This window comes from Lissotriton helveticus, chromosome 1_1 (assembly GCF_964261635.1).
Source record: "Lissotriton helveticus chromosome 1_1, aLisHel1.1, whole genome shotgun sequence".
Lineage (NCBI taxonomy): Eukaryota > Metazoa > Chordata > Amphibia > Caudata > Salamandridae > Lissotriton > Lissotriton helveticus.
In genome coordinates, this window is record NC_136057.1 from 23,632,382 (window position 1) to 23,776,560 (window position 144,179).

The 144,179-nt window shown below is 49.5% G+C and overlaps 1 protein-coding gene across 1 annotated transcript; it reads left to right on the top strand.

Annotated features, from left to right (window-relative positions):
* Window positions 1-14,388: 14,388 nt before the first annotated feature.
* On the top strand, window positions 14,389-75,944 carry TIMM10 (translocase of inner mitochondrial membrane 10). The gene is made up of 3 exons (XM_078674192.1): window positions 14,389-14,518; window positions 43,622-43,920; window positions 75,311-75,944. Exons 2-3 carry the CDS (start codon window positions 43,850-43,852, stop codon window positions 75,513-75,515), a joined length of 276 nt encoding a protein of 91 aa, XP_078530318.1. The 5' UTR covers window positions 14,389-14,518; window positions 43,622-43,849; the 3' UTR covers window positions 75,516-75,944.
* The last annotated feature ends 68,235 nt before the right edge of the window (window positions 75,945-144,179 follow it).

The window sequence follows — 144,179 nt, forward strand, 5'->3', positions numbered from 1 at the left end:
CTCTGGTGCAGAGTACCGGCACTTCTTAGAATCAAGCAGGTACTCTGGTGCAGAGTACCGGCACTTCTTAGAATCAAGCAGGTACTCTGGTGCAGAGTACCGGCACTTCTTAGAAACAAGCAGGTACTCTGGTGCAGAGTACCGGCACTTCTTAGAATCAAGCAGGCTCTCTGGTGCAGAGTACCGGCACTTCTTAGAATCAAGCAGGTACTCTACAGAGTACCAGCACTTCTTAGAAACAAGCAGGTACTCTGGTGCAGAGTACCGGCACTTCTTAGAATCAAGCAGGCTCTCTGGTGCAGAGTACCGGCACTTCTTAGAATCAAGCAGGTACTCTACAGAGTACCAGCACTTCTTAGAAACAAGCAGGTACTCTGGTGCAGAGTACCGGCACTTCTTAGAATCAAGCAGGCTCTCTGGTGCAGAGTACCGGCACTTCTTAGAATCAAGCAGGCTCTCTGGTGCAGAGTACCAGCACTTCTTAGAATCAAGCAGGTACTCTGGTGCAGAGTACCGGCACTTCTTAGAATCAAGCAGGTACTCTGGTGCAGAGTACCGGCACTTCTTAGAATCAAGCAGGCTCTCTGGTGCAGAGTACCGGCACTTCTTAGAATCAAGCAGGCTCTCTGGTGCAGAGTACCGGCACTTCTTAGAATTAAGCAGGCTCTCTGGTGCAGAGTACCAGCACTTCTTACAAACAAGCAGGTACTCTGGTGCAGAGTACCGGCACTTCTTAGAATCAAGCAGGTACTCTGGTGCAGAGTACCGGCACTTCTTAGAATCAAGCAGGTACTCTGGTGCAGAGTACCGGCACTTCGTAGAAACAAGCAGGTACTCTGGTGCAGAGTACCGGCACTTCTTAGAATCAAGCAGGTACTCTGGTGCAGAGTACCGGCACTTCTTAGAATCAAGCAGGTACTCTGGTGCAGAGTACCGGCACTTCTTAGAATCAAGCAGGTACTCTGGTGCAGAGTACCGGCACTTCGTAGAAACAAGCAGGTACTCTGGTGCAGAGTACCGGCACTTCTTAGAATCAAGCAGGCTCTCTGGTGCAGAGTACCGGCACTTCTTAGAATTAAGCAGGCTCTCTGGTGCAGAGTACCAGCACTTCTTACAAACAAGCAGGTACTCTGGTGCAGAGTACCGGCACTTCTTAGAATCAAGCAGGTACTCTGGTGCAGAGTACCGGCACTTCTTAGAATCAAGCAGGTACTCTGGTGCAGAGTACCGGCACTTCGTAGAAACAAGCAGGTACTCTGGTGCAGAGTACCAGCACTTCGTAGAAACAAGCAGGTACTCTGGTGCAGAGTACCGGCACTTCTTAGAATCAAGCAGGCTCTCTGGTGCAGAGTACCGGCACTTCTTAGAATCAAGCAGGTACTCTGGTGCAGAGTACCGGCACTTCTTAGAATCAAGCAGGTACTCTGGTGCAGAGTACCGGCACTTCGTAGAAACAAGCAGGTACTCTGGTGCAGAGTACCGGCACTTCTTAGAATCAAGCAGGCTCTCTGGTGCAGAGTACCGGCACTTCTTAGAATTAAGCAGGCTCTCTGGTGCAGAGTACCAGCACTTCTTACAAACAAGCAGGTACTCTGGTACAGAGTACCGGCACTTCTTAGAAACAAGCAGGTACTCTGGTGCAGAGTACCGGCACTTCTTAGAAACAAGCAGGTACTCTGGTGCAGAGTACCGGCACTTCTTAGAAACAAGCAGGTACTCTGGTGCAGAGTATCAGCACTTCTTAGAAACAAGCAGGTACTCTGGTGCAGAGTACTGGCACTTCTTAGAATCAAGCAGGCTCTCTGGTGCAGAGTACCAGCACTTCTTAGAAACAAGCAGGTACTCTGGCACTTCTTAGAAACAAGCAGGTACTCTGGTGCAGAGTACCGGCACTTCTTAGAATCAAGCAGGCTCTCTGGTACAGAGTACCAGCACTTCTTAGAAACAAGCAGGTACTCTGGTGCAGAGTACCGGCACTTCTTAGAATCAAGCAGGCTCTCTGGTACAGAGTACCAGCACTTCTTAGAAACAAGCAGGTACTCTGGTGCAGAGTACCGGCACTTCTTAGAATCAAGCAGGCTCTCTGGTACAGAGTACCAGCACTTCTTAGAAACAAGCAGGTACTCTGGTGCAGAGTACCGGCACTTCTTAGAAACAAGCAGGTACTCTGGTGCAGAGTACCGGCACTTCGTAGAAACAAGCAGGTACTCTGGTGCAGAGTACCGGCACTTCTTAGAAACAAGCAGGTACTCTGGGGCAGAGTACCGGCACTTCGTAGAAACAAGCAGGTACTCTGGTGCAGAGTACCGGCACTTCTTAGAAACAAGCAGGTACTCTGGTGCAGAGTACCGGCACTTCTTAGAATCAAGCAGGTACTCTGGTGCAGAGTACCGGCACTTCTTAGAATCAAGCAGGTACTCTGGTGCAGAGTACTGGCACTTCTTAGAAACAAGCAGGCTCTCTGGTGCAGAGTACTAGCACTTCTTAGAAACAAGCAGGCACTCTGGTGCAGAGTACCGGCACTTCTTAGAATCAAGCAGGCTCTCTGGTGCAGAGTACCGGCACTTCTTAGAATCAAGCAGGTACTCTACAGAGTACCAGCACTTCTTAGAAACAAGCAGGTACTCTACAGAGTACCGGCACTTCTTAGAATCAAGCAGGCTCTCTGGTACAGAGTACCAGCACTTCTTAGAAACAAGCAGGTACTCTGGTGCAGAGTACCGGCACTTCTTAGAATCAAGCAGGCTCTCTGGTACAGAGTACCAGCACTTCTTAGAAACAAGCAGGTACTCTGGTGCAGAGTACCGGCACTTCTTAGAATCAAGCAGGCTCTCTGGTACAGAGTACCAGCACTTCTTAGAAACAAGCAGGTACTCTGGTGCAGAGTACCGGCACTTCTTAGAAACAAGCAGGTACTCTGGTGCAGAGTACCGGCACTTCGTAGAAACAAGCAGGTACTCTGGTGCAGAGTACCGGCACTTCTTAGAAACAAGCAGGTACTCTGGTGCAGAGTACCGGCACTTCGTAGAAACAAGCAGGTACTCTGGTGCAGAGTACCGGCACTTCTTAGAAACAAGCAGGTACTCTGGTGCAGAGTACCGGCACTTCTTAGAATCAAGCAGGTACTCTGGTGCAGAGTACCGGCACTTCTTAGAATCAAGCAGGTACTCTGGTGCAGAGTACTGGCACTTCTTAGAAACAAGCAGGCTCTCTGGTGCAGAGTACTAGCACTTCTTAGAAACAAGCAGGCACTCTGGTGCAGAGTACCGGCACTTCTTAGAATCAAGCAGGCTCTCTGGTGCAGAGTACCGGCACTTCTTAGAATCAAGCAGGTACTCTACAGAGTACCAGCACTTCTTAGAAACAAGCAGGTACTCTACAGAGTACCGGCACTTCTTAGAATCAAGCAGGCTCTCTGGTGCAGAGTACCAGCACTTCTTAGAATCAAGCAGGTACTCTGGTGCAGAGTACCGGCACTTCTTAGAATCAAGCAGGTACTCTGGTGCAGAGTACCGGCACTTCTTAGAATCAAGCAGGCTCTCTGGTGCAGAGTACCGGCACTTCTTAGAATCAAGCAGGCTCTCTGGTGCAGAGTACCGGCACTTCTTAGAATTAAGCAGGCTCTCTGGTGCAGAGTACCAGCACTTCTTACAAACAAGCAGGTACTCTGGTGCAGAGTACCGGCACTTCTTAGAATCAAGCAGGTACTCTGGTGCAGAGTACCGGCACTTCTTAGAATCAAGCAGGTACTCTGGTGCAGAGTACCGGCACTTCGTAGAAACAAGCAGGTACTCTGGTGCAGAGTACCGGCACTTCTTAGAATCAAGCAGGTACTCTGGTGCAGAGTACCGGCACTTCTTAGAATCAAGCAGGTACTCTGGTGCAGAGTACCGGCACTTCTTAGAATCAAGCAGGTACTCTGGTGCAGAGTACCGGCACTTCGTAGAAACAAGCAGGTACTCTGGTGCAGAGTACCGGCACTTCTTAGAATCAAGCAGGCTCTCTGGTGCAGAGTACCGGCACTTCTTAGAATTAAGCAGGCTCTCTGGTGCAGAGTACCAGCACTTCTTACAAACAAGCAGGTACTCTGGTGCAGAGTACCGGCACTTCTTAGAATCAAGCAGGTACTCTGGTGCAGAGTACCGGCACTTCTTAGAATCAAGCAGGTACTCTGGTGCAGAGTACCGGCACTTCGTAGAAACAAGCAGGTACTCTGGTGCAGAGTACCAGCACTTCGTAGAAACAAGCAGGTACTCTGGTGCAGAGTACCGGCACTTCTTAGAATCAAGCAGGCTCTCTGGTGCAGAGTACCGGCACTTCTTAGAATCAAGCAGGTACTCTGGTGCAGAGTACCGGCACTTCTTAGAATCAAGCAGGTACTCTGGTGCAGAGTACCGGCACTTCGTAGAAACAAGCAGGTACTCTGGTGCAGAGTACCGGCACTTCTTAGAATCAAGCAGGCTCTCTGGTGCAGAGTACCGGCACTTCTTAGAATTAAGCAGGCTCTCTGGTGCAGAGTACCAGCACTTCTTACAAACAAGCAGGTACTCTGGTACAGAGTACCGGCACTTCTTAGAAACAAGCAGGTACTCTGGTGCAGAGTACCGGCACTTCTTAGAAACAAGCAGGTACTCTGGTGCAGAGTACCGGCACTTCTTAGAAACAAGCAGGTACTCTGGTGCAGAGTATCAGCACTTCTTAGAAACAAGCAGGTACTCTGGTGCAGAGTACTGGCACTTCTTAGAATCAAGCAGGCTCTCTGGTGCAGAGTACCAGCACTTCTTAGAAACAAGCAGGTACTCTGGCACTTCTTAGAAACAAGCAGGTACTCTGGTGCAGAGTACCGGCACTTCTTAGAATCAAGCAGGCTCTCTGGTACAGAGTACCAGCACTTCTTAGAAACAAGCAGGTACTCTGGTGCAGAGTACCGGCACTTCTTAGAATCAAGCAGGCTCTCTGGTACAGAGTACCAGCACTTCTTAGAAACAAGCAGGTACTCTGGTGCAGAGTACCGGCACTTCTTAGAATCAAGCAGGCTCTCTGGTACAGAGTACCAGCACTTCTTAGAAACAAGCAGGTACTCTGGTGCAGAGTACCGGCACTTCTTAGAAACAAGCAGGTACTCTGGTGCAGAGTACCGGCACTTCGTAGAAACAAGCAGGTACTCTGGTGCAGAGTACCGGCACTTCTTAGAAACAAGCAGGTACTCTGGTGCAGAGTACCGGCACTTCGTAGAAACAAGCAGGTACTCTGGTGCAGAGTACCGGCACTTCTTAGAAACAAGCAGGTACTCTGGTGCAGAGTACCGGCACTTCTTAGAATCAAGCAGGTACTCTGGTGCAGAGTACCGGCACTTCTTAGAATCAAGCAGGTACTCTGGTGCAGAGTACTGGCACTTCTTAGAAACAAGCAGGCTCTCTGGTGCAGAGTACTAGCACTTCTTAGAAACAAGCAGGCACTCTGGTGCAGAGTACCGGCACTTCTTAGAATCAAGCAGGCTCTCTGGTGCAGAGTACCGGCACTTCTTAGAATCAAGCAGGTACTCTACAGAGTACCAGCACTTCTTAGAAACAAGCAGGTACTCTACAGAGTACCGGCACTTCTTAGAAACAAGCAGGTACTCTGGTGCAGAGTACCGGCACTTCTTAGAAACAAGCAGGTACTCTGGTGCAGAGTACCGGCACTTCTTAGAAACAAGCAGGTACTCTGGTGCAGAGTACCGGCACTTCTTAGAAACAAGCAGGTACTCTGGTGCAGAGTACCAGCACTTCTTAGAAACAAGCAGGTACTCTACAGAGTACCGGCACTTCTTAGAAACAAGCAGGCTCTCTGGTACAGAGTACCGGCACTTCTTAGAAACAAGCAGGTACTCTGGTGCAGAGTACCGGCACTTCGTAGAAACAAGCAGGTACTCTGGTGCAGAGTACCGGCACTTCTTAGAATCAAGCAGGCTCTCTGGTGCAGAGTACCGGCACTTCTTAGAATCAAGCAGGCTCTCTGGTGCAGAGTACCGGCACTTCTTAGAATCAAGCAGGTACTCTGGTGCAGAGTACCGGCACTTCTTAGAATCAAGCAGGTACTCTGGTGCAGAGTACCGGCACTTCTTAGAAACAAGCAGGTACTCTGGTGCAGAGTACCGGCACTTCTTAGAATCAAGCAGGCTCTCTGGTGCAGAGTACCGGCACTTCTTAGAATCAAGCAGGTACTCTACAGAGTACCAGCACTTCTTAGAAACAAGCAGGTACTCTGGTGCAGAGTACCGGCACTTCTTAGAATCAAGCAGGCTCTCTGGTGCAGAGTACCGGCACTTCTTAGAATCAAGCAGGTACTCTACAGAGTACCAGCACTTCTTAGAAACAAGCAGGTACTCTGGTGCAGAGTACCGGCACTTCTTAGAATCAAGCAGGCTCTCTGGTGCAGAGTACCGGCACTTCTTAGAATCAAGCAGGCTCTCTGGTGCAGAGTACCAGCACTTCTTAGAATCAAGCAGGTACTCTGGTGCAGAGTACCGGCACTTCTTAGAATCAAGCAGGTACTCTGGTGCAGAGTACCGGCACTTCTTAGAATCAAGCAGGTACTCTGGTGCAGAGTACCGGCACTTCTTAGAATCAAGCAGGCTCTCTGGTGCAGAGTACCGGCACTTCTTAGAATCAAGCAGGCTCTCTGGTGCAGAGTACCGGCACTTCTTAGAATTAAGCAGGCTCTCTGGTGCAGAGTACCAGCACTTCTTACAAACAAGCAGGTACTCTGGTGCAGAGTACCGGCACTTCTTAGAATCAAGCAGGTACTCTGGTGCAGAGTACCGGCACTTCTTAGAATCAAGCAGGTACTCTGGTGCAGAGTACCGGCACTTCGTAGAAACAAGCAGGTACTCTGGTGCAGAGTACCGGCACTTCTTAGAATCAAGCAGGTACTCTGGTGCAGAGTACCGGCACTTCTTAGAATCAAGCAGGTACTCTGGTGCAGAGTACCGGCACTTCTTAGAATCAAGCAGGTACTCTGGTGCAGAGTACCGGCACTTCGTAGAAACAAGCAGGTACTCTGGTGCAGAGTACCGGCACTTCTTAGAATCAAGCAGGCTCTCTGGTGCAGAGTACCGGCACTTCTTAGAATTAAGCAGGCTCTCTGGTGCAGAGTACCAGCACTTCTTACAAACAAGCAGGTACTCTGGTGCAGAGTACCGGCACTTCTTAGAATCAAGCAGGTACTCTGGTGCAGAGTACCGGCACTTCTTAGAATCAAGCAGGTACTCTGGTGCAGAGTACCGGCACTTCGTAGAAACAAGCAGGTACTCTGGTGCAGAGTACCAGCACTTCGTAGAAACAAGCAGGTACTCTGGTGCAGAGTACCGGCACTTCTTAGAATCAAGCAGGCTCTCTGGTGCAGAGTACCGGCACTTCTTAGAATCAAGCAGGTACTCTGGTGCAGAGTACCGGCACTTCTTAGAATCAAGCAGGTACTCTGGTGCAGAGTACCGGCACTTCGTAGAAACAAGCAGGTACTCTGGTGCAGAGTACCGGCACTTCTTAGAATCAAGCAGGCTCTCTGGTGCAGAGTACCGGCACTTCTTAGAATTAAGCAGGCTCTCTGGTGCAGAGTACCAGCACTTCTTACAAACAAGCAGGTACTCTGGTACAGAGTACCGGCACTTCTTAGAAACAAGCAGGTACTCTGGTGCAGAGTACCGGCACTTCTTAGAAACAAGCAGGTACTCTGGTGCAGAGTACCGGCACTTCTTAGAAACAAGCAGGTACTCTGGTGCAGAGTATCAGCACTTCTTAGAAACAAGCAGGTACTCTGGTGCAGAGTACTGGCACTTCTTAGAATCAAGCAGGCTCTCTGGTGCAGAGTACCAGCACTTCTTAGAAACAAGCAGGTACTCTGGCACTTCTTAGAAACAAGCAGGTACTCTGGTGCAGAGTACCGGCACTTCTTAGAATCAAGCAGGCTCTCTGGTACAGAGTACTAGCACTTCTTAGAAACAAGCAGGTACTCTGGTGCAGAGTACCGGCACTTCTTAGAATCAAGCAGGCTCTCTGGTACAGAGTACCAGCACTTCTTAGAAACAAGCAGGTACTCTGGTGCAGAGTACCGGCACTTCTTAGAATCAAGCAGGCTCTCTGGTACAGAGTACCAGCACTTCTTAGAAACAAGCAGGTACTCTGGTGCAGAGTACCGGCACTTCTTAGAAACAAGCAGGTACTCTGGTGCAGAGTACCGGCACTTCGTAGAAACAAGCAGGTACTCTGGTGCAGAGTACCGGCACTTCTTAGAAACAAGCAGGTACTCTGGTGCAGAGTACCGGCACTTCTTAGAAACAAGCAGGTACTCTGGTGCAGAGTACCGGCACTTCGTAGAAACAAGCAGGTACTCTGGTGCAGAGTACCGGCACTTCTTAGAAACAAGCAGGTACTCTGGTGCAGAGTACCGGCACTTCTTAGAATCAAGCAGGTACTCTGGTGCAGAGTACCGGCACTTCTTAGAATCAAGCAGGTACTCTGGTGCAGAGTACTGGCACTTCTTAGAAACAAGCAGGCTCTCTGGTGCAGAGTACTAGCACTTCTTAGAAACAAGCAGGCACTCTGGTGCAGAGTACCGGCACTTCTTAGAATCAAGCAGGCTCTCTGGTGCAGAGTACCGGCACTTCTTAGAATTAAGCAGGCTCTCTGGTGCAGAGTACCAGCACTTCTTACAAACAAGCAGGTACTCTGGTACAGAGTACCGGCACTTCTTAGAAACAAGCAGGTACTCTGGTGCAGAGTACCGGCACTTCTTAGAAACAAGCAGGTACTCTGGTGCAGAGTACCGGCACTTCTTAGAAACAAGCAGGTACTCTGGTGCAGAGTACCAGCACTTCTTAGAAACAAGCAGGTACTCTGGTGCAGAGTACCGGCACTTCTTAGAATCAAGCAGGCTCTCTGGTGCAGAGTACCAGTACTTCTTAGAATCAAGCAGGCTCTCTGGTGCAGAGTACCAGCACTTCTTAGAAACAAGCAGGTACTCTACAGAATATATCCTTTAATTAAAAATCATATTTAAAATGTATATTATTTAAACATAAATTATAAAAAAATACTAATTAAAATTAATTCTATCAAACACTATATATTAAAAGTTCAAAATATACACAATATAAAACATAAAATAACAAAACATTATTTAAAAAAACAAAAAAATTATAAAAATATAAAAAATACATTAAATTAGCTTTTAAAATTAAACCAAAAATGCATTCTAAAACAACCTTTAAAATTCAAAAATGAAAATTCAACTTGGAGTGGTAAAATCCACTACTTGTAGTCCAAGCTGAGCAACAGTAACGAAAGTGATGGTCTTTGTTGGGCCAGATTTAGTAACTGAGCAATAGTAGGGAAAGTGTTGGACTTTTTGGAGGGTCAGATGTACTATTCCTACTTCAACATAACCAAAAGTAAGGAACGTTTTGGACCTTGGAAGTGTCAGATTTACTATTCCCACTACTACAGAAGAAAAGTCCAGAAAGTATTGAACTTTTAAGCCTCTGGAGTCAATACCCCAGCAGTTCTTGAAATACAAGGAACTTTTGAGGTTGGTTGTTGGCCTCTTCTACAATCCAGTTCCATCCTTTTATGTCGAGTAGGGAGCCCATTCCCTAGGGATGCCTGCGTATTCTGATTCCTGACTACAGTACTTTGCTTGTACTTCTTAATTAATTAGTTTTTAGAAAAGTTAAATGAATGTGGCTAGGTAAAACTGCAACTCTCACGTTTTGCCCCTTGCCAGTCCTGAGCCAGTCCTGAATTTCCTCAGCTCCCTTAGGTTCACATACCCCGTAGGGAACGGCGGCTTTCTGGGACAATACAAGCTGACTCCCTCGCACGAGGTTAGAGCTGTGCTACCGTAGACTTGCAAGCACTTTAAACATGCCTATTTCAAAGTGGAATACTCTGCTAAAACTGTTTGTATTGATTTATGACTGAAAAAGAATGCTTGTGAGTAAAATAAAGTGCTGCAATAATGCTACTCAATTTAAATTTCTGTGCCGCTAAATTTACATTTTTGTGCTGCTAAATTTAAATTTCTGTGCCGCTAAATTTACATTTTTATGCTGCTAAATTTACATTTTTGTGCTGCTAAATTTACATTTTTGTGCCGCTAAATTTACATTTTTATGCTGCTAAATTTACATTTTTGTGCTGCTAAATTTACATTTTTGTGCCGCTAAATTTAAATTTTTATGCTGCTAAATTTACATTTTTGTGCTGCTAAATTTACATTATTGTGCTGCTAAATTTACATTTTTGTGCCGCTAAATGTTCAAATCTATGCCGCAATAATCTGGGGGTGTCTGGTTATGGGTTATGGGTCCCAGAGAGGAAATAGATTGAAACATGATATATAAGATGTAAGTATAAGTAGAAAGATTTTGCCCAGCTGTCCGCTGCATCACCTGTCTATGTTATTCTTGCTGTGTTCTTTCAGCAGGAGAAAGACAGTCGACCACAGACCGCATGTAGAGTATCACTCGTGTACCACATCCCTCTACTGAAGTGGCCCTCAACAATTTTTCTACTGTGACTCACTGAGTGAAATTGTTTTCCAGATGGCCCTCTCCAAATGTTTAGGATTAGGAAGAGGGAGTGGTAGCAGGACAGCAGCAAGGTTTTATTTTAAAATAGTGGCCTCATATATGGCTCTGAGGCTGCCATAAGCGCTCTCAGGCACTGCAGGTACATGCATGAATAGCCCAGCCAGCCCATCTAGAGTATTTCTTTCCTGACACTCGTGCTGATTAGATAATGTAACAAACAGGACTACACATCCCACAATGCAAATGAAAGGTAGACTTGCACACAGACCTGGCAAACCTGAAAGTGCTGCCCCAGCAGTCTACCACACCGCAACCGAAATGCTTCAGCTAAAATTAAGGCAGGCCGTTTTCGGTGCTGTGAATCTGAGGGCGGGACAGACAGCTAAACAAGCCTTCTTGTCAGGGTGGCTGCTGCCTGAAAGAAATGTAAATGGGAACAACTGGCCAATCTGCAAATGTAAAGGGTACTTGGAAGCCAGTGTTGGCTTTAATTGATGGAGTTTGATAGTGGTTTCTTAATGTATGCATTTTCCACTGATCAACTTAAGTGACATTGATTTTTAAAAGACGGAGTCGCTTAAAGCTTCCTGATGACGCTGATTTATTATGTTTGTGTGGTATTGCAAGGGGGCGACCAGCTGAGCTGCGAAGTCTGTGCTTTTAAGGACAGTTATAATAAAAAATGTACTATATAAAGTCTGGGTATTACTATATTTTGATAAACTTGTTTTATCGTAAACCTTATTGTGCATTTTGTAGCAGCCTTTCTTTTACTGTGTGTAATGCAAGATTAAAATAATGATTTACATATTCTTAGTGCTTTCTGTCATAGACTGGAACCTCGTATCACTAAACATACAAAAGTGCCTATTCTCCACCACATCAACCAGGAATAAACTATGCAGCTCTCTAGTTTCGGATACAAACCTCTGCAGTGCATTAAATAATAGAGGTTTCCTTAATGTGTGATAATGTATTTCCACTTATTTACTTAAGTTGCATTGATTTTTCATGTACGTTGTGTTTTATTTTATATGTAGTTATCTAAAGGTGAAAGACAAAAAACCTTTAGGGTATCCACCCTGTTCTGTACTGAGAACTACTTATGTTCAATGAAAAGTATTGAGAGCTACTAATAATATTAGTGTTTGATAATCTCAATTTTGCTATATGTATATTAATTTAACCAAGCAAAAACGTTCTAATTTAATAAGCTGGGCTGCACACAGGTGAGCTGTTCAGAGGTAGCTAGAGAGCTACAGCTGCCAGGGACGGACTGGCAGTAGCGGGCACCAGATGTTTTTGTTTTGGGGCTGGTTTCGCAGCAGTGCTGTAACAAAAGTGCAGCAGCAGTGATCCAGGCCTGCTGCCAATTATATCAGACTACCCCCCCTCCCCACCCCTCCATCCACCCCTCTCAGGGGGCCGGTTGGACGTGATTGCCAGGGCTGGTTTGTGATCCTAGTCTGGCCCTGGCAGTAGCTCATGAGCCATGGTTGGAGATCCCTGTCAGAACTTGCATTTTTAGCCACCCCTTCGACCCTGCCCCTACACTGTCGCCTCGTCCACTTTGTGCACATCAACACAGTTCCCATACTTTTTAGGTCGAGTCTGGGCAGCTTATGTGCTGCTCTGCAAGGCATGCAGTATTAGAGTATGGGCTTGTAGCTCGCCCATATTTTTAGTAGGGTGTCCTTTGTAAATGCTGGCTTCTGATTCATTAACAGGCTTGTTAGTCCCTCCTTAGTACCGCCTTGTCTTCATTTGTAACCTCCCATGAAGATTATACCTTTTACTTCTGTTGTTACACAGTAGGTCATATTTAGTCTGTAAGCACTAGTTTCTTTAATGAGTTTCTCCTACTTCAGGCACAACATGCTTTCCTAACATTCAGCGCACCATATGTGCTTTCACTTTCCAAGCACCCCGAGACAACGGAAGCCGCTTCTTTAAAGTGAAATAGACTTGCATTTACAAGAGTTTGCGCTTTTAACATTGTAAATGACAAAGCCTATTTATGTGTTAATTATCAAAACAGAAAAGTAAAAGGCATTGTCATTTACAATGCCAATAGCTTACTTTCTCATAAATGCGAGACCTGTTGCATTGCAAACGCTTGTTTTTAATGCACGTCGACCACTGCCCTGCCTTCCTCCATCGCGCAATAACTCACTGTCCACAACTTCTTGGTTAGCAAGAAAGGCCACTTTATTAAGACAGGTGCAAATTAAATTCTGATCAAACATCTTGCAATTCATTATTTAATAAACCAAAAAATTCCTTCAACTTATCTTAGCATCCTTATGAAAGATGAAACCCCCACTAAGTTAACCAAAACAAACCCAGAAGCAACTGACTCTTGTTGATACCCCCCTCCTTTCCTTTAACTGCCCTTTGAGGATGGACCAACCCGCTCCAGGCTGCCCACCCCCCAGAAAAACCCGCCTACTTACTAAAAGTGAACCTAGACCTGTCTTAGCGTGGCAAGCCCAACAAAACAGCTTTGGCAGTACCCAAAGCACATAAAACAAAAACAGGACCTGGAAAAGAGAGAAAGAGAGGGAAGGGTGGGTGGGGAAAAAACAAACTTTGCCGCCCGCCTCCCACTGGCACAATTCCCTTCCCGCCCTTTCTACTCCTATTTATGCCTTTTGCCCTGCCGCTTCCCCTATCTAATCATCCCCTGCATCTGTGGCCAGTCCCTCGAGCGAACCTACCCAGGGAGAGACCGGCTCGCGCACGGCTCTCCCTGGGTCCCCCATTCCCTTCGGAGGTTATTCTGAGGCCCCTGGGAGTCAGTGTCTTGAAGGGTATGCTTCATGCTTATACTCCATTGTGCATTTTAGGTCTTTTGAAAACATTCACTTATGAAATTTAATGAAGCCTTTCGCTTTTTTCATTTTTTTTTTAATTCCAAATCATTTTGACTCGTTCTTAATACAAATCGTGGCAGCACGGCGGCCTATTCCACTGTATCCCGCAGGCCCAGCCTGAGCCCTCCTTGCGGGCTGTTTGTTGGGGATCCCCTGCTGAGGGGACGGGGGCTCTCGGAAATACAAAGAACTTTTAAGGGATCACAGAAGCATCTCTTTGTTAAATTGCTTTGCTTCGAAAGTCGTTGAATAGATGCTATAATTACGGTGACCAGAATTTTAAAGCCAAAAACTTGGACATTTTCCAAAAATAGAAGAAGGACTACAATTTTACTGCAACCAGGGCACAGCGTGACAGCGCTCCTCAGCACAAAATGAGCGAAGAGGCTGTAAGAACGTACATAAAATACAATTTTTAATCCCAGTAGCTGGCCTGTTAATTAAATTGCTTTCTTATAACAGCTACTAACTATCCCTGCTTTGCAAAACAAAAATATATCTCCCACTGTTTTCAGCAGACCCTCTTTAAATGCTTAAGCATTTTAAGCATGAGCTTAATTTCCTGAAATCTGCCCGGACAGCTGGTGAAAATCCGGGACTGTCCGGGCAAATCCGGGAGGTCTCCTATAATGTGATGGTTTTATTTGACTTTTTTTTTTTGTGCATATTTTATATAGCACGAGCTCGACCCGAAGGTGTTGGAGCGCTTTCCATGAGCACCGTATTTACATTACACATTCAGGCGCGGGGAGATGAAGTGATTTGCGCAGAATCACAGGATGTGGACGCGACCCCGGGGCTCGAACCCTGGTTTCTGGCATCGTTGACACCTGTCGTCAGCGCGAGAGCTCACAGCCCCGCCCCCTGGCCCCGCCTTGGCTGCAGCTGTCAAAGGGCTGGCGGCGGGACTGCTTCCGGGGCGGGGCATCGCGCGCATGCGCAGTACGGCAGGTCGCGCGTCCTGACGGGCAGTTCACAGCGATGGCGCTCTCTTTGGCGGAAATGGGGCACCCGGAAGTGCCGTGGAGCCGGAAGTGGGGCACACACACACGTGCTTCCGGTGCCGCTGCTGGAGGTGAGTGAAGGGGAGAGACAGGCTACCGGGCACCGGGCGGGACCCCCGGATAGACGAGCGGAGCCCGCCCTGGTCTGCCCGGAGCCCCCGGGGTGTGCCTCACTGACACCGGCCTGGGCCCCCGCGGCCCCCAGCAGGCTCTGCCCCCTGGAGCTGGGGAGCCCTGGGCTCAGGGAGGGACCCCCAAGTGACCCCCCTCCGAGGTTTTATTATCGGTGCATCTGCACATGCACGCGCCTCTCACGCACATGCACGCACCCCTCACGCACAGCGCATCTCCTCACGCACCAAGCCCCCACATGCACGCGCCTCTCACGCACATGCACGCACCCCTCACGCACAGCGCATCTCCTCACGCACCAAGCCCCCACATGCACGCGCCCCTCACGCACAAGCTGGTCCCAGCCGCTGCAGCCCCCTCCGGCCTCTGTCTGCGCCCCCTGTGCTAGTGATGTGAATACGACCCCCCCCCCTCCATGTGCACCGAGCACAGCCTTGAGGCGGCTCCGAGCTCGCAGGCTCCACCCCTGCACGCACCGCTGATGTGCTGTCAGCTCTGCAGAGGCCTCTCACCAGGCTTCCTCATGCACCCCTGCATGCACCTCTGTCTCACCACTGAGAGCCTGTCCGCTCTGACAGAGGCCCTTCCCTTCACCAAGCTTCCTCATGCACCCCTGCATGCATGGTGCTCTCACTACTGAGAGCTCTTGTGACCTCTGACCTAGGCCCCCTCGTCTGTCCTTCACCAAGCTTGAAAATGCACCTCTTACTACCAATAGTTCATGTGAGCTCTAACAGAGACCCTCTCTTCTGACCTTCACCAGGCTTCCTAATGCGCCTCTGCATGCACCTCTGTCTCACTACTGAGAGGTCATGTGACCTCTGTCCTAGGCCCTCTCCTCTGACCTCCACCAGGCTTCCTAATGCACCCCTGCATGCAGGGCTGTCTCACTACTGAGAGGTCCTGTGAGCTCCAATGCACCCCTGCATGCACCTCTGTCTCACAACTGAGAGCCTGTCAGCTCTGACAGAGGCCCTTCCCTTCACCAAGCTTCCTCATGCACCCCTGCATGCATGGTGCTCTCACTACTGAGAGCTCTTGTGACCTCTGACCTAGGCCCCCTCGTCTGTCCCTCACCAGGCTTCCTAATGCACCCCTGCATGCAGGGCTGTCTTACTAGAGAGGTCCTGTGAGCTCTAATGCATCACTGCACGCAGGGCTGTCTCACCAGAGAGGTCCCGTGAGCTCTGATGCATCTCTGCATGCAGGGCTGTCTCACCAGAGAGGTCCTGTGAGCTCTAATGCATCTCTGCATGCATGGTGCTCTCACTACTGAGAGGTCCTGTGAGCTCTAATGCAGGCTGTCTCACTAGAGAGGTCCTATGAGCTCTAATGCATCACTGCACGCAGGGCTGTCTCACCAGAGAGGTCCCGTGAGCTCTGATGCACCTCTGCATGCAGGGCTGCCTCACTAGAGAGGTCCTGTGAGCTCTGATGCACCTCTGCATGCAGGGCTGCCTCACTAGAGAGGTCCTGTGAGCTCTGATGCATCACTGCACGCAGGGCTGTCTCACCAGAGAGGTCCCGTGAGCTCTGATGCACCTCTGCATGCAGGGCTGCCTCACTAGAGAGGTCCTGTGAGCTCTGATGCACCTCTGCATGCAGGGCTGCCTCACTAGAGAGGTCCTGTGAGCTCTGATGCATCACTGCACGCAGGGCTGTCTCATTAGAGAGGTCCTGTGAGCTCTAATGCACCTCTGCATGCAGGGCTGCCTCACTAGAGAGGTCCTGTGAGCTCTAATGCACCTCTGCACGCAGGGCTGCCTCACTAGAGAGGTCCTGTGAGCTCTAATGCACCTCTGCATGCAGGGCTGCCTCACTAGAGAGGTCCTGTGAGCTCTGATGCATCACTGCACGCAGGGCTGTCTCATTAGAGAGGTCCTGTGAGCTCTAATGCACCTCTGCATGCAGGGCTGCCTCACTAGAGAGGTCCTGTGAGCTCTAATGCACCTCTGCATGCAGGGCTGCCTCACTAGAGAGGTCCTGTGAGCTCTAATGCACCTCTGCATGCAGGGCTGCCTCACTAGAGAGGTCCTGTGAGCTCTGATGCATCACTGCACGCAGGGCTGTCTCATTAGAGAGGTCCTGTGAGCTCTAATGCACCTCTGCATGCAGGGCTGCCTCACTAGAGAGGTCCTGTGAGCTCTAATGCACCTCTGCATGCAGGGCTGCCTCACTAGAGAGGTCCTGTGAGCTCTAATGCACCTCTGCATGCAGGGCTGCCTCACTAGAGAGGTCCTGTGAGCTCTAATGCATCACTGCACGCACGGCTGTCTCACTAGAGAGGTCCTGTGAGCTCTAATGCATCACTGCACGCAGGGCTGCCTCACTAGAGAGGTCCTGTGAGCTCTAATGCACCTCTGCACGCAGGGCTGTCTCACTAGAGAGGTCCTGTGAGCTCTAATGCATCACTGCACGCAGGGCTGTCTCACTACAGAGGTCCTGTGAGCTCTAATGCACCTCTGCACGCACGGCTGTCTCACTAGAGAGGTCCTGTGAGCTCTAATGCATCACTGCACGCACGGCTGTCTCACTAGAGAGGTCCTGTGAGCTCTAATGCATCACTGCACGCAGGGCTGTCTCGCTACAGAGGTCCTATGAGCTCTAATGCATCACTGCACGCAGGGCTGTCTCGCTACAGAGGTCCTATGAGCTCTAATGCATCACTGCACGCAGGGCTGTCTCGCTACAGAGGTCCTATGAGCTCTAATGCATCACTGCACGCAGGGCTGTCTCGCTACAGAGGTCCTATGAGCTCTAATGCATCACTGCACGCAGGGCTGTCTCGCTACAGAGGTCCTATGAGCTCTAATGCATCACTGCACGCAGGGCTGTCTCGCTACAGAGGTCCTATGAGCTCTAATGCATCACTGCACGCAGGGCTGTCTCGCTACAGAGGTCCTATGAGCTCTAATGCATCACTGCACGCAGGGCTGTCTCGCTACAGAGGTCCTATGAGCTCTAATGCATCACTGCACGCAGGGCTGTCTCACTACAGAGGTCCTGTGAGCTCTAATGCATCACTGCACGCAGGGCTGTCTCACCACAGAGGTCCTGTGAGCTCTAATGCATCACTGCACGCAGGGCTGTCTCACTACAGAGGTCCTGTGAGCTCTAATGCATCACTGCACGCAGGGCTGTCTCACTACAGAGGTCCTGTGAGCTCTAATGCATCACTGCACGCAGGGCTGTCTCACTACAGAGGTCCTGTGAGCTCTAATGCACCTCTGCACGCAGGGCTGTCTCACTAGAGAGGTCCTGTGAGCTCTAATGCATCACTGCACGCAGGGCTGTCTCACTAGAGAGGTCCTGTGAGCTCTAATGCACCTCTGCACGCAGGGCTGTCTCACTAGAGAGGTCCTGTGAGCTCTAATGCATCACTGCACGCAGGGCTGTCTCACTACAGAGGTCCTATGAGCTCTAATGCATCACTGCACGCAGGGCTGTCTCACTACAGAGGTCCTGTGAGCTCTAATGCATCACTGCACGCAGGGCTGTCTCACTACAGAGGTCCTGTGAGCTCTAATGCATCACTGCACGCAGGGCTGTCTCACTACAGAGGTCCTGTGAGCTCTAATGCATCACTGCACGCAGGGCTGCCTCGCTAGAGAGGTCCTGTGAGCTCTAATGCACCTCTGCACGCAGGGCTGTCTCGCTAGAGAGGTCCTGTGAGCTCTAATGCATCACTGCACGCACGGCTGTCTCGCTACAGAGGTCCTGTGAGCTCTAATGCATCACTGCACGCAGGGCTGTCTCGCTACAGAGGTCCTATGAGCTCTAATGCATCACTGCACGCAGGGCTGTCTCGCTACAGAGGTCCTATGAGCTCTAATGCATCACTGCACGCAGGGCTGTCTCGCTACAGAGGTCCTATGAGCTCTAATGCATCACTGCACGCAGGGCTGTCTCGCTACAGAGGTCCTGTGAGCTCTAATGCATCACTGCACGCAGGGCTGTCTCGCTACAGAGGTCCTGTGAGCTCTAATGCATCACTGCACGCAGGGCTGTCTCACTAGAGAGGTCCTGTGAGCTCTAATGCATCACTGCACGCAGGGCTGCCTCACTAGAGAGGTCCTGTGAGCTCTAATGCACCTCTGCACGCAGGGCTGCCTCACTAGAGAGGTCCTGTGAGCTCTAATGCATCACTGCACGCAGGGCTGTCTCACTACAGAGGTCCTGTGAGCTCTAATGCACCTCTGCACGCACGGCTGTCTCGCTAGAGAGGTCCTGTGAGCTCTAATGCATCACCGCACGCACGGCTGTCTCGCTAGAGAGGTCCTGTGAGCTCTAATGCATCACTGCACGCAGGGCTGTCTCGCTACAGAGGTCCTGTGAGCTCTAATGCATCACTGCACGCAGGGCTGTCTCGCTACAGAGGTCCTATGAGCTCTAATGCATCACTGCACGCAGGGCTGTCTCGCTACAGAGGTCCTATGAGCTCTAATGCATCACTGCACGCAGGGCTGTCTCGCTACAGAGGTCCTATGAGCTCTAATGCATCACTGCACGCAGGGCTGTCTCGCTACAGAGGTCCTATGAGCTCTAATGCATCACTGCACGCAGGGCTGTCTCACTACAGAGGTCCTATGAGCTCTAATGCATCACTGCACGCAGGGCTGTCTCACTACAGAGGTCCTATGAGCTCTAATGCATCACTGCACGCAGGGCTGTCTCACTACAGAGGTCCTATGAGCTCTAATGCATCACTGCACGCAGGGCTGTCTCACTACAGAGGTCCTATGAGCTCTAATGCATCACTGCACGCAGGGCTGTCTCACTACAGAGGTCCTATGAGCTCTAATGCATCACTGCACGCACGGCTGTCTCACTAGAGAGGTCTTGTGACCTCAGACCTAGGCCCTCTCCTCTGCCCTCCACCAAGCTTCCTAATGCACCTCTGCATGCACGGCTGTCTCACTAGAGAGGTCCTGTGAGCTCTAATGCACCTCTGCATGCACGGCTGTCTCATTAGAGAGGTCATGTGAGCTCTAATGCACATCTGCATGCAGGGCTGTCTCACTAGAGAGGTCCTGTGAGCTCTAATGCACCTCTGCATGCAGGGCTGTCTCACTAGAGAGGTCCTGTGAGCTCTGATGCATCACTGCATGCACGGCTGTCTCACTAGAGAGGTCCTGTGAGCTCCAATGCACCCCTGCATGCACCTCTCTCACAACTGAGAGGTCCTGTCAGCTCTGACCAGAGGCCCTTTCCTTCGCCAAGCTTCCTAATGCACCCCTGCATGCATGGTGCTCTCACTACTGAGAGGTTCTGTGACCTCTGACCTAGGCCCCCTCGTCTGTCCTTCACCAAGCTTCCTAATGCGCCTCTGCATGCACTGATGCCCCATTTCAGGGACATGCCAGAGCCTGCACAGTCCTCTGTGAAACTCTTCACTCGGCGCAGTGACGTTCTTGTAATGGACGCTGCATTCAGAGGGCTCTTGCGCCACCCTTTCAGACCAACATGCACTCATTAATATAGCCTTATAGCCCGCCGTAGAGGGCTATACCGGCTATTAAAGGCCCTCTCCAGCGTTAAAGGCCCCGAGACGAAGGCGAGGGCCTTTAACAAGGGAGAGGGACTTTAATAAGCCGGTATAGCCTATCTACGAAGGGCTATAAGGCTATTAGAACATTCTGTCACTAGAGGACAGAATGTTCTAACAAAAAAGCCTTTTGGGAGCGCGAGGGGATTGGAATCCCCTCAGGCTCCCTGAAGCCTTTGTTCACAGCTCTGGTGAACAAAGAAACATTGGAATGTTGGAGCTCCGCGCTCCTACCAGCCATTATAAGCCCAGAGCACTCCATTGTTTTCAATGGAGCTCCCAACATTCCAATGTTCTAATGATATTTGAGTACGGAGACATTCGCAGGAATATGGTCCTCTGTATTAGAAATACAGCATTCACAGGAAACTCCTGATGTGCCTCTGTACTGACCTGCAGTACTTTCTAAAATTCCATCTCGCACACAATGAGACTGTGATAAGTTACACTTGCACTTACCTGCACCAAAAAAAATCACTCAGAACTGAAATGTTTACTACCTTCTGTGTTTGCAGACTTATAGAGATCACTATCACCCGGGAAATTAATCTGTCACTGAGCAGGTGTGTTTCTAGCCACACCTGGGGCCTAGTGAAACTACTTGAAAAGCTTACTGCGGAATTCAAAAACTGTGGAGAACACTTGTGTAGGGAGAGGTAGATAATTCTGCATTTTAGGATCGATGTTGGAGAAGACTTGACCGTCAGATCTGGGGTTCCATGGGGTGTGTGCAAGTAGGACTCCAGATGAGCAAAGGTGTCTGTCTGAAAGGTTTGTGAGAGCAAATGCGATAGTTAAGGTATTCTGGGACAGTGTTTTGTAGCGCCTTGAAAGTGTGGGTGAGGAATTTCAATTGTGAGATGAATTTCACACAGACCGGTCCCCAGGTGACACATCTTTTGGGGCTTCTTTCAGGTCAGACAACATGGCCACCCACAACCTTAAATCATCTTCCAGTTTTTCATCTTTACAAGCATGTTTAATCCGGATTTCCTCAGCAGTTGCCCACTCGAAGACATCACTCAGCAGCACCACCGCAGCACAACCTAAGCATCACTCAGCAGCACCTGAGCACCATCTCAGCCCCAGTACTGCACCATCTGAGCACCCACACAGCACCACCTCCGCATCAGTGCAGCACCACCAGCACTGTTATGTCCCCTCCCAATAACAAAAAAACCTTTAACAAACAAGCATTAGACTAGGCAAGAATATTTTGCCAGCATTGCAAAGACAAAACAAGCATTTGCAATGCAATAGGTCCCGCATTTGTGAGAGTTGGAGCTATTGGCATTGTAAATGACAATGCCTTTTATTAATTTGTTTTAAAAACCTGCAAGCGGTGCATAAAAATGCACTTCGTACGTATAGTCCTTGCTTACGAGAAGCAAGGCTGGCAGTAAAAGAGACTGTCAGCCTTGCTTCTGATAAGCAAGGACTACAAGTACAAAGTGCTTGTTTACGCATAGCTTCTTTAAAAAGAGTGCCTGGAAGGTAAATATGCGTGTTCACAAAGTGTATTGGGTCTTATGTGATATGCTAGACTCAATTCTACCCATGCCTCCGCCTCCATAAGAACAAGCATTTGCAATGCAATAGGTCTCGCATTATTAAAGTTTGACCTATTGGTGTTGCATTCTTTAGCAATGCCAGTAGCTCAAACTTTAATAATGCGAGACCTATTGCATTGCAAATGCTTGTTACATATGGCGCAGCAAAAAGAGCATTACATTGCCCAACCCTCATTCCCTTCGCCCTTGCATCACTTAGCAGAAAGACTGGTGCCATGTGCTGGGGAATACAGTGCACTGCCAGGATGGGCAAGCCTGTCTCTGTTCTGTTTCTTACTTTTTCCTTCGATGGTCTGGTGGGCTTTCTTACATCTCTGGGACAGGCAATAGGTAGTAAGCATTCCAGTCTGTCCAGCTAGATGGGCGGAAAGCCCATCTGACTATCGGGGGGGGGGGGGAGGTAGTGAGTGGGGCTCTGGGCCATCTTGGCACCATTCTCCACCCAATACCAGACAGTATTTCTGCTCCCAAGGACAGCCAGGATGGGGAGTAAGCTCCCATTCTGCAAACCCATATGTAAAAACGATGCCCAAACAAATCCCAGTTTCCTTTAACTTTCCATGGTGGACGGCTGCACAGTTCAACTCTGCGTCTTCCGGCATCCAGCAAATCTTACCATTCCTCTGCACTTCTGAAACGTGATGACTCAAGGTGCCTGCCTTGCATGGACCCCAAAACACACAAGATGATGGACGGAATGTTGCACAATGGCAAAACATTCACCCCCAGTCACAGATCTGGGTTTAATCCATTGTTATTTTGCTCACCAAGCCATCCCAGTTCAGACATGACCATATGCAAATCTGTGTTGACCCTGTGCCCCATGGGAACAGTCCAGACCGAACTGCCAAGCCATGTCTTCCCTGGACCAGAATCAAGCATCCTAGGACCGGGTTCTGGCTTTCAGCCTTCATCAGCCAGGATAGCTTGACTCCAGTGGCATAGTGAGCACGGGACCCACGTCTGGGCATACCCTTCCCACATAGGGTGAACAGTAAAACACACAAGATTATGGACGGAATGTTGCACAATGGCGAAACATTCACCCCCAGTCACAGATCTGGGTTTGCATGGACCCCAGCACATTTTCATACCCAGAGTGGCCTGCAAATGTCGAAGTATAGGTCAAAAAAGGCTGTTTTCCCCTCATTTATTTGGCAGAAAAGTCTTGGCCTGTTGACTAAAGTCTTATCTCTCTGCATCTACACACTTCTCAGATGAAATGCTGCCTTCCATCTGGGTGGACCCATTGCACATCATTGGAACTGACCAAAATTACAACAATGTGGATACCTCATTGAGACAATATTAACTTCACAAGGTCCAAGTTATGGCCTATTCCTGTCATGGGCGGCAGGCCCAGCTAGCGCGGAGCGAGAGCTTATGTAGGCGCTTCAGAAATGCTCCGAAAAATGGGATCAGACACAGTTCATGTGCGACGGGCGCGCACTCACCATTTGGCAGCCTGCGGCCACTGACAACAGCAAAGCGCTTTGATCTATATCACTCCCCTCTCCCACTTGCTCCTGCTGAGCCTCACAAAGTGGTTGCATCTCAGCCACAGACTTCCTGGCTCGCACACATTACGTTAAAAAAACATTTTACATTCACACGGAGCCTTTCCTATGCAATTTCAAAGGTTCCCTACTCTGTACAACTACCATTGCTGCGTGTGTTGCGTGCTTCTCTCTTGTTTTCCACATGCTTTATGTTTATATGTTTCACTTCTTCTGTGCCGTCTATTTAACCTTCTAAATTCATTCCCCTTGTCAACTCCCACTACATTAACCTGTTAAATTACAACCCTCTCTCACACACACTGCGCTGTCACACACACTGCGCTGCCTCACACACACACACACACTGCGCTGCCTCACACACACACACACACAAACACACTGCGCTGCCTCACACACACACACACACTGCACTGCCTCACACTGCGCTGCCTCACACACACTGCGCTGCCTCACACACTGCGCTGCCTCACACACTGCGCTGCCTCACACACTGCGCTGCCTCACACACTGCGCTGCCTCACACACTGCGCTGCCTCACACACTGCGCTGCCTCACACACTGCGCTGCCTCACACACTGCGCTGCCTCACACACTGCGCTGCCTCACACACTGCGCTGCCTCACACACTGCGCTGCCTCACACACTGCACTGCCTCACACACACTGCGCTGCCTCACACACACTGCGCTGCCTCACACACACACACTGCGCTGCCTCACACACACACACTGCGCTGCCTCACACACACACACTGCGCTGCCTCACACACACACACTGCGCTGCCTCACACACACACACTGCGCTGACACACACACACTGCGCTGCCTCACACACACACTGCGCTGCCTCACACACACACACTGCGCTGCCTCACACACACACACACTGCGCTGCCTCACACACACACACTGCGCTGCCTCACACACACACACTGCGCTGCCTCACACACACACACTGCGCTGCCTCACACACACACACTGCGCTGCCTCACACACACACTGCGCTGCCTCACACACACACTGCGCTGCCTCACACACACACTGCGCTGCCTCACACACACACTGCGCTGCCTCACACACACACTGCGCTGCCTCACACACACACACTGCGCTGCCTCACACACACACACTGCGCTGACTCACACACACACACACTGTGCTGACTCACACACACACACTGCGCTGACTCACACACACACACTGCGCTGACTCACACACACACTGCGCTGAATCACACACACACTGCGCTGACTCACACACACACACTGCGCTGCCTCACACACACACACTGCGCTGCCTCACACACACACACTGCGCTGCCTCACACACACACACTGCGCTGCCTCACACACACACTGCGCTGCCTCACACACACACACTGCGCTGACTCACACACACACTGCGCTGACTCACACACACACTGCGCTGACTCACACACACACTGCGCTGACTCACACACACACTGCGCTGACTCACACACACACTGCGCTGCCTCACACACACACTGCGCTGCCTCACACACACACACTGCGCTGCCTCACACACACACACTGCGCTGCCTCACACACACACACTGCGCTGCCTCACACACACACACTGCGCTGCCTCACACACACACACTGCGCTGCCTCACACACACACACTGCGCTGCCTCACACACACACACTGCGCTGCCTCACACACACACACTGCGCTGCCTCACACACACACACTGCGCTGCCTCACACACACACACTGCGCTGCCTCACACACACACACTGCGCTGCCTCACACACACACACTGCGCTGCCTCACACACACACACTGCGCTGCCTCACACACACACACACTGCGCTGCCTCACACACACACACACTGCGCTGACTCACACACACACACTGCGCTGACTCACACAAACTGCACTGTGAGACACACGCTGCGCTGCCTCAGACACACAACACACTGCGCTGACACACACACACACTGCGCTGACTCACACACACACACTGCGCTGCCTCACACAAACTGCACTGTGAGACACACGCTGCGCTGCCTCACACACACACACTGCGCTGCCTCACACACACACACTGCGCTGCCTCACACACACACACTGCGCTGCCTCACACACACACACTGCGCTGCCTCACACACACACACTGCGCTGACTCACACACACACACTGCGCTGACTCACACACACACACTGCGCTGACTCACACACACACACTGCGCTGACTCACACACACACACTGCGCTGACTCACACACACACACTGCGCTGACTCACACACACACACTGCGCTGACTCACACACACACACTGCGCTGACTCACACACACACACTGCGCTGCCTCACACACACACACTGCGCTGCCTCACACACACACACTGCGCTGCCTCACACACACACACTGCGCTGCCTCACACACACACACTGCGCTGCCTCACACACACACACTGCGCTGCCTCACACACACACACTGCGCTGCCTCACACACACACACTGCGCTGCCTCACACACACACACTGCGCTGACTCACACACACACACTGCGCTGCCTCACACACTGCGCTGCCTCACACACACACACTGCGCTGCCTCACACACACACACTGCGCTGCCTCACACACACACACTGCGCTGCCTCACACACACACACTGCGCTGCCTCACACACACACACTGCGCTGACTCACACACACACACTGCGCTGACTCACACACACACACTGCGCTGACTCACACACACACTGCGCTGCCTCACACACACACACTGCGCTGCCTCACACACACACACTGCGCTGCCTCACACAACACACTGCGCTGACACACACACACTGCGCTGCCTCACACACACACACTGCGCTGACACACACACACTGCGCTGCCTCACACACACACACTGCGCTGCCTCACACACACACACTGCGCTGACTCACACACACACACTGCGCTGACTCACACACACACACTGCGCTGACTCACACACACACACTGCGCTGACTCACACACACACACTGCGCTGACTCACACACACACACTGCGCTGACTCACACACACACACTGCGCTGACTCACACACACACACTGCGCTGACTCACACACACACACTGTGCTGCCTCACACAACACACTGCGCTGACACACACACACACTGCGCTGCCTCACACACACTGCGCTGACTCACACACACACACTGCGCTGACTCACACACACACACTGCGCTGCCTCACACACACACACTGCGCTGCCTCACACACACACACTGCGCTGCCTCACACACACACACTGCGCTGCCTCACACACACACACTGCGCTGCCTCACACACACACACTGCGCTGCCTCACACACACACACTGCGCTGCCTCACACACACACACTGCGCTGCCTCACACACACACACTGCGCTGCCTCACACACACACACTGCGCTGACTCACACACTGCGCTGCCTCACACACACACACTGCGCTGACACACACACACACTGCGCTGACTCACACACACACACTGCGCTGACTCACACACACACACTGCGCTGACTCACACACACACACTGCGCTGCCTCACACACACACACTGCGCTGACTCACACACACACACTGCGCTGACTCACACACACACACTGCGCTGACTCACACACACACTGCGCTGCCTCACACACACACACTGCGCTGCCTCACACACACACACTGCGCTGCCTCACACACACACACTGCGCTGCCTCACACACACACACTGCGCTGCCTCACACACACACACACTGCGCTGCCTCACACACACACACTGCGCTGCCTCACACACACACACTGCGCTGCCTCACACACACACACTGCGCTGACTCACACACTGCGCTGACTCACACACACACACTGCGCTGACTCACACACTGCGCTGCCTCACACACACACACTGCGCTGACTCACACACACACACTGCGCTGCCTCACACACACACACTGCGCTGCCTCACACACACACACTGCGCTGCCTCACACACACACTGCGCTGCCTCACACACACACACTGCGCTGCCTCACACACACACACTGCGCTGCCTCACACACACACACTGCGCTGCCTCACACACACACACTGCGCTGACTCACACACACACACTGCGCTGACTCACACACACACACTGCGCTGACTCACACACACACACTGCGCTGACTCACACACACACACTGCGCTGACTCACACACACACACTGCGCTGACTCACACACACACACTGCGCTGACTCACACACACACACTGCGCTGCCTCACACACACACACTGCGCTGCCTCACACACACACACTGCGCTGCCTCACACACACACACTGCGCTGCCTCACACACACACACTGCGCTGCCTCACACACACACACTGCGCTGCCTCACACACACACACTGCGCTGCCTCACACACACACACTGCGCTGACTCACACACACACTGCGCTGCCTCACACACACACACTGCGCTGCCTCACACACACACACTACGCTGCCTCAGACACACAACACACTGCGCTGACTCACACACACACACTGCGCTGCCTCACACACACACTGCGCTGACACACACACACTGCGCTGCCTCACACACACACACTGCGCTGCCTCACACACACACACTGCGCTGCCTCACACACACACACTGCGCTGCCTCACACACACACACTGCGCTGCCTCACACACACACACTGCGCTGCCTCACACAACACACTGCGCTGACACACACACACACTGCGCTGACACACACACACTGCGCTGACTCACACACACACACTGCGCTGCCTCACACACACACACTGCGCTGCCTCACACACACACACTGCGCTGCCTCACACACACACACTGCGCTGCCTCACACACACACTGCGCTGCCTCACACACACACACTGCGCTGCCTCACACACACACACTGCGCTGCCTCACACACACACACTGCGCTGCCTCACACACACACACTGCGCTGCCTCACACACACACACTGCGCTGCCTCACACACACACACTGCGCTGCCTCACACACACACACTGCGCTGCCTCACACACACACACTGCGCTGCCTCACACACACACACTGCGCTGCCTCACACACACACACTGCGCTGCCTCACACACACACACTGCGCTGCCTCACACACACACACTGCGCTGCCTCACACACACACACTGCGCTGCCTCACACACACACACTGCGCTGCCTCACACACACACACTGCGCTGCCTCACACACACACACTGCGCTGCCTCACACACACACACTGCGCTGCCTCACACACACACACTGCGCTGCCTCACACACACACACTGCGCTGCCTCACACACACTGCGCTGCCTCACACACACACTGCGCTGCCTCACACACACACTGCGCTGCCTCACACAACACACTGCGCTGACACACACACACACTGCGCTGACTCACACACACACTGCGCTGACTCACACACACACACTGCGCTGCCTCACACACACACACTGCGCTGCCTCACACACACACACTGCGCTGCCTCACACACACACACTGCGCTGCCTCACACACACACACTGCGCTGCCTCACACACACACACTGCGCTGCCTCACACACACACACTGCGCTGCCTCACACACACACACTGCGCTGCCTCACACACACACACTGCGCTGCCTCACACACACACACTGCGCTGCCTCACACACACACACTGCGCTGCCTCACACACACACACTGCGCTGCCTCACACACACACACTGCGCTGCCTCACACACACACACTGCGCTGCCTCACACACACACACTGCGCTGCCTCACACACACTGCGCTGCCTCACACACACTGCGCTGCCTCACACACACACTGCGCTGCCTCACACACACACTGCGCTGCCTCACACAGACACTGCGCTGACTCACACAGACACTACGCTGCCTCAGACACACACACTGCGCTGCCTCAGACACACAACACACTGCGCTGACTCACACACACACACTGCGCTGACTCACACACACACACTGCGCTGACTCACACACACACTGCGCTGACTCACACACACACACTGCGCTGCCTCACACACACACACACACACACTGCGCTGCCTCACACACACACACTGCGCTGACTCACACACACACACTGCGCTGCCTCACACACACACACTGCGCTGCCTCACACACACACACTGCGCTGACTCACACAAACTGCACTGTGAGACACGCTGCGCTGCCTCAGACACACAACACACTGCGCTGACACACACACACACTGCGCTGACTCACACACACACTGCGCTGCCTCACACACACACACTGCGCTGCCTCACACACACACACTGCGCTGCCACACACACACACTGCGCTGCCTCACACACACACACTGCGCTGCCTCACACACACACACTGCGCTGCCTCACACACACACACTGCGCTGCCTCACACACACACACTGCGCTGCCTCACACACACACACTGCGCTGCCTCACACACACACACTGCGCTGCCTCACACACACACTGCGCTGCCTCACACACACACTGCGCTGCCTCACACACACACACTGCGCTGCCTCACACACACACACTGCGCTGCCTCACACACACACACTGCGCTGCCTCACACACACACACTGCGCTGCCTCACACACACACACTGCGCTGCCTCACACACACACACTGCGCTGCCTCACACACACACACTGCGCTGACTCACACACACACACTGCGCTGACTCACACACACACTGCGCTGACTCACACACACACTGCGCTGCCTCACACACACACTGCGCTGACTCACACACACACACTGCGCTGACTCACACAAACTGCACTGTGAGACACACGCTGCGCTGCCTCAGACACACAACACACTGCGCTGACACACACACAGCGCTGCCTCACACACACACACTGCGCTGACTCACACACACACACTGCGCTGCCTCACACACACACACTGCGCTGCCTCACACACACACACTGCGCTGCCTCACACACACACACTGCGCTGCCTCACACACACACACTGCGCTGCCTCACACACACACTGCGCTGCCTCACACACACACTGCGCTGCCTCACACACGCACACTGCGCTGCCTCACACACACACACTGCGCTGCCTCACACACACACACTGCGCTGCCTCACACACACACACTGCGCTGCCTCACACACACACACTGCGCTGACTCACACACACACACTGCGCTGACACACACACACACTGCGCTGACTCACACACACACACTGCGCTGACTCACACACACACACTGCGCTGACTCACACACACACACTGCGCTGACTCACACACACACACTGCGCTGACTCACACACACACACTGCGCTGCCTCACACACACACACTGCGCTGCCTCACACACACACACTGCGCTGCCTCACACACACACACTGCGCTGCCTCACACACACACACACTGCGCTGCCTCACACACACACACACTGCGCTGACTCACACACACACACTGCGCTGACTCACACACACACACTGCGCTGACTCACACACACACACTGCGCTGACTCACACACACACACTGCGCTGCCTCACACACACACACTGCGCTGCCTCACACACACACACTGCGCTGACTCACACACACACACTGCGCTGACTCACACACACACACTGCGCTGACTCACACACACACACTGCGCTGACTCACACACACACACTGCGCTGCCTCACACACACACACTGCGCTGACTCACACACACACACTGCGCTGCCTCACACACACACACTGCGCTGCCTCACACACACACACTGCGCTGCCTCACACACACACACTGCGCTGCCTCACACACACACACTGCGCTGCCTCACACAAACTGCACTGTGAGACACACGCTGCGCTGCCTCAGACACACAACACACTGCGCTGACTCACACACACACACTGCGCTGACTCACACACACACACTGCGCTGCCTCACACACGCACACTGCGCTGACTCACACACGCACACTGCGCTGACTCACACACGCACACTGCGCTGACTCACACACGCACACTGCTGACTCACACACACACACTGCGCTGATTCACACACACACACTGCGCTGATTCACACACACACACTGCGCTGACTCACACACACACACTGCGCTGACTCACACACACACACTGCGCTGCCTCACACACACACACTGCGCTGACTCACACACACACACTGCGCTGACTCACACACACACACTGCGCTGACTCACACACACACACACACACTGCGCTGCCTCACACACACTGCGCTGCCTCACACACACACTGCGCTGCCTCACACACACACTGCGCTGCCTCACACACACACTGCGCTGCCTCACACACACACTGCGCTGCCTCACACACACACTGCGCTGCCTCACACACACACTGCGCTGCCTCACACACACACTGCGCTGCCTCACACACACACTGCGCTGCCTCACACACACACTGCGCTGCCTCACACACACACTGCGCTGCCTCACACACACACTGCGCTGCCTCACACACACACTGCGCTGCCTCACACACACACTGCGCTGCCTCACACACACTGCGCTGCCTCACACACACACACTGCGCTGCCTCACACACACACACTGCGCTGACTCACACACACACACTGCGCTGACTCACACACACACACTGCGCTGCCTCACACACACACACTGCGCTGACTCACACAAACTGCACTGTGAGACACACGCTGCGCTGCCTCAGACACACAACACACTGCGCTGACACACACACACACTGCGCTGCCTCACACACACACACTGCGCTGCCTCACACACACACACTGCGCTGACTCACACACACACTGCGCTGACTCACACACACACACTGCGCTGACTCACACACACACACTGCGCTGACTCACACACACACACTGCGCTGACTCACACACACACACTGCGCTGCCTCACACACACACACTGCGCTGCCTCACACACACACACTGCGCTGCCTCACACACACACACTGCGCTGACTCACACACACACACTGCGCTGACTCACACACACACACTGCGCTGCCTCACACACACACACACACTGCGCTGCCTCACACACACACTGCGCTGCCTCACACACACACTGCGCTGCCTCACACACACACTGCGCTGCCTCACACACACACTGCGCTGCCTCACACACACACTGCGCTGCCTCACACACACACTGCGCTGCCTCACACACACACTGCGCTGCCTCACACACACACTGCACTGTGAGACACACGCTGCGCTGCCTCAGACACGCTGCGCTGCCTCAGACACGCTGCGCTGCCTCAGACACGCTGCGCTGCCTCAGACACGCTGCGCTGCCTCAGACACGCTGCGCTGCCTCAGACACGCTGCGCTGCCTCAGACACGCTGCGCTGCCACACACTGCGGTGTGTGTGTGTATATATATATATATATATATATATATATATATATATATATATATATATATATATATATATACACATATATATATATATACATATATATATACACATCTGCATAACAATATAAATACAAATATAAATGCATGCATACATATATGCATACATATGCATCTTATGTACATAACGGTTTGAAAACACGTAACACTCATTGCCATACAATTACACGCCTCATTCTTACTCTACTCAATGCAACATAAATACACTACATATAATCACACACAGTTCCACATATTTATACACTACATAATTACAGTGATCTCAATGCAACACTCTCCACCCAACACCACTCAATACCACTCAGTGCCACATAATTATATGCTACATAATTACACTGCACTCAATGCAACATACACTCCAAACAATACCACTCAGTGCCACATAATTACCCGCCACACAATTACACTCTACTGAATACAACATACACTCCACACAATACCACTCAGTGCCACATAATTACACGCCACATAATTACACTGCACTCAATGCAGCATACACTCCAAATACCACTCACTGCCACATAATTACACGCCACATAATTACACTGCACTCAATGCTACATACACTCCAAATCCGACTCAGTGCCACATAATTACACGCCACATAATTGGACTGCACTCAATGCAACATACACTCCAAATACCACTCACTGCCACATAATTACACGCCACATAATTGCACTGCACTCAATGCAACATACTCTCCAAATCCCACTCAGTGCCACATAATTACACTCTACTGAATACAACATACACTCCCCATATTACCACTCAGTGCCATATAATTACACACCTCATACTTGCAACATAAATATCTGTCTATCTATCGCACTCTATCTATGTATCTATCTATTGCCTTCCCTCTATCGCCCTCACTCTATCTATCGCACCACCACAACATCGCTATGCGGTACCACAGCATCACTTGTCGCCACCACAGCATCACTCGTCGCCACCACAGCATCACTCGTCGCCACCACTCAACAACAACTGGTTCAAATGTGTTTTCTCAATGTTTCAAGCTTTATTACCAATGTCACAAAAAGATGTTAATATTTCACGTCTGTTCTGGGATTTTCGTAACAATCAAATACAATGAACAACATCTTCAGAAAATTTATTTACAAAAGTTTAAGCTATTGCCATTATAAATTACAAGAACTTTTATTTAAGTATTAATTATTAAAAACATTAAAAGCCATTGTTATTTGTAATATCAATACATCTAAGTCATGTAAATACAACACATTGCATTACAAATGCTATAGGTATCACATTTGCGAAAGTTTAAACTATTGGCATTGTAAATGACAAAGCTATTAATTTCGATATTTTCCAAACCAACACATAAATAAAAAAATTGTCATTTACAAGACCCAATAGCTCAAACTTTTCTAATGCGAGACCTATTGCATTGCAAATGCTTGTTATTGGGAGAAGTGTGGGAACGCTGGATGATAGACATTTTGTGGATCTCCCTCGGATTCTGTACATTGCCTCACAGCAGTATAATGAACCTTTGCTTTTAGTCCAAGTTTGGTGTTTGCAGGGCATTCTTACTAAGAAAACTTAGTGGGATCCGTTCAGGTCCACACCACCTTGGACTGATCTGGGTGTCTAGTTATCATAAAAATCTCGGTTTTCTGGGTTTCCCTGGGTTGCAGCCGAGCCTGGACTAAAATACAGTAGCTAACCAAACCTCTAGAATGTGTCAATCTGCAATGGCCAATCTTGATGGTTCCTTGTTACGTTTTTGGGCTTTTCCTGACGCAAGTGATAAACCCAGCCACGCAAGCGTGGTACTGGTTTATCAGGAGAAATGTTGACACGAATAGTAGAACATTAGTTGTTAATTATATTTCTATCCATATTTGGCTTTCAAATGGGAGCCAGTGTGCAAGAAAGAGTATAATTTGCAAAATGTCCCCTGAATCACATGATATTATGGATAACCTCCAAATTATTATTTATAAATATAGCCACGATTCCTAAAGTTGGGCACATTTAAACAATCTTAAAGTTCCCTTCATTTAGATTTTTTTAATTTGTTTTTATCATTTGAATTGATTTCTCATCTGTACCTAATGAAAAACCATAAGCTGCAGGCCGAGTTGGTGGCTCTAGGTATCGTGTGTTTGAAGAAACACTATATAACCCTGAGATCAGAGGGGTCTAGCAAGCAAAACTATGTAGTACTTTTGTAAATTGGCAAATGGGGCAAAAAATCACAGAAGAAAATATAAACTATTTCTATTTTATCTTTCTAATTTTAATTATTTTTTGATTCGACAATTAGATTCTTTCAGAAAACCAAGAGCGATCTGCAAATGACCCATTGCTGTATTCCAGATTTTGTCTACGTAACAGACATTTATAGCTTTTCGGATTCACCTTGAGTTTCGCAAACAGGTTGCAATTGGGTAGAAACCACATGAAGAGCAAAAAATGCTTTGACGATGCTAGTTGAGTCAGTAAGGGAGAGGATGAGCTGCTGTCAAAATACTATTGATGCTGTGGGCTGTCAATTTTTATGAGGCGTGTTGTGTAGGCATTGAAGAGTATTGGACTGAGCAATGATCATTGAGGGACTCAGCAGGTGGGTTTCTTGGGTTTTGAAGTGTAAGGGGGAAGTCTAACTTGTTGAGTTCTGTCCGTGAGGAAGGAGGATATCCGCTTGAGAGCCTGTCCGCAGGTACCCCAGTGCTGAAGCTTTCTGTTCAGTAGTTTGTAGGGGGCCGATTTGAAAGCTGCAGCGAGGTTGAAAGGACGAGTGTTGCAGTTTCTCCTTGGTTGAGGATGCTTCTGATATCAGTGGCCGCAATGAGGACTGTCTCTATGCTATGGTTGTTGACGATGCCTTATTGAGAGTTGTCTGGGACGTTATGGAGTTCTAGGTGGTCTAAGTGCTGGGTCCCCAATAACTTTAGCTGTAAAATGTAGGAGCGAGATGGGTCTGTAGCTCTAAGGGTGTTGAGGTCTATTGGTTTCTTCAGTAGGGCGTTCACTTCAGCATTTTTCCAGCAAGACGGGAATGTGGGTGTGGTTATGGAGGTGGAGGTGTTGAGGATAGCAGTGTGTGCGGGGGAGATGATGGTTCTTCCAAGGTTGTGTATGAAAAGGCGACATGGGTCTAAGGGAACTCCTGAGTGGATGGTATTTATCAGGGTGGTTGTTTATTCATTTGAGAAGGGCTTCCAGTTGCTTGACTGATGTTTGGCGATGAAGGATGTGTCCGAGTGGTCAAGGGGGGCTCGTATTGGTATACTGTGGGTTGAATGTGTTGTAGATTTTGACAAATTTGTGTTCAGAGACATTTGAGAGGTTGTTGCAGAGTGCTTAAGATGTGATTATGTTGTTGGCATCTGCAGGATTGATAAACTCCTTGACAATGGTGAAGAGTGCTTTGCTGCTTTTGGAGCTGGCTGTGAGTCTGAGAGTTAAGGCCTTTTTCTTTGTGTGTTGTAGTGGTTGGTGGTAGAGGTTGAGGGGTTGAATGGGTAACAAAGGCTGAAGGAGGGTGTTTATGCTGGTATTGGTGTTGTGAAGGTAGAAGAGCATTTGATCCAGTAATGAACCTTGCTGAATGCCCTCTGGGAAGGATACCCAAATGGGAGGGCAAACACCCGAAAGAGCGATTGGGGAGGTAGAAGATGCACTTACCAGAGATGCAATAGGGTGTAAGACAGTCAAGATGGTTGACCGTGGTAGTCTGTTGAGAAATTGGAGAACTTGTTATGATCAACTGTATTGTACTGAAGAAGCTACTACTGTAAATTATCTTGATGCAGCTGAATTGGTGGACTAGAGATTGTAGTGGGTTAAAATAAACGACAAACAGGAGATATGGTAACGGGTGTGCGTTTGAGCACGAGTTACATTGTTTTTGAGAAGAAAGGAGGGTTATGGGATTTATTCTGTTTGGAAATGAGCATGTATCTCCATCTCACTAGAACAGATGGTGGATATGACCCAGTTTTAATTAGTTGTGGTGCAGGCAAAACATGTTTTAAACCCCATCCTAAAAGTTAAGAGAGTTTACATAGTTCTGTGGCAGATTTGCAAATAGTTCCACAGTTTGGTGGCGTATCCTTGGGAAGAATACTTCATGGGGTGAAAAGTTTTGTAATTTTTGTGGATCCAGCAGGAGAGAGTTCCTTTCTCCTTAATACTCGTTTGGCACGTCGGGTAAAGAGATGGCCTGACAGGTAGGACTGTCTTTTAAAAAATGGCTCTATTACTCAAGCACTAGTTTTCAATTGTAATTCTCCCTTCCCAAGGTAGCGAGTTCAAGTCTTTTACGATAGTTGTCATGATCAGATATTCACTTAAGAGACCAGTAAGGCTGGCAAGTGTAATGCTGCTTTCCATGGAACAAGGGCTGCATGATGGACACTAACAACCAGAGCGTTGCCAGAATGTACAAATGAGTGCATGGGCAGCAGGTTGAGCATGAGATATGCCTTCATGATCTTTAGGGATTAGAGGAAGATGTTTGTGGACTTGGTGAACTTAGTTATACTTGAGGGGGGAGGTAGAGGGTATTGTCTTTGCTGAAGCCCATTTGTCATCCTGATATCTCGGAGCCCTTTGGTGTATGATTTACGTTCTCTGTTTCTGAGACTTGGGCGTATGGAATTGGAGGTTCTCCTTCAGTTTCTCGATGCCTCCACCCCATAGTCTGGTTGCTCTCTGGGTTCGGAGGAACCCCTTTCTCCATGGTCTACCCATGCCTTGCACTGACTAAGATTGTGGAGGGGTCATCCTAGGAGACATATGAGAGCCTGATGTTTGTGTGTTCTTTCAGCCTGTCCCACATCTCCTGTGGGGTATTGAAGTGTGATTTCTCATTATGAAGGACCCTCAGTCTTGCTGGGAGTGATAACATACAAGTTACTTGCATAGCCTTAGTCTTCTGTTTGACCTCCATAAATGATAGTCTTTGCTGTTGTACTTTGAGGCTATAATCTGGGGTGAGGCCGCTGTTCCTTATTGCTTGAAGAACAGAAGTACAGTCTCTATAATCGAGGTAACAAAAGATGAGGCTCGTCGGAGTGGCGTCCAGGGGAGGCTTTCCCATCCTTTCCACAATAAAGCACAAGCCAAGTCCTAGGCAGGAATCCATGATTGGAGCCAGGATGTGATGAATTGGGACTGATGGTTTCCCACAGTCCCCTCTGGCATTGCCACTACCTGTATGATGTTTTGCCAGGAACGTCCTTCGTCATCCTCAGCTCTGTTTTCTGGTTCTTTCCTGGTTTAAAGCAGCTTGGTAACCTGGTGTTGAAGGATGCATACACAGTCTTTTATTTCAGTGGTACAGCCCATCTGTCCTCAGTCGCCCTGTTGCAGAGGTCTTAACGTAGGAGGGATTTCTCCCCCCCCCCCCCCTTATATCGAGAGTGGCAAAAAAAATAGCAAAATCTGTACTTTAGTCAAATGCCGCAAAATTTACATTTTAAAATTTGTATATCCTGAAGGGGGGGGGGGGGTCTGCTCTTCTCGCAAGCCTGCTCAGTCTGCACTTGTGGTGCTCATTCTGCTGCTGCTTGGCAGCCTTCACAGATGAACATATGTGCCCGTTCTGCCATCTTGTGGCTATCTGCAGAACAGTGATTGTGTCATTCACAGAAATAGTTCCTCGTAGGAATAGCTGTAGTTGCGAGATCAGGAAGTAGGCAATGTTTTTCTGATGCAGAATGGACATTCAGAACTTTTGTTTTTTTGTGTGCTGGTTGCAGGAGTTGATACTTGTTTACTTGCAGTCGTTTCACTAGTTGCAGCCTTGACTGGGGGCTATTCATTTTTCTCAAAACAGAAACATTACTGGCTGGCTCCCATAATTAAAGATGTAATGCAGTCTGTAGAGCGTCTTGCTTGCCCAGTTTCCTAGGGTCTATGCTAACTGTGACAACGTAAATCTGTTATATCTGGTATTTAGCTGGCCACCTCTGCCCTGCTGCATGTATTGGGTTTTAAATTAATGTTTGTAATACTCAGACACACAGTTCGTGTAAATTCTCTCAAGGTGGTGAATAGCATTAAATGATCCTGGGATAGACTAAGAAATTAATCCACTTCCTCCGCTAGAGCAAGTGCGAAGTTTGTATTTTCTAGTTTAGATGTTGTTTTTGATGTTGAGAGCATATGCTTAGACTTCTCATTGCACGTAAATATTAGTTTAGTAAGTAAAAAAACATCAGCCCCCCAAGCCTGTGCCGCATGCGGTGAGCACTGCAGCCATATAAAAACTAAGAATATTTGTTCACAATCCACCACCCATAGCACTCCAGCCCACCATCGCCTTGCCCCCTACATCTGCCCTGTTTCCCAGTCACCTGTCGGTGCCTGCTTTCCTCTCCCCAGAGCAACCTGTAAACCTCCACTTATGCGAGGGTCACGGATGCCGAATGATGTCCCCTATCTGATACGACGGGCCATGGAGGTAGGGGAGCGAGTGGTGACCAGAGTGTTGAAGAGGCCATCATTCATCTGGGACTTCATTTTTTGGAAGCTGCTGCCCTTTAGCCATATTAGTGAGGATATGTCTGCGTTGGAGGGAGTGGGGGCTCAGACTGTGTGACCTCACCCAGAAGAGAGTATAGCAAACAATCTCAGACACTTTAAACATGCATATTTCAAAGGAGAATACTCTGCTTACACATTTTTATTGATTTTAGGTTGAAAAGGAATGATTAAGAGTAAAAAAAAAAAAGTGCAGCAAAATTAGCAAATGTATGCTGCAATATTCTTGGGGTCTCTCCAGTGAGGAATGTGCCTATTATGGCTTGTAAGATCATAGATTTAGCATTGTTTCCTCTCCACCTGGGGGTTTGGCAGATTCCGCAGGCCCACTGAGCTTTGTTGAATTTATCTGTGGTGGCTCGCACACTTTCTGGGTTTGGTTTATCTTTCCCCAAATGTAAGTAGCTGTGACCTCGTTCAACACCTAGCTGTCGGACTCCACCGGGACAGTCATCTTGTGCACCTCGTGTCTGAGACGGTTTCTTAGCACTAATGGAGTTGTGGCAGATGCCGCTGGGGTTTGGGCGGCTCTAGTAGGGTTCAAGTTAAGCCATACAAATGTGGGCCTCATATTAAAGCTTTGGGTACGTCTTTGGTGAAGTAATACACAGAAGGTGGTAAATAAAGGACTGAGCCAACATGAAGGAGCTCGTCCAACAACTGCGGCTGCCACAGGAGGGCACAAGCAGGTCCGGAGTCAAGTTTAGAAATGTGGAGAGTTTTGTCCTGTTTTTCAGGGCTCCCGCACTTAAGCATCCTCCATAGGTAGGGAGGGGGTCCCCAAAATGTGTTCAGACTGATATTGTTCTAAGTAGAGCCTAATCCCATTCATCACTGGAGAGCAAAATTGACCAAGTGAGAATGGATTTATCCCTCCTATGCCATCACCTCCGCAACAGGTAGACCGGTTGACGGAGGTGAAGGGGAGTATCACCAAAACAGAAGACTATGTATGCATCCCAGGCCTGAGGCAGCACAGTGTCTGGGCAGAATTGCTGCAGTGTTGTGCAGGCGACGGATAAGATTTTATTTTTTTACCACATGCATTCTGCTGCCAGGTAGGGGGAGTGGGGTGTGTGTGGGTTTGTGTTGTGTGCGTGTGTGTTGGATGTTCAGGGCTGGTAACTGTGCTTGTTGCGCTATTCCACTTCCTGCATCAATGAGGGCCCACCACATGGAAACTGTAATGGGAGGCTGTCTTTTGCCTGGCCAATTTGGACCGTCAGATCCTAGGGTCGATGTATGTCGTAGTGATTTGAGGCTTCCGTCCACCTCAGGATGCAGCGACAGCCCATTTCCTGTCTCTATCAGTCATGGGAGGACAACTCTCTGGTGTGGCTGGCAGCAGCCCAGTTCAAGGTGTCTCGCCTCGTTGCTCACTCCAGTTGTCTACCACGCTCACTCCAGCTGGCCTCATCCAAATAATCATTAAATGCTCTGGCCACAAGGCATCTCAAACAGTTGACATATCCTGCAGAGCCAAGTTGAGTTGGATGATGGGTTGCTTCAGATTTTGACAGATGTCGGCGCTTTGGAGCAAGAGTGTACAGAGATGCGCCCGCCATCTTCATTGCGCAAGCCCCACCCCCATAGAAGCCCTCTGAACTAAGTTCTGGTGACAGTAGGAGAGAACTCTTCGTGATTCCGTTTGGGCAGAATTGTCTCAAATCTGCTTTGATGTTATGAGATACCAGGAGGAACTTTGTTTTATGCTGAGCCAGCATGAAGAGAATGTATAATATCCATTGCAGTACAGTCAGGTGGTAATAGCTTAAATATTGGGTGCCTTCATGGATGACATTCTGAAGTAACGTTGGTGGTCATTAGGGTATTGCTGTATGGTGACCCTGTAGTCGGTTGCATATAGGCTGTGTGCCGCCATCCCTAGATTAAGCAGTGTTTGGTTAAGTGTAGATCCCTGTGAGATGCCTCAGATCATGCAGATGTTTAAAGTATGCATGCTGATTTCTGCTACTTGTGTATGTTGGGAGTAGAAAGGGGAAGGAGTACCAGTTCAAGACTGTTCCGTGTTCTACTATCTGCAGAAGGCTTTGATGATTGATCATATGGCAAGCAGATGAGAGATCTAGAAGAGGCAACAGACACTTCTCTTGGAAAATGCCCCTTTTTACACAGTCACCCTCGTTTCCCCTGACTTTTATAGACTCTGCATACAGGAGCATTGCTGTCTGGTGCTCACTGTATGTGATGTGACCCTTAAATTCATAGAATTTAACTTATCCCTGACTTGCATATTTAACTCTCCACCAAGACCACCGGTAAATAAATGTAAGGTAAGACCTGGAGACGGGAAACTTTTCTTCTCCCAGCCAGGCTGCCTCCAAACTGAGAGGGAGTGTAGCTACCCCCAGAACCCGTTGTGAGTGACCACAGAGGAGGGGGCTGATCATTTCCCTGGCCACACCCCTAATAGGGCACACCGGCTCTGCACAAGGGAGAATGTGCTGCTCCATTTTGAATTTTGGCAGTAAGCTGCACTGTGAAATTGTTTACAGTAGGGCAAACAGGAACTGCTGTAAATGTGGGTAGGGTTGCCCCTGGGAGCTTTTAGTGAATTTGTTCGAGAGAAGCCAGTGGTCATCCTCACCCACTAGCAAGTGCCAGCCATATAGTTTCCACCCCAAGACACCCTCCTCGGAACACTCACTGGGCCAAGAAAGAACAGAAGAGGACTGAAACAGCAGTTTCAGGCCTGTGAGGAAACCAGAAGGTAGAAGTGCCCCCACTTCTAACTAGAACAAAGAAGTGGACTGTAGTAAGGATCAGTTGAGTGACTGCCTGTGTGGCTACAGGGACATAAGCTGTAGGAGGGCTTTTCCCTGAAGTGCTCAGCCCTTCAGTAGCAGTTTGAAATGGATCTGCCATAGAGTCCCTTGAAGTTCATGCACGACCGCCCCCTGAATCTGCTCACTCTGATCTGTGCTTCTTTGTATGCTCCTGAAGAGAGTAGTGCATAGAAAGCAAAGATTCCATCAGAGCTGTCTGGCAAGTTCAGTTGCCCCAATGCTGCCCTCTAGGTCGGTTATAGTGTGGTCACCGATCAGTAGATCTGTGGCTTGTTGCATTTGTAGGTGCCTGGTCCAACAGGGCTCACAGGGTTAATCTGCAAATGCATCCTGTAAGTTTGAGACTCCATTTGCAGTTTTACATCCTTTCAGGAATCAAGCTTCCACAGTTCCTACAGTTCAATGGCAGAAACACTGATCACCCTTCTCACTTATTTCAGTGTAACTTCCTTTGCATGCTATCAGGTGATTTCTGTCATAGTAACCACTATGCCTGGGGGGGATGTATGACAGTACAACGCGTACCGTTACAACGCGACCCTTTACGATGCAGTTTTAACAACGCAAGTCGTTACAACGACTTGCGTTGGGGGGGGGGGGCGCTGATAGTGAATAGTTTAATTTACTATTCCAACACCAGTCCCCGTGGATAGTGGGGAAGATGTTGGATAGTAAATTAAACTATCACCTATCCTAGAGCGCCCTCCGGCGAAAGTCATTGTAACGACTTTCGTTGTTAAAGCTGCGTCGTAACAGTACCGCGTTGTACCAGTTACGTTGTAAAGGATGCTTCCCTGCCTGGGGCTGCCACCTGAGGCATATATTCATGAGTTTTCTCTCCTCTATGGGCTTCAGATATATAACATTCTTATTTGTTCAGATTTTGTAAATGCATTTTTTCACTGAAAGATGTAAATCGTCCTAATGTCGATTGCTGGGGAAGGATGTCTGCTGGTTGCAGCTCTTCATAGTGTCGGCTCTGCTGAGGGGCAGGTGGTGGGATAGATTTGCTCTTGGTGTCCTTGGGAGTGTGCTGGGAGCTCTTTGTTCTGGCTAGCCCAGCACACAATACCGTGGGTTCTCTGGTAACGCTCCTACAATTTGGAACTCTCTCCCTAAGGATCTTCCCTGCAACCCCTCTTACCTTCTCTTCAAAAAGGAACTCAAAGTACTTCTTCTCAACAAATACTGGGGTATCTAATGTTACGGACTCTGACCATGTTCACTCCTTTCTCTTCCCTTGTCCACTCCTCTTCCCACCCCCTCTCAATCCCTTCATTTTCTCACTCCCCCTCTCTTCACCCCCTCTCTCTCCTAACTTTTTATATTCACTTTCCACTTAATTTTATCTCTGTTTCTTTGCCCCCTTAGCCCTGTTGAATGAATTATCATACTGTAACTCTTTTTCGCTTAATTGTTAATTTTATCTCATTATGTTCACCATCCTTGTAAAGCTCTCTGATACTCTTGTGTCCAGTAGCGCTATATAAAACCTTTGAAATAAATAAATAAATAAAATAAATAAACACACTGAATCTGAGGCCACAGTTTTATCAGCTTTTCTCAATATGTTTCGGCCATGCTAATCTGGTTGCCCAGGGACTGTAGATTCTGGTTTCTTATGGAATGATCCACATGTTTTGCTGCACCTGCCTGACCCCCTGTCTAATTGTCTGCATCTGTATTTCAGCTCTGAAGGACACACCTCTGTGAGATTGTATCGGTGCTGGTGTGAGACCAGCCCAGTCTGATCTTTTCGAGGATTCTCCCACGTCCGCTTTCTGGGATCTCTTGGAGATTAGGAATTACAAGCAGAAGTACAAGATTTCATTAAGGATCCATTTTCGGCTGCAATCCACTCCTCAAAGGGAAGACTTTGGCAGTTTGAGATCTTGTGGCCGAGAACCCCTCGTCCACCATGGACCCCATGAGAGCGCAGCAGCTGGCTGCTGAGCTGGAGGTGGAGATGATGGCCGACATGTACAACAGGTAAGCGTTGCACAGGTGTGCTGCACCGAAAGGGGGTTAAATAAGGACGCAGGGCCCTGTTTGTTTCTTCCTGTGCTTTCCCATTACTTTCAACATTTTACAACCTCAGTGCAAATTACCTTCCTTTGTGATCTGTATTTTTTGTGGGATATTTTTTGCTACTTCACCTTTCATGAGTACCACTCTTCCACCACAGAATTTCCTGCAGATGATAAAAGCCTGTTGCTGTGCACTAGTCACACAGACAATCTTTGTTTTTTTTCCATTCCCTTTCTATTTCCATTGCAGAGGCCTAGGCCACAAGGCAGCACTCGATCACCTTAGCAATGACTCCACTTCAGTGGTCCTCTTCCGTGTATGCGTCTGTTCCCTAAAGAGGACCTAGAGACCTTTGTCAGTGGTATCCTGGTGGTCTGTCCTACAATGGTTCTGCTTTAGCCGAATCCTTGATTACTCATTGACTGTCACTATTCCATCTGTTCAATGACCTGGAAAATAGATGTACCATTCCATATGATATCAAAACATCTATCCTGGAGAAGTGTGGCTCACTGGTTAGAGGAGGCAGACCCTGAAGCAGAGGTCAGACCTGGGACCAGGGTTCGATTCCCGACGCGCCAGGGTCTTGAGCACAAATGTCCACGGGCTTGATAATTCTCGCTTCGGTGCCTACTCGAATCACGGGTTCACACTCTGCAACTCTGGACAATAGCTTGCTTAATCTCCACTACAGCCCCACCGCGGCGGGATGCCTGGCTTTCACCTTGGGGATGCCCAGTACGGGTTATCTCACAAAAAAAAAAAGCCAAAACGGGTTCCCAAAGCAAGCGCCTTGAGACCTTGCGGTGATAAGGTGCTATATAAGAACCTTTGACATGACATTTGACATCTTTGTTTTTTCTCTGCCAGCACTGTTGTTAATTGTATACCCTAAGGAGCTGCTACAGGTAATTCTAGTGCGGGTGTCGGCTTTTTACCTATTTCCCCTCTCCAGAAATCCAAGACTGGTAAGGCTGCGTCGACCATCAATCATTAAGATTAACAAACCCCCACCCAACTTCCGGCTCTTACCTCCAGTCTCATCTCTGTGCAGGATAAGCTTCTTCGTGATATTATTTCCTTCATTGTGTCACCGAAGCAAGGAAGCACCTGTGAGAATATCAGATGAACGTTTCTGCTTTCAGTGTATATTGTTTGGAGAAACCTCCAATTATTGACTTGCATTGTTTAATACACAATTCCTGGTGGCCCTGTCTCCATCAGTAAATACACTGCCTGATTCTGAGTTAGTTCTTACACTCGCATTATACGTACCCTGCTTACAAATATTAGTGCATATAGACCACACCAGACAAATTATCATTTTCACATGTTGTGGAATCTTCACAATTGTTATTAACCCCTTAGCACAGCTAAAACCTGGCCATTGACCCTAAAATGGAGGTGCTCTTTTCTGGAGTGAGTTCTTGTGACCCTCATCTTGTGTTTGTGTCTGTAGTTGAATTGTGCTGCTTGATTTTGATAGGTGTTGCCCATATTAGTCTAGTTTAGCGTGCATGTCTAGCTCCTGTTGTAGGTTCTGTACGTAATTTTGTGTACTTGGTCTTGTTCTCTATGTCCTCTCTGTACCCCTGACTGCTACCTTCTTGTTGTGGCATATCCCAGAAGACTCTGGGGCACCGGTCTTACCACCAGCCAGTTCAGGTTCAAGCACACAACTCCACATGGGAAGGGCTCGATGGTGACTCTGGCCCAAGAGTCAGACTTTCTGACCTTGAAATTAAATTACATTTTTATTTATAAAGTGCTCTACTACCCCGATGTGTCTAGGCACTAATGCTCTAACAAGGAGGGATGCAGAAAAGAGAAAACTGAAAAATGGTAAGGAGAACAGGAAGACCAAGACATTACTTATTGAAAAGCCAAGTTTTTAGGGTTTTGCAGAGAGTAGCTCTGATGGCAAAGAATTCCATACAAACAAAGGAGATCCTTACTACGCGCAATATGGAATCAGAAGGGCACCAGATACTGCAGACAGGCAGTCAAATTATGTTTCAACCCGCAGGAGACACAACTAAACTGCCGATTTACAAAATTCCTTGATGCAGTGACGGAGAGAATCAAGGAAACACAAAACGAGGAAACTGAGCAACAGAAAGACAGTGCCCTTGAGCATAACTTTGAGTCAGTAGCTCAAATGAACAATAACAAAAAGTAAACCGTTAATATGAACTTCACATAATTTTAACTTTTGATAACTCATTTTTATCTTTGACATATATCTCTTTTAAAGCTGTGTATTCTAAATTTTGAGTTTTAATTAACTGTGCAATAAATTTACCTTACCATACAAACACACTGGATTAACTGTGGGTCTAACCGGTTACTTGGCGCCCTAGGGCGTCCTAAACACAAGTCAAATGTACAAAGTCTCACACAAGGAAGCCCTAAATCTAGGACGGAGTCCCATCACTCACCAAGGGGAGAGGAGTTGGCCTCACGGCTAAGGCGCTCGACCTCGGACCTGGGGATCTGGGTTCGAGTCTCGGTAACGACGCCAAAAACCTCCTGTGAATCTGGGCAAATCACTTAATCTCCCCGTGCCTAAAAATGAAAGTGTGTCCTCATGTAACGTAACTGGTGTTATGTAAAGCGCTCTGATACCTGATTCGGTTCGGGTCTAGTTCGCGCTATATAAAACTCTGCAAAAAAAAAAAAAGGGGACATGCTTCACCCTCTGGGATCTCTTCCCAGCTGTAACACCTAGTGCACCCCAGGGCTATAACTCCCTCACTGTAAGGGAGGAGGTCAGGGATGTTTTCAATATTACTAGGATATACAAAAATCCACCATATGAAAAGCTAGAATTAGTTATTGGGTGATGGGTGCAGTGCTCAAAGAAAAAACGTGAGAAGGTGTAATACAACTAACTACCAGGAGAAAAAAGATTTAATATGTATCTCTTGGTGTCAGGGTTAAAAACAGTGCTAGTGCAGTTTGAAAAAAATAACGGCAACTATCAAGTTAGAGGGTCAGTCTACATGTTTCTGCTATCATGACCTACAGAGTGTCTAGCATTCCTCAGGACCTAAAAGTCTAAGCTACTGCATATAATGTGAAAAAACGAAAAACACAGGTATAGCTGCAAAAAAGAATCAGATACAACCATCCACACCAAACCTCTCTGTTCTAGGTGCATGGTGTACTAATACTAGTCGCTGCCGTTGTGCAGTAGTCGCCGCCGTTGTGCAGTAGTCGCCGCCGTTGTGCAGTAGTCGCCGCCGCTGTGCAGTAGTCGCCGCCGCTGTGCAGTAGTCGCCGCCGTTGTGCAGTAGTCGCCCCCGTTGTGCAGTAGTCGCCCCCGTTGTGCAGTAGTCGCCGCCGCTGTGCAGTAGTCGCCGCCGCTGTGCAGTAGTCGCCGCCGCTGTGCAGTAGTCGCCGCCGCTGTGCAGTAGTCGCCGCCGCTGTGCAGTAGTCGCCGCCGCTGTGCAGTAGTCGCCCCCGTTGTACAGTAGTCGCCCCCGTTGTGCAGTAGTCGCCGCCGTTGTGCAGTAGTCGCCGCCGTTGTGCAGTAGTCGCCGCCGCTGTGCAGTAGTCGCCGCCGCTGTGCAGTAGTCGCCGCCGCTGTGCAGTAGTCGCCGCCGCTGTGCAGTAGTCGCCCCCGTTGTGCAGTAGTCGCCGCCGTTGTGCAGTAGTCGCCGCCGTTGTGCAGTAGTCGCCGCCGCTGTGCAGTAGTCGCCGCCGCTGTGCAGTAGTCGCCGCCGCTGTGCAGTAGTCGCCGCCGCTGTGCAGTAGTCGCCGCCGCTGTGCAGTAGTCGCCCCCGTTGTGCAGTAGTCGCCCCCGTTGTGCAGTAGTCGCCCCCGTTGTGCAGTAGTCGCCCCTGTTGTGCAGTAGTCGCCGCCGTTGTGCAATGTAGTCATAAGTGAGAGTGTTCAGTTCCCGCACGCACCAGTAGATGGATCATCCCACCCAACAGAGGCCAAATGTTGTATGTTACTAAGTAATGACAACCTCAGAAGAGCTTCCCTGTGATATCCGATAGTGCTTGCCTCAGTCTGCCTTGTTGTGAGGTGCAGTGTCCCTTTTCCTTCCCTTGCCTGGTACAAATTGTATGTTCCACCAAGGTCCTGAACCCTTGCGGCCGAGCATCTTCAAGGTAGTGCTGGATACACCTGGCGCACCTTCCCTATCCGCGACCTAAGCGCCCCAGTGATCGCCATTCAGTCCGGGCAGTGAACTTCCCTGGCATCAAGTCACCAGCGTCACTGCTCCGTTGGCGAGCTGCAGCGCTGCTCTTCAAGTGTGCCCACTGCTGCTGTCCCACTGCTGCACACCTGCCTCTGCGCATGTGAGATCTCACCTGTGCGCACCCTCTGCCTGTGCATACAAACATTGGACTGATGCTCGCATGTTCTTGCTGTCTTTGGGGGCTCAAAAGCATTGGTTGCAGAAAGTAAAATGTAAAAAAGATTTGCATGTGCTAGGGCCGTCCTGGCAAGCACAATTTAATGTTAAAAGAAGACATTTCTCAAAATTTAGAAGGGCCAACTCTGTTGATAAGCTACAGTGACGTACAACGCATGAACTGTGCAGAAGGTGCAGCTACCCGGGCAAACAAGGATGCGCCGGGTAACTACAAACCACGACAAATCTTGCACGATGTGGCAGGTACTGGTGGTGCCGTCAGGTGCCAGCGAGGGTCTTTAATGAGGCTCTCCAGCACTGGCCCCCAAGGCTCGAGGACTGCATTCGATCCTTATTCTCGGGGCCCCGCGTGTCCTCCCTTTGTGAAGTTACGAAGAGCTCTTTGTTGTAACCTTGGAGGCTGCAGCATGCGCCAAACCAGACGTGATCTGCTTCTGTCCGGGTCACCGCCTCCTGACAAGTGTCCTTGCGCCCTTCACCCTGGGCCTGCAGTCATTGGAACATCATGGCCGCTGCCTTCTTTGTTCCGCATCACTTTCTAGCGCCTCGACCTTCCTGGACTGTCGACCCTATAATCCGTGCATCTCACTTTGGAGCTGGAGTTTGGGTTTGCAGCGTCATCATCGCCTGCAGAAAAAGCACTACCTTCTTCTTGAAAACATGGGATTTTCACCCTCTAGCGCCAAGAATCCTCTTCATTCGGCTGAAATATCTGACACTTCACGTCCAAATACATGTTATGAACATTGGAAGGTTCAAAAGGATTCAGTTGAAAGACTTGTTGACAATTTTTTATTTTTTTTACTGAACTTACTTACAAAAGAACCTGTTTGTACTTAATAGTTGGTCTTGGAAACCTTTGTTCTTTTCTTGACCAGCAAGATTTGCCATGAATTCTGTTTTTTATTGCCTGTAACAGACTGTACATTCAGGGAGGGGGCTACCAGGGAGCTGTCTCTGCACCCCCACTCTTGTAAATACTAGGGTGAGACTTGCATCACATTGTCTTAGCTCCTGTTCAATTGATGTTTGCTTCTTATAAACAGGTTTAGTTCCTATTTATAGGCATATAATCTGAGATGAGCCTATCTTTTCCATATATTTTATTTATGGCCAGTAGGTGGCGGCATGTGCAAAGCTTTCACCATTCACGGCATTTAAGCTCTTTTATTCTGCGAATGTATCTCGTTAACGAGCACGTTTTTCAGCTTTGATCTATTTTTAGCTGTTTTTAGAATTCTCTACTATTAAATCCTTTGACTTCGGGTATTTTAGTTTCAGTGTTATCGCGAGCTTTGTATAGCTTCGGTATTATGGGTACAGGCCTTGGCGGCTCAGGTTTAACCTGTTTTATCCCCGGAGGGAGGCCTTGCTTTCCCAATCTGCAGCCGTGTACACAGGCGCGCGCCCCATGGAGCTGTGATATTACAGCCGCCCATGATGCACACACCGACCTGGCATGCCTGTCCAATATCAGAAATACTAGTTGAGCTGAAAGCCTGTCGTGCACAGGAAGGAAGTAAACAGTTCATTTCTAGATCACTCTTGGGCTGTGGCAGTTTACCCTGCCTCCCTTTGCACCCCAACATCTAGTTTGTCAGCTCAGTTACTCCTGCCTTGTTGGAACCAGCAGTTAGATGGCCTTTCCTTGCCATCACACGTACCTGTAGGGAATAAATGCACTCGCTTCCAAGTGTACAACTTCCTTTATTCTCAACTGCGTTGTGGCAGGACACCACGGAAACAACAACTCTTTATCAGGCCTGGGCGTAGTTTGTGGAGTTTTGTTACGCGGAACTCTGGGAAGTTACAAAATACTCCATGAGTGGCGGAGTGCAGTGCGAACTGCAGTTTGTGCTTGTACTCCTGCCACTCGGGTAGAATTTCTACCCGAGCGGCAGCTCGCGGACTTACCGTTCGCAAGCGGGGAAAAAACTCTGCTGCACATCGCGAAGCAGAGTTTTCTGCACTCCGCGAGCTGTGCGGAGTGCAGAAAACGCCACAAATCCCGCGAATGGTGCAAAGTTCACCACCCAGGCCTACTTTTTATAAGCCCATCCAGCTTCAACCGTGTTCCTCTGAAGCGCTTCCGGTGAGCACTCCACTCGTCTTGCACTATCCACCCACCCCTTATTGTCTTTGGTGAATGACTCCCTACTCCGCATCAGCACAAAAGGACTGTACACAGTGAGAGAAGGTGTCCATCTGTATGTCATCAACATTTTCTTCAACTCCACCTCCCATCGCTTCTTATTTTCAAAAGCTGTTTGGATGGTGCCTTTCATTACCCGATTAAATCGCTCCACTGCTCCTTTCCCTTGTGGGTGATACACAGAAGTATTGACATGTTTCACCCCATTTCTTTTATAAACTGTTTACCTTAGAAGCTGTAAAATGCGCCACATTAGCACTCAAAATGTCCTCTGCAGCCCTTCTCTTAAATGCTGCTTTCAAAAATGTCACCACTGTGTCCGCGTCTGCCTTTTGCACCACGTCCAACTCCACCCAGTTCCTAAGTCAATTAGGACAATAATATATCTACTTTCACCCTACATAGTCTGCACTGGATGCACAAACTCCACTGCTAACATGTCCCACACCATCATTGGACACTCTACAGGCCTCAAAGGTGGTCTCGTGGTAGGTAAACTCTTTAACACTGCTCACAATCCCTCACTCTTCTCTCAACCTCAAAATCCTCATCTGGCCACCAATAAAGGGACTTATCCCTTCTTTGTCCTTACTTTTCCAAAATGTTCTTCGTGACATAAACCCAAAACCTACTCTCAGACTTTGCAGAGGCACCATTCTTCTTCCTCTCTCAACAAAACCCTTCTCCACTCCAATCTCATTCCTTACCTCCCAATAACCTTTCAAAGGTCCCCTCACCCTCCTAGGATGCACTGTTTTCCCTCTCTCAAGTAACTCATCCTTCCCATGCTCAGTCTTCCACTCCTCTCTCTTTGGAGTCCATGCCTTCCTCTTCCACTGAAGCAATCTGGTAATCATTCCACCCACTTTTTGGCAGTTCTCTAATGGGTAACGGCGTACGGCTTAAACAATCAGCAACTTTGTTCTGTACACCTGCCACATATTTGATTTGATAATAATCTTGTAACTGCATAGAAAGCCTGGCAATTCTTGCAGACGCCTTCACAAACCCTTCTGTTGTAAGCAAATTTACCATTGTTTTGTGGTTCCTTCTAACATCAAACTCAGTGCCCCACACAAGTGCCAGAAAATGCTCCATATCCCACACACAAGCTAGTGTCTCTCGCTCTCTCGCTCTCTCTCGCTCTCTCTCTCGCGCTCTCGCGCTCTCTCTCGCTCTCTCGCTCGCTCTCTCGCTCGCTCTCTCGCTCGCTCTCTCTCGCTCTCGCTCGCTCTCTCTCGCTCTCTCTCGCTCTCTCTCGCTCTCGCTCGCTCTCGCTCGCTCTCTCTCGCTCTCTCTCGCTCTCTCTCGCTCTCTCGCTCTCTCTCGCTCTCTCTCTCGCTCTCTCTCTCGCTCTCTCTCTCGCTCTCTCTCTCGCTCTCTCTCTCGCTCTCTCTCTCGCTCTCTCTCTCGCTCTCTCTCTCGCTCTCTCTCTCGCTCTCTCTCTCGCTCTCTCTCTCTCTCTCTCGCTCGCTCTCGCGCTCGCGCTCGCTCTCGCGCTCGCTCTCGCGCTCGCTCTCGCGCTCGCTCTCTCTCGCTCTCGCTCGCTCTCTCTCTCTCGCTCGCACGCCTCTTCTGTGGGTGTAAGGCTTCTTGATGCAAACCCAATTACATACTCTTTCTCCACCCTCCTTCTGCGTGAGCACTGCACCCAAACCCTGTCCCCTGGCATCCACAGTAAGAATGCGGCATGATTCTGGAATGCTCTCACGCAGTTTTCTCCCCACTCAAACTCACATTGCACCGTCAGCAACTGTCTTGGGTCGTATGACTCTTCTGCAAAGTTGTTTACAATTTTGAGTAGAACTCAGCGAGTCCAAGAAAAGAGCGCAGGTCCTCTTTATTCCCTGGCTCAGGAGCTTCCTTAGCAACTCAAGCAACTTTTTTTGGGTGATCTACCTTCTTTCCCAAACACATGACCCAAATATGTCACTTAGTTTTGCACAAACAAACATTATGGAAACTCAGCTGTCAGCTATGTTCCCTGTAAGGTGCACACGTGTGCGCACCCTACTGTTTGCAGGCGCGCAGGGCCTCTGCTGGAGCACGCATGAAGAGAAAGACTTCCCAAGCTTTTTAACCCCTCCCATGCTGGTGACGGAACCGTTCCGTCACCAGCCTCGGTCGTGCTGTGCTGGTGACGAAGCGGTTCCGTCACGGCCCGCTCGGCGCGCCTGTGCTGCGCGTTCTATTAAGCAGGCGGGGCCGTGACGGAACCGCTCCGTCACAAGCACAGCACGCCCGAGGCTCGTGACGGAGCGGTTCTGTCACGAGCATGGGAGCGCCGCGCGGTCTCCCCCTCCCCCCGAGTGCTGCAGCGGAATTGCCGCCGCAGCAAAGGGGCTAAATCATGAACGCTGATGGAAGCTTTCTCTTGGCGTGCGCCGTCATAGGAGCAGTATACCTGCGCTTCCATAGCGTATCTGATGGGGGGGCATTCTGAATAGAGAAAGTACGACTTCATGGGCAGGTGGCTGTTGCCAATGCGTCTGCTGTCCTGCTGCTGTGAAGTGCATTCTTATGTGGATGCACTTAGATCTTTGCGAACCCTTTCAAACAGGATTCATTTTTAATAAGCTTATCTATGGCTTCAGCGGCCCAATGGCCAGAGCTGCTGCTAACTTTGGAGCTGATGAACCAAGTTCAAACCTCGGCAGCGCTCAACAGCCTGTGACTTACTCTTCCCAGGTTACAAAAACAATGGAACTGATGCTCATGTAAAATGTTCCAAGGACTTGCCCTAAATAAAAACAGCAGAAAAATGCACATTGTGATAAAATGAAAGCATTCGCATAAGAGTTAAAACAAATAGATGCATTTTTAGTGGCTGATTTGTACAGAGTTAAACCTGCTAAAAGCACAGCTTTCCTGCTTAACTTGGGAAATCTTAGACACTGATTTGATTTGACCAAAACTCCTTTTTCTTCATTGTTGCATATGAAATCCCTTTCAAATATGTGACTTCAGAATACCAGTTGTACAAAAACCTATTGTGTGTGATTTAATAGGCTAGAATGTTGCTCTGTAACAATCTTGACCACCTACAGGGTTTACATCACAACGGTCTTGCCTATTCGTTCACTAGTGGTTCGTGTTTAAAAACGATGGGCCTCATTTACAATATTTTGATGCACGGCAGTGCAGCAAGCCTTCCCGAGACACTGCCGTCCCTCAAAAGAAAAGGGCAGGTAGGCGTCGTATCTACAAGACACGGATAATACCTGTCCTTTTCCCCTGCGCCGGCGCCCAATGGGCTGCCACGTGCCAACGCAGGCACCCTTGCGCCATGGTGCATGTGTGTCTGCTTTGTAGGGGTGATTGTTTGTGTGCAGGAAGGAACACCTTCCTACACACAAACAATCACAAGGAGTTTTCCTCTTTCTATGTGTACTGCAGTTTGAAGGAGGAGAAATTAAGGTATTTCTCCTTGTTGCGCCTCCCTTACACCTCCCCTGGGGAGTCCTAGGAATCCGACGCATTCCCAGGTTTATGAAGCCAAGCGACTCTGGGAATGCTTCGGGGTCCATGGATGTTTTGTGGGAACACCCATGGAACACCCATGGAACAACCCTTTCATGCAGAGTAATGCGTGAAACAGGGTCTTATATACAAGTAGGGTTAAAGGGTGAGTGATGTCACCTCTGACAAATACCACTAATTCTGGTAGTGCACTCGCTTGGTTAGTGAGTTATGACATGTCTTTGACACACATGGCCTTGAATGAAGTGAACAGAGACCATTCACTGCCGCACACAGATAAAAAAAAATTGGAGGGAACATTAGCTGTCAACCCCTTCATTTCGAACACCTTCATAACTGTATTCCACCTTTCGTCATGCTCTCCTCTGTTCTTGCCCACAATCAAAATATCATCCTGAAAATACAGAACTCCCTCAAAATTCCACTCATCAACCTCTGAAAAACTGAGACTGCCGACCCCAGCCTGAATGGCATCCTTACATATTGAAAACACACATACGGTGTGATGAAAGCTGTTATTTTTTCTGCATGTAGGTGCACCTGGTTGTACGCAGATAATAAATCCACAGCAGTTGAAAACCAGGTCATGTTTTTCGTCTTGGCCAATAATTCACAGATTTTGGGTAATGGGTAATTTGTCCACTTTAATTTGTCGATTCATACCTCTTAAGTCCACACATAATTTGATCTTGCCATCGGACTTCTGACCACAACTACTGGAGACATCCATTCCGATTATTGTAACGTTCTATTATTTCTGCAACCTCCAATCTTGACAATTCTTTCTCCATTTTGTTCCTCACAACAAATGGAACATTCCTCAATTTTTAATTTACCACTACAGCCTTTTCCTTCAGTATAATCTTGTTTTAAACCCTCTCAACAAACCAATCTTTTCAGAAAACACCTCACTGTATTCCTTGCTCATTTTCTCACCCACACGGTCCCCTTCATTCCACACTAGCACTTGGTCTTCCGTGTTGGGATTTAGGATGATCTCCAGATTTCTCTGGTCCTTCCAACCTAGTCTACACGGTCAATACTCTGCAGTCTATCTTTTTGCCCTTTGACCTTGAAAGAAACATCTCTGCAGCCAGCATTGGTATTGCTTTTCCTGTAAAGCTTCATGGATTTATATCAGATTTTCTTAACTCCTCACCTATATGCCTTTCAAAACTTCCCTTCCACATGTCCAAGTTAATGATGGTGAATGGTGACCCTAAGTCTGCTGCCAGAATCATCGGTATGCCTGCCGCTTCCACTTCACATCTGGGATTGTCCATATCATTGTTGTCAGCATCTAAGACCACATCCTTCATTATTAAAACACAATTCTCCTCCCCTGACCGTTCATCATCCGATGCAGACTCTCTCTGGGACTCGGACACACACTGTACTCTTTCTTTCTATCCCTTCTCCTACATCAGCATGCACAGTGCCCTATCAATCCACATTTTGAACATTTCAGATCTCTTGCCCTGCATTTCTTACTGTTCGCCAAAGGTTCTCGACTCCCACACCTTTAACACAACTCCCCTTGCCCCTCGGCCTTACGGTAATGTTTCGCAGGCATGAAAGTTATTTTGATCCTTACCGTCTTTTATACGTTTTACTGGTCTTTTTCCCCATTCACAACACATTTGTGCTTTCTTACTGTCTTCTAAAGCAGTCCTTGCGCATCGGAATTACATTTCTGCTTTTCTCACTATTGCCAACACTTTAAGGTTCCATCCCTTGTAGCTCACAACCGGTCTTGGAATACATACGGTAAATGCATAATATCTTCCTAAAACATCTAGCGCATTTATGTACACACCTGTTTATTCCTCGCACCTCCATTTTTTTCTCCATTTGGTTGTACTGCCTTATGCCTTCAGGCCCCAAGGATATGTCACAAAATATCCTTTTTTTTAGTTTCCGCTGTTAAAGTTTCATTGTTATTAGCATCCATCTAATTACAAATATAATCTTTCCATTCTTGCCACTTGATATGTGGTTCCACCTGGTACTAACAAGAATGGAATAGGCGGGGTTAATGTGAATGTTTGTGCGCCATGCACCACCCCTTCTAACAGTAACCTGTTCCCTTCATCAGTCACACAGTGCCATCCTCAGATGTGTTTTATATATACATCCTTTCTAAAATACTTTTCTCAATTTTTCCACAGCAGCTGCAGGCAAATAACTGTATGGATAGAGTGAAATTTCACATTAAATATGTATTTTTTTAAAACAAAAATCTGCCTTAAATTACAAGTTAAATCAGTATCTTAAACAGTAATTTAATAAAAAGTCTACTCTGTGTAGCTACAGATGTTTTTCCACGTGCAACGTAAATTACAATGGTGCGCGCATCCCTGCTGCGCTGCCCATCCCTTTACAACTAGAGAGAGCCTGGTGCGCGCATCCCTGCTGCGCTGCTCATCACTTTACAACTAGAGAGAGCCTGGTGCGCGCATCCCTGCTGCGCTGCCCATCCCTTTACAACTAGAGAGAGCCTGGTGCGCGCATCCCTGCTGCGCTGCCCATCCCTTTACAACTAGAGAGAGCCTGGTGCGCGCATCCCTGCTGCGCTGCCCATCCCTTTACAACTAGATAGAGCCTGGTGCGCGCATCCCTGCTGCGCTGCCCATCCCTTTACAACTAGAGAGAGCCTGGTGGGCGCATCCCTGCTGCGCTGCCCATCCCTTTACAACTAGAGAGAGCCTGGTGCGCGCATCCCTGCTACGCTGCTCATCACTTTACAACTAGAGAGAGCCTGGTGCGCGCATCCCTGCTACGCTGCTCATCACTTTACAACTAGAGAGAGCCTGGTGCGCGCATCCCTGCTGCGCTGCCCATCCCTTTACAACTAGAGAGAGCCTGGTGCGCGCATCCCTGCTGCGCTGCCCATCCCTTTACAACTAGAGAGAGCCTGGTGCGCGCATCCCTGCTGCGCTGCCCTTCCCTTTACAACTAGAGAGAGCCTGGTGCGCGCATCCCTGCTGCGCTGCCCATCCCTTTACAACTAGAGAGAGCCTGGTGCGCGCATCCCTGCTGCGCTGCCCATCCCTTTACAACTAGAGAGAGCCTGGTGCGCGCATCCCTGCTGCGCTGCCCATCCCTTTACAACTAGATAGAGCCTGGTGCGCGCATCCCTGCTGCGCTGCCCATCCCTTTACAACTAGAGAGAGCCTGGTGGGCGCATCCCTGCTGCGCTGCCCATCCCTTTACAACTAGAGAGAGCCTGGTGCGCGCATCCCTGCTACGCTGCTCATCACTTTACAACTAGAGAGAGCCTGGTGCGCGCATCCCTGCTGCGCTGCCCATCCCTTTACAACTAGGGAGAGCCTGGTGCGCGCATCCCTGCTACGCCGCCCATCACTTTACAACTAGAGAGACCCTGGTGCGCGCATCCCTGCTGCGCTGCCCATCCCTTTACAACTAGAGAGAGCCTGGTGCGCGCATCCCTGCTGCGCTGCCCATCCCTTTACAACTAGGGAGAGCCTGGTGGGCGCATCCCTGCTGCGCTGCCCATCCCTTTACAACTAGAGAGAGCCTGGTGCGCGCATCCCTGCTGCGCTGCCCATCCCTTTACAACTAGAGAGAGCCTGGTGGGCGCATCCCTGCTGCGCTGCCCATCCCTTTACAACTAGAGAGAGCCTGGTGCGCGCATCCCTGCTGCGCCGCCCATCACTTTACAACTAGAGAGAGCCTGGTGCGCGCATCCCTGCTGCGCTGCCCATCCCTTTACAACTAGGGAGAGCCTGGTGCGCGCATCCCTGCTACGCCGCCCATCACTTTACAACTAGAGAGAGCCTGGTGCGCGCATCCCTGCTACGCTGCTCATCACTTTACAACTAGAGAGAGCCTGGTGCGCGCATCCCTGCTGCGCTGCCCATCCCTTTACAACTAGAGAGAGCCTGGTGCGCGCATCCCTGCTGCGCTGCCCATCCCTTTACAACTAGGGAGAGCCTGGTGCGCGCATCCCTGCTACGCCGCCCATCACTTTACAACTAGAGAGAGCCTGGTGCGCGCATCCCTGCTGCGCTGCCCATCCCTTTACAACTAGAGAGAGCCTGGTGCGCGCATCCCTGCTGCGCTGCCCATCCCTTTACAACTAGAGAGTGCCTGGTGCGCGCATCCCTGCTGCGCTGCCCATCCCTTTACAACTAGAGAGAGCCTGGTGCGCGCATCCCTGCTACGCTGCTCATCACTTTACAACTAGAGAGAGCCTGGTGCGCGCATCCCTGCTGCGCTGCCCATCCCTTTACAACTAGAGAGAGCCTGGTGCGCGCATCCCTGCTACGCTGCTCATCACTTTACAACTAGAGAGAGCCTGGTGCGCGCATCCCTGCTGCGCCGCCCATCCCTTTACAACTAGAGAGAGCCTGGTGGGCGCATCCCTGCTGCGCTGCCCATCCCTTTACAACTAGAGAGAGCCTGGTGCGCGCATCCCTGCTGCGCTGCCCATCCCTTTACAACTAGGGAGAGCCTGGTGCGCGCATCCCTGCTGCGCTGCTCATCACTTTACAACTAGAGAGAGCCTGGTGCGCGCATCCCTGCTGCGCTACTCATCACTTTACAACTAGAGAGAGCCTGGTGCGCGCATCCCTGCTGCGCTGCCCATCCCTTTACAACTAGAGAGAGCCTGGTGCGCGCATCCCTGCTGCGCTACTCATCACTTTACAACTAGAGAGAGCCTGGTGCGCGCGTCACTGATAATGAGTGTCTTAACTTGCACCAAAGTAACATTCAGGTGAGGGGTGTGCATCACTGTTGCTTTTTTTAAAATTCTGCTCTAATGCTCAACTGGTGTGCGTATCACAGATAGTGAACGCACACTAGGCAGGAATCTTACTTACGGGCGTGCGCATCACTGTTTCTTCATACTCTGAACTCACTGACAAACTTTGACTTCCATATTACGGTCAATTACCACGAGCCGCTCGGCTTACACAAATCGATCCTTTCTAAAATGCCCCCCCCCCTCCGACGTGTCACGTATGCCACTGCTCTGTCACACATGTCAACCGGACTTCATTCGCAGCTTCTCCGTCCACAGCGAACAGCCTGATTCGAATCCTCCGCTCCTCAACTAACACACTTGTGTTCCTTCCTTTGCTTGAGTCAACGCTCGCAACTTTCACTCTGGCGCCTTTGTGTGCGCCTCAACAGAGTAAGTCTTCTCCCCCCCTCGCCCCTCTGACCCCTCTCTCAACCCCCCCTCTCCAATGGTATGTTGCTTTTCCCCCCGCGTCTGCGGCCAGGAACGGAAGGAATTCCTTCCTGCTCAGTGGAAGGTGAATCCAACCACTCAAGCATGAGAGCACCTCCAGGATTGGTGGTAGCAAGCTAACCCAGCTCTCATTTTGAGGCTGCGGGCTTGTGACAGTAAATCCACCACCCAATCTCCCCAAGCTGTTTCACAGCCCTCAAATTGCTGGGTCTACAGTGCGCATGTAGGGCTGGGCTTAGCAAGACAGCCGGCCAACCTGACATGCGCATTGCGCGAGCTGGTGGCAAAACAAACTGGCATTTTTATGCCATTTCATTTATGTGTTTGCCTGTTTTGCTCGCAGCAGGCGCGGGGAGCGCTTCTCTACTCTTTAGCCACACTGGCGATGACATTGCTCTCTTCTGACCAGCATACCTTCGCAGTCCAGTCTTGCCCCCACCCTGATCCTTTCATGGCCCCGCACAGCTCTAGGTGGTATCAAGGTGCTGCTTGTATGTACGGGGAGGAAGCGGAGCACTGAAATGGTCCACTTGTGCCAAGGCCCCTCCTTAAACCTCCACTATTCTCTCTCTCATTGCCAGCAAGTCCCAGTGTTGCACGATGGAGCTGCCAGCACCTCTTGTGCCTCAGGCCTCTGCTGGTTGTCGGCCAATCCCCGGAGGGATAAGAAAGGTCTGTGTGTTACTCCAGAAGAAGGCTTGAGGGAACCCTCCATCAAGTGTAATCATTAAAGTTCTTTGTCAGGGAACTAGGAGTAGTAGAGGGCCACTCAGTATGGCTTGTGGGTCTGAGCGGGCACTTGCCCAGATCCACTGCGGATGTCGCCGATTTACTTATGTTATGTTATGTTAAAATCACTTTTACCACGCACGGTCACCAAACGGTTTCATCGCGCTCATAAACAATAACGGAGGGGCAAACAGCAGGGTTACTCATAAGCTAATTGATAAAGATGAGTTTTGAGTAGTTTGCGGAAGCAGGAATAATTGGGACAGAGTCGAAGTGAGATCGGAAGGGAGTTCCACAGTGCGGGGCAAGAAACGAGAAGCACGAGCCGCCATGCTTTTTACGTTTATACCTGGGGACAATTAGGAGGTTGTGGGCGGTGGACCGGAGCATTCTTGAGGGAATATGACGCTTGAGGCTGGAGGAAGTGAAAGCCGGGCGAGAGCGAGAAGGGCCTTAAAGACAGTACAGCCCAACTTAAAAATGCAGCGGGAAGCCACTGGGAGCCAGTGCAATCTCCTCAACAGGGGCGAGACATGTTGGTGTTTGGGCTGTTGGAAGACCAGTCTAGCCGCCTGATTTTGTTCCAGCTGAAGCCGATGAAGAAGCAGGAATCCCAACAAAGAGGGAGTTAGCGTAGTCAATACGGGAGGTGACAAGAGCCATGATGACAAGTATGAGGACCTCAGTCGAAAGGAACCTACGGGTTTTACAGATCCTGCGTTGATGGAAGAAGCAGGAAGATGTAACAGCATTGATTTGAGGCCTCATAGATAAGTCACTGGATATAATTACACCAAGGCTCTTCACCGAGTTGACAGGACAGGACGGAGGGCCAAGAGCGGGGGGCCAAAAACTGGAGCTCCAGGGGTTAGCTGTCCCTCCTGTTAGTACTAACTCCGTCTTGTTGGGATTAAGCTTCAGCTGGCTAAAATGCATCCACTCAGAGATGGCAAACATGGTGGATTGGAAATTGGCACGGGAGGAAGGGGATGGATCAACCGGGAAAATCAACTGTAAATCATCCGCATAGTTGAAGATAGTGACCGGGGTGTGGCGGAGAGAAACTATAAGAGGTTGCATGTAAAGATTAAATACATGATGATGGGGAGGCCAAACTCGCCTACAGGTCTGTGGTGAAGGACTATCACCGGGCTATTTTTGGCGCCAAGCGGGATTACCTTGCCAGGAGGATTGAGGCGTCGGTGAACTCCTGCAAGGAGATCTTCACGATAGTGAAGGAGTTCACGTCCCCGACCTCTTACTCACCCCCGCCTGTGTCACCTGAGGCGTGGGCGTGTGATCTGGCCACTTTCTTCACTAACAAGATTAAGGCAATTCAGGCCTCCTTCTCGGAGAGCTCAATGGAGGATGGCTGCGGCCATGGGGCAGGACCCGGAACATTGCCCATGTCCTCGGCAGTACTGGCTGACTTTCCACCTGTCTCCAGTGACATGTCTCGGGCGCTGCTGGCCAGCCTTAAATCTGGCTCACCACTGGACCCCTGCCCCGCCAAGTTCTTGGCGGGGTTGGCGGCAGTGTTGGATCCTTTGGTCAACCCGATCCTCAATGCCTCCTTGCGGGAGGGGATTGTTCCACGCGCCTGGAAAAGGGCGATGGTTATCCCCCTCCTGAAAAAGCCTGGTCTTGATGCCGAGGTGTTGGCCAATTACAGGCCAATTTCACTTCTCCCGGCTCTGGCTAAGATCACGGAAAAACATGTCCATGGCGTCTTGTCGAGCTTTCTTGAATCCAACAATTTGCTCCATCCATCCCAATCCGGTTTCCGTCCGAATTTCAGTACGGAAACAGCGTTGGTGGAGGTCTCGGAGATCATCAGGGAGACCTTGGATGTGGGTGGCAAGGCCATGCAAGTCATGTTGGACCTGTCGGCGGCCTTCGACACCGTCCCCCATGAGGCGCTTCTCGCCAGGCGTTATGACATCGGCCTAAGGGGGACGGTGCTCAGATGGTTTACATCTTTTCTGGAAGGCCGCCGCCAGACGGTCTGGGTGTCCCAGAGCTCCGCCGAGATGCCGCCTTTGGGAGTTGGGGTTCCACAGGGATCTGTGTTGAGCCCGACATTATTTAACATCTTTATGTCCCCTCTGGCGGCGGCGGTGGAGGCTTACGGAGCCCAGATCGTGTCCTACGCCGACGACACGCAACTCCTCTTCACATGTGGCAAAGATCAGCCATTTGAGGGGGAGAGAATTCGGGACTGTCTGGATATGGTCTTCGGCTGGTTCCAGCGTAATAGCCTGAAGGCCAACTCCAGCAAGTCGGAGGTTTTATTCTTCGGCTGTGCCATCGATCCCGAATGGCGGCAGTGGTGTCCGGCCGCTATGTGCCCTCCGGTGCAGTCCTCCCAGGTTGCCAAGAACCTCGGTGTTAGGCTTGACAACAAGCTCTCTTTAAGAGCGCATGTTCTCGGCCTGGCCGGCGCCTGCTTCGGTATTCTGAAAATGCTCCGCAAGTTTCTCCCTTTACTATCTGCGGAGCACAGACGGATTACGGTGCAGGCGCTAATCGGGTCGAGGCTCGATTATGCCAATGCTCTCTTTCTAGGTTTACCGGACTATCTGGTCCAGCGCCTGCAGGTGGCACAGAACTCTGCATCCCGTGCGATCTTTGGTTTGCATAGACGAACACGGGCTTCTGGGCTGCTGCAGTCGTTGCATTGGCTGCCGGTCCGTAAACGGATTATGTTTAAAGCCCTGACGCTGGTGCACAAAGCTCTGTTTGGCTCAGGTGCGGGATATCTACAGAAGAGACTGGTGTTTTATCGTCCCGCCCGCTCTCTTCGCTCTGAATCCCTCTTTACTGTTGTGGTCCCACGGGTGAGGAAGGCTCGTATGGGGGGGCGTTCTTTTAGCCTCAAGGCCTCCCAGTTGTGGAACTCGCTCCCACTGGTACTTCGCAGCACTCCCAATTTGCTTCAATTTAGAAGGAACCTGAAAACTTGGCTTTTTAATCTTTCTGTTTAGGTGGATTTTCTTTTTCCTACTTTTGGGATCTGTTCTCTGTTATGTTTTACACTGTAGCTGTTGTGGAAAGCGCCGGGACACTCTTTTAGAGTAGCCGTGCGCTATATAAACGCATTTTAACATAACATAACATAACAAATAGAAGGGGTGAAAGAGCAGAACCTTGAGGGACACCACAGGAAAGTGCAGAGTAAGGTGCTGAGAAGGTGGACAGATGAACTGATTGGGAGCGCTGGTGCAGAAAAGACCTGATCCAAGTTAGAACCATGCCCTGGATGCCCGCGTTGTTGACACGGTCGATCAAGATAGCATGATCGACCGTGTCAAAGGCAGCCGACAGATCTAGTAGAACAAGAGCCTGGGCCAAGTTCTTATCGGCGCCTTGCCTCAGTACATCCATTACTAATGGACGAACACGATCACATAGCATCAGAAGGGGAGGAATCTGAGCAAAGTTACTGAGTAGTTCAGTCCGGTACGTCACTGAAAGATAATCCTCAATTAAAATCTGTGCCAAATTCCAGATGACTCCAAGATTTTCAAAATGAGTTCGCTTTCTAGGTTCCCCTTGGCTGCCTCTGGCTGACTTCTGTTATATTTGAGAGTTTCCTAGGCTATGTATGGGTTAATACACTTAAACATGGCAGGGCTACAAGAGGGCGGAGTAGGGATATTTGCAGTTAGAGCTCCAAGTTGTTGGCAGAACAGCAAGGTCTTTTCAGCTGCGAGACATTGGCTCAGTGTTCAGTCTCTAGGATTGTGGCCAAGAACGCGTGCCAGGTTTGCGCACCTCTCCACACAGGTCTGTGGGCATTAAGGATCCATAGCAGGCGACCGTTTGCAAACCTGAGGCAGAGCGCTGCACAGGGCTCTGTGCATGCCTTGGGTGCATGACCCGCACCCGCCCATGCTAGACCAGAAGTAGTGCGCAGTATCATTTGAGTAGACTTGATTACTGCAATGCACTGCTTCTGGGGACACCTACTACAGCGATAGGCAAGCTACAACGAGTGCAGAATTTCGCGGCCAAGTTAGCACTTTCCCGTCGACGTTCTGACTCGTCTTCCGCGGCACTCAGAGACTTGCATTGGCTCCCCATCCCTCAGCGGATTGAGTTCAAAGCTTTATGCCTGGTCTTTCGGGCCTTGCATGGATCAGGACCACTGCCTCTACAGGAGATGTTCTCCTGGTATACCCCCACTAGATCCCTCCGATCGGCCTCTGCTTTTTTGGTTGTCGTTCCTAAAATTCGGAGAAAGCGAATGGGTGGCCGCTCTTTTGGTTTCACGGCATCTAAGTTGTGGAATGATTTGCCACTGTCGCTTAGATGCTCAGAAAATCTTCTTTCTTTTAAAAAAGAACTAAAAACACACCTGTTCCCTAGGTCAGGATAGTTTCGTTTGCTGATACTGCATTGACTGTGCTTCAGAATCTGCTTGATCACAGCGCCAGGATGCCCGTCGGGTGACAGTAGCGCTTTATAAGTGTGTTATACATACATACATACATGACAAGTGGGCCCTTCTGTGCACACCCATGATACACTGCCAAGCGGGCCACTGTGTGCACATGTACACCACTGTGCTGAGATAGGGGCACAGCTACGGTGCCCTGCATGCACACATAGGCTACCTTGAAGAGAGGAGCGCTGTGTGAACACATCTACAGTAATCTCTCTAGCAGGCAACTGTGTGTCGATCTAAGGCATCATGCCAAATGGGCCACTGAAGACACCAAGGGCGCTCTGCCACAATGCAAAAAAAAAATGTAAATGCAAGTATTTGTTAAGCGCACAGCTACCCGGAGGCATCCCGGCGCTGGGGGCCGTTGGGAAGATTAAGCAAGCTATTCCCCAGAGTCACATGGTGCTGGGCTGACCTGCCGCTGGTGCCGGGGATCGAACCTTGAGTAGGGGTGGGCGGAATTCGCGTAATCGTGTTACGCAAATCTTCGCGAAATGGTAAAAAATCTCTGCGAACACACGGAATTGCTTGTTTGCGATGCTTTTTTCCTGTTCGCAATCACTGTTTGCGTGCTCGGGGGGAAATATCTGGTGAACACGCATTTTGGGAACGTGAACATGCAAAAAATTTCGCAAAGACGCGGAACTAAGAATTTTGGGCAATTTCGCGTTCTCCGTGGAACGCGAAATTACCCAAATTCCGTGAGCGGAATGGAATTTACCGGCCAGGCCTAACCATGAGCCCCAGTGTCCGGTGTCAGTCGCCCTGGCCGCAGCGCCACACCTCTTCTCTTGACGTTTAGGGCGATCGCCAAGCTGAGTATGATGTGCACCCATGCGATACTCTGAGCGCACCTTTATCTGCACCTCTTGACCAGCTGCTGCACTTACTCGGGTACCCTTTCGAAAAGTGTCGTTTCTGTATTCATCCTCCGTCCACTAGGCCCTGCTTAGGAGCTGTGGTGAGCTTCAGCTACCCTTCCAGCAAGGCAGGGCGCGCTCCCTGAACATGTCCTCTGTAGTTTATATGTTTATCTGGTGCAGTCACTTGCTTTACTCGTGTAAGATTCCTCTAGTGTATTTAAAGCAATCACTGCGGGAGGTCCTCCCACCGAGGCACTATGTGTTTACAGAAGATGCACTCTGCAGTAGAGTCAATGCAGTCCCTTAGGCTACCCTCCCAGCAAGGCATGGTGCGCTCCCCTAGGATGTCCTATGTGGAATGTTTGGTGCGGTTACTGAGATTAACACTCTTGGTGTGGTACAGTGTGTTCATGGAGGAAACTCCCTGTAGTGTGTTTAGTCCAGTGACTCAGGGTATTCCTCCCAGCATTGTATGGTGTGCTCAGTTAAGATACCCTCTGTAGTAGATTTGGTGCAGTCACGCATAGCTCTTCCGCGAGGCGCGGTGTGCTCATGGACGATACCTCAGTAGTGTATTCAGTGCAGTCAGGTAGGGTAGCCCTTCCAACGAGGCACAGTGTACTCCTGTAAAAGGCTACAGTAGTGTATTTGGTGCTTTCACTCCGGGCACCCTCTCAACGAGGTTGCATGCAAGGCCTGCTGTGCTCACCCCCGGTGTAGAGTTTGAAGCGACTTTGCTTCACTCATGTGGTTCCTCTCTCTAAAGTCATTATTGGGAGGAAGGACTTCACCTCTTTCATTGACACCAGCAGGTACCTCGCTGTGTTCATGCTCAAGCAGCCGTTGAGCCTTGGTTGGGAGTTGAAGCCATTTAGAATCGAATGGGTGAGCCAGGTAGACTTCTTGTTTTTGGAAAAGAGTATCATTCCGCCCTTGATTGGGTGGAGCTGCATGTAGGCTCTGAACTTGTATGAGGTGGAGGTTGTGTTCAGGTGTGCAGTGTCTAGACATTTGATGTTTCAGTCAGTGACGAGTTCTGAGAAGTTCCTTGTATGGATTAAAGATTGCAGTGGATGATTGCAGAAAGCTCACTTTTAGTGCTGATTTTATGTCCTTGGGTATCTTCAGATACAGGCAAATGTTGGCCTTCTTGCCCTCTGCTCCAGAAGAAACTTAAACTATCAATCTGTGCAGAACCACATTTTTGTGGTGTGTAGTATCAAATTTAGGTCTGACTTCCTACATGTAAATTAGTGTCATGTTTTTAAGAAGAAAACTATACACGCACAATAAAATCTCATCCAAAGACATCCAGCATCTATACAACATTATCTCCATGGTTCAATCAAATTATCAAATTATCATTCATCAGCAGTTAGCAAATCTGTTTCTCCCAGAGTAAAATAGTCTGAGATCTGAAAGGTTATGTGCTCAGGAGAATGCAAATCTGTCTCTGCATGGAACTTCTAGTTAACAATGCCCATTCTTTTTCCTGGGAATTCTGTCTATTTTTAAAAACTGGTCTGCTGGTGGTGTACGGTGCCTTTATTCTGTGATCCCATTGTGGGGTCTCTGAAACCTCTGCTTAGAACAACGCTGGCCACCATGTTGAATGTTTATATATTTAAAATGCCGGTGTCTCAGAAGGTGTCACCTAGGACTCAAGATGCCACGGATTGAAAAAAGATGTAACATGTTTTGGAATCTTCTAAATGTGAAGTGCTGCTTCAAAGGTTCTGTGGTGTAAACAGGAAGTTGCATCATCAGGGACACATTTCATGACCAAGAATGAACCAAAAGGGCAAAATGAACTGGTTAACTCAACATGATATGTTTACTAAATGGTAAAGTGTGCTTGTCTCAGCGATCCTGGTGCATCCTTTATATGGAATATTTTACTCTTTTATGTTCATTTTATATTTATTGAGTGATCTTATCAGACGAGGTAAGCCGATTGTGATGAAATGTCTTCCAATTTAAAAATTTCTGGGACATGTAAAAGAATCACGTGCTGCTAATTGTACTCTAATTTAACTGTGATGTTGTATTTGTTGTATTTTCTTTTTATTTTATGTATTGTATCTTATAAGGTTTTTAACCGAATAAAGATTGGTTCATTCAATTTTCAATTCAATTTCATTCTATCTGGACGGTATTAATAATTGTATTAGCACACACAAAACAACCACAGGTAAAATGATAGCAATGATTATTTCAAGTATTTTTATTCGTCAGTGTCCAAAACAATTCCACCTCGCCACGTCCAGGTGACACTGAAAATGAAATCCAGTCCATTCTGGAGCTTTGTGTTTTGTTTTTCTCTATTTGCTCTTCCTTGCTGAGGGGAGTGTTTGGAAGATGGGTACAGCATTCAGAACCTACAATAGCACAACTCCACCCCCACTTTTCAAATGTAATCGAATACCATCCTATTCTGAATCGACATCTTGGCGTGTGAGTCTGATCGGTCAAACTCTACTCGTAAAGCAAATACAGTGGAGTTAAGCGATCTCTTCCATGATTGCTGCATTTTGTCTAAAGCAACAGTCATACCATCTGTTGAAAATAAAGCAGAAAAAAATGTGGTTGTAGTTGAAGCAGCCCACCTATCTTATCTCTGTTGCTAAGGGTGGTCATCAAAGTGTTTCTTTGCAGATGAGTCCTATCCAGGACAACCGGTCCCATCCCTGTCTAAGGGCAGAAATGGATAGGTTCAGGATATGTGAATGAAAAATTAATTGTCCCCTTACTAATTTATTTATTTTTCGAGCCTTATATAGCGCAAACTTGACCCGAAGGTATCAGTGCTTTACAGAGTTTGCACAACAATATTTACAAGGAATGCGTACGAAGAGAAAAGTAATAGGCATACAAGGTATTCAAATACAATAGATGGTGTCCGGCTCCACAGTGGTGGAAGAGGGAAGTGTATCCAGGGAAATTGATTATTTTAGGAGAGTGGGTTCAGGTGTTGAGAAGAAGTAATTTGAGGTTTTTTTTGAAGAGTATGAATGAGTGGCTGTCTTGAAGATCCCGTGGAAGAGCATTCGAAATTGTAGGTGCATTTCTAGAGAAAGAATGAGTGAGTGTTATTTGAACTTCGCAGAGGCATCTTTTGGTCAGCTATTGATCGCTTGTTTACGAGGTATGTAGGTTTTTGTCGGGGTGGAGAGCTTTGTGGGTTATGCAGACCATTTTGAAAATACTTCTTGCTTCGATTGGTAGCCAATTGAATTTAGGTGTGGGTTTGAAGGGCCCCTAGCGGATCTCCCCGGAGAAGAGTCTGGCCGCTGTGTTGAGTGTTGGTTTTATCGGGAAAAGGTGGATTTTTTGGTATACCAGTGATTGTCACATTTCTTAAGTCTTTCAGCTCGTAGAAGGCTCTTTGCTGAAGCGTTGATATGGTCATTCATGCTCAGGTTTTTGTCAAGCATGATGCCAAGTGATGTAACAGAGTTGGAGATCGTTTATAGTTTAAGGCAGTAAGGTTGTTAAGCCAGTTATGGACAGGGTATGACTTTGCGTTTGGCTGGATGAGGAGTAGTCTGGTTTTGTTGGGGTTAAGCTTTTAGTGGTTTAGTCAGCCAGGATTGTACCATGGAGAGAATGTTGTATAGATGCTGGATGTCTTTGGATGAGATTTTATTGTAGAGTGAGGTTTTATCAGCATAGAGAGGGTAGACAATTCTGGCTTGTTCCAGTATTGTTGCAAGAGATTCCATATGTAGGTTCAACAAGGTAGGGGCCAACATTGATCCTTGGGGAACTCCTTGTGTGACGGGTACTGCTGGTGATTTGGAACTGTTTAGTTGGATACAGTGAGATCATTGGTTTAGGTATGAGGCGAACCACTGAAGGACAGTACCATTGATGCCTGCAAAGGACAGTACCATTGATGCCTGCATGTTGTGAGAGTGTTTAGGAGCATGTTGTGGTTGACTGTATCAAAGCAGCCGAGAGATACAGGATCACTAGGAGGCTGGCCTGGCCATCGTCCAGAGATCTGAGTAGGTCTTCTAAGATGTTCAACATTGCAGTCTCCGTACTGCAGCCGTTCCTGATCCCAGATTGAAAGAGGTCATGTAGGTTGAATTTTTCAATGTGGCTGTTCAGTTGTAGGAGGACACATTTGTCAATAGTTTTGGTAAAGAGAGGAAGGTTAGTTATAGGTCTGTATTTTTAAGGTGGTTCAGGTCAACGTCTGGCTTTTTGATGAGGGGTGACTTGGCAGAGTTTAAGGGAGGCCGGCATAAAGCTGCTTTATAAGGAAGAGAAGGATTTTAGTCCATGTTAGTGAGATGACAGTGATTTTTGACAAGAGAGGAGGGTAGAGGGTGAAAGAGGTGTGATGTTGGCTTCAAGGGTGCAAGTATTTTGAAGACTACTTCTTCGGAGATAGTTTCAAATTTTGCTCCAGGTTGCATTGTGTTTGTTGTATGTGACTGTGGTTGGTGCTTTGGCTCAGTGAGGAGGTGAGTTTGAGGGGACCATCATCAGGTGGATGTGGGACCAGCTTTGGAAGAAGTAACATTTTTGATGAGGGGGAGAAGAGGTGGGGGGTATAGTGAGTTACATTTTTATTTATTTTTTCAAAAAAGAATTTGGCTAATTCTTCACAGCGCTTCACCGAGCCATCAGTTGAATGTTGGGGGAAAGAGGGTGTTTGATGTTGAAAAGGTCTTTAGGTCACGTCATAGCAGTTTACAACACAGATCGCGGGTCCCCAGCGCAGCGGGCGCCATCTTAGTTTGGGCTTCCCTCTGCATTAAGCTCCCCTGATACTCCTCCCTCGTCCCGCCCCTATTTAGGAGCGCGTTTCACTTCTCTGCTGGTGTTTGGCGGGCAGCCCGGTGGCAGTGGGCTCGTTCTGCCGACATTAGAGAGCTGAGAGTGAGAGAGAGCCTCTTGTGATATTTGTGGTATCTCGCCCCGCTGATTACGAGCGGTGGCGTCTTTTTTTAGCGCATTACTTTTAATATTGTCTGACAACCTTACCTCAAAGTTGTGCAGGTTACTAATTCCTGTTTTCACTTGCAGAGCGGAGCGGCTGGCTGGGGGCTGTTTGAAATCGCGGGTCCCCAGCGCAGCGGGCGCCATCTTAGTTTGGGCTTCCCTCTGCATTAAGCTCCCCTGATACTCCTCCCTCGTCCCGCCCCTATTTATACGGCCATTATGTGTCAGCGCAGCGGACGAGCGCAGCGGGCGCGACGTAGGCGCGCCGGAGTTGCGCCTGAGTTAAGCCCGTCTGCGCCTGTCCGCGGCAGGCCGGGGCACGGGGCACCTCACTCTGTCCCTAGCCCCATTCTTCCCCGTTCACTTATTATTTCCCTTCACAATTCTGCTCCTCCCCCCCCCGAGCCTTCAGTCAAGCACGCTGTTTGCGGCTTGCCTGCTCCCAGGACTACATTTCCTGAGATCATTCTCTCATCTCCTATCCATAGACCCCCGGACTCTTCCGGCAAGTCCTCTCTTCCCATCCCGGGACTAGGACCCAACCCTTCTCTATCTGTGATGTACCTTAATACTCGGTCTCTGGTCAGCCATCAATCTGACATCTTTTACCTTCTAGGGTCGGAACAGCCTGATATCCTATTCCTGACCGAGACCTGGCTCACAGATGATTCCACTCCTGATATCCTGGCGGCTATTCCCCCCGGATACTACATACTACAAGCCAACCGCCCCTCTGGTAAAGTGGGCGGTGGGGTTGCAGCCATCATTAGGCACCCAAACCGGTTTTCCACGGTATCTACTTCTAGTATTTCCATGGTTGACTGTTTAGCACTCAGGTTGGAGCAACCCGGCTCCTCTCTAGTATGTGTCCTAGTCTACCGTCCTCCCCAATCCATGCCAAATTTCTCAGTCCAGTTCGGCGAGCTCATCTCGCAGCTGACCATTAATAACACCAATGTTTTGGTCCTGGGCGATTTTAATTACTGGCCATCCGACCCCCACGAAACCTCTGATTCCCTCGCCTTTTCTGAGCTTATGCTGGGTTTCAATTGTACCCAGCATATACATACACCCACGCACACCAAAGGTCATATCCTGGATCAGGTATGGACCTCTTCCCTGGATATCTCCACCCCCCTTGTTCTCCCCTGTCTTTGGTCGGATCATTTACTCATCACCTTCTCCCTTGCTAAACCCGTTCCGGTTAGTGTTGCCCGAGATTCCAACTTCCTGGCACGCAATTGGAATAAGGCTGACATTAACAAATTCACCTCCCTCCTGAGCTCATCTGCTCCCTCTATTATGGAACCCATTACCTCTATTGACTCTCAGTCCGACAACCTTGTCCACTGGCTGGTCTCCGCCGCCGACTCGGTGGCACCTTTAAAACCTGTTAAAACGCGGCGAAATCATGACGCCCATAGGTGGTTCACCGAGGAACTTAAGGCACTGAAACTTAGTCTTCGTCAGGCCGAAAGACGCTGGCGCCGAGACTACTCTTCGCAGACTAAAGCTGTCTTCTCCTCCCAGCTGAGAGAATACAAGTCTGCCATAGCCAGGGCTAAATCCTGTTATTTCTCCAATAAGATCTTGAATTCCATCAACAAGTCCAAAGACATCTTTTCTATTGTTGAGGAATTATCTAATCCGGCGAGAGTCACTATCGCTCCTCTCCCTTCCCAGTTACTGTGTGATTCTCTGAATCAATTTTTTGTGGACAAAATTGTCAAAATTAAAACCAGCATTTCTGTCCACGTCTCATCTGCTTCCCCTCCTCCCATTCCTTCCCCTCCCCATCACACTTTCACCCTCACCCAGCTCCCGCCCATCTCTAAAGACAAATTCCTTTCCCTCTTGCTTAAAGTTTCCTCCGGATCTCCCAGCGATTGCTGCCCCCCGTCGGCCCTACGAGAAGCCTTCACTTCATGCCCGGACCCCCCTTTAGCTCTTCTAAATAACTCCCTGACTATGGGGGTGGTCCCAGGATCTTTCAAGCGGGCAGAAGTGGTCGCTATCTTGAAAAAACCCACGGCTGACCAGTCCAACATGAGCAATTATCGCCCAATTTCCCTCCTCCCCTTCCTCAGCAAGGTCTTGGAGTCTCACGTTACCCAAACCCTTACCTCTTTTGTGGAGGACTCTTGTGTTCTGGACCCCCAGCAGGCTGGATTTAGACCAGCACATTCCACAGAAGCAGTCATCCTCTCTGTGATGGACGAACTACGCAGGGGCGCCGACACCAACATCTGTCAGGCCCTGGTCCTTTTGGATCTGTCAGCCGCCTTTGACACGGTCGACCATGATATCCTGGTCGACCGTGTCAGAGAGGCTGGCATCCAGGGCATTGCCCTGGACTGGGTGCGCTCTTTCCTGACCCACCGCCATCAGGCCGTCAGGCTGTCTCAGTTCTCCGCCTCTCAAGTCGAGCTGACCTGTGGTGTCCCTCAGGGCTCTTCCCTTTCCCCTCTTCTTTTTAATTTATATTTGGCCCCTTTAATCCGTTCCCTTCACCGCTTTAATGTCTCCGCATTCAACTATGCGGACGACATTCAATTGGTCTTCACCATTGACTCCGGGACCGAATCCATCTCTACTTTTCAAAATGCCCTCTGTTTCATCAGCGATTGGATGGGTGCAAACCATCTGAAACTTAACCCCGACAAGACCGAGCTGGTGCTTGTCGGGGGACCCTCCAATCCATGGCATTCCTCCTTCTGGCCGGCCAGCCTGGGCACCCCGCCTTGTCCTGTCAATTCAGCAAAAAGTCTGGGTGTTGTCATCAGCAACGATCTATCGATGACACCCCAGATTAGTGCCGTAGTCTCCTCCAGTCACTTCCAGCTCAGGAAGATACGCAAGATCTCTCGCCTACTTACCACCGATGCCCTCATTTTGGCCCTACTTGCGCTAGTCATGTCTAGGCTTGACTACGCGAATGTATTATATGTAGGCATCCCTGTTTACCAACTTAGGAGACTCCAGCTGATTCAAAATCAGGCTGCCCGTCTGATATATCATCAGCCCAGAGATCAACATGTCCAACCGCTCTTAAAGGATCTCCACTGGCTTCCGGTCTCTGCTCGTTGCAAATTCAAGCTGGGTTGTATCATCTTCAAATCCCTCTCTGGTCATGGCCCTGCCTTCATTTCTTCTCTGCTTCATCACTATGTCCCCTCCCGTACCCTCCGGTCCTCCCATATGGCCCTCTTATCTGTCCCCAGATTCAAGCGGAAGAAACACGGTGGCCTTAGGTTCTCCTTCCTAGCCCCGTCCTTTTGGAATTCTTTACCTCTCCCGCTTAGGCTATCCTCCCCCTACTCCAGTTTCAGATCCTCCCTCAAAACTCACCTTTTCATTGAAGCATACAATTAGCTCTTATTTACTGTTATGTTAGTTCTGTCTCTCTCTGCTCTCTCCGAACAGCGCCAAGGAACCTAATGGTGTTAGTGCGCTCAACAAATTAATTTAACATAACATAACATAACAGATTACAGAGGGAGCATGTGGTATTTTTAAGCACAATATTTTTAGCAAGATATTGCTATTTGGGGTTTGCACACATCATAACTTATAGACATTATGACGTGATGTCTTTTGAGTTGCACGAGGGAGGCGGTGAAGGACAGTTAATAAAAATGCACGAGCACTACTACTAGTTTGGGGTATATTCAAGATAGTTCATTTGAGCTACTTTCTGGCCTGAATAAGCATTTAATACAGATTTGTCCTCTCTCGACTATAACTTACCAGGTTATTTTTACTGTTTCTTAAAGATTATGTTCCTGAGGGGCACAACATAGCTGCTTGTACATTCTATTTACAGTTCCCCTGACGAAGGGTTGTTGAAACCTGACATGCATTGGGAAGGCAAAAGAAGAAGCTTGTATTTATAAAAATTTGGACTGTATGAAATGCAACGTGATGTAACATTGTAGAAAAAATGCAAATAATTCCATGAATGCAGATATGATGGCACACATGGATTGGATTTGATTACATTTAGATTATACTTTCAGTAAACATGAACTGTTAAATGCAGTAAAAAAAAGGTTAATCTCCTTTTTGATTAAGAAGCTAATCATTGGTAGAACCTTCTAGGTCTGAGTAGTGTGCCTTGTTTGTTTTGTACATTTTGTACTCCAACAAAATGTTAAGAGCACTGAAGTTGTGCGTCACTCCGAACACAAACTTTTAGTCTGTGTACACAGCAATAATCTTTTTCCTGGCTAAGGTATATAGGCTTTGAGGAGAGCAACAAACTTTCAACTGGAGCACATCTGACTTTCCAAGATGGCCGACTGTTAAGAACCTCCCGGGCTAGGGATCACCATTTGGCGTGAATCCACAGAAAAAGCCCCTATCTGACGGTGTTTAAGTTTGACACGGGTTAGGGGATCCACGAATGGCTTTACCCCTTTCATGACCATTAAAAGTGCAGTAGGGCAATCATGCGTTTAGTTGTCAGGTTCACTGCTAGATTTGGACAGTGACTATCCCGCAACCAGTTAGTGCTTACTAAAGGTGAGAGAAGGCCTGTTTTGAGGTCATTGGTTTTAAGCACTCAGGGCCACTTTTGCCTGATTGATTTGTTTCTGTTGAGATCGAGAGATCATCCTCTCATCAGCTTGAATCCACCATTCTGTGGTTTTCTGTTCACCTCTTAAGAGCATCTCTCCACCCCCAACTCCATCAAACAGCTGCTTCCTCTTATGTCTTCTGAAATGCTTCCTTTATCCACCAAACACCTGGAGAGGTCTTCTCTGAATTCCCTTATTTTCCCATATTCACCCTCCTTCAATGTATATTTCTGATCTCGTCTGAGTCTGCCTTCCCCATATTCCCCCTTTTTGAGCATGCCTGCCCCCCGTTGCCTTTATTTTTGATTTACATCTGAATTTCACTCTCTTCTGTCTCCACCTCCATAAAGTTCCCCCTTTCATGGGAGTTCCTCTTTCCCCCAACCCTGTCCTCTATCCAACTGCAGAGTCTGTGTCCTTTCCTCAGTATTTTCTCAGGAAATTTCCTTTCTAGTCTCATGCCAGTCTCTGGCCTTTCTTGACCCTCCACCCCCAGATTTCCCTCTTTTTCTCCTCTTCTGACTGCCTCTGCTCTTTCATTTCAGGATGACCAACGCCTGCCACCGTAAGTGTGTCCCGCCACACTACAAGGAAGCTGAGCTGTCGAAAGGAGAGTCTGTGTGCCTGGATCGCTGCGTATCCAAGTATTTGGACATCCATGAGCGTATGGGCAAGAAGTTAACGGAGCTGTCCCTGCAGGACGAGGAACTGATGAAGAAGATGCAGCAGGGGGTGACACCAGCCCAGTGATCTCAAGGTCTGGGGCCTCCTTCTCTCAGATAACTCTACGGACTTCATGCTAATGCAGGCTACCTCCGGCCAACGGATGGTTCCTGAGCAGGCCCAGTTGCCCACGCTGGCTGCTTGTCCGTCCGCAACACACACAAATGATCGTATTGGCATTGAGGTCTTGATTATTCCGGGTGCACTGGTTATCATTCCTCTTCCCAGTAACGACTGGTTCTCCTTCCACCATAGACACCAGAAGTTGTCTTCTTTGGTTATCACTGTGGCCGGTCACCAGTGATAGATGCTTCTTTCCTCCTGCAGGACGTGGGGCCTATAATTTCAGTTATTGTAGTCTTACCTCGAGAATGTTGATCTCCTTGGAACTGTGTATGGTTGTTTTTCTGTAATGCCAAGTCTGCTCACTGTCCCATAAATATCAGTCAACTCTGATGTGTGTGATCATGATTTTAATGTTTTCCATTTTCCCACAGAGGCTGGCTTATTTTTTCATTTATTTATTTATTTAAAAAGTTTTATATAGCACTGGCTAGACCCGGGAGGTATCAGAGCGCTTTACATAAGGTTCCACAGAAATTATAAAATTACTTCAGTTACACATTACATCTGTTACTAGAAAAACATTTAGAGTGTAGAAGACGAAATAAATGGAGTTTAAAAGGGTAAGGGGGTGGGGTAAAGGGGTAGGAGTTAGATAGAATGGAGAGACGAAGGAGGGTCTGCCCAAAGTCCGGCTGGGTAGGTGACGACCGAGGGGTAAGTCCACAGTCCATCTCCTCTTTAGCTATCAGGTAGCTCCACCGGGCATCAGCCAAACAGCTAGGTATCAACGGGAAAACAATTAAAGAGCAAAAGCAGCGGTGGGGAAGAAACAAGACAAATGTCAGAAGAACGGCAGGGTAGGTGACGGCCATGGCGGTGTGCTGGCTCCAATCTCCCCTATAGCTGTCGGTGCAGCTCCACCGGGAATCGGCCATGTATGCGTTTCAGGTTCCACCAGAATTGAGTGTGGAACAGGAGGTGATCCAAAGTCAAGATTCGAGAGGGGTAGGGGGTAGGGAGAAGGGAAGTAAGGTCAGGAGAGACATCGGTCCTGATGTTACTGGGGAGAGCCTTCCGCAACGTTCTCCAGCTGGCCACTGGGACAAAGATGGTGAGAGGAGAGGTTAGAAAGGGACAGACTCCAGGTTCAGAGCTCCTCGTGGTGAAAAGTCTCCCCTGGAGGCCATCTTAAGGTCAGGCAAGGAGTGCAAACCCCTGTGGGTCCCCACGTCCGGGTCGTTTCCAAGGATTGCTTAGACCCTTCCTGGGGCCCTGCTGTTACTGCTTTCCCCCTCAGGGTGTCGTTGAGGTGCCCCCTCGCCATACCTGAAGATGGGAGGGACGGCTGCCATTTTGGAGTCAGACGGGGCTCCTCAGGGTCGCCTTCCCTCTCGGTCTACCTTCAGTTCTTGGGCCCCTTATTGCACCAGTACCGTTGCTATCAGGCATCGTATTCACGGTGGACGTGGTGGCCGACCCAGACACGGAAAGGAAATAAAAAAAATAAAAAAACACCTTAGGGACCAGGAGGAAGAAGGCAGGGGCAGCACAGCGCACCTGCAGGACTGCACACAGTAGGAGCCGTCAGAAGAGCAGCAGTGCACCAGGTCCAAGCCTGCGCACTGATTTAAATGCAGCCAATGTGCGGGGGCTCTCTTCACCACTGGTGCCCTCTGGAGCAACCACTGCCGACGGCCGCACCCTTCACCAGGCAGTCCGGCCGCTCCTCCCGCTCCACACGGTTCCCAGCTCGCTGCCCTACCAGCACAGTGTCGGGCGGTTGCTCTTACGCGCTTTCTGGCTCCAGCGGCGGCAGCGCTGCCGTCAGTCCGCTTCACTATGCTCGTCTGCAAGTCCTGGGGTCTCCCTAGATTGTCTCAGCCCGCAGTCGCCATCCTAAGCGCCGCCTCGCCTGATAACGGCAATGCCTTAAGGTGCTAGCACTGTGCCATCAAAAGAAGGTTAGTGAGAAGCAAGACTCCCCTCTCTCTACTGCAATGGAACTCCAAGAATGTCCAGGGAGAAGGAGCAAACAACTCGTGGCCAGGTGCCACCCAGCACGAACTAAGGTGAGGAGAATTGGATCAGCGGCAGCCCTGGTCATCACGAAGCTGGAATCCAACACCCAAGGCCAGTGGCTGCACTACTAGGACAGTGCCAAAGAAGGTGCCTGGCACTGTACCCAGAAGGAGAAGAGCTTTGAGCAGGGAGATGCCTCAACGGCATAACTGGAAAGAAGGTGCATGTTGAGGCACCAAAGAGAAAGGAGAGAAGAAAGAGTAAGTGTGACCAGCCGGTTTAGAATGGGAAGCCTGATGTCTGACTAAGCCCAGAAGGAGAGAAGATCAAGAGTGGCCATGACTGAAAGGCACAACCGGGAAGACTTGGGCCGTTGACTGAGAGCATCTATCCACACGAATAGGCCACTGAGGTGAAATGAGGACAACCTGGCGACAGCATGCCGGTAGAACCCAAGAGTAAGCTGCAAGTATGCACGAACTGTGTTTCTGGCCCACGGTTCCAAGACTAAACATCTAGAAACCGGCGGCTCAGCAACTCCGAGCATCCAGGCTGAAGGATGGGAATACTCTATAGATAAAAAAGGATGTAAACTCATGCCCACCATTACACCAATTTCGATGACTCAAGAATGAAGGCCTTCAACAATAAAGGCAAGTTATCACCTGTTGTACAGGTTTACCACCTGGCTGGCAACTTCATCATGCCAGCACCTGTCTAGTGTGTCATTGCAATCACCCATGGAGCATCGAAATAATCAGAGTGGAGTCCAGCACCACTGTTATACCTACAGGCAAGAAGCGCCAATGACCATCTGACGAATTAGTCAGCCAGCGATTAACTAATCACCTTACCTGCATCCTGATCCCGGTGACTAGAGCATGTCTTGACCATGACATGACCCATCATCTCTGATACGTTTAACTTATTCAGCGCCTCACGATATGTTGATTTGCAGGGTCTAATTTCATCATAGGATCGGCATCTCGTTCTCTGTGCTTTTCCACAGTCTGCAGTTTTCTAATCTCGGGTCGCATGCTCCCACAACCTGTGCTGTGGTGCGTAACAGTGCTCTAGCGCATTTGAGGTCATACGCTCGCCTGCTGCTGGTAAACAACCCACCAGCCACTCGTGCTTCTGACGCTTTTAAACGCAGAGAGCGTGCATGTTTAGAAGAACACGGAGAATGGAACTGCATAAATGAAGTACATGTTTACAGCAAAACCACGAGCAAGCAAACCAGCCACCAGAAACAAAACAGGGGCCGAACTACGAACCGTGAGACCAGCAGGAACTCCAGGACCTATGTCTACAGCATACAGGACTTCCTACAGATGAAGATAAAATTCAGCCTATGGGAGCTCGCGTACCCACCCACAGGCTCCTTGTCCCCGCCCCTGACAATAAGCTTTTTGCGCTGTTCAATGTGGGTAGAAAACGTACTATGCTTTATGTGTGCTTTCCCTTTGCAAGGAAGAGGTGTGGCGCCGCGGCTAGAGTGACTGACTCCGGAATCTGGGGATCACGGTTCGATCCCCGGGGCCGGCGGCAGATTAGCCCAGCACCATGTGACTCTGGGCAATAGCTTGCTTAATCTTCCCGACGGCCCCCATCGCCTAGAGACCCTTACGTGTGAATGTGCGCTTTACAAATGTGGATTAACATTTGCTGTTCTCTCGTCAGAATTAAAGGAGGGCCTTTACAGAGTCTAGACTAGGCTATTTGCTGGAGGCTCAATACTCTGATGGGAGCAGAAACGAACTGTCAGTAGCACGTTCTGAATTCGACACGTTTTGTACGAACAGTTACCTGCCTAGTTACAACTTACGACTTCGGATGTGTTTCTTTCCTTCCTTTATAACGTCTGTTCAGTATGACAGCTCGGATACAGTTCTCCAACTCTGTAATGCCGAGGACTAGATTTCTCCTTCTCAGGAAACAAGAACAGCATGCCTGGATCTCTCGGGTCCCTGCACCCAGCTGCCACACGATCCCTTAGCAAATAATGTTACATCTCCCACCCCCCCCCATTGGTTACTGCTTGCCGGAGCTTGTCTTTATGGGGCCATGTGTTTGAAACACATGGCCCCATAAAGATAAGAATCCTTTTGCGACGAGAGTAAGTCAAGTCAGCCCGTCCAAGTGGGACAACTCAAAGAGAGAAAACTTTCGGTCACCAAGTGCTCTTTCCCAATGGCTGGCCACCGTTTAGCATAAACGGGGACGCCGGCCAATGGCAAAGAGGGACGGGGCTTAAAGCCCGCTAGTGTAAGCTCCTCAAGAACATTAAATCTCACGAGCGAGACTGCGCATGTGCGCAGCCACGCAGGCTCCTCCAAAAAAGGAGCTATTGGCGATTCACCTGTTACCTGGCGACTATGTTAGGAAAATGTTTAACTTCTAATGCCTGCGATATTTGACTTTAACATCTTGGATCCTCCAAATCTATCAGATATATTAATCAATAATGGCACTGCTGGGCACTTCTTTTAGAAGAGTTCAGTTTACAATCCATTTCAAGCATTGTCACACGAACAGTAATGTGGGTGATTGATCTGGAATGCTACATAACCAAGATAATGTTGTAGAGAATTATAATGTTCTGACGATACTGCTAAAGGAAAGATTTGTTCACCTTTGTATCAATGCTTAAGATAATCAAAATCGGTTTCAGAATTGGTAAATATTGTAAAAGACTAACCACTGCACAACATGCACCATGGTTATTTATTTCATCAAGATTTATCTTGAATTCCTGATGTATCACAACGTAAGGTCCTATTTTGGTGCTTCCAGGAGCAGCCTACATCAGGACAATTATGTATAGTAAGATTTTTTAGAACTGGAACAAATATTTTGCTGGAAGAAAATCATGAACTAATAAAAATATAGCGTATTATCAGACACAAGCAAGATTAATTTTTCCACTTCTATTAACTCCAATTACCAGACAAATTCGATGATGTTTTTTTTTGCATTTATTTCTTTATTGGTTTTATAAATAACAATTTGCTGATATATTTTGATTTTCCTTATAATCATTTAGGTTAACACTTGTGTTGTCTCTTTCATTTTGTACACAGTGTATCGTGCATTGCCCACTTCGACAGAATATTCTGGTGGAACCTGGTCATGCTTATCCATAGCATAGTGTAAACTAATTAAGGGTGTGCGGAATTTGCGGAATCGCGTTATGCAAATCTCTGCTAAGCGGTAAAAAAATCTCCGCGAACACGCAGAATTGCTTGTTCGCGAAGCTTTTTTACTGTTCGCAACTTGTGAGCAATCCTGTAAAGACTAGTTACGCCAGTGTAAAAGGCTGCTTCCTTAAGGCGGGTTTCCTATCCACAGGGGATTTGCAGATTCCTCTGCTATTTATAGCTCTTGCTGCCTTCTTTCCATTTGTTTTATTTTTTTAATTTACTCTCACTTTGTTGCACCTGCCATTCTCCTATAACAGTGGTCTTCAATCTAAGGTACCTCTTTCTTAAAAAAATACTGGTCATTCGTTGTAACGCACATTTCCTGTATAAATTATCCCTTTTGTCACTGAAAGAAGATAAAGCCTGAAAGGGTTTTAGTGTTAAAAAGATGCTTTGTTGATAGCCAGATAAAAGATGACTTTATTTCTGCAACTGAAGGTTGATCCACTGTGTGCTCACATTAATCTTTCCCTGCTGCCCTTACTCGGCAAAGTATTGGAAACCGCAATAAATAAGCAACTCAGCCACTACCATTCAATAAGATCCTTGACCCCTCACAGTCTGGTTTCCGCCCGGGTTTCAGCACAGAGACGGCCATCTTGGCGGTCACTGACTCGATAAGACAGACTCTCGACGCCGGAGGTTTAACAATACTGATCCTCTTGGATCTCTCCGCAGCATTCAATACCATATCTCATCGACTGCTAGTGGAGAGATTACATGAGTGTGGTATTAGGGGTCTAGCCCTTAAGTGGTTCCTGAACTTTCTGTCAGACAGATGGCAAACTATAATGCTGGGTCCTTATAGGTCCAAAAAATTCCTGCTTGACAAGGGGGTACCGCACGGCTCATGCCTCAGCCCCACGCTTTTTAACGTGTATATGGCTCCTCTGGCCAAGATTGTTCAACCATATGGTTTTGAGATAATATCGTATGCTGACGATACTCAGCTACTATTGCCAATTGGTTCCAATCCTCTAAATGAGAAACTGCGTTTCTCGGCGGGAATGCTTGCCATCTCAAAGTGGATGACAGAATGCGATCTCCAACTTAACCCCGGGAAAACTGAGCTCATGCTTTTGGGCAAAGCTTCTAAAATCTGGACGGCTGATTGGTGGCCATCTGAGTTGGGAGAATCCCCCAGACCTACCTCCTCAGTAAAAAGTCTTGGTCTGCAATTGAATCAAAAGCTTACAATGAAGGAGCACATTAAAAACACTATAGGCTTTTGCTATTACAGCCTTCGCCTCCTACGCAGGATACTCCCCTACCTGCCGCTGGAACATCGCAGAACGGTGGTCCAGGCTATGGTTAGGAGTCGCCTCGACTACTGGAATGCACTACTGGCAGAAGTAGGTGAGACCCTACTAGCTAAGCTGCAAGTGATCCAAAACACTGCAGCGAGGATGGTATTAAACAGCCCTCCTGGGTCCCCCTCTCTGCCTCTGCTCAAAGATTTACTGGCTTCCAGTGAAAAAAAGATCTTTCTTCAAGGTCTGCTGCCTTACTTTTAGAGCAATGAAAGGAGCGGGTCCCGCCTATCTGCAAAAGAAGTTTTGTAAGCAGGTCTCTGGCCGCAATCTAAGGTTGAATTCCTTAGCTCTTCTGAAGACCCCCCGCATTCGTCTTACACGTACGGGAGGCAGAGCTTTCTCTTATGTAGCTCCCAAGTATTGGAACTGGCTACCAGAGGCCTTGCGTAAATCCACCTCTTATCTGGTCTTCAGGAAACAACTTAAGGCCTTTTTGTTCTAATCCGTTCTCCTCTACATGACCTTCCCATCCTTTCCGCCTTATTGTAATCTTCTAGGTAAGCGCCGAGATGCCCCCGGGTGATTTGCACGCTATATAAGAACCCGCTAACATAACACAAAGGGCGCGTTATAGTGCTCAATGAACCCTTACCTTGGGCCAAGGCGGCGAATAGGCCGACCATGTAAGGCTGTCTGATGGTTCCAGTGGCTCAATCAATCCATCAATAAATCGGGCAATTGTAAGCGCCCTATTCGCCCATGAGGGTCTCAGTGCGCTGGAGGGATGCAGATCTGTTTAGCCGAAGAGCCAGGTCTTGAGGGTCTTCCTGAAGGTGTTCAGGGAGGGGGCGCGTCTGATGTCTGCCGGTAGATCGTTCCAGGTCTTGGCTGCAATGTGAGAGAAGGATCTTCTGCCTGTTCTGGCTCTGTGGATGTGCGGGGTTTCGGCCAGTGCGAGGTGAACCATTATATGTGCATGGGATTGAAAAAACAAACATTAAAAGTTTGACGCACATACATTGGCCCTTTGTAAGTGTTTAGAATTGCTTGAATGTCTTTTTACATAATTGTATCCGTATACAATTATTCTTTTCCCGTACTTCTTGATGAATCCAGGGGTGAGGATTCGTCGATGTCTCTCATGCACACTGTCATTCATTGCCATGTGAAGAAACTACAAAAACATTCTTCTTTCTTTTTTTTTAAAAGTTTAAAACTGTTTATTGTATGATAAACAGCAGTATTTAGACTCCAGTGAATAAACCGTAAAATGCCACTTACAATAGGAAAACACACAAGATGATGGACGGAATGTTGCACAATGGCAAAACATTCACCCGCAGTCACAGATCTGGGTTTAATCCATCGTTATTTTGCTCACCAAGCCACCCCAGTTCAGCCATGGCAATATGCAAATCAGTCTTGACCCTGTGCCTCATGGGAACAGTCCAGACTGAACTGCCAAACGATGTCTTTCCTGGACCGGAATCAAGCATCCTAGGACCAGTTTCTGGCTATCAGCCGTCTTCAGCAAAGATAGCTTGACTCCTGTGGCGTAGTGAGCACGGGACCCACGTCTGGGCATACCCTTCCCACATAGGGTGAACAGCAAAACACACATGGTGATGGACGGAATGTTGCACAATGGCAAAATATTCACCCCCAGTCACAGATCTGGGTTTAATCCATCGTTACACATCAATACTGATTCCATTTTAAAGAAGCTGTGTTTCTTTGTCCTTTAAATGCACAAATATAATCTTCTGTGATCTAAACTGTAAAAAATACAAAATGGCAATATACAACATGGCATGGACATCATATGAAGCTAAGGAAATCTCAGTCACAATTTTCCTGGTCTCTTTTTACTTAAACACTGCTTGAGGACAACTCTGGGGGAAAAAGAAGTAAGGGTGAATGTTCTGGTTCCCTGTCACCAGTGAGGACCGGAGGGTTCTTTATACTGGTGCTTCTAAGGGTCAGGGTGGTTATCAAGTCGCATGCCTTGCTTTTGAGGAAGCAGTCTGTGCTGGAGATGGGTTGAAACATTGGGCTGGGGGGACACGGGGGAGAAATGATATGCCCGTGCTGTGGAGGGGCCAGGAAGATGGTGAGAAAAATGCTAAGTTGGCAGGGGTCATGTGGAAGAAGTGCGATGCATGTTCCAAGGAAACAAGGAAGGTTGGTGTAAGTGGTGGGATTTGTGGAGGGTGGGCAATAGGTCGGGTGCCTTTGTTGGCAGCAAGGGTAACTCGTTTATTCGCATCGCATCCCCAGATTGAAACAACTGTCTAATCTTCATTCCTTCGTCTCCTACACCCACATTCCAATAAGGTGCCACCCTTCCAAAGCTGACATTCCAGCAGTCACTACTCTGCATCAGTGTTTTAGGTATGGGCGTGCAGAGCTTGATTCTGGGCTCTGGCAGACATAAGAGAACTTTAAAAAGATGTGGCAGTAAAGGAGGTGAGGCTTAGATATTGGCAGTGGATCCATTGGGGATCTGCCCAGGTCCTGCACCCCAGAGCTGCACTTAAGCTAGACGTTGAATCTGTGAGGTGCATTCAAAACCCCCAGACATGGCATTCTTGCAGGATCCAGAGTCTGCAGCAGAAAAGAGCAGTAATCTGACCTTCCCCCACTCAGTGTTTTCTTGCATGCTCTAAGGGCTGTGGTACAACTAGGAACTTGGAGGTCTTAAGCAGCATGAGCTTCTAGTGACGCGGCTCGGAATAGCCTTTTGTTTTTCTTACAATGTGTACAAGCATTGGCAAAGCCTATAAGTTTGTATTTTGAATTGTAAGCCCGACCAGTTAATTGTCCTTGCCTTTCCGTGTTGGTAGCAGGATGATGAGGAGTAGCTGGGCATGTTGAAGGACAGCAGTGGCTCTTTTTGCATCTTGCTGGCGGGTGTGCTGAATGGCAGGAGCGGAATCTGGCACCAGTAAGAGGAGTCACTGGGCGCTCTGAGAGGCAACAGAATCTCCACTCGAGAGCGGCCGGTCTGATCACGTTAATAAATGCTGCAATATCTTCTTAGTGATCGTGGAAGGCTTCAACCATCTTGTGATCAGGCTGTCTTGATCTGAAAAGGGACATGCCAAATGCTTTGAGGCTGTAGGATCAGGGAGGGTTGTTTGTCCAGTACCTGCAAGAGCAGAAGATGTACATACGTCTAGGCTTTCCATCTCTGACTTGAATGCAATGATCTTACCTTATTTGACTAAGGAGCGCATGATAGAGCTAACCTGACCAGTAGGGTGACCCGACAAACTCTTTGGGTCTTTAAAGTGTGCCGTTGTAGTGACTGTATAGACAAGGCGCTTGTGGATTACCTGTTTCAGCGGTCTCTTGTTAATATTATTATTATTATTATTTATTATTAGGGACATTTATAAAGCGCTGCGTTACGCACACCGGCGTGTCCACGCGCTAAAAAGTGGGAGAGGCATCGTGCAGGGGACACAACAACTGAGCAGACATGAGCTTTATTTGGTATAAAGGAATGTTTTTAGTTTCGCTCGGAACCTCGTTTCCTCCGGTTCCAGGCGCAGGTCCGCTGGTAGTTTATTCCAATTATTTGCCGCTAGGCATCTAAAGGACCTACCTCCCATGCGGGCTCTCTTAACTCTGGGGATCCTCAGAAGACCGCCCCCTGCGGATCTGAGTGCTCGTGCAGGTTGATACACTTCTATCAATTTATTCAGCGGGTCGGGTGCCCTACCATTCAAAATTCGGTGACAGGTGCAGAGGGCTTTGTATTCCACTCTTCTCCTCACAGGGAGCCAGTGTAGCTTCTGGAGGGCCGCCTTAAAAGGCGCCCTTCTGGGCAGCCTGAGGATCAGACGTGCTGCCGCATTCTGCAGCACTTGCAGGCGTGCCATGCTTTTTTCTGGAGCCCCCAGGTACAGCAGGTTCCCGTAGTCCAACCTAGCTGTCACCAGAGCATGAACCAGGGTTTGACGGGCACCGATCGGGAGTAAGTCCAGGACTTTTCTCAGTTTCTTCAAAATCCCGAAACAAACTCCAACCACCCGGTTGATCTGGGGGCCAAAAGTAAGGCCCGCATCAAACCAAACCCCCAAATTTCGTGCTTCTTGGCAAGGGGTTGGAGTTGGTCCTAGACAGGGTGGCCACCATGCCGACGACCAAGCGGACTGGGCTCTCCCCACCACCAGCACCTCTGTCTTGCTGCCATTAAGCTTCAAGCAGTTGATAGCCATCCACTCGGCAAGCTCTTTCATGCACGACCGGAAGCCATCGGCAGCAAGACAGGGCGCGTGCGATAGGGAGATCACCAGCTGCGTATCGTCGGCATACGAAACCAATTGGAGACCATGGCTCTCCACAATCGACGCAACAGGCGCGACATACATATTAAAGAGGGTCGGGCTCAATGACGAGCCCTGAGGCACGCCTTGGCCCAGGGGGACCCCCTTGGAATAGCAGTCTCCTTGCCTTACTCGGAAGCTTCTCCCCTTGAGGAAGTCCTGGATCCATCTCAGCGCGGTGCCAGAAATGCCACCTCTGTTCAGACACTGTAGCAAGATGTTATGTGCTACAGTGTCGAACGCCGCGCTGAGGTCCAGCAGGATCAGAGCCATAGTTTGGCCTGCATCCACACCCTCTCTCAGATGTTCCGTAGCCATAAGGAGGGCGGACTCGGTAGAGTGGCGTGGCCTAAAGCCAAACTGCGTCGCGTGGAGCAATCCCGTCTCTTCCACATGCTTCATAATTTGGGTATTAACCACCTTTTCCGCCACTTTGGACAGAAAAGGCAGGAGTGAGATGGGCCTCAGATTTTCTAACACCTCGAATCCTATGTGGGGTTTCTTCCGGAGCGGGAGCACCACTGCCTGTTTCCACCCCTCAGGCAACTTTCCCGATCCAAAGGAGGTGTCCAGGACATGCCTCATATAAGGCTCCAGTACTTCCAGGCTATCCGCCAAGCGTTTGGGTGACACCGGGTCCCACGGGGACCCTGATTTAACAGAGCGACACACCGCTACTAGATCCTCAAAAGAGGGGGTGCGGAAGTTTGTAAGGTGCCCTGCCATCTCTATGTCCACCAATGCTGCCTCAAAGTCAGCCCCTGTCGGCGGATTCGGGAAAGTCGAGTAGATCTTCTCGACTTTAGTAGAGAAATATTCGGCAATACGGTCACACGACTCCGTTGAGCAACTCTCCGGATCTGTAGATGAATTTACAGTAGTCAGAGACTTGTAGATACCGAATAGTTCTTTGGCCGAGTTTTCCGCCCCCAAGATTTGTCCTGCATAGTAGGCTGCCTTAGACTTTTTAATCAGCCTATGATGAAGGCGCCTTTTTTCCAAGAATAGTTCCCTAGCCTGATTGTCATAAGACACCCTCCAGACTCTTTCAGCTCGCCTACATTCCGCCTTTGTTTGCCTCAGCTCGCCACTAAACCATGGGGCTGAGCGTTCTTTCCGGGCACATGCGGAGGTGCGGCAGAGTGGGGCTGTCTGGTCAAGCGCTTCAGTAATGCGCTGATTAAGGTTAGAGACCGCCGTTTCTATGTCTTCGCCACCCGGCTGGCCCTCCCTACTTAAGGCTAGATTAAAATCCTCCACCGAAAATGTAGCCCACTTCCTCCTAAGATAATTAGGGGGTGCCTTACTGAATTTGGTGGTTTTTAAGCTATGTATGGAGAAAGCTACCAAAGAGTGGTCTGTCCAAGGGATAGGCTCTATTCCCGACACCTCCACCCCTCCCCAGTTCGCATAAACCGGGTCTAAGAGGTGTCCCTGTCGGTGCGTGGGGCCTGAGAGCTTCAATTCCAATTGAAGAGCTAGCATATCCCGACAGAAATCCTTGACCCCTATAGCCTCTGGGCAGTTTAAATGCAAGTTCAGGTCTCCCAATAGGAGGAATTTATCCCTACGTAGGGTAGCCTCCATAAGATTTTCTAGCAGGCTCTCCCTGAACTTTGTACACGCCCCTGGTGGTCGATATACCAGACATCCCTTGATCGACGTGCCCCCGTTGATTTGAATCGTGAAAACTCCCGCCTCACTCTCCGCAATCAACATACGCTCTAAGCAGCAGCCCAGTGTTTTCCTGAAAATACCAGCAATCCCCCCTCCCACCCCCTCTGGCCTATCCTGCCTCACCCACGAGTAGTTCTCCGGCGTGGCCTCGATAATGTCCGAGTCGGAAAATAATATGGATCTAAATAATAACATTTCAGCAACCACATAAGACTAGGAAGAGCTTTCCATGGGATCTGGCCTAGATCCATCTGTGGATGTGAATAGTCGATCACAGATGGATTTTTTTCATAATGTTCCATCTAATTCTCCAAAATAGCAAGATTTCATCTCCGACCTTATTGTGCCCATAGCAGTGTTTGTATTCAGTCGTCGTCTACCTTTCAGTGTGCCTGATGAACGATGTTTGGAGCTCACAATTATCGGCTTGATTGGAGAGAAATCAAAGGTTGATGTAGGCAATTTTGGAAGAGGTTTCAATGCTGCCTATTGGTGATTTGGTGAGAGGTAATGCTTTTTGGTCAGACTTTGTTCTCCTAGAAGCCAGTTTGTTCCATCTTTCCTCCGATTCTCTCTTCTGGACTTGCTGGAAGTTTATTTTTAGGTGCCAGTCCTGCATGTTTTTTTTCTGCTGTTCGTATTGAGATCCGGACAATTTCCATTCGTTTTTACTAAGCCCCTTGGGTGTTCTTGAAAGTGATGACTGTGGTCACTGACCACTTCCGGAAGTCGTGAACCCATGTGTTCCCATACCTCAGCAACTTCTTGCTCAAGGCAGGCAGTTGCAGTCCACCTCTGCATGATAATGAGCACAAGTCCCGCGTGACCCCCACAGAGAGTATTCCCTTCATTGAGGCTCTCTTGGACACAAGTCCATTGTAGACCCTTCCTTCCATGTCAGTGATTCTGTGATATTCAGGATATGATCCTGGTATTTCAGCATCAATTATGGGTTTTGGTGAGGATGGCTCTGATGCTTTTAGTACTCTCTTCATGCATCCTCCTCATCCCAAACACCAGGTGACATATGCAGGCCTTGCAGTGGAACCTCAGACCCAGTGGGTCCAGCATCAGAGCTTCCTCTGGGATCCATTCAGATCTCGCAGGAAACTGTTCATGGTCTTCGGTTGTGGCTGACCACCAGAAATAGCATTATCGAAGTTATGCAACTTTTTCATCATGTCCCGGAGCAAGGAATTCTCAATGTCAGACACCTGTCTGAATGTGGCAAAGCTCCCACCAAAGGCCAACAGGATGAGGCTGAAGTGACAATTGAATCTGACCTCATAATAGAACAAATTAGCAAGTATCCAAAGTGTATCCCTCTGGGATGTATCGGCATCCAGCCCGAGGAGATCCGAAAGCAGGGAAAGGGTTGCTAGAGTCATTAGGGGAGAAGACTGAGCCACTGCAGGCCTGAAGGAAAACATGAACTAATGCAAAGAAAAAATAAGGCTTGACTCCACCTAGTTTTTTGTTGACCCGGCTGGGTTGAGACGGGGAATGATATTCGGTCTTCTGACTGCTATGGTAAGACTGGCCCGGAGTAGAAGATGCCTTATAGTCGGTCATCCCTGGAGTGCACATAGTTGAGTGAACCCCATCCGCTCTTACTGCACATTTGTTTATTGAAATTGAAATTTGAACTTTATTGTTCAGTTAATTAAAATCATAACAATGTGATGTACATCACACAACCAATATTAAAACTTTTAAGATGCTCATTAAAAAGAAGAAAGAAAAGGAACAATCACATACAAAATTTAGTAAGAACAAGAATAAAAACTAGATTATTTTCTTCCTATTGTTCAAATCATGATAAAAGGAAATGGGCAAGAAGATAAACCATTAGCAATTATAGACTTCCTGTGGTTTTAAGGCGTTTCTCGAATGCCTGCAGGAACTTTACCAGCTTGCAGTGTATTCGAGGGGCAGTTGAGCCAAGCCTCCAATAATGGCAGATCTACATGTCTGTAGTCTCTCAATCCGAAAAATATGCTTTAAAAAGTATGTCCGTTCCTTGGTCAACATCTTGCAATGAGAAATTATATGAATTAGATCTTCTTTGGGACTACCACAAAGTCGACATGTGACAGCTTCATGCTGTTTCCAAGCGGGCTCATCAGCTAAAGTCGGAAATTTGCCAAATCTCAGTGCCATCAGGTTTTTCTTGATAAAGATAGAATAAGTTGTTTCCAAGTAAGGTGCTGGGGTTAGTGACTTATAACCGTTGATCACAGCCCAAGAGTGGGAACGATGGGAAAACATTTCTTTGTCCGTAATCAAAGAATGAAGTTTGGCCACTTTATTTGGTGCCTGTTTTAATGCGGCAAATGGCATATTTTTATCCCAAAGATTTGCCGAGCATGTGACCTCCAACGCATTTGCGCTGGTGAAGACATGATGGGTAGGCGAAGTACCTTTTTATAAATTTTAGTTATTAAGCTGTTTAATAGGTCCGCATCCTTTCCGTACTTGCATATGTCAGGGTTGGAAGAACCTTAATCGCCATCACGATTAATAGTGGTTTTAATGATGGACCTTCCAATTTCTTCGACAAAGTGCCTAACCCGAATATTAAAGCTCCGGCTCTTTGCGTCAGATATTTTTTCTGGTCCATTAAGTCGAGCTTATCATCTTTAAAGTAGCCCAGATATTTATAATTTGAGACTTTCTCCAACGGTTTTCCTTCTAGCCAAATATTGTGTTTTGATACACGGCGGTTGGTTATTAACATTGTTTTAGTTAAAGCCGACTTGTTTGCCAACAGGAAAATTGAGAGTTCTGTTACTAATCTAGTTAGTAATGCAGTTACCAGTGCTTTGGCATCAAAAGTGTTTGAATTACCTGTTGAGGGTCATAGTTCGTTTTATATTGGCTAGCGACCCAGTACCGTGTGATACAGCCAGGCACCGTGTTTGCAAAGTGTTTTCTCTCTCCTGGTTGGAGCACAAGAGAGACCATAGAAGGTTCATGTGATCTGGGGTAGGAGCTGGGTGTGATTTCCAGATGGAATACACTGATGTATAGGGATAGAAGGTGTGTGTCAGAGGTATGAAGAGCCCTGTAATATTTCGGGCCAACCTTTCTGGACTCTGGGCTACAGAGCGAAGAGGAGGTTGTGTTGGAGTCTCGAAGGCGACTTGCTCATTTACGTACTTAGTTTAAAGACAATGCTTTTCGAATGAACATGTCATCCAGACATTATTTGTATACGAGGAGCATGGAGCACAGTCTGATTCTTGTGTCGACCAGCTTGTGTACCTGCTTTGGAAAAGCTTCTCACGTCGCCCACAAAAACCAATGGTAAGTCATTGTACCCTAAAGAGACTGTCAGTGAGTTTGACGCTGAAAAAAAATACTCTTTCGTGCAGGCAGGAGTGCATATTTCTCACACCGTAGAAAATGCATGCTTCCATAGTTTGGCCATGAAGACCTAAGAAAAGGCTAAAGTTATTCACCTGAAACCACAGGCTGGATACAATATGCTTTAAAAAAACAGAAGCAGGCTGTCAGCACTGAGATTACGCATTAAAGGTTAGAGTTAGCGACGTGGCGCGAGTGATACGTGAAGAAACTGCAGGCTGTGGTGCATGAAACACGAACATCTCAAACGTTGGTGGTGCTCATGGGACACGTAATAATCCTCTGTGGGGTGGGCCAGTATGCCTCATCCCAGATACTTGACAGTGATGGGTATTATTCGTGGCCTATATTTTCCTCTCAGCCATTTCCTTGTGCTGATGTCTACCCTAGTGTAAGTGTGCCGTCACAGGTCCAGTTCATAATAAAGATAGTACGAATGTTCTGAGTGGCTATAGATTGCCAACCTTGTTTTTCCCCATCCGCAGGTTTGTTCACCAGGCTCCTAATAGGGCATAACATGGAGAAGGTCAAGGAGTGTAATATCCTTCCATGGACATGGCTTGCGAAAGGGATTGCCCCAATGTCCGTTGCTGGCACCAGCGGGCTATCCAACTGGAGGAGGGAGGTGCCACGGCATTCTGCTCATGTGACTTCCCTGCTGCATTGAATGAGACGGATTGTAGAAAAGATTTGATGAAAATGAGCCGGTGGCGAGTTCGCTTCCTTGTATCCACCTTTAGCGAGCTGTATGAAGACTCGTGACTCAAGACCCCATGTGAGCATGGGCTGACTGATCCAATTTATAGCACTTGTGGTGCTTGTCTAGGATGTGTTCCAAACCTTGACTTTTTTTGGGCTCTTGTGAGAACCACAACTTTTCCTCTTGAGATGTGATTGAGAGCACTCACCACTGTATATGTTGCTGACGATATCCTGGGCTGGTTCAGTTAAGAACACGAACATGGTTAGAAGATGTATTCCGGTCCTTCAGGAGCGATGTGGATACCATTTTCCGCCTCTTTTTAATTGTCCTTTTTGCCCTTCTATTTGTGTACATGGTCTTAGTCCTATGAAATAATATTGCTTGAGGCTTCGAATGGAAACAATAAACATCCAAAAAAGATACAAAGATACTGGAATGCAACTTTTAAACCTTGACATTCAATTCCAAGCTTTCATCCCTGTAATTCAATTACTGGTCAATTCATCTTATAAGATTTGTTAAATAATGCATTAAACATTCAGCGCAAATGCTGAAATTTTAAGTTCCCATTAGTTGATCTGTCGTACTTCTGCAAAATATAAGAAGTCGCAAGCTAACCAGGTGATCCTAGATTATGTCCATTCATGCACACAAAAAAAGCTCTTTTGAAAGCTTTCAGTCACTATTATCGTAATTAAGGGCCTTCACGGGTTCCGGTTCATTTGAATTTTGAATTTGAATTTTTAGTTATTTGTAGAGCGCACGTTCACTGAGCAGTTTCTTGGCGCTATAGGATTTCAAACTGAGGGAGACATCGAGGGCTATGGGCTGAAAGCTTGCTGAAATAGGAAGGTCTTAAGAGCCTTGCGAAACTCCTCGTAGGAGGGGGAGGATCTGAGAGGGGGGGGGGAGGGAGTTCCAGAAGGTGGGTGCAAGTACCGAAAATTTCTGGCCACCGGATCATTTTTTCTTGAACCGGGGGATGACTAACAGGGATTTGGCGGAGTAGCGTAGGTCTCTAGCAGGGCAGTAATTGATGATAGCGGAATTAATGAATGCTGGAGCAGTGCCCGCCCGGGCTTGGAAGGTGAGGCCGCCAAGCTTACAAAGGGCTCTCTGTTTGATTGGTAGCCAATGAAGGGCAATGAGAAGGGGGAAGGAGTGATGGTGTTTCGGTAGGCCATGCACCAGGCGAGCTGCCTGGTTCTGCACCGTCTGAAGGCGTTGGAGTGCATAGGCGGGGGCACTATTGTAGATGATGTTCCCGTAATCGATTTTGGATAAGACCATGGCCATAACAATCAATTTAAGTGCTGAGGGGGAGAAGAACCGGGAAACTTTCCTGATAATACGTAAAGTAAAAATTGTAATAGCATCTTTCATCTGTGCATTCGCTGAAGATTACGCTGCAGTTGGGTAAGGCGGAAGGCCCCAATGAGATACCTAGTAAACTATATAAAAGAATGGCCAGTAGGCTGTCTATTCACATGCTACGCATGTTTATGGAAGCTGCTGAAATGGGCAGGCACCCGTATGATCAACGATTGCCCACCATGGTTACGATTCTGAAAGAGGGTAAACCACTGAGTCAGTGTACTTTGTGTAGACCTATAACATTACTCTGTGCGGAGGTGAAGATTCTGATGAAGGTACTCGCGACCAGGTTAAAGTGCTAACGCAACATTGGTCCATCTATAGCAGCAAGGTTTCATGCTCAATAGAGAGACAAAGCTTAATCTTCGTAGGTTGTACGGCTGTATGGGATATCTAAGGGCGCTATTGGTATCACTGGAGGCCAGAATGGTGGTTGATGCACTGAAATGTATCTACATGTTTGGGGTCATGAGAAGATTGGGTTTCATGAAGCCTATTTATAAGCACCCATTGGTTAGAGTAAGGGTAACAGAGAAAAATCCTCCCTGCTAGGGAGAGGACCAAGCTGGGTTTCCCCTTACCACCCGTGATGTTTGCATGGCACTGGAACCGCTAGCTGCATGGATCAGAGACGACCTGCTGATTCAAAGCTTTAGATGGGATACCGCATGGAATGAAAGGATGTTGTTATATGCTGATGATATACGGTTAAACATGGCACAACTATCACTGGACTACTGCAGGTGTTCAAGAGAGTTGGGAGACACTCTGACTTCTAAATTAATACAGGGAAATCGCTCATTGTCCCATTAACAGGTGGGTCTCTGAGCCTGCCGCTACGGTGACACAGGATTTTCTTAACCATACTTTCTACACACTGTTAGATAGATGTGATGTGAAATGGCACTTGTATAGCGCGCTACCACTCCAAGGAGCATCTTGGCGCTTCGACTCCTAGTTATCAGTAAACAGCGGAGTAACAATGGTGAAACTACCTGTCTGCGGGGAGAATCAGAGTAACGCTATGCATCCGGAGTCTGATAGAGAATAGATCCATGTTTTTAATAGTTTTCTAAAGTTTTGCTCTGTTGCAGATTGACGCAGGGACGGAGGTAGCTTGTTCCATGCCTGGCGCCAATAACTGCTATGGATTTTCCTCCTCTAGCCATCATCCTGAACCTGGGAACATGAAGCAAATTTGCTGTGGAGGACCTGAGTGCCCGTGACGGATGGTATTGTCTAAAGTACTTGCGCAAATACAGTGGGCCTTGATGGTGGAAGGCTCTGTATGTGATGGTGAGAACCTTAAACAGGATGCGCTTATGTACTTTGAGCCAATGTAAGGCATCCAAGGCTGCAGAGGCCGATGACTTTCTAGGCAGTCTAAGGACTAACCTAGTGTCTGCGTGCTGGACCATTTGAAGTCTGTGCAGGGCTGATTTATTTAGCCCTGAATACAGACTATTACAATAATCCAGCCTAGATGTTATTAGTGCTACAGCAACCGTTCGTCTGGCACTCAGAGGGAGAAGGTCAAAGAATTTTCTGAGACCTCTAATGATACTAAACATTCAAACATTGAAGGGCGCTGCCTCTGTCGGAGGGCAGAGCAGCTCTGTTTAAGAAGGTGAACGTGCCCAGATTCCTATTTTCCCTAATTAGCACCCCTTAACCGATTCAAAAGAGTTCTTTGCGAAAGTGGAGGCAGTACTCAAATTGCTTCTGTGGAGCAGTGGGGACCCCACGTAAACTTGAACAAATTGATAGAAAGGGGTGTATGGTGGCGCCATAGCATTACTCGACATCACAAAATGCTATTGAGCCTCGTAGCTAGCCATAGTAAATCAGTGCTTAGCATACATGGGCACTATATGGAATAAACTCGTTAAAACATTGGCGACCCATACGCAAATGATGGCGACCGTCTGGTAGAGGGTAATACATATCTAGGATGGGAGGGCCCTTACTAGGGAGATAACACTACAGGACAGCAGTGCTCTTGCAGAGGTAGATGGTCTACGGGAACGCTGAAGGTGGGATCTTATAGGCATTCTCATTAGAGGATAGAGTGCTGAATGACCCTGCCATAAGAAAGCCACTTCTATGATGTATTAAATAAACATAAAGGACAATTCCCCCCAGCATCCTACAGAAATTAAAGCCTGGTTGGGAGGCGGGAGTGGAAATCTTGGAAGAAGAGGAGTAGGAGGAAATTCACTGATAACCCCTGGGGAGGTGGTGATGAGAAGAGGTTTAAGACTGCAAGAGCTGTCATCCTACGTAGATCCTGCCATTCGAGAAGAAGATTGCTACAGACCGGCGTGGAAGAGTTTACGCATCCTACATAGATCATGCTATTAGAGGAGATGATTGCTATAGATAGGTGTGTCAGGGTTTACGCATCCTATGTAGATCATGCTATTTGCGACGATTGCTATAGACTGGTGTGTCAGGGTTTACGCATCCTATGTAGATCATGCTATTTGACGATTGCTATAGACTGGTGTGTCAGGGTTTACGCATCCTATGTAGATCATGCTATTTGCGACGATTGCTATAGACAGATGTGTCAGAGTAGACACATCTTACGTAGATTATGCAATTCGCGAAGATTGCTATATACAGGTGTGTCAGCTGGTGCGCAGACAGGTTCTATTATCCACACCCTGTGGTCACCTCCTGAAGTACAAAGATGTTGGCATGCAGTAGGGCAGAGCATGTTGGCGGTGGCTTGAACTCGGATAACAAGCTAGCAAGTACTTGAGATTATGGGTGATCCTAGGGCTGGCGGTGGCAAAAAGGAACATGTGCAGACACCGGGGAGCAGGAGACCCGCAGACTCTTCGGGTTTGGATGGACATGGATTGGTGCATGATTCCCAGAACAAAGGTGGACGAAGGTAGACGGTGTCCTAGAAAATGGACAAAGATCTGTAGGGCACAGCAAATCAATGGCAGACTGGGACAAGCTGTGCAGGGGGGTGCAGGGTGCACAAGTGGTGCACACCAATGGACAAGATGCAAGTTCCCAGTTTAAAGTGTACAAAGGAAGTGATGCACTGCGGAATCTTCAATACGGAAGTGACGCAGAGTCTCTGCAATGTGACCAGGAGGGGACCAGTTACAACTGTTCTTGCTGTTTAATAAACATATATATTTTTAAAAATTGCTAAAACAGTGTCATAACCTAAACCCTGTTGCGGAAGGCAATTCCAATAAAACTTTACAATAGTGTATGCCAGTGACGAGAAGACTCCTGCAAAAGTTGAAGTAGAACAACAGGACATTGACATTGATTTGTTATTGGCAGAAGTAAAGCTCTTAAAACCTTTGGATATCGATCCCCACCAAAAGTGGAGAATTGTTGCTCAATGGTTATCACCACCCCCTTTTGTACCGCTTTGGCCGCCATAAGTGTGGCAGGGTATGCTCAGACGTGAGTCCCTTGCTCACTTTGCCACTGGATTCAAGCAAGCCGGGCTGAAGACGGCTGGAATGCCTGAAACCGGTCCTCGGAAGCTTGTTTCCGGTCCAGGGAAGGCATGGCTTGGCAGTTCGGGCTGGACTCTTCCCATGAGGCACAGGGTCAGACTGATTTGCATATAGCCATGTCTGAACTGGGGTGGCAGAGTGGGCTAAAGAACGGTAATGGATTAAACCCAGATCTTTTGACTGGGTGAGAGTGTTTGATTGGTTCAGATGCTCCGTCCATCACCACCCCCTTTTGTACCGTCAATGGTTAGAGCGGCAGACCCTGATGCAGAGGTCTGGCCCGGGACCAGGGTTCAATTCCCCCCTCGGCGGGTCTTGGGCTTAATTTCCTCGGACCTGATAATTCTCGCCTCGGTGCCTATTCTAAGCATGGGTCCCACTCTGAAACTCTGGGCAATAGCTTGCTTAATCTCCACAACGGCCCCCACAACGCTAAGGATGCCTGGCCTCCACCTTGGGGGTGCCCAGGAGTGGACACCACACAGGGAAAGGCCAGGATGGGTTCCACAGCGGTATGCGTACAGCGCCAGGACACCCCAGCTGGGGTATAAGTGCGCTTCACAAGTACGAATTCAAAGCGCCTTTGAAACAACTGTAACGTGTTTGAGTTTGTCCGGGTGACCCACCAGCAGAGAAGAGTGGCGCCCTTGAAAGGCCTTGTCCTGGGCTGTCTCTGGGCCTCGGTAGGAGTTGAACCCGTTCACCTGGAGAGATGACCCGGATTGAACTAACCGAAGTCCCCATTACAAGTGTATCTGGGGCTGGAAAATTATCCGGTCTGAAAACTGTGCACCTGAGAATTCTGGGCCGGAGACAAAAGTCTGTCCTGCTTGCTCCAGGACAGGGATTGCTGTCGTGCACGCAATTCGGTAGCTAAATGTACATTTGAAAATTTTAAAACGTACTGTAAATGTGAAGGAATTTGAAATTGGAGCCTAAAAATGTAATTGGTGCCCTCAGATTGATTTGTTCGAACAGTGTCCATGCATCAAATATAATATAGTATGGACGATGAGGGGCCTCAATTGAATTTAGAAAATATCCAACCTTTATATTCATTTTTTTATGATTATTTACTTATATGCTTGCGTTATTGTTTGTGTACTTTTTTTATGAATGCCATTTTTTGTGTATTGTTTTGCGGTTCAAATCATCCACAATCCTTAGGCCGGGGTCCCCGGCTTCCAGTAATGACCCAGTGGGGGTCCCCGGCTTCCAGTAATGACCCAGTGGGGGTCCCCAGCTTCCAGTAATGACCCAGTGGGGGTCTCTGGCTTCCAGTAATGACCCAGTGGGGGTCCCCGGCTTCCAGTAATGACCCAGTGGGGGGTCCCCGGCTTCCAGTAATGACCCAGTGGGGGGTCCCCGGCTTCCAGGAATTACCCTGTGGGGGTCCCCGGCTTCCAGTAATGACCCAGTGGGGGTCCCCGGCTTCCAGGAATGACCCAGTGGGGGTCCCCGGCTTCCAGTAATGACCCAGTGGGGGGTCCCCGGCTTCCAGTAATGACCCAGTGGGGGTCCCCAGCTTCCAGTAATGACCCAGTGGGGGTCTCTGGCTTCCAGTAATGACCCAGTGGGGGTCCCCGGCTTCCAGTAATGACCCAGTGGGGGGTCCCCGGCTTCCAGTAATGACCCAGTGGGGGGTCCCCGGCTTCCAGGAATTACCCTGTGGGGGTCCCCGGCTTCCAGTAATGACCCAGTGGGGGTCCCCGGCTTCCAGTAATGACCCAGTGGGGGGTCCCGTCTTCCAGTAATGACCCAGTGGGGGGTCCCGGCTTCCAGGAATGACCCAGTGGGGGGTCCCCAGCTTCCAGTAATGACCCAGTGGGGGTCCCCGGCTTCCAGTAATGACCCAGTGGGGGTCCTCAGCTTCCAGTAATGACCCGGTGAGGGGTCCCTGGCTTCCAGTAATGACCCAGTGGGGGGTCCCGTCTTCCAGTAATGACCCAGTGGGGGGTCCCGGCTTCCAGGAATGACCCAGTGGGGGGTCCCCAGCTTCCAGTAATGACCCAGTGGGGGTCCCCGGCTTCCAGTAATGACCCGGTGAGGGGTCCCTGGCTTCCAGTAATGACCCAGTGGGGGGTCCCCGGCTTCCAGTAATGACCCAGTGGGGGTCCCCGGCTTCCAGTAATGACCCAGTGGGGGGTCCCCGGCTTCCAGTAATGACCCAGTGGGGGGTCCCCAGCTTCCAGTAATGACCCAGTGGGGGGTCCCCGGCTTCCAGGAATTACCCTGTGGGGGTCCCCAGCTTCCAGTAATGACCCGGTGAGGGGTCCCTGGCTTCCAGTAATGACCCAGTGGGGGGTCCCGGCTTCCAGTAATGACCCAGTGGGGGGTCCCGGCTTCCAGGAATGACCCAGTGGGGGTCCCCAGCTTCCAGTAATGGCCCAGTGGGGGTCCCCAGCTTCCAGTAATGACCCAGTGGGGGGTCCTCGGCTTCCAGTAATGACCCAGTGGGGGGGTCCCCAGCTTCCAGGAATGACCCAGTGGGGGGTCCCCGGCTTCCAGTAATGACCCAGTGGGGGTCCCCGGCTTCCAGTAATGATTCAGTGGGGGTCCTCTGCTTCCAGTAATGACCCAGTGGGGGGTCCCCAGCTTCCAGTAATGACCAAGTGAGGGGTCCCAGCTTCCAGTAATGACCCATTGGGGTCCCTGGCTTCCTGTAATGATTCAGTGGGGGTCCCCGGCTTCCAGTAATGACCCATTGGGGTCCCTGGCTTCCTGTAATGATTCAGTGGGGGTCCCCAGCTTCCAGTAATGACCCATTGGGGTCCCTGGCTTCCTGTAATGACCCAGTGAGGGGTCCCGGCTTCCAGTAATGACCCATTGGGGTCCCTGGCTTCCTGTAATGACCCAGTGAGGGGTCCCCAGCTTCCAGGAATGACCCAGTGGGGGTCCCCAGCTTCCAGTAATGACCCATTGGGGTCCCTGGCTTCCTGTAATGACCCAGTGAGGGGTCCCCAGCTTCCAGGAATGACCCAGTGGGGGTCCCCAGCTTCCAGGAATGACCCAGTGGGGGTCCCAGGCTTCCAGTAATGACCCAGTGGGGGGTCCCCAGCTTCCAGTAATGACCCAGTGGGGGTCCCCGGCTTCCAGTAATGACCCAGTGGGGGTCCCCGGCTTCCAGTAATGACCCAGTGGAGGGTACCCAGCTTCCAGTAATGACCCAGTGGGGGTCCCCGGCTTCCAGTAATGACCCAGTGGGGGGTCCCCAGCTTCCAGTAATGACCCCATGGGGGTCCCAGGCTTCCAGGAATTACCCTGTGGGGGTCCCCAGCTTCCAGGAATGACCCAGTGGGGGTCCCCAGCTTCCAGGAATGACCCAGTGGGGGTCCCCAGCTTCCAGTAATGACCCAGTGGGGGGTCCCCAGCTTCCAGTAATGACCCAGTGGGGGGTCCCCAGCTTCCAGTAATGACCCCATGGGGGTCCCCGGCTTCCAGGAATTACCCTGTGGGGGTCCCCAGCTTCCAGGAATGACCCAGTGGGGGTCCCCAGCTTCCAGTAATGACCCAGTGGGGGGTCCCCAGCTTCCAGGAATGACCCAGTGGGGGTCCCCAGCTTCCAGTAATGACTCAGTGGGGGTCCCCAGCTTCCAGGAATGACCCAGTGGGGGTCCCCAGCTTCCAGTAATGACCCAGTGGGGGTCCCCAGCTTCCAGTAATGACCCAGTGGGGGTCCCCAGCTTCCAGTAATGACCCAGTGGGGGGTCTCCAGCTTCCAGTAATGACCCAGTGGGGGTCCCCGGCTTCCAGTAATGACCCAGTGGGGGTCCCCGGCTTCCAGTAATGACCCAGTGGGGGGTCCCCAGCTTCCAGTAATGACCCAGTGGGGGGTCCCCAGCTTCCAGTAATGACCCAGTGGGGGTCCCCGGCTTCCAGTAATGACCCAGTGGGGGGTCCCTGGCTTCCAGGAATGACCCAGTGGGGGTCCCCAGCTTCCAGGAATGACCCAGTGGGGGTCCCCAGCTTCCAGTAATGACCCAGTGGGGGGTCCCCAGCTTCCAGGAATGACCCAGTGGGGGGTCCCCAGCTTCCAGGAATGACCCAGTGGGGGGTCCCCAGCTTCCAGGAATGACCCAGTGGGGGGTCCTCGGCTTCCAGTAATGACCCAGTGGTGGGTCCCCAGCTTCCAGGAATGACCCAGTGGGGGGTCCCCAGCTTCCAGTAATGACCCAGTGGGGGGTCCCCAGCTTCCAGGAATGACCCAGTGGGGGGTCCCCAGCTTCCAGGAATGACCCAGTGGGGGTCCCTCTCTTCCAGTAATGATTCAGTGGGGGGTCCTCTGCTTCCAGTAATGACCCAGTGGGGGGTCCCCAGCTTCCAGGAATGACCCAGTGGGGGCTCCCCGACTTCCAGTAATGACCCAGTGGGGGTCCCCGGCTTCCAGTAATGATTCAGTGGGGGTACCCGGCTTCCAGGAATGGCCCAGTGGGGGGTCCCCGGCTTCCAGTAATAACCCAGTGGGGGGTCGCCGGCTTCCAGGAATGATCCAGTGGGGGTCCCCAGCTTCCAGTAATGACCTTGTGGGGGTCCCCAGCTTCCAGGAATGACCCAGTGGGGGGTCCCCGTCTTCCAGTAATGACCCAGTGGGGGGTCCTCGGCTTTCAGGAATGACCCAGTGGGGGGTCCTCGGCTTCCAGTAATGACCCAGTGGTGGTCCCCGGCTTCCAGTAATGACCCAGTGGGGGGTCCTCGGCTTCCAGTAATGACCCAGTGGGGGGGTCCCCAGCTTCCAGGAATGACCCAGTGGGGGGTCCCCGGCTTCCAGTAATGACCCAGTGGGGGTCCCCGGCTTCCAGTAATGATTCAGTGGGGGGGTCCTCTGCTTCCAGTAATGACCCAGTGGGGGGTCCCCAGCTTCCAGGAATGACCCAGTGGGGGGTCCCCGGCTTCCAGTAATGACCCAGTGGGGGTCCCCGGCTTCCAGTAATGATTCAGTGGGGGTACCCGGCTTCCAGGAATGACCCAGTGGGGGGTCCCCGGCTTCCAGTAATGACCCAGTGGGGGGTCCCCAGCTTCCAGGAATGACCCAGTGGGGGGTCCCCTGCTTCCAGTAATGACCCAGTGGGGGGTCCCCGGCTTCCAGTAATGACCCAGTGGGGGGTCCCCGGCTTCCAGTAATGACCCAGTGGGGGTCCTCAGCTTCCAGGAATGACCCAGTGGGGGTCCCCAGCTTCCAGTAATGACCCAGTGGGGGTCCCCGGCTTCCAGTAATGACCGTGTGGGGGTCCCCAGCTTCCAGGAATGACCCAGTGGGGGGTCCCCAGCTTCCATTAATGACCCAGTGGGGGGTCCCCGGCTTCCAGTAATGACCCAGTGGGGGTCCCCAGCTTCCAGGAATGACCCAGTGGGGGTCCCCAGCTTCCAGTAATGGCCCAGTGGGGGTCCCCAGCTTCCAGGAATGACCCAGTGGGGGGTCCCCGGCTTCCAGTAATGACCCAGTGGGGGTCCTCAGCTTCCAGTAATGACCCAGTGGGGGGTCCCCGGCTTCCAGTAATGACCCAGTGGGGGTCCCTGGCATCCAGTAATGACCCAGTGGGGGGTACCTGGCTTCCAGTAATGACCCAGTGGGGGGTCCCTGGCTTCCAGTAATGACCCATTGGGGGTCCCTAGCTTCCGGGAATGACCCAGTGGGGGGTCCCCAGCTTCTAGTAAGAACTCAGTGGGGGTCCCCAGCTTCCAGTAATGACCCAGTGGGGGTCCCTGGCTTCCAGTAATGACCCAGTGGGGGTCCCCAGCTTCCAGTAAGAACTCAGTGGGGGTCACCTTCTTCCAGGAATGACCCAGTGGGGGGTCCCCAGCTTCTAGTAAGAACTCAGTGGGGGTCCCCAGCTTCCAGGAATGACCCAGTGGGGGGGTTCCCAGCTTCTAGTAAGAACTCAGTGGGGGTCCCCGGCTTCCAGTAATGACCCAGTGGGGGGTCCCCAGCTTCTAGTAAGAACTCAGTGGGGGTCCCCAGCTTCCAGTAATGACCCAGTGGGGGTCCCTGGCTTCCAGTAATGACCCAGTGGGGGTCCCCAGCTTCCAGTAAGAACTCAGTGGGGGTCTCCAGCTTCCAGTAATGACTCAGAATGGGGTCCCAGGATTTCAATAATGATTCAGTGGGGGCGTGGGGGGAATTCCGGGTTCCAGTAAGGATTAAGTGAGGGTCCCCAGAATTCAAAAGGTTGAGAGCGAGTGGTCTAGGGGGACAACACGATGCTCCCTGTGGACAGGCACTTGTGTGTCCTTCACCCCTATCTCTTCCCCTCCCCACCTGCAGACACTGTTTGCCTCCCTAGAGCAGGCGGGAGATATGTCTGCATTTATTTGACTGATATGAAGAAAAACTGTGATAAAGCACCCGGTACTTGTTGCTTTATCTTAGAGCTGGAGGATGTCCTGTAGAATCCTGACGCCTATTTGTACTCAGGCCACCCTTATTGAGCTGCCAGGCAATCCAAGACTGTGACATAAGTTTTTATTTATTTATAAAGTTTTATATAGCACAAACAAGATCCCGAAGAATATCAGAGCGCTTTACAAAGATGATGGAAGGAAGGACATAAACGCAATAACGACTTCGAGTAAGAATACAAAAAAAGAAAAATAACAAGCAATAATCACATATTTACAAGGCAAATAAGAAGACAGGATGAGTAATACGATAAACAAGTATATAGCAGGCTACGCAGGAAGGCACACGATGCAGTAAAGAAGAACAGCATCAAATGTTTGTACAATGAATGTAGGTACTAAATCATTATCATCTTGCTCTAACCTTAGCAATTCCACATGAACTGATGTGCAAATAAATGTTTGGTAAACGGTTCCTTAATTTGTGCTTTAACTAAGTCAAAGATAAAATAAAGGTTGATATCTATGAATAAGAGGAATAGACCAAGAGGCAGCCGCGCCTCCCAAATATGACCATACAAATGCCACCTTGGATTGTTCATTAAGAGAACAAGATGATTTGCATATAAAATGTAATTGGCACTGACTCAAAAGAGTCGCAGACGTATTCACTTGTCATAGAAGCCTCTCTGGCTGGGCTAGGGGACGGATGATATAAACACTAGGGTTGGGCGGAATTTGCGGAATCGCGTTCCGTAAATTTCCGCAAAACGGTAAAAAATCTCCGCGAACACGTGGAAATTCCACAAACACGCGGAATTGCTTGTTCACCATGCTTTTTTCCTGTTTGCAATTGCTGTTTGCCTGCTCGGGGGGAAATATGTTGCAAACACACATTTTTTGAACGCAAACAAGCAAAAAATGTTGCTAAGTCACGGAACGCAGAATTTTGGGCAATTTCACGTTCTCGGCGGAACACGAAATTACCCAAATTCCGCAAGCGGAACGGAATTTACCGCCCAGGCCTAATAGACACGACTTGCGCTATTGACATGGCATTAGCGATAGTCCTGGCAGTAGATGTTGTTACTGAAGGACTTTGAGTATTAGAAGGCTGGAAAGTTGTAGGTCTAATAATTGGGTTTTGTCTGGCATTCACTGGAGGTGGCTGAACCCCAAAATGACCTATTTCTCATTCTAAAATATCTACCCTCTGAGTTGATGCTTCTGTAACTGACTGTGATTGAAAAATCTCCTATTTCAGATATTATCTTCCTTTAACTTAATTGTCATTGCTGCTAAATTTGCTGAGGTCACTGCATGGATATCCAGATCACTGAGGCGCGGCACGGCATTCTGTCGCAGCCAGGAACACCTGGTCGTAGTCCGGCTGTGGAGATGCCGGTCTCAGTTTCCTCCTCGTTGCACTCTTTCTTTTGCACTTATAAGTAGTGACAGGAATTCAAGATACTCTAAGATGTGCAGGGGAATGGAATCCCAGAAAATAACAGAATGCGTTGAATCTTCTTGTCCTTCTGGCCTTTGGTGCCTCCCTCTCTCGTGGACTCGTCTGGTGCTAGAACAACATAAAATATATGTAGGCTTTAATTATGTTCCTCTCCTTTCTCACAATCAATTAATCATGATCTATATGTTATTGCACACCTACTCTTACTATGAAATATTATTTTTACTTTTCACTCCAAAGGGAAAATAAAATCCCTAAAAAAGATAGAAAGATACTGAAATATTGCTCCTTTTAAATTCCTGGCATGCAATTTCAAACTACTGATCACTTCAGTTTAACTACATATGACTGCACATCATTATTTTTGTCAAATGAACCATTAAACATTCGGTTCAAAACCAAAAGCCAGTCATAGGTCTGTAGCAAACATGCGTAGAGGTCCCATGCTAATTGGTCTGCGATCCAATATCGCATTAATTCCTGCGTGCACACGCAAAAAGAGATCTCTCAAAAAGATTCAGACACCATCGTCTTCCTAAGGGATATGTTTCCGATTGAAATAAGGAGTTTTTGCACGGTACATATAACGAAGATTACCACCAGGAGATTTGTGGAAATGCGACACTAGTGTATGTACCAAATTCCCAGTTGAGAAGGAAGCGGTATGCAGCTGATGGAGACAGAAACCCTAAAACAAAGCTCAGATCCCCAGAAGTCTTTTGGTGGAGAACAAAGTTTAAAACCCAAAGTTCAGAGAATCCAAGACTATGTCCAGTATGATACGCCAAGCATTCTCGCGGCATTGGTAGTCATTTTTAATAGATTAACATCCCAACCCAACATGGGTAGCAGTTTCGCAAGAGGTGACTCCTCCAAGTTTAACAGGAAGAGCGCCATCCAGGCGCCATGTTTCTCTAGCATCATGGAAGACGGACTGTACAAAAGATGTCTTCCTTCCTATATAGAGAAAAAATCATGGACTGGAGGATGGAGTGACCTCCCTTGTCAATATATTAAAACAATTCTCATAAGGAGGACATTATCCACGGTAAAACCCTGACACAGTGTCACCTGTGTCAGGCTATGATAGGGAGTGACCTGTTTATACATTCTACTCGAGTCTAGGAAAGTAACTTTGAGGTTAACATCAATAAGCCCAAATAATGAGGTTTGGTCTTTCTTTTGCGGAAGCAATGTTGGTTCTTGGCGCCTGATAAGCTTGTTGTTGTTTCCGTTCCTAGACATAGACGGGTAGAGAAGAGATCGATATTCAGATCGATTGATTGAGACAATATTTTTTTCAGAGCACAATACAGCTTCTGTTGTCTCACAAATATCAGTATTTGGGGATTGCTAATTGATGGATTGTTTGGATGCTATGTTCTAGGTCTAAACTTGGTGTGCTGTTTCATCTGCAGGTGCAGCTCTGCAGCAGGAGGCATAATGGATACTTCACTGACCATGCTCAAGTTATCCTCTCAGAAACCCTTTCAATGAGCTTGGGGTAGTTTTAGCTGCTTTTATTTTGAGGCATTTTATCATTGTTCTGTATCCCCCTCACTCCGGGGCGTGTTGTGAAGATCCACCAATACCAGCTCAGAGCCTGGGTTCTTAAGGTAATTTTTTTAAGCGCCTTGAAGGCTCAGGCAAGACCGCCCATCTCTTAACATTTCAAAGACGCTGATATAGAATCAATGATACTTAAGTGTTATTTAGAAAAGTATGCCCAGGGCTGCGACTACAGGAATAGGCATCTTTATCTGAATATCTGTTCTGTCTTATTCTGTATTGTCCAGTTATGTCAGAAAGGTGAATAGATATATCAAACTACTTTTCATAAATCTGACTGATAATTTGCAATTAAGAGAGTGTGAAATAATAGATTTGCTAATTAAATTAGAAAATATCAAATTCGTATTACAAAACATATTTTGATACCTTTTTCTTTACTATATCAATGAAATAATATGATATTAAATGATTTTGTGATGTCAGTTCTTTGACTGAGTTTTGTAATTCTGCAATCCATGTTGTTTGTGTTTTAACGAATAACATTTAAAAACATTGGGGCTTCCAGTTCTGAAATTGCAGTCGGTGCCATTGGATCTATACTTGATGCCAGTACAATATAAGGATAGTGCTTTCGATCCCAAGTGTTAGTCGTCAAGCCGAATATAGATCGATTTCGGTGACGAGTACCAGGATTCAAGCTGAACCTGAGACTCACAGTATTTTGATCCTGAAAGTTCTCAGTTGAGAAGCTTGTGAAATATTTTGAAACCCTCAGTGGTCTTGAGAAGGATGCTTTCTTTTCACAAAGCAGTGATTCTGGTCTGTCTAATACACACAGAGAAAGAAAGAAAAAGATGGTACAAAATGTCTGGCCCCTACCCAGGGGCGCTCCCATTTGTGCTACACGCAAGTGTCCATGGGTCTAAATCAATTACAAAATCTACCTCACTGATAAATCAAACCTAATCTATATCTTAAACATCAGGGAGAACCTCATTAGAAGTGTGGATACCCATCAGTCACCAGCCGGTGCCACCCTTAATCATCATCTGGGTCTCCACTTGGCATCTCCATAGTGAATCGTTGGTGGTGAGACTAGGACCTATTGATAGTGTCGCACACCAACGCACGAGTCACTGAATGACCTACAGATGCTCCCATTTATGACCATGTTGATGCAGCATTCGGTGCGGACACACGGTATGAGGTGCATCCAGAAGAACAGTAGGTGAGGATAAGGGATGATTTCTAAAAGGTATAAGATGGTTACAGGGTGGATCCTCTGCGAAAGATCAGGGCTCAAGCTACAAAGTCTTCACTATAGCCTTATAGCCCGCCGTAGCGGGCTATACCGGCTATTAAAGGCCCTCTCCATCGGCGAGGGCCTTTAACAAGGGAGAGGGACTTTAATAGCGGTATAGCCCATCTACGAAGGGCTATAAGGCTATTAGAACATTCGGTCACTAGAGGACAGAATGTTCTAACAAAAAAAAATAAAGCCTTTTGGGAGCGCGAGGGGATTGGAATCCCCTCAGGTTCCCTGAAGCCTTTGTTCACAGCAAGAGCTGTGAACAAAGAAGCATTGGCATGTTCGAGCTCCGGGCGTATACCAGCCATTATAAGCCCGGAGCACGCCATTGTTTTCAATGGAGCTCCCAACATTTCAATGTTCTAAATACAACCTTCCTACAGAAAGCAACAGAGTTATATGGAGGATCAGGGTTAACAACACATACTTCACAGTACAGGCTGTGACTCAACATCAGAGGGAGAATCATTGTCCTCCAGCACTGCCCGGCAATACCTGTGCTGTGTGTAACATAGTTTAGTGAACTACAGTACAGACCTTATGATCTGATGGACATCAGGGGGACATTCAAAACTCGATTCAATAGTCGCTGCTGTAAGGAACCGGCCCAACCCAGGTATGTTGCGGCCCACAGCTGAATAGCAAAAGTAAGTTGATGCTTTTGGAAGAAAGTTGTGAGCAGAGTTGCTAACTCCTTGTAAATTGCCAATCCCACTGCCTTGTAACATCAATACAATAAAGATTTAGGCTGACGTACTGGTCATCTGCTGAAAGACCACGGGTGAAATGAAAATTGCAAGGTTAACTTAAGGCAAGTAGACCACCCAGAGGGGGTGATCTGGAGATAGGTGGACCTCTCTGTGGGGGTGATCTGGAGATGGGTGGACCTCCCAGAGGGGGTGACCTGGAGATAGGTGGACCTCCCGGAGGGCGTGATCTGGAGATAGGTGGACCTCCCAGAGGGGGTGATCTGGAGATAGGTGGACCTCCAGGAGGGGATGATCTGGAGATAAGTGGACCTCCCAGAGGGGGTGATCTGGAGATGGGTGGACCTCCCAGTGAGGGTGATCTGGAGATGGGTGGACCTCCCAGTGAGGGTGATCTGGAGATGGGTGGACCTCCCGGAGGGGGTGATCTGGAGATAGGTGGACCTCCCGGAGGGGGTGATCTGGAGATAGGTGGACCTCCCGGAGGGGGTGATCTGGAGATAGGCGGACCTCCCGGAGGGGGTGATCTGGAGATAGGTGGACCTCCCGGAGGGGGTGATCTGGAGATAGGCGGACCTCCCGGAGGGGGTGATCTGGAGATAGGTGGACCTCCAGGAGGGGGTGATCTGGAGATAGGTGGACCTCCCGGAGGGGGTGATCTGGAGATAGGTGGACCTCCCGGAGGGGGTGATCTGGAGGTAGGTGGACCTCCCGGAGGGTGTGATCTGGAGATAGGGGGACCTCCAGGAGGGGGTGATCTGGAGATAGGTGGACCTCCCGGAGGGGGTGATCTGGAGATAGGTGGACCTCTCTGTGGGGGTGATCCGAAGATGGATGGACCTCTTGGTGGGGGTGATCTGGAGATGGGTGGACCTTCTGGTGGTGCAGGCTCGGTTAGGTTTGGGATCTGAAGGCAGCTACACCTCCCAGTCATGGAAACAACTTTGGGTGGGTGATCTGAGACTAGACAGACCTCCCACTGGTGCAGACCCGGTTCAGGTGAGTGATTTGAAAATAGTTAGACCTTGCAATGATGTAGAACTTTGGTTGGGTGGGTGTCATGGAGGTCTGTAGACCTCCCAGTGGTGCAGATGCAGAGCAAGTGAGTAATCTTGAAGCAGGCAAGTGGAAGAGGTTTGATTAGGTAATCTGGAGGTAAATAGAACTCTTGGCTGTGCAGATATATGTTAGATAGCTGTGCTAGAGGTTTGTACTCCTGATGGTGCAGATTTGTGTTAGATGGCTCTTCTAGAGTTAAGTGTCCCTCCTGGTGGGGCAGTTGTCCATCAAGTGGGTGACCTGGAGGCCAGTATACGTTCCAGAAGTGCAAACATGGGTGGGCTGGAGGCAGGTGTTTTCCAGTATTGCAACGGGTGATCTGGAGGCAACAGACCTCCTGTTGGTGCCGGTGCTTGACAGTTGAGTGACCTGTAGACGGTATAACTTGCAGTTGTGCACATGCAGGGGTAAGTGACCTGGAGGCGAGTGTAATACTTGTGCTGCAGTTTTGGGGCAGGTGGATGATTTAGTGGCAGGTAGATCTGGTGATGCTGGTGCATGGAAAATGGATGCCCTGCAGTGGGTTGTACCTTGCCGGGGTACGGACGTGGGTCACGTAGGTGACCTGGAGACAGATTGACCTCCAACTGGTGCCCATGCATGGCAGATGAGTGGTCTGGAGCTGGGTATTATTCACAATGGTGCAGAGAAAGGGCAGCTAATTGATCTGGAAATTAGTATAAGTCACTATGGTACAGATGAAGAGCGGTTGGGTGATCTTGAAGCGTCTATACCTTGGCGTGGTGCAGATACGAGGAAAGTGGATGATCTGGAGGAGCCTTTTTAGGTCTAGCCTAATGTGCAATCTATCTGGTTTGAAAGACATATTGTGTGCTTACCACGAACATACATAGGCTTGGAGGCCATCCATTGCTTACCATTGGTTGGATTTCCTGTCACTCATGGTTTATTTGATGGCTGTTTTGCCAGTCTTGTGTTTGTTCCTCCCATGGAGCATAGCTTCTTTGATTGGCTAGCTTCCATGCTTCCTCTGTTCTCTTTTAGGGAACTACTTTTGTCTTGTTATGTTATGTTTAAGCAGTTCATGAGAATGCATGCATTTTCCTGCTGTCTCCTCATGTGCTTTTCTCCATTCTCACTGTCTCTACCCATGTGCTTCTTATCCCCACCTGTACTCGTGTTGACCTCTCCCACCTGTGTCTCCCCTCCCTGTGATCCACATTGCTCTCATCATCTGTGTTCACTCCCTCTTGTTGCCTCACCCCCACCTGTCCGCCATGTTGCTTTACCCCACCGCCTCCCCAAGCTGCTCCTGCTACCTGCTCATTTTGAGGTCGAGCCTAGCGCAGCGCGCATACGCTGCTCTAGGAGAAGGCCTCTTGGAATCCCTCCAGACTTCCAAGAGACTTCTCCGTGGGGGTCAGTCTCCTCCCACACATTCCATTGGCCTTTGCGTGTGGCTTTCAATAATGAAAGCACGCAAATTGCCAAAGACGGGTGCATGTCTCACCTTTCCTATAAACTTTCACTCCCATGGCCTAAGGGTCTCGGGAGCGAGCAGCGGCACCCATTGTGCTAGCTGCATTCCTCCCTATTGTTATCTTGGCTCCCTTCTGTCTGTCCCGTGTCTGTTTTAGGTCGAAAGCGCCGGGACACTCCTCGGAGTAGCTGAGCGCTATACAAAACATCCCCTAACATAACGTAACATGTTACCAATTAAACAAAGCACAATCGCTTTCGCAGCTGCACTTGTTTAAACTTTGGTTTTCTCCCTCTTTGATGCTTAGAGCTCCTGCCAGTTCAAAAGGCCCCTTTAAAAAAAATAAACACTAAAACGTTTAATGTTAGGGTAGACGCCTTAATTTAGTCATTTTGCCTCATATCGCTTCTAAACTTTTGATGTAACTATTGTTCTCTAGCAGTATGTACACACTATTGAGGGTTTGGAGACTGATCCCAATGCCAATTTTTGTAATTATGTTTTGGCATTAGTGGAACGGCCGCCTCTCTTAATAGACCAACATTTAAGTTTAAAATTGTGAGGTACCAAGGTGTCTTCGTTTAGAGGGATATACTCCTCAACTCTGACATGTGACAGTAAGATTACAGTCTCTTTCCTTTTCAAAACTTCTGAAATATATGAGGGAGCAAGAATGGCTCTGCCTCGCGATAAGCGATATGGTAATTCCAACAAAATGATGACTGCATCAGCGTTCACATACTCACAGGTCTTTTGATCAATCCCATGGTCGTTTCCAAATTAACATGGAGTGTATCGCCCTCGAATCCACCTCTCTTTGATCTCTGGGTCCATGACGAAGTTGGATATTAAACTTGACATTCTCTCTTTTGTATGGCAATGCCTCGGGTGAGGCGCAAGTGCATAAACTGTGTGACCTCTGATTTTAATTAACCCTATCCATGCTGATGACGGAACCGCTCCGTCATCAGCCGCGGTGGCGCTGTGCTGATGACGGAGCGGTTCCGTCATGGCCCGGCCGCCGCGCCTGCGCGGCTTGGATTCCGCGCCTGCGCTGGGCGTTCCATTGAGCGGGCGGGGCCATGACGGAACCGCTCCTTCATGAGCACAGCTCAACCGCGGCTAGTGAAGGAGCGGTTCCGTCACCAGCATGCGCCGGCCTTGCGGCCCCCCCCACCCCCTTAGCGCTGCGGCGGAATAGCCGCCACAGCGATATGGTTAATGATACAGGAGACCATGTACAATGCTTAATTAAGTGTGACCTCTGATTGTGATTAATGCTACAGTAGCCATGCTTTAATTTAGTGCTGGTTCTCATTTTGAAGAATTATTTATGTTTTATTTTATTTGGGATTGTTGTAAAGCACCACATAACAAATTGCAGTTGCTTCTGAACGTTGTGGGAGATATATATGAAGATGGTGACTGGAGCAGTGCATTGGGTAGACTAAAGTATGCAGTAATAATACAAACTGCAAGGTGGCTGGGTTCAATTCTGGTGCACGCCTATGTGTACAGTATAAATTAATACAAATATATCTAAGTGCGGTGCTCAAAAAGGAAATGTGGCCACCATAACAGCCTTTAAGAAACAAAAAGTTACAAAATTGATAACGCCTCTGAGCAGACAGTCCCATCGAATTAATCAACAACGAGGCATAGATGTCAAATCTTGTATCCTTTAATTTTAAAATAACTAACTACATGTTTATTACTGTCTCTAATGCATAAAAGTGGATGATATGCACTAGCCAACACAAATTCTTTTTAATAGGCCTTCAACTAGATTAAAACTGTGAACTGCTACGATTGGTACTTAATTTTCTTTTACAGGACACTTTGCAATGTATTACTTATAGAGTCCTCATATTCAGCAAAACTACTTACGCTTCCCAAAGGAGAGACCTATTGGCTATGCCAATGCTTGTTTAAATTACTTTCATGCTATGTCTTAAAGCCTCGTGTTTGCAGTATTTTTGTAAATTACTGACCCATCTCGGATTGAACATTTTTAAAATTGTGTCCTCATGTGAGCACGCATGCATGTTGAAGACTTGTGTGCGCCTACAAAATGATGTGGCGGAAGTTTCAACGCATTTTTAGGTTGAGCGTAGTGACAGCGCGCATGCGCTGCCCGCTCTGCGAGGCATGCAGCAGTTGAGTATGCTGTAGAAACCTCGCCCACTCTCCGCCCATACTTTTCATTGCCTGGTATCATTCTTCTTGGTAAATGCTGGCTTCTGATTCATTATGAGGCTTTTGAGTCCCTCCTTGTTACCGCCTTGTCGCCCTCTGTCACCGCCCATGACGACTGGACCTTTTACTTCGCTCGTTACACGGTCAGCTTAATCTAGGGGGTCAGCACTATTTTGCTTAGGGGCAATTATGGGGACAATGGCAGATGCTATTTTATTGTATTAGTTTCCTGAGCGTGGCCCCTGCTTTAACGACACCACGCTCAGTTTATTTATTTATTAAAATGTTATGTTGAGAGCGGCGTCCACTTCTGGATCACCGCGCTCTGTTTATTTATTTTTTACTTTCATAATGAGTGCAGTGCCTGCTTCAGGGACACCGCGCTAGGTTTTTTTCCAGTTTTTTTTTACTTTAACACTGAGGGGCCGCTTCAAGGATACTGTGCTCAGGGTTAAAGTAAAAAAAAGGAAACAAGCGCAGTGTCCTTGAAGCGGCTCTGTGCTCAGTTTTAAACTCAAGCAAGCATTTTCAATGCAATAGGCCTCGCATTTACGCACGGTTAAGCTATTGGCATTGTAAATGAAAATGCCTTTTATTAATGTTTTGAAAAACAAAAATAATAAGCATTGTCATTTACAATGCCAATAGCTTAAACGTGTATAAATGTGAGACCTTTTTTTCATGCTTCTCAGCAGCTATGATGCTACACAGCGCAGCAAAAAAAAATGCCAAACCAATAGGTCTTATAGGGGAGACTGGGTGGCTTTGCCAGTGCTTGTTCACTGAAGAGGACGAGACCCTTGTAAAAGTAAAGGAGGCGAGGCAAAAAAACTGCAATATCCATAGTGGCCGTAGAACTCCACGCACTATAGGGACGAGTCGTCCCTTACACTAGGAAGATAAAAATCGAAAGAACCCAAGACAGAAACACTGAAGTGGTATTTCTGTGCACACATGTGCAAGGGTTAGTGCTTAATATGTAAAAGAATAAGGGCCAGATGTAGGTAATTCCTATTTATCGACTCTTAAATACCGACTCATACCGAATCGGTATTTAAGAGTCGGTAAATAGGAAAGAGGCAGATGTAGGTAAAAAATGACCGATTCTGTAAGAGTCGGTATTTACCGAATCGGTAAATACCTATTTGGTATTTCACATTGATTCCTATGGGCCTTGCAGCCCATAGGAATCAATGTGAAATACCGATTCGGTATCACACCTGAATTCGGTATTTTACCACCCAATGGGATTGGGTGGTAAAATACCGACTCTTAAGGGCCTGTGGCACTCTTAGGAGTGTCACCTACATATGGATTTACCGAATCGGTAAATATACCGATTCTGTAAATTCAGACCCACCTACATCTCAAAAGCCAAATACCGGTCAGTAACGGCCGAAATCGGCCGTTTTGACCGGTATTTGGCGACCTACATCTGGCCCTTAGTGCCATTACTGATATGTTTGCTCGGGCTCAATCCGTTTTTTTCTAACTTTCAGTAAAACACACTACAGAACTCATCTGATCGCACCCTTAAATTACTACTCAAAAAATATACATTTTGTCAGCATGAAGCCTGTATTTAACTCCACCAATTAAAGCCATATACTGGCCGATTAAGCAGCCTCTAGATTGCTGATTATGCATTATTTTCCCACACATGTACCTTTCTCCCTGGCAGCGGGCACACTGGTGAGAATGCTGGTTTCTTTCGCTGCCGCCCTCTCTCTTGGCTTCACAGACCAGGAGTCCACCTCCCTTTCCTTTTAGCCCCAGGCCCCTGAAGACTGGTGTTATCTGTTCTACAATGGTTGTTGTTTAATAAATGTATGGGTAAAGTTAAAAAATATTGGGGGTGTCATTCCAAATAGATCCCGCTCACTTCCACCCCTCAGCATTGACCGGTAGGAGACTTTGATTTTTCAAGGCCTCTCGTGCCTCATGATGTTGTGATCATCGACAAGGTGTCTTGTTGTAGATAAAGTTATGCAGGACACTTCCATTAAGTTACAAGAGTACAGCTGAGCGTACACCTCGCCAGATGACCAGACCAACAACTGACAAGAGTGGAACACTCAAGTACAAGCTAAAATATTCACAGGTATTCTGGAAGGCTGGGGAAGTGAGAACACAAAGAAAGGACTAATGACCACTGGTGGCCATGTTGCATGAAGCCTAAATATACAACACATCTTTCTCCTTTACAGAGAAAAGGAAATAAAGAAACAAAACACAAAAGAAAGCTTAACCCCTTGCGTGCTGCTCACATTTTCGCACTGTGCGGGCGATTTAAATAGAGGGCGGGATCCAGACGACCCCCAGCCGTCCTCCGCACACACCCACCGTGACGCATGACGGCCAGGGGCCGTCCGCAGCATGCTAGGGGTTAATGTATGGGAGACTAGCAACAATAATCCTACAAATAGGCAGGAGGTCTGCAACATCTTGAGCTTCTGATTCGCAAGGGCAAGAAAGCGTTTTGGAGTCAAAGGTGAAGTGAGGAACGTTACAAACACAGCAGGCATCACCACCATCTACCCCCCTTCGACTGACAAAAACAGGAAGAGAAGATCTCTTTCTTCAACCTGTCCTTGTCCACAACTGCTTTCCACTCTAGGTTGTAGACGAACTGCGCACCAATGGCTCCATGCTTTATCTTAAACGTTTCTTTAACCCCTCCCATGCTCGTGACAGAACCGTTCCGTCATGAGCCTCGAGTGGGCTGTGCTGGTGACGGAACAGTTCCGTCGCGGCCCGCTCGCCGCACCTGCGCGGCGCGAATTCCGCGCCTGCGCTGACATTCTAAAGAGCGGGTGGGGCCCTGACGGAACCGTTCCGTCATAAGCACAGCTCACCTGCGGGCCGTGATGGAGCGGTTCCGTCACGAGCACCGGACCGCCGCGCGGCCCCGCCTCCCCCTTAGCGCTGCGGCGGGATAGCCGCCGCAGCGAAGGGGTTAATGTTCCAGAAGTAATAGTTGCAAAGGGGTGAAAATTAGGTGAATTAAGAGTTGCTGAAGAGAGAGACGGCGTAATGCTGTCTGGGCGTCAAGGTTTTCAAAGTTGTGAGGTTCGTTGAACTCCAACGGCAGAAACCACAGTCCTGTGTACTCGTCGAGATTACCCGGTGCAATGCCGCTTGTGATGTTTGCAGACTTCGTTCTTGCTTGAAGTGCTACAGACTGTCATATGAGCACAACGTCCTTTAAAATCACTTTTGTTGAGGTACTCAGTAGTTTGTACATACATTTCTAAACTTCATTACTGAGTGACATTTCATACTTGAGTTCTCCTTTCGATTTTATTTGTATATGTTCTGAGTGACTTTTGATTCGACTCTGTCAGCAACCAGTTCTTTTATTTTTGTTGGGGAGCTTCTATTTTCCACCATTTCGCACCGGTTCTGGCTTCCTTTGCAGATTCTGGGCCCTGTGTCCCGTTTCTGGGCGTTTTTCTTTCTTCGTGTCTGGACACTCTGTCCTAGTTGTGAGTCGCATTGTCCCGGTTCTGGTTCTCTTTCTCTGGTGTCTGGGCCACTTTCACTAGTTTTGGACCTCTTGCTCCACTTGTTGACTCTCTGTCTCAGTTTTTGTTTTTAGGTTCTTGGTAGTGGACACTCTGACCGATCTTGTTTTTTTTTTCTTTGGTTCAGGTCTATGTCCAAGTTCTGGGTTCTTTGTCACAGGCCTAGTTTTCTCTTTCACGGGTTCTGAGATCTTAGACCTGGTTCTAGTTCTGTCTCAGTTCTGGGCTCTCTGTCCTAGTTCTGGGACCGTTGTCCCCGTTTTGACATGGTTCTGAATTCCCTGTTCTAGTCCTTGGACTTTTGTCCCCGTTTTGACCCGGTTCTGGACTCTTCGTCCTAGTTCTGGGACCTTTGTCCCCGTTTTGACCCAGTACTGGACTCTTCATCCTAGTCCTGGGACCTTCGTCCTCATATTGACCTGGCTGTGGACTCTTTGTCCTCGTTTTGGGCTCCTTGACCCTGTTCTAGGGCTGGGACGTTTGTCTTAGTTTTAGACTTTTGGCCCCGGTTCAGGTTCTTTGGGACCTTTGTCCCCGTTTTGACCCGGTTCTGGACTGTCAGTCTTAGTTCTGTGACCTTTGTCCCCGTTTTGAGCTCTTTGACCCGGTTCTAGTTCTGGGACCCTTGTCCCCGTTTTAGACTCTCAGTCCAGGTTCTGGTTGCTTGGTTCTAGTTCTGGGACCTTTGTCCCCGTTTTGACCCAGTTCTGGACTCTTCATCCTAGTCCTGGGAACTTCGTCCTCATATTGACCTGGCTCTGGACTCTTTGTCCTCGTTTTGGGCTCCTTGACCCTGTTCTAGGGCTGGGACGTTTGTCTTAGTTTTAGACTTTTGGCCCCGGTTCAGGTTCTTTGGGACCTTTGTCCCCGTTTTGACCCGGTTCTGGACTGTCAGTCTTAGTTCTGGGACCTTTGTCCCCGTTTTGAGCTCTTTGACCCGGTTCTAGTTCTGGGACCCTTGTCCCCGTTTTAGACTCTCAGTCCAGGTTCTGGTTCCTTGGCTCTAGTTCTGGGACCTTTGTCCCCGTTTTGAGCTCTTTGACCCGGTTCTAATTCTGGGACCCTTGTCCCCATTTTAGACTCTCAGTCCTGGTTCTGGTTCCTTGGTTCTAGTTCTGGTACCTTTGTCCCCGTTTTGACCCAGGTCTGGACTGTCAGTCTTAGTTCTGGGACCTTTGTCCCCGTTTTGAGCTCTTTGACCCGGTTCTAGTTCTGGGACCCTTGTCCCCGTTTTAGACTCTCAGTCCTGGTTCTGGTTCCTTGGTTCTAGTTCTGGTACCTTTGTCCACGTTTTGACCTGGTTCTGGACTGTCAGTCTTAGTTCTGGGACCTTTGTCCCCGTTTTGAGCTCTTTGACCCGGTTCTAGTTCTGGGACCCTTGTCCCCGTTTTAGACTCTCAGTCTAGGTTCTGGTTCCTTGGTTCTAGTTCTGGGACCTTTGTCCCCGTTTTGAGCTCTTTGACCCAGTTCTAGTTCTGGGACCCTTGTCCCCGTTTTAGACTCTCAGTCCTGGTTCTGGTTCCTTGGTTCTAGTTCTGAGACCCTTGTCCCCGTTTTAGACTCTCAGTCCAGGTTCTGGTTCCTTGGTTCTAGTTCTGGGACCTTTGTCCCCGTTTTGACCCAGTTCTGGACTCTTCATCCTAGTCCTGGGACCTTCGTCCTCATATTGACCTGGCTCTGGACTCTTTGTCCTCGTTTTGGGCTCCTTGACCCTGTTCTAGGGCTGGGACGTTTGTCTTAGTTTTAGACTTTTGGCCCCGGTTCAGGTTCTTTGGGACCTTTGTCCCCGTTTTGACCCGGTTCTGGACTGTCAGTCTTAGTTCTGGGACCTTTGTCCCCGTTTTGAGCTCTTTGACCCGGTTCTAGTTCTGGGACCCTTGTCCCCGTTTTAGACTCTCAGTCCAGGTTCTGGTTCCTTGGTTCTAGTTCTGGGAACTTTGTCCCCATTTTGGCCCAGTTCTGGACTCTTCATCCTAGTCCTGGGACCTTCGTCCTCATATTGACCTGGCTGTGGACTCTTTGTCCTCGTTTTGGGCTCCTTGACCCTGTTCTAGGGCTGGGACGTTTGTCTTAGTTTTAGACTTTTGGCCCCGGTTCAGGTTCTTTGGGACTTTTGTCCCCGTTTTGACCCGGTTCTGGACTGTCAGTCTTAGTTCTGGGACCTTTGTCCCTGTTTTGAGCTCTTTGACCCGGTTCTAGTTCTGGGACCCTTGTCCCCGTTTTAGACTCTCAGTCCAGGTTCTGGTTCCTTGGCTCTAGTTCTGGGACCTTTGTCCCCGTTTTGAGCTCTTTGACCCGGTTCTAATTCTGGGACCCTTGTCCCCATTTTAGACTCTCAGTCCTGGTTCTGGTTCCTTGGTTCTAGTTCTGGTACCTTTGTCCCCGTTTTGACCCAGGTCTGGACTGTCAGTCTTAGTTCTGGGACCTTTGTCCCCGTTTTGAGCTCTTTGACCCGGTTCTAGTTCTGGGACCCTTGTCCCCGTTTTAGACTCTCAGTCCTGGTTCTGGTTCCTTGGTTCTAGTTCTGGTACCTTTGTCCACGTTTTGACCTGGTTCTGGACTGTCAGTCTTAGTTCTGGGACCTTTGTCCCCGTTTTGAGCTCTTTGACCCGGTTCTAGTTCTGGGACCCTTGTCCCCGTTTTAGACTCTCAGTCTAGGTTCTGGTTCCTTGGTTCTAGTTCTGGGACCTTTGTCCCCGTTTTGAGCTCTTTGACCCGGTTCTAGTTCTGGGACCCTTGTCCCCGTTTTAGACTCTCAGTCCTGGTTCTGGTTCCTTGGTTCTAGTTCTGAGACCCTTGTCCCCGTTTTAGACTCTCAGTCCAGGTTCTGGTTCCTTGGTTCTAGTTCTGGGACCTTTGTCCCCGTTTTGACCCAGTTCTGGACTCTTCATCCTAGTCCTGGGACCTTCGTCCTCATATTGACCTGGCTCTGGACTCTTTGTCCTCGTTTTGGGCTCCTTGACCCTGTTCTAGAGCTGGGACGTTTGTCTTAGTTTTAGACTTTTGGCCCCGGTTCAGGTTCTTTGGGACCTTTGTCCCCGTTTTGACCCGGTTCTGGACTGTCAGTCTTAGTTCTGGGACCTTTGTTCCCGTTTTGAGCTCTTTGACCCGGTTCTAGTTCTGGGACCCTTGCCCCTGTTTTAGACTCTCAGTCCAGGTTCTGGTTCCTTGGCTCTAGTTCTGGGACCTTTGTCCCCGTTTTGAGCTCTTTCACCCGGTTCTAGTTCTGGGACCCTTGTCCCCATTTTAGACTCTCAATCCTGGTTCTGGTTCCTTGGTTCTAGTTCTGGTACCTTTGTCCCCGTTTTGACTCAGGTCTGGACTGTCAGTCTTAGTTCTGGGACCTTTGTCCCCGTTTTGAGCTCTTTGACCCGGTTCTAGTTCTGGGACCCTTCTCCCTGTTTTAGACTCTCAGTCCTGGTTCTGGTTCCTTGGTTCTAGTTCTGAGACCCTTGTCCCCGTTTTAGACTCTCAGTCCTGGTTCTGGTTCCTTGGTTCTAGTTCTGAGACCCTTGTCCCCGTTTTAGACTCTCAGTCCTGGTTCCTTGGTTCTAGTTCTGGTACCTTTGTCCACGTTTTGACCTGGTTCTGGACTGTCAGTCTTAGTTCTGGGACCTTTGTCCCCGTTTTGACCCGGTTCTGGACTCTTCGTCCTAGTTCTGGGACCTTTGTCCCCGTTTTGACCCAGTACTGGACTCTTCATCCTAGTCCTGGGACCTTCGTCCTCATATTGACCTGGCTGTGGACTCTTTGTCCTCGTTTTGGGCTCCTTGACCCTGTTCTAGGGCTGGGACGTTTGTCTTAGTTTTAGACTTTTGGCCCCGGTTCAGGTTCTTTGGGACCTTTGTCCCCGTTTTGACCCGGTTCTGGACTGTCAGTCTTAGTTCTGTGACCTTTGTCCCCGTTTTGAGCTCTTTGACCCGGTTCTAGTTCTGGGACCCTTGTCCCCGTTTTAGACTCTCAGTCCAGGTTCTGGTTGCTTGGTTCTAGTTCTGGGAACTTTGTCCCCGTTTTGACCCAGTTCTGGACTCTTCATCCTAGTCCTGGGAACTTCGTCCTCATATTGACCTGGCTCTGGACTCTTTGTCCTCGTTTTGGGCTCCTTGACCCTGTTCTAGGGCTGGGACGTTTGTCTTAGTTTTAGACTTTTGGCCCCGGTTCAGGTTCTTTGGGACCTTTGTCCCCGTTTTGACCCGGTTCTGGACTGTCAGTCTTAGTTCTGGGACCTTTGTCCCCGTTTTGAGCTCTTTGACCCGGTTCTAGTTCTGGGACCCTTGTCCCCGTTTTAGACTCTCAGTCCAGGTTCTGGTTCCTTGGTTCTAGTTCTGGGACCTTTGTCCCCATTTTGACCCAGTTCTGGACTCTTCATCCTAGTCCTGGGACCTTCGTCCTCATATTGACCTGGCTGTGGACTCTTTGTCCTCGTTTTGGGCTCCTTGACCCTGTTCTAGGGCTGGGACGTTTGTCTTAGTTTTAGACTTTTGGCCCCGGTTCAGGTTCTTTGGGACCTTTGTCCCCGTTTTGACCCGGTTCTGGACTGTCCGTCTTAGTTCTGGGACCTTTGTCCCCGTTTTGAGCTCTTTGACCCGGTTCTAGTTCTGGGACCCTTGTCCCCGTTTTAGAATCTCAGTCCAGGTTCTGGTTCCTTGGTTCTAGTTCTGGGACCTTTGTCCCCGTTTTGACCCAGTTCTGGACTCTTCATCCTAGTCCTGGGACCTTCGTCCTCATATTGACCTGGCTCTGGACTCTTTGTCCTCGTTTTGGGCTCCTTGACCCTGTTCTAGGGCTGGGACGTTTGTCTTAGTTTTAGACTTTTGGCCCCGGTTCAGGTTCTTTGGGACCTTTGTCCCCGTTTTGACCCGGTTCTGGACTGTCAGTCTTAGTTCTGGGACCTTTGTCCCCGTTTTGAGCTCTTTGACCCGGTTCTAGTTCTGGGACCCTTGTCCCCGTTTTAGACTCTCAGTCCAGGTTCTGGTTCCTTGGCTCTAGTTCTGGGACCTTTGTCCCCGTTTTGAGCTCTTTGACCCGGTTCTAATTCTGGGACCCTTGTCCCCATTTTAGACTCTCAGTCCTGGTTCTGGTTCCTTGGTTCTAGTTCTGGTACCTTTGTCCCCGTTTTGACCCAGGTCTGGACTGTCAGTCTTAGTTCTGGGACCTTTGTCCCCGTTTTGAGCTCTTTGACCCCGTTCTAGTTCTGGGACCCTTGTCCCCGTTTTAGACTCTCAGTCCTGGTTCCTTGGTTCTAGTTCTGGTACCTTTGTCCACGTTTTGACCTGGTTCTGGACTGTCAGTCTTAGTTCTGGGACCTTTGTCCTCGTGTTGAGCTCTTTGACCTGGTTCTAGTTCTGGGACCCTTGTCCCCGTTTTAGACTCTCAGTCTAGGTTCTGGTTCCTTGGTTCTAGTTCTGGGACCTTTGTCCCCGTTTTGAGCTCTTTGACCCGGTTCTAGTTCTGGGACCCTTGTCCCCGTTTTAGACTCTCAGTCCTGGTTCTGGTTCCTTGGTTCTAGTTCTGAGACCCTTGTCCCCGTTTTAGACTCTCAGTCCAGGTTCTGGTTCCTTGGTTCTAGTTCTGGGACCTTTGTCCCCGTTTTGACCCAGTTCTGGACTCTTCATCCTAGTCCTGGGACCTTCGTCCTCATATTGACCTGGCTGTGGACTCTTTGTCCTCATTTTGGGCTCCTTGACCCTGTTCTAGGGCTGGGACGTTTGTCTTAGTTTTAGTCTTTTGGCCCTGGTTCAGGTTCTTTGGGACCTTTGTCCCCGTTTTGACCCGGTTCTGGACTGTCCGTCTTAGTTCTGGGACCTTTGTCCCCGTTTTGAGCTCTTTGACCCGGTTCTAGTTCTGGGACCCTTGTCCCCGTTTTAGAATCTCAGTCCAGGTTCTGGTTCCTTGGTTCTAGTTCTGGGACCTTTGTCCCCGTTTTGTCCCAGTTCTGGACTCTTCATCCTAGTCCTGGGACCTTCGTCCTCATATTGACCTGGCTCTGGACTCTTTGTCCTCGTTTTGGGCTCCTTGACCCTGTTCTAGGGCTGGGACGTTTGTCTTAGTTTTAGACTTTTGGCCCCGGTTCAGGTTCCTTGGGACTTTTGTCCCCGTTTTGACCCGGTTCTGGAATGTCAGTCTTAGTTCTGGGACCTTTGTCCCCGTTTTGAGCTCTTTGACCCGGTTCTAGTTCTGGGACCCTTGTCCCCGTTTTAGACTCTCAGTCCAGGTTCTGCTTCCTTGGCTCTAGTTCTGGGACCTTTGTCCCCGTTTTGAGCTCTTTGACCCGGTTCTAATTCTGGGACCCTTGTCCCCATTTTAGACTCTCAGTCCTGGTTCTGGTTCCTTGGTTCTAGTTCTGGTACCTTTGTCCCCGTTTTGACCCAGGTCTGGACTGTCAGTCTTAGTTCTGGGACCTTTGTCCCCGTTTTGAGCTCTTTGACCCGGTTCTAGTTCTGGGACCCTTGTCCCCGTTTTAGACTCTCAGTCCTGGTTCTGGTTCCTTGGTTCTAGTTCTGGTACCTTTGTCCACGTTTTGACCTGGTTCTGGACTGTCAGTCTTAGTTCTGGGACCTTTGTCCCCGTTTTGAGCTCTTTGACCCGGTTCTAGTTCTGGGACCCTTGTCCCCGTTTTAGACTCTCAGTCTAGGTTCTGGTTCCTTGGTTCTAGTTCTGGGACCTTTGTCCCCGTTTTGAGCTCTTTGACCCGGTTCTAGTTCTGGGACCCTTGTCCCCGTTTTAGACTCTCAGTCCTGGTTCTGGTTCCTTGGTTCTAGTTCTGAGACCCTTGTCCCCGTTTTAGACTCTCAGTCCAGGTTCTGGTTCCTTGGTTCTAGTTCTGGGACCTTTGTCCCCGTTTTCACCCAGTTCTGGACTCTTCATCCTAGTCCTGGGACCTTCGTCCTCATATTGACCTGGCTCTGGACTCTTTGTCCTCGTTTTGGGCTCCTTGACCCTGTTCTAGGGCTGGGACGTTTGTCTTAGTTTTAGACTTTTGGCCCCGGTTCAGGTTCTTTGGGACCTTTGTCCCCGTTTTGACCCGGTTCTGGACTGTCAGTCTTAGTTCTGGGACCTTTGTTCCCGTTTTGAGCTCTTTGACCCGGTTCTAGTTCTGGGACCCTTGCCCCTGTTTTAGACTCTCAGTCCAGGTTCTGGTTCCTTGGCTCTAGTTCTGGGACCTTTGTCCCCGTTTTGAGCTCTTTGACCCGGTTCTAGTTCTGGGACCCTTGTCCCCATTTTAGACTCTCAATCCTGGTTCTGGTTCCTTGGTTCTAGTTCTGGTACCTTTGTCCCCGTTTTGACCCAGGTCTGGACTGTCAGTCTTAGTTCTGGGACCTTTGTCCTCGTTTTGAGCTCTTTGACCCGGTTCTAGTTCTGGGACCCTTCTCCCCGTTTTAGACTCTCAGTCCTGGTTCTGGTTCCTTGGTTCTAGTTCTGAGACCCTTGTCCCCGTTTTAGACTCTCAGTCCTGGTTCTGGTTCCTTGGTTCTAGTTCTGGTACCTTTGTCCACGTTTTGACCTGGTTCTGGACTGTCAGTCTTAGTTCTGGGACCTTTGTCCCCGTTTTGAGCTGTTTGACCCGGTTCTAGTTCTGGGACCCTTGTCCCCGTTTTAGACTCTCAGTCTAGGTTCTGGTTCCTTGGTTCTAGTTCTGGGACCTTTGTCCCCGTTTTGAGCTCTTTGACCCGGTTCTAGTTCTGGGACCCTTGTCCCCGTTTTAGACTCTCAGTCCTGGTTCTGGTTCCTTGGTTCTAGTTCTGAGACCCTTGTCCCCGTTTTAGACTCTCAGTCCAGGTTCTGGTTCCTTGGTTCTAGTTCTGGGACCTTTGTCCCCGTTTTGACCCAGTTCTGGACTCTTCATCCTAGTCCTGGGACCTTCGTCCTCATATTGACCTGGCTCTGGACTCCTTGTCCTCGTTTTGGGCTCCTTGACCCTGTTCTAGGGCTGGGACGTTTGTCTTAGTTTTAGACTTTTGGCCCCGGTTCAGGTTCTTTGGGACCTTTGTCCCCGTTTTGACCCGGTTCTGGACTGTCAGTCTTAGTTCTGGGACCTTTGTTCCCGTTTTGAGCTCTTTGACCCGGTTCTAGTTCTGGGACCCTTTCCCCTGTTTTAGACTCTCAGTCCAGGTTCTGGTTCCTTGGCTCTAGTTCTGGGACCTTTGTCACCGTTTTGAGCTCTTTGACCCGGTTCTAGTTCTGGGACCCTTGTCCCCATTTTAGATTCTCAGTCCTGGTTCTGGTTCCTTGGTTCTAGTTCTGGTACCTTTGTCCCCGTTTTGACCCAGGTCTGGACTGTCAGTCTTAGTTCTGGGACCTTTGTCCCCGTTTTGAGCTCTTCGACCCGGTTCTAGTTCTGGGACCCTTGTCCCCGTTTTAGACTCTCAGTCCTGGTTCTGGTTCCTTGGTTCTAGTTCTGAGTAAGCATGAGCGCAAAATCCGCTCCGATCGCGGATTTTGCGGATTTTCGGTAAATCCGCGATCCGCGAACTCTCGCGGATTTACCGAGAATCCGCAATCCGCGATCGGAGCGGATTTTGCGGTCAAAAGTTCAAGCCTGCATAATTTACGATGGCGCCGGCAAGCTGCCAGCGCCATCCTCAAATGGTTACTTAATTAGCTTCGACAGGAAGCTCTAACAGATAAGATAAAGCAGGGGCTCGAGCGCCTGCTTTATTTTATCAGTTGGAGCTTCCTGGTGAAGCTAATTAAGTAACTTTTGCAGGATGGCGCTGGCAGCTTGCCGGCGCCATCGTAAATTATTTACATGGTGTCTGAAGGGCAGGGTTCATTCTGGCACGACGCATGTGCCCTAGTTGCAGCTTAAATTCAGTGACTCATTCATCAGCCAAAAAATAATCGTGAGCGTTGTGGAGGCTGGGCAGGTGTGCCTTGTGCGCTCGCATGGAATCCCCGTCCGTTTGGCCCCGCCCACACACTCGAGGTGTGCACCGTCTTCCCGCCATTTACCCACTATGATGGACATTTCAATCAAGGGACCCCTGCTCACTTCGGCACGATTGCATAGCAACACACACTTGGTCGCTGGAACTAGTTGAAGCGCAAATGCAGTGACTCATTCATCAGGTCAAAAAAAATCGTGATGCTGGCCAGAGACATTTGCATCTTTGACTTTCACGAGCGCAATCCCCGTGCCTTTCCTGTGACCAGGGGCTTCTGTCTCTTAATCTGCTGCTCTGATCGGTCTCTGACCTTTTGTATACACAAGAGGCATGCGCGCTCGCATGGAAGCCCCGTCCGTTTGGCCCCGCCCACACACTCGAGGAAGCCCCGCCCCCAAATCCGCCGATCCGCAAAATCCGCGGATTTTGCGGATCCACGATCCGTGAATCCGCAAATTCGTGAATCGTGGATCCGCAAAATCCGCCCATGCTTAGTTCTGAGACCCTTGTCCCCGTTTTAGACTCTCAGTCCTGGTTCTGGTTCCTTGGTTCTAGTTCTGAGACCCTTGTCCCCGTTTTAGACTCTCAGTCCTGGTTCTGGTTCCTTGGTTCTAGTTCTGGTACCTTTGTCCACGTTTTGACCCAGTTCTGTGTCCCTGTTCAGGTTCCTTAGGATCTTTGACCCAAGTTTTGGGCTCTCTGCTCTTCTTAAGAGGTTCTTTCCACTAATGCATGTAATCGTATTTGAAACACACGTTTTAATTGATCTTTTGTGAAATGTGGCACAGAAGCCGCATTTTTATCATTTAAAATGCGTTGAATCGTGTCTCGTGTCTAACACTAAAACTGTAAAAAGCGCTATTCCTAGAGCCCAGTTGTGCCCCTATTTGTTCCAGCTTTGCTTTTTCTCTGTTTGCTTGGGATGTATGACATTATAACGCATGCTTTTACATCGCATGCTTTTACAACGCGAGTTTTACAACGCATACCATTACAACGCATAGTGCTTTTGGGCGCTGGATAGTGAATAGTTTAATCTACTATTCCAACTCCAGTCCCCGTGGATAGTAGGGAAGGTGTTGGACAGTAAATTAAACCTATTCCCTATCCTAGAGCGCCTCCCAGCGCAATGCGTTGTAATGGTTTGTGTTGTAAAAGTTGCGTCGTAAAGGCACTGCGTGGTAAAAGTTGCGTTGTAAAGGTTGTTTACCGTTTGCTTGTGCTGTCTGCCACGTTTATGGTTTAATTTCCCTGGTACTGAGTCTCTCCGTCTCGTTTCGGGTTTTGTTTCAAAGGTATTGGGTCGCTCCATGACACTTGTCACCTCTGCAGTTGCTAAGAAAAGAGTTTAGAGGCTTGTTTTGTGAAGTGAATGGGCAGGCTAGAGACTTTTGGGCTGCTGGACGGGGCAATGTTCTCTGCTGGGTTGGACAACCACTTTCCCATGTGCTGCATTGTCGGCATCATTGAGCCCCTTTAATGTGTGTTTCCAAACGCGCAGGCTTCTCAACGCTGCCCTTATGCTGCTCAGACGTGAGTCCCTTGCTCACTTTGCCACTGGATTCAAGCAAGCCGGGCTGAAGACGGCTGTAATGCCAGGAACCGGTCCTCGGAAGCTTGTTTCCGGTCCAGGGAAGGCATGGCTTGGCAGTTCGGGCTGGACTGTTCCCATGAGGCACAGGGTCAGACTGATTTGCATATAGCCATGTCTGAACTGGGGTGGCAGAGTGGACTAAAGAACGGTGATGGATCAAACCCAGATCTGTTGACTGGGTGTGAGTGTTTGATTGGTTCAGATGCTCCGTCAATCACCACCCCCTTTTGTACCGCTTCACCGTTGTCAGCTTACATGATGTTGAGTGTGCACTCAGGTTCACTTGGTGCTCAGCATAGAGTTGATTTCAGGACAGCGCTTATCGAATTGACTGACGCATGTCATTAAAACATAGTAGCGAAGCGGCGTAGAGACGTGACGGCAAAGTGAACAAAACACTCAAGATGGCGGCTTTACGTTGTGCGATGATGTACCATGAGGAGGCTGCAGTGCTCCTGTCATCAACTAAAAGCTTCTTAGTGACCGCGCTTCCTAGCAACGCACTGCGTGTGTATAGAAGTGGCGCAGGTGGCGGGAGCTACTCGTAGCCCAGCAACTGACTCACGGTTCAGGTGAGTGACGTCAGAGATACTTGCGACTGGTTTCTTCTTTTGTTTTCCTCATTTCATTTGTCACGTTTCCTCTTGTTTTTCCGGTTCCATGTTTCTTTTGCTCTTGTTCTGGCAGCAAATAGGTGGACCACCGTGGGTTCTTGGTGCGAGGCTGTGTCGGCTTTCTCTCTGGTCTGGTCAGCCAAATCGTCGCCAAATTGATGTAGATAAAGTTATACAGGAATAGGACACTTCCATTAAGTTACAAGAGTATATTTATTTAAGAGCATAGCTGAATGGACACCTCACCAGCTGACCAGACCATCAACTGACTAGAGTAGAACACTCAAGTACAAGCTAGAATACTCACAGTTATTCTGGAAGGCTGGGGAAGTGAGAACACAAAGAAAGGACTAATGACCACAGGTGGCCATGTTGCATGAAGCGCAAATATACAGCATGTCTATTAAAGACAGGTGCTACCATTGGGCACTCCGCGGAGGGGAAATCTATTTGATACACCTATAATCGGCCCGGTGTGGCTGCACCCAGATTTAATGCCGGAAGGTGTTATATAGAGCTGATGAAACCGCCAAAAATGATCTGGGAAGAGAAACAGGGAGGCAACTCCTCCAATTTCAACAATATAAATGTTTGCTTTTAGCAAAACACAAGCTTGTATGTGCACACAAACACATATCAGACTTTGAAAGCACCACAAAAATGGCAACGGCTCATGCATGACAAATTGTCTCTTACTAGAACTTTTATTTCCAACTCTATTTCTGAGGCCCCCAACTCCCCAGGGGCTGTGTTCCAGGCTGTCTTCAATTTCACCAGTCTGCCCTGTGTCACAGTGACTGCCCCTCCCCAGGCAGTGTGTGATCATGTGGCCTCTCTTTCTATGAGAAGGTTGTGATTGTAGTGCCCATCTTCTGGTTCCATCCTGTCTCATGCTGCAAAATTACAAACCTTCACCCTTTTCCGTCCCTCCTATCAGAGCTCCCCCTGTAACTAGGTCAAAGGAAGAGGTTTCATCCCTGCTCACCTCCCTAAAGGTCATCTGCACAGATGTTGTATGACCAGCCAGGACTCTGAAATCTGTGGATGTGACTCCTGCTTTTATTTTCATGCTCATAAACTGTATTCATCTGGAACTGTATCTTATGGATGTAAGAAAGCGCTCATAAAACCCCTTTAACCGGTTCCGTGCTGATGACGGAACCGCTCCGTCATCAGCCGTGGTGGCGCTGTGCTGATGACGGAGCGGTTCCGTCATGGCCCACCCGACGCGCCTCTGCGGCGCTGATTTCGCGCCTGCGCGGTGCGTTCTATTAAGCGGGCGGGGCCATGACGGAACCGCTCCGTCATGAGCACAGCTCAACCGCGGCTGGTGACGGAGCGGTTCCGTCACCAGCATGCAGCCGCCGCATGGCCCTCCACCCCCTTAGCGCTGCGGCGGAATAGCCGCCGCAGGGATGTGGTTAAAGAAGTCAAATCTGAGTTCTGGGGCAAGTTCTAACTATGGGCTTAGCTTTTGTTTTGCCAACGGTCTCTAAAATTTGTGAAAAGTAGGGGTGGGCGGAACGCCCAGATTTTCACTCTGCGGAATTCCATGGAGCCGAGTTAAATATAAAGTCTGAGATTCCGTGGAGTTCCGTGAGTAGGTGGGAACTGGTATGTCACTCTGCTCATGCACTTATTTGAAGCACCAGGAACTTGTTCCCTGTTGCAAAATCAGTGCGAACGGTACCATGCTGCGCTCTAGAGGACGCTGTTTCTTTGCTACAGCTCATGGAAATTTTCTACTCGAGCGGCTGCTTTCTCATTGCGAACGGTAGCAACCGCCGTCGTTGAGAAAACCTTGCCAAGGTGCCTTTCTAACACTGAATATTCGCTCTATGGGGTGCCAGTTCTTGATCACCAACTTAACATTGGTGAGTCGCGCATGAGAAAAAACTCTCCCACTCAGCATTTTGCGGAGTTTTGCTGGAACTCCGCGTAACAATCGTAAAACGGAGTGAGCAAAACTCTGCGAATTTCGCCGGCAGAGCGGAATTTATCGCCCACCCCTAGTGAAAAGTTCTGGATCACCAGCTTTCTAAATATCTTCAAGAGCACCAGTTACTAGATGCAGCTAGATGGGATGTATGTCGTTACAACGCATGCTTTTACAACGCATGCCTTTACCGCGCAAGTTTTACAACGCAAGTCGTTACAACAACTTGCGTTGGGGGGCGCTGGATAGTGAATAGTGTAATTTACTATTCCAACTCCAGTCCCCGTGGATAGTAGGGAAGGTGTTGGATAGTAAATTAAACTATTCCCTATCCTACAGCGCCCCCCAGCGCAAGTCGTTGTAACGCTTGCGTTGTAAAAGTTGTGTGGTAAAGGTACTGCGTGGTAAAAGTTGCGTTGTAAACGCTGTTCCCCGCCAGATGAGTTTAAGGCCTGGTTAAGTCACTGGGACTGTAATTGTGGCTATATTGAATTACATCATGCCAGGTTACAGTGATGACGCTTCCCTCTGCCTTACCCTGCTGCTGCCGTTGTGCCGTCCCTTTACTTCTAAATGAGCATCTTGGGAAAAAACTTGATTTTTTATTGCTTAGGACTATAAAGCTTGTGATGTTTTTCTGCCATCATTTCTAGATTGAAGTATGCCAAAGCTTGGTACATTGGCCTTCCAGACTTCGCTGTTTACAAGCTTCGACGCATTCAGACCCTAGCAGCGTGACATGTCATGAATTTTAGGAAATTCGATAGGTTCTCCGTAAGCTGCACTGCTTGCCAATTTCTAGAAGGATCCTTTATAAGATGCTCTGCTTTGCCAACAGGGCCTATTATAGAACGGGCTCCATACAGCTTATGTCAGTGGTTCCCAAAATGTGCGCCGTGGCTCCCTGGGGAGCCGTCAAACCTAGTTGGGGGAGCCGCGCACCGAGCACTTTAATGTATATAGGGGCCGATTATGATGGCGGACGGACTTGAGTCCGTCCGCCACCATAGAGTAGGAGGGACCGTCCGCAGGGGCAACGGCGGTCCCTCCATACAGATTAGGATGTGACCGCCAGGGTGGCGGTCACATCCTCTATTTTTAACATTGCGGCGGGTGGAGCTTCAAGCTGCACCCGCCGCAATGTTAAAAATGCATGCACAGCATTTGCGTGCACAAAGCGGCAGGCACCGCGTGGTGCCTGCCGCTTTGTTTACGCAAATGCAGGGGGGTACCATAGGTACCCCCCATGTGCACCCCCCACCCCCCTTCACCCAGGGGGCCCGCAACGGGCCCCCAAAGGCAATCTCCGTATGCTTTTCCCGGCGGAAAAGCCGCCGTGGAAAAGCATACTTTCTACGCGATCATAATATGGCTGACGGTGTCTGATAGACACCGCCAGCCATGTTATTGCTTTTCCGCCGCGGTCGGTAGGCGACCGCGGCGGAAAAGCTGCGCACTGAAAAACGATCCCCCAGCCATCCTAATCTGGCGGGGCGTCTTTTTCAGTCCGCAGCGGATTTCCCGCATCCTCCGGGCCGGCGGTGGCTTCCGCCGGCCCGGAGGATGCGGGAAATCCGCAATCCTAATGAGCCCCTTAATGTTGAAGGGTCTGTTGGCTTCAGTTAAACTAATTAGAATTAAACTGCATGTGACATGCCTAGAGCTGCAAACGTGGTGCTTAATTGATGGCACGTCGAGGGAGATGACCTCCACATTTCCCTGGATACCCACGTTCCAACGCTTCCAAAGTAAGCGGAAGATGCCTGATTTATTTCGTTAGACTCGTTAATAGTTTAATTTTTTTCCAAACGCATTTTACACCAATGCAAGTTATCAGGAAAGTACAGTTGTCCTGTCTATTAAACACACTGAGTATTATTAAATATTGACATTCATACTTGAACCATAGGTACTTCCAGAACACATTTATTTCAGTATACACACATTTCCAAACGTGCCTGCTCTCTCCTCGAGCTGAGGAAAGTTAAACTCCATATTTGGAAGTAAGAAATAGGGATGTTTTAAAAAAAAAAAATCTGAGGAATTTATTTTTCTTGCATTGATTTGAAGGCAATTTTAGGGAGGGGAAAGCAAAAATAAAGTTGTATGTGGTTTAAAAAATCACGAGTGCCCCTGCTGAGAGAGGTATGTTGGCACGTATGACATGGGTAGAAATGGAAGTGCATGCACATATTCTTAAAGCACAGAAACACTTTAGCAATGGGGCCTACATGCTTAGGGATGCTATCTAGCACTTTAAGTGGAATAAAAAAGTTTGAGAGGGTACTCAGAAAAATTCAGGGGCAAAGAAGTTTAACTAGGAATATTTTATTACAGGCACTGGCTTAGTAATATTAAAAAAACACCCTGCGTATATAATTATAATACCTTCATCAACTTCTTCCAAATTATTTTCAGAGAGAAAAACGCAAGCACTCCCGAGGACGTGATTATAGCCCCCCCCAACCTTCATAAAAAGTAACAGTGGGGAGCCGCGGGCAATGGCCAATGCTCAAGGGCGCTGCGGGTCGAAAAAGTTTGGGAACCACTGGCTTACGTGTTTGCTTCCAAGTCGAAGCAGCGATCCCTACATTTTGGCTCTTCTCTCCGGCTGTTAGTCCCCCGATTTACAAGAGGTCGGTAGGGGGTAGAATGGGACTAAACGCGCGGCTGGTGGCAACATTCGATGAAATCGAGCTGAAGTGATGGGCTGGGGCTCATCTTCTTTGGTAACGGAGTATTGACACTCGAGGCGTAGCTCAGGTGCCAAGCTCCTGAGCTAGCGATAGGCTGAGAGGGTGTGCACCCGTTACAACGCAACTTTTATAACGCATGCTTTTACAACGCAATTTTTACAACGCATGATCCATTACACCGAATACCGTTACAACGCATTTTTTTACAACGCATATACCTTTACAACGCATACCATTACAACGTAAGAATAGGTAAGTAGGGTTTTTGGGTAAAGGGGTATTTTTAGGGTTCAGGGCTAGGTATGGGTTTTTGGGTAAAGGGGTATTTTTAGGGTTCAGGGCTAGGTTTGGGTTTTTGGGTAAAGGGGTATTTTTAGGGTTCAGGGCTAGGTTTGGGTTTTTGGGTAAAGGGGTATTTTTAGGGTTCAGGGCTAGGTATGGGTTTTTGGGTAAAGGGGTATTTTTAGGGTTCAGGGCTAGGTTTGGGTTTTTGGGTAAAGGGGTATTTTTAAAAATTAAATTAAATAAAAAAATTAAATTAAATTGAAATTAAATAAAATAAAATTATATTAAATGTAATAACTTACATAAAAATTTTTATATACTTACCTATACTTACGTTGTAATGGTATGCGTTGTAAAGGTATATGCGTTGTAAAAAAATGCGTTGTAATGGTATTCGTTGTAATGGATCCTGCGTTGTAAAAATTGCGTTGTAAAAGCATGCGTTGTAATAGTATGCGTTATAACGTCATACATCCGCTGAGAGATGGCCCACCTGTGTCACGTGAACATCTAATGTACTTCTTACCAGAGGTGTACCTTTGCTGCCCAACGCCTGACCTGGTGATAGGCGGTCGTCCTCAAATCTGGGGAACTGGGTTTGAGTCTCAGCAATGACGCTGAACATCCTGTGATTCTGGGCAAATCACTAAGGGCCATATGTATCATCAACCTGATTTGCGTTTCTCAAATAGCGATTTTTAAGAAATCGCTATTTGAGAATCGCAAATACGTATGTATGTACAAAATCGCATTTTTTTGCAATTTCTTAAAATTCCTTAATTGCGATTACCAAATTGCGAATCGCAAATAAGGAATACTTTCCCATTCATTTCTATGGGCCAGGAGGCCCATAGGAATGAATGGGAAGTTATTCTCAATTTGCGATTCGCAATTTGCAAATCGCAAATTGAGAATAATTTCAAGGGTGCAGGAGTGTCCAAAGGACACCCTGTTGCACCCCTGAAATAAGCATGGGTGCACATGTGGTGCACATACATGCCCTAAGGGCATGTATGTGCGTCACATGGCACTTTGAAAAATGCAAAAATGTGCATTTTTCAAGGAATTTGCGATTCCTTAAGGACATTTTGCACATTTTTTTCCTTCATATATTGCATTTAAGGAATCGTAAAATTTGCGATTCCTTAAATGCAATTGCAAAATAAGGAATCGCAAATTTTATGATTCCTTGTTTTGCACCAGATTTTGCTTAATACATAGCATTTAGCAAATTCGCATTCGCAAAGGCCGAAATTCTGCGAATTTGCTTGATACATATGACCCTATATCTCCCCGTGCCTAACAAAAAAAGAACGTGTCCTTATGTAACGCAACTGGTGCTATGTAAAGCGCTCTGATATCCGATTTGGGTCAAGTTTGCACTATATAAAACTCCGTAAAAAAAGAAAAAGGTTCGCAGCAGGAAGGTCCAGAAGCACAGGCGTTCGCACTGGTCTGGGGTGCACAAGCACAGGCGTTCGCACTGGTCTGGGGTGCACAAGCACAGGCCTTCGCACTGGTCTGGGAGGTGCACAAGCACAGGCGTTCGCACTGGTCTGGGAGGTGCACAAGCACAGGCGTTCGCACTGGTCTGGGAGGTGCACAAGCACAGGAGTTCACACTGGTCTGGGGTGCACAAGCACAGGAGTTCGCACTGGTCTGGGAGGTGCACAAGCACAGGCGTTCGCACTGGTCTGGGGTGCACAAGCACAGGCGTTCGCACTGGTCTGGGGTGCACAAGCACAGGCGTTCGCACTGGTCTGGGGTGCACAAGCACAGGCGTTCGCACTGGTCGGGGAGGTGCAGAGGCACAGGCGTTCGCACTGGTCGGGGAGGTGCACAAGCACAGGCGTTCGCACTGGTCTGGGAGGTGCACAAGCACAGGAGTTCACACTGGTCTGGGGGTGCACAAGCACAGGCGTTCGCACTGGTCGGGGAGGTGCAGAGGCACAGGCGTTCGCACTGGTCTGGGAGGTGCAAAAGCACAGGCGTTCGCACTGGTCTGGGAGGTGCACAAGCACAGGCGTTCGCACTGATCTGAGAGGTGCACAAGCACAGGAGTTCGCACTGGTCTGGGAGGTGCACAAGCACAGGCCTTTGCACTGGTCTGGGAGGTGCACAAGCACAGGCGTTCTCACTGGTCTGGAGGTGCACAAGAACAGGAGTTCACACTGGTCTGGGAGGTGCACAAGCACAGGCGTTCGCACTGGTCTGGGAGGTGCACAAGCACAGGCCTTCGCACTGGTCTGGGAGGTGCACATGCACAGGCCTTCGCACTGGTCTGGGAGGTGCACAAGCACAGGCGTTCGCACTGGTCTGAGAGGTGCACAAGCACAGGCGTTCGCACTGGTCTGGGGGTGCACAATAACAGGAGTTCACACTGGTCTGGGGGTGCACAAGAACAGGGATTTGCACTGGTCTGGGAGGTGCACAAGCACAGGAGTTCACACTGGTCTGGGGGTGCACAAGCACAGGCGTTCGCAATAGTCTGGGAGGTGCACAAGCACAGGCGTTCGCACTGGTCTGGGAGGTGCACAAGCACAGGCATTCGCACTGGTCTGGGAGGTGCACAAGCACAGGCGTTCTCACTGGTCTGGGGGTGCACAAGAACAGGCGTTCGCACTGGTCTGAGAGGTGCACAAGCACAGGCGTTCGCACTGGTCTGGGAGGTGCACAAGCACAGGCGTTCGCACTGGTCTGGGAGGTGCACAAGGACAGGCATTCTCACTGGTCTGGGGGTGCACAAGAACAGGAGTTCACACTAGTCTGGGGTTGCACAAGAACTGGCGTTCGCACTGGTCTGGGAGGTGCACAAGCACAGGCGTTCGCACTGGTCTGGGAGGTGTACAAGGACAGGCATTCTCACTGGTCTGGGGGTGCACAAGAACAGGAGTTCACACTAGTCTGGGGTTGCACAAGAACTGGCGTTCGCACTGGTCTGGGAGGTGCACAAGCACAGGCGTTCGCACTGGTCTGGGAGGTGCACAAGCACAGGTGTTCGGACTGGTCTGGGAGGTGCACAAGCACAGGCGTTCGCACTGGTCTGGGAGGTGCACAAGCACAGGCGTTCTAACTGGTCTGGGGTGCACAAGCACAGGCGTTCACACTGGTCTGGGAGGTGCACAAGCACAGGCCTTCGCACTGGTCTGGAGATGCACAAGCACAGGAGTTCGCACTGGTCTGGAGTGCACAAGCACAGGAGTTCGCACTGGTCTGGGAGGTGCACAAGCACAGGCGTTCGCACTGGTCTGGGGGGTCCACAAGCACAGGGGTTCGCACTGGTCATGGAGGTGCACAAGCACAGGCCTTCGCACTGGTCTGGGAGGTGCACAAGCACAGGGGTTCGCACTGGTCTGGGAGGTGCACAAGCACAGGAGTTCGCACTGGTCTGGGGGGTGCACTGCCCACTCTACCATACACTACCCCTCTCTACACACAGACTGCCCCATTCCCCATATGGTGCACCCTCTGCACACACACTGACTGCCCATTGTACACATACACTGCCCCCTCTGCCCACACACTACCCAGTGTCCCCATACACTGCCCTCTCTACACACACTGACTGCCCAGTGTACACATACACTGCCCCCTCTGCCCACACACTACCCAGTGTCCCCATACACTGCCCTCTCTACACACACTGACTGCCCAGTGTCCCCATACACTGCCCCCTCTGTCCACACACTGCCCAGTGTCACCATACACTGCCCTCTCTACACACACACTGCCCAGTCTACACATACACTGCCCCCTCTACACACACACTGCCCAGTGTACACATACACTGCCCTCTATACACTCATACAGCCCAGTCTCCCCATACACTGCCCTCTCTACACACACACTGCCCAGTCTCCCCATACACTGCCCTCTCTACACACACTGACTGCCCAGTGTACACATACACTGCCCTCTATACACTCATACAGCCCAGTCTCCCCATACACTGCCCTCTCTACACACACACTGCCCAGTCTCCCCATACACTGCCCTCTCTACACACACACTGCCCAGTGTACACATACACTGCCCTCTCTGTTATGTTATGTTAAAATTATTTTTAAAGCGCACTTACACCAAGCGGTTTCATGGCGCTGTGAGCGGAGAAGAAACAGAAAAACCAGCAGTGAGGGTGAATGGGTAGATATTGCATTACTCATAGCTCTGGCAGAATAGTAGAGTTTTCAGCCGGGATCTGAAGTGGGGGTAGGACGTAATTAATCTAAATTCAGCAGGAAGAGAGTTCCAACAGGAGGGAGCGAGAAAGGGGAATCTAAGGCCTCCATGTTTCTTACGAAAAAAAGTAGGAGTTGTGAGGAGAGCCAGGTGGGAGGAGCGAGGGGGAAGATAACGGTGTAGCAGGGATGAGATAAAAGCTGGACCAAGGCCGGCCAGTGCTTTAAAGATGATACAACCTCATTTAAATTCACAACGTTTGAGCACTGGAAGCCAATGGAGGCTTTTAAGCAGGGACGAACATGGTGGTATCTGGGTTGATGAAAAATGAGTCTGGCGGCCTGATTTTGTACCAGCTGCAAGCGACGAAGCTGGTAAGCCGGGATGCCAACATAGAGTGAATTGGCGTAGTCGATGCGGGAGATGACCAAGGCCAGAAGAACCAGGGTGAGAGCCTCTGTGGTTAAAAATCGAGAGATCTTGCGAATTCTGCGGAGGTGGAAAAAGCAGGAAGATACCACAGCACTAATCTGGGACTTATGGAAAGGTCTTTACAGATGATGACCCCCAGGCTTTTAGCCGATTCAGCCGGAGAAGGAGGGGACCCAAACCGCGGGGGGCCAAAAATTAGAGTTCCAAGGGTTGGAAATGCCTCCGGTCAAGATCAGCTCAGTCTTGTCGGGATTGAGTTTCAAGTGATTGGCCTCCATCCAATTACTAATTAGGCACATGGTGGACTGGAAGTTATGGATGGAGTGGTCTGAGGAATCAATCTCAAAGACCAGTTGGATATCGTCTGCATAATTAAAAGCAGTGACCGAATAAGGGGAGTCAGGTACAGATTAAAAAGAAGAGGGGAAAGCGAAGATCCCTGGGGGATGCCGCATGTCAGCTTAACTTTTTCCGTAGAGAAGTTGGAAAGGCGGACAGCCTGATGTCGGTTACTAAGGAAGGAAGAAATCCACCTGAGGGCCGACCCCTGGATGCCGACGTCGATTAAGATGTTATGGTCGACCGTGTCGAAGGCAGCCGACAAATCCAGGAGCACTAAGGCCTGGCTGGTCTTGAGGTCCGCTCCCCTCCTAAGTTCATCCATAACTGAGAGGATGACTAACTTAGTGGAATGAGCTGGCCTAAGCCAGCTTGTTGCGGGTCAAGGAACTGGGAGTGTTCAATGAATGAGCTAAGGAAATTGGTGACATGGGCCTCAAGCACCTTACTAAGGTAAGGGAGCAGCGAGAAGGGACGAAAGTTGCTCAATAAGGAAGAGTCAGCGTTAGGTTTCTTCAGGATGGGGACTGCCCCCTGTTCCCATACACTGCAAGCTCTGTGCATATACTGCCCCCTCTGCATATACACTGCCCCCTCTGAGTATACACTGCCCCCTCTGCGTATACACTGCCATCTCAGCACACACTGCCCTCTCTGCTCCCGGTCCTGTCTACACACATTCCCCAGTCTACTCATACAGTGCCTGTTAGACCTGGCACCTTGGCTTTGGTCTCCCTTCCACTTTTTTGTTACTGTGCCTCATGTGTTTTGCTGGTGTTAGCTGCTCAGAGCACTGTGCCACTGCCAATCAGTGCCACAGTGCAAGTGCTCCCTGTATAAAATGTATATGGTGATTGGATTCCATGATTGGCTTATTTGGTTTACTGTCAGACCCCAGTAAAGTGCACCAGGAGTGCCAGGGCTTGTAAATGCCAATGCTGCTAGTGGGCCTGCAGAACTGGTTGTGCCACCCACAGAAGCAGCCTTGTAAAAAAGTGCCTACGGTCTTCCATTGCAGAACCTGCGTGCAGTCTGGTACTGTCATGCTGACTGAGCAAGGGCACCCCCTTGCCAGTCCCTAAACCTTCCCTTAACTTCTTATTAGTCACCCCAAGGGCAGGGTGCATGGTAAGTGTAGGATAGGACAAGCTCTGATGTGTGTGGCATGGCCTAATAGTGAATTACAGCCATTTTCGTTTTTCACTATTGTAAGGCTACCTGTTCTCATAGGCCAGAATGGGCTGTTGGAATTATTACACTCTATGATCCCAACAGACTCAGGGAACAGGGTAGAAATTCAACTTTGGTATGCCTGAACTCAGAATAATAAAAGACATCTTTTAGTAAAGTTTATTTTAATATCCTGTGTTTGCAAACACCACTTTTAGAAAGTTGGTGTTTGCTTGCCTAACCATTTCAGCCCGCCTCTGCTATGATGTGTATCTGCTGTCTGGTTTCTGTGACAGGGCTGGGGAATTCCAGGAGACAGGCTGGGCAGCCAGGTGGTGTATAGGAAGATTACACCAGGATGGGTGGGAGGAGTGGCCCTTGACTCTGAATAGGGCTGTGCTCTGCCACCATAATGCTGGCTCTACCTCCTGTGGAGCGTCTGATGTCTCTGCCCTGCACCATGAAGGAAGAAGGCAGCCTCATGTCAACAAAGTGCTCAAGAACTGGACTGAACTAGGCAAAGGCCCCCCGGCCTCAAAGAACAAAAGATTTGTAGTATAAATATAGGAGCCCTGCTCCTAAGAAATTAGATCCTGCTTGAACCAAGAAGAACCTCTGCCCGACGAGAAGGAACTGGGAAAGCTGTCCCTGACCTGGGGGATTGGCCTGCAGTGGTTGCCTTGCTGCGAGAGGAGAGGGAAAGACTGAAGAGACTTTTTTTCAACTTGTGCTTTGAAACAGATCTCAAGGGCTTGTGGGTAAGCTTGCTCCCTGAACGGAGTCCCAGGACTATTGGACTCCTCCTGCCTTCACAGCACGCTGGACATTGCCAAGATTTGCCCTGCCGCTAGAGCCGCGATCTCAGTGCGACCCGTAAATCCTGCTCGCTTCGGACCCCGTGCCCGGCCGCCCCGCACCGTGTGACTCTGCTCTCCACTTCGAGCCGCAGCTCGCACCGTCAGCTAAGGGCCGTCCGCACACCGCTTCACCCTCCCCCCATGACTCGCACTGTTCGCTGCCTCCTGCCGCTGGACTGAGGGATCGGAGTGCACCGGAAGGCTGAGCACGGCCCGTACGCTCGCAGCGTACCGGCCGCCTTGCAACGCGCTGGTGAGATCCCCCGGCAGCACCGCACCTGAAGAGTACGGCCCGTACTACGACACGTACCGGCCGACTCGTGCCGCGCTGCTCCCCTTGCAAAGACCCCCCCGCTGGTGAAGGTACGGCTTGAACGCCACAGCGCGCCGTGACCGCTTTAGGACCCAGACCGTCCGCCTCACCCCCCCGTGGCCCTTCTCTACGCCTTGCCCAGAGACGCCGCAACAAGCCGGGACCGAATCGCAAGGGGGCCCGCCAACGCTCTGAGTCTGCCGTCACATCTGCGCGCGTCGTCCGAGCCGGATGCCTGACACCTAAAGGTACTGTACGATTCGCACCATGACTGTGTGCGCACCGGACTGGAGAGTCCGCAACCTTTAGTTAACTCTTTGTTGGTACGATCTTTCCTAAAAGAGCCGCACAGTCAGCGCGAAGCGCATGGAACATAACGACACGCATTTTTAAAGCAAGAACTGCATTCCTAATAATATTGTGGTCATTTTCACTGCCGTTATTGGATCTTGTGCTAGTATAATTATTTTTGATAAACCTTGTGTGGTATCCTTTTGTGGTGTTGTCCCTGAGTTACTGTATGTGTTTACAAATGCTTAACCCATTACGCTCTGAGATGAGCCTTGACTGCTCGCGCCACACAACCTAGAGGGAGAGCAGGGGTTATTTTAGAGGGTAATCCCCTTGTCCTGACTAGAGGAGAGGGTCCCTGCTTGTCACAAGTCCTTACCTGTGCCAACCAGAGACCCCCAAATCTAACAGTGCCTCTCTCTCCATATTTTGCACTCTCTGCACAGATTCAGTGCACACACACTGCCCAGTATACCCATACACTGACCTCTCTGCTCCCACCCCCTCTGGCCATACACTTCCCCTTCTGCACACACTCTCCGCTGCCCTCTCTGCCCACACACTACTCCCTCTGCCCATACACTACCCCTCTGCACACACATTTCCCACTGCACACACACACTGCCCAGTATCCCCAGAGTCTGAAAGAAACACATAGTGATGGATTCCTTACCTTAGAATTACCCCAAGGCATCAGACTTGATCTGGAAAGTTTTTGTCAGCAGTACCCCTGCGCATCGGAAGGTGGCATTGTGTGGCTCTGTGTCCGTCGTTGCCATCCTCGCACGCTGACGTCAGTTCTTTCTTTTTCCGTTCCAGCAAGCGCAGATCCGGGAAGAGCAAGTACCCCCAGTCACTTTTTGACTGAGTTTGTTTGAGGTTTTTTGTCTCAATTCTTTTAAGTCGATCGACTCCTGGTGTTGTAGGGATGCCCGGCTTCAAGAACTGCGGGGACTGTCGTCGCATGATGTCGGTGACGGACCCGCACCGGGTGTGTCTCTACTGCCTGGGGCGCGACCACGACTCCAAGTCGTGCCCCGACTTCGGGGCCATGGCGCCGAAGACTTTGCGGGAGCGGTCCTGAAAGTTGCTGGAAGTCCGGTAGTGCTCCGTGCCGCTCAAGGCTCTGGTTCAGTAGGAGGTGGAGGGACCGGTCGCGGAGCCATCACCATCCTTCTCTGAATCTAAGTCTTCGGGGTCAGGTAAGTCGAAGCTTTCCAAGAAGAAGTCGAAGAAGCATCGTCGCTCTTTGACTTCCCCTCGCCCGTCTTTGCGACACGGCTGAGGGTGCAGGTGGTGCCACCCCCGCGGCTACGGCGGAGCCTGCGACATCGCTGCCGGCCTACCCGCCCTTCCGGGTCCGTCAGCGATGCCTGCTCAGGTGCAAGATTTTCTTGCTGCCATGGCCCGACTCTCTGGGCCATCTGGCCCCGCCAGTGCGCCTGGCCCCGCGGGCCCGACTGGGAGTCCTGCCCTTCCATTGCCGGCAGTTTCGGGCTGGCGTCGGCTTCGGCCCGGGCCCCGCAGGACCCCCCCTGGATCCGGGTTCGGATCCTGGGCGACGCCAGTTGACCTCATAACACCTCCTCCAGCGTCATACCCCCCCCCCCCTTCAGCACCACCTTTGGCGTTGTCCGGTGCTACCACCGATGTCAGCCCAGGTTTCAGCCCCGAACCGGACACGGTGCCGGATCGGCGCTGATGGGGGTAATTTTAACCCCATGTCCGTCCTCCTTACTTTCAGCCTGTTTCGCAGACTTTGGAGGAAGGGGAGGACCGGGAGGGGTCTGAGGACCCTCTCACACAACAATGTGACTATAATCCGAACTGGGCAGAGGACTTGGGTGATGCCGGCGGTCTTGACACCTCACCTGACCTTGGCATGCTGTCTCCTCCTACCATGGCTACGGAGGAAGGAGCAAGTTACACAGTGGTGTTGCGTAGGGCAGCTGAGGTCCTCCACCTCGAACTCCCTACAGTGGCCGTCAGGACTAACCTTCTGACAGAAGTGCTTCAGTCGGCGGCAACCTCTTTAAAGCCCTTGCTGCCTTTTAATGATGCACTTTCGGATGCTCTTTTGGACACTTGGTCCAGGCCCAATACAGGGTCTCCTGTGGACAGGAACGTGGCCCGACACCATCGCCCTGCTCCGGGCGACCACTTCTTTCTCTCCCGACACTCCACTCCTGAGAGCTTGGTTGTCCAAGCCTCTGCTTCACAGAGCGCGTTCCCTTCCACACCTCCTGTTAGGGAATCCAAGACGCTGGAGCAGCTTGGCAAGAAGCTGTTTTCATCTGCCAGCATAGAGCTGCGGTCGGTGAACACTGCATGCCTCTTGGGCCGTTAGTCCCACTCTGTGTGGGGCACGGTTGGCAAGGTGCTGCCCAACTGTCCAGAGGAGGCCCAGACTGTACTCTCCCAAGCTAAAGCAGCTGGGAGAGACGCAGCTAATGTCACCATTTGTTGTGAGCTTGATACCACCGACTAGCTGGGCAGAGAGATTTCCACGATGGTAGCGTTTCGGCGCCACACCTGGCTGAGGCCAACTGGCTTCTCATGGGATGTCCAGATACTCTGATGGACATGCCCTTTGATGGCATTTGCCTTTTTGACTATAAGGCAGATAATGCGTTGGAGCGCTTTCAGGACTCACGGGCTACGGCCAAGTCCTTGGGCCTGTCAGCCACTCGCCCTCCTCCGTCTTCTGCTTTTCGTTCCTTTCGTGGCAACGGAAGGGGTGCCCCACCACATTCATTTCAGAGCCACAGGCCTGCGCAACAACAACCTCAGCGCGGCTGCAGACGTGGGAACTGCTGAGGAGGTTCTGGGGCCAGCGGGTGGGTCAGTCCACCTCTACCTCTACCCCCTAATTCGAACTTTCAGGCCCATCAAATGCCAGTGGGTGGCAGGATTCGCCATCATCACCCCCACTGGTGCAACATCACCTCGGGCTATTCTCTCCCCTTCGAGACTACCCCTCCAGCCATGCCACCTCGATACCACCGCATGTCATGGGACAATCTTGCGCTTCTTCAGTAGGAAGTCACGACCCTCTTCACCAAGGGGGCCATCGAGCGCGTTCCTGGGCCAGAAATTGGTCGTGGTTGTTATTCCCACTACTTTCTGGTCCCCAAGAAGGACAAGGGCCTGCGTCCTATCTTGGACCTCAGGGACGTCAACCGCTTCCTCTGGAAGGAGAAGTTCAAGATGTTGACTCTGGCTCAGGTCTTGTCTGCCCTCGACCCTGGAGACTGGATGGTGGCATTGGACTTGCAGGACACATATTTCCACATCCCCGTCCTGCCAGCACACCAGCATTACCTGCGGTTCACGGTAGGCCACAAGCACTTTCAGGTTACCATGCTCCCCTTCGGCCTTACCAGCGCCCCTCAGGTGTTCACGAAAGTGATGGCGGTGGTCGCAGCTAATCTGCACAGATCAGGGGTTCCAGTCTTCCCCTATCTCAGCAACTGCTTGTTGAAGGCAGGCTCGCCCCAAGCAGTCGTCTCCTACCTCCAGACTATGGCCGACCTCCTGCATGTGCTGGGGTTCTCCATCAACGTGCCGAAGTCGCACCTGATTCCCTCGCAGGCGCTCCTCTTCATCTGAGCGGTTCTGGGCTCAACGCAGTTTCGGGTTTATCCTCCCGAGCAGCGAGTCTGGGATATTCAGGCTCTGATTCTGATCTTTCAGCCTCTATCCTGGGTTTCAGTCAGGATGACCCTCCTGCTCCTGGGCTTGATGGACTCCTGTATCCTGCTAGTGGATCATGCCAGATGGCATTTGCGGGCTCTGCAGTGGGACCTGAAGTTCCAGTGGGCCCAGCATCAGGACAACCTGTCTGATCACATCTAGATCTCGGAGGCCACTGCACGACAATTGCAGTGGTGGCACAGGAATCGCGATTGGGTCAATGGCAGATCTCTCTCCCTCTCCCAACCGGAGCACACAGTTGTGACAGACGCTGCCCTCTTGGGACAGGGTGGCCACATGGGAGAGGCAGAGATCAGAGGCCTCTGGTCTCCGGCGGAGTCCGGGCTCCACATCAACCTTCTGGAGCTTCGG

Bases quoted from the DNA above. Each gene is read 5' to 3' on its own strand.
- TIMM10 (XM_078674192.1), top strand. From the start codon at position 43,850: ATGGACCCCATGAGAGCGCAGCAGCTGGCTGCTGAGCTGGAGGTGGAG. The intron at 43,921-75,310 runs GTAAGCGTTGCA...CTTTCATTTCAG, and splicing joins ATGGCCGACATGTACAACAG to GATGACCAACGCCTGCCACC.